Source organism: Oncorhynchus tshawytscha, linkage group LG16, assembly GCF_018296145.1.
Source record: "Oncorhynchus tshawytscha isolate Ot180627B linkage group LG16, Otsh_v2.0, whole genome shotgun sequence".
NCBI lineage: Eukaryota > Metazoa > Chordata > Actinopteri > Salmoniformes > Salmonidae > Oncorhynchus > Oncorhynchus tshawytscha.
Genome location: NC_056444.1, coordinates 46,478,340 through 46,587,981, shown reverse-complemented (window position 1 = coordinate 46,587,981; position 109,642 = coordinate 46,478,340). Strand labels below are relative to the sequence as shown.

General features: G+C 42.7%; 1 protein-coding gene across 5 annotated transcripts; it reads left to right on the top strand.

Annotated features, from left to right (window-relative positions):
* The first annotated feature begins 5,789 nt into the window (after positions 1–5,789).
* LOC112215752 (FYVE, RhoGEF and PH domain-containing protein 3-like) lies at positions 5,790–98,281 on the top strand. Of its 5 annotated transcripts, none has more exons than XM_042299222.1 (19): positions 5,790–6,113; positions 69,454–69,618; positions 70,601–70,808; positions 71,180–71,831; positions 74,002–74,091; positions 75,991–76,127; positions 79,198–79,354; positions 79,496–79,634; positions 80,977–81,035; positions 81,678–81,824; positions 81,960–82,064; positions 82,197–82,276; positions 82,425–82,455; positions 83,815–83,919; positions 84,708–84,761; positions 85,503–85,598; positions 85,779–85,913; positions 87,361–87,501; positions 96,161–98,281. In XM_042299222.1, the coding sequence occupies exons 1-19, from the start codon at positions 6,089–6,091 to the stop codon at positions 96,404–96,406; spliced, it is 2,772 nt and encodes a 923-aa protein (XP_042155156.1). In that variant the 5' UTR covers positions 5,790–6,088; the 3' UTR covers positions 96,407–98,281. The 5 variants fall into 5 exon arrangements, with proteins under 5 accessions (XP_042155156.1, XP_042155155.1, XP_042155159.1 ...); XM_042299221.1 differs by having other exon boundaries at positions 71,180–71,840; XM_042299225.1 differs by lacking the exon at positions 5,790–6,113 and adding an exon at positions 65,359–65,475 and having other exon boundaries at positions 71,180–71,840.
* The last annotated feature ends 11,361 nt before the right edge of the window (positions 98,282–109,642 follow it).

Below are 109,642 nucleotides of genomic sequence, written 5' to 3'. Positions count from 1 at the left end.
AGCCCTCTCTCTTTCTCAGCCACTCCTGTCATGTGATGAGCTGAACACATGAGGACCCTGAAGGAGCATTGAATGCATCAGGTGGTGCACAGAACACACACACACACACAGTTACACCACACGGCCAAACAGACAGCCTCGCCATGTCTGACTCATGTGTCTCTGACTACTGTGCGCACACACACACACACACACACACACACACACACACACACACACACAGGAGGTTCCACACACAGCAGGTCTGACGAACTGTGTGACCTCATACTCATCATACACCAAACATTCCGGCTGGACAGGGATGTGTCTTCTCCCCTATGCTCATGAGAGAAATGGATACTCCAAAAGAGATCTATCTCTCTGTAATCTGTAGGTGTGTGCCTCTACCCTTGTTCTCATTGAAATCATGACAAAACATGTCATGCAAAATGTTCACTTTATTTTCAGTTCACACTCTTTGATGAGTGATGTGGTTTGATAACAGCAGAGGAGGTGTGATTTGAAATTGGTGTGAAAGAAGTGGATGGCCTAACTCACACCTTCCCTCCTTTCCCCCACATCTCTCTTATCTCTCTGCCTACCTTTCTTTTTCCTCCAATTCTCTGCGCTCCTCTGACTCCCTCCCCCCATTTTCACTCTGTTTCTTTCTGTCCTCCCATCCTCTCTCCTTTATCCATTTCCCTCCCTCTGACTATCTCTCGCCATCTCTCTCTTCACTCTCAATTTCAATTCAATTTAAGGGGCTTTATTGGCATGGGAAACATATGTATACATTGCCAAAGCAAGTGAAATAGATAATAAACAAAAGTGAAATAAACAATACAAAATTAACAGTAAACATTACACTCCCAAAAGTTCCAAAAGAATAGATACATTTCAAATGTCATATTATGTATATATACAGTGTTGTAATGATGTGCAAATAGTTAAAGTACCAAAGAGAAAATAACATAAATATAGGTTCATTTTACAATGGTGTCTGTTCTTCACTGGTTGCCCTTTTCTTGTGGCAACAGATCACTAATATTGCTGCTGTGATGGCACACTGTGGTATTTCACCCAATAGATATGGGAGTTTATCAAAATTGGATATGTTTCACATTTTTTGTGAGTCTGTGTAGTCTGAGGGAAATATGTGTCTCTAATATGGTCATACATTTGGCAGGAGGTTAGGAAGTGCAGCTCAGTTTCCACCTCATTTTGTTGGCAGTGTGTACATAGCCTGTCTTCTCTTGAGAGGCAGGTCTGCCTTCGGCAGCCTTTCTCAATAGCAAGGCTATGCTCACTGAGTCTGTACATAGTCAAAGATTTCCTTAATTTTGGGTCAGGCACAGTCATCAGGTATTCTGCCACTGTGTACTCTCTGTTTAGGGCCAGATAGCATTCTAGTTTGCTCTGTTTTTTTGTAAATTCTTTCCAATGTGTCAAGTAATTATCTTTTTTTTTCTCATGCTTTGGTTGGGTCTAATTGTGTTGCTGTCCTGGGGCTCTGTGGGTTCTGTTTGTGTTTGTGAACAGAGCCCCAAGACCAGCGTGCTTAGGGGGCTCTTCTATTAATTTGTTAATTTCTCTGTTAATTAATCTGTTAATTTCTCTGTAGGTGATGGCTTTGTTATAGAGGGTTTGGGAATCGCTTCCTTTTAGGTGGTTGTAGAATTTAACGTCTCTTTTCTGGATTTTGATAATTAGCGGGTATCAGCCTAATTCTGCTCTGCATGCAGTATTTGGTGTTTTATGTTGCACACAGAGGATATTTTTGCAGAATTCTGCATGCAGAGTCTCAATTTGGTGTTAGTCCCATTTTGTGAATTCTTGGTTGGTGAGCAGATCCTAGACCTTACAACCATAAAGGGCAATGGGTTCTATAACTGATACAAGTTTTTTTAGCCAGATCCAAATTGGTATATCGCATTTTATGTTCCTTTGATTGCATAGAAGGCCCTTCTTGCCTTGTCTCTCAGATCGTTCACAGCTTTGTGGAAGTTACCTGTGGCGCTGATGTTTAAGCCGAGGTATATATCGTTTTTTTGTGTGCTCTAGGGCAACGGTGTCTAGATGGAATTTGTATCCGTGATCCTGGGAACTGGACCTTTTTTGGAACACCAAAAAACACTTACTGAGATTTACTGTCAGGGCCCAGGTCTGACAGAATCTGTGCCGAAGATCTAGGTGCCACTGTAGGCCCTCCGTGGTTGGGGACAGAAGCATCAGATCATCAGCAAACAGTAGACATTTGACTTCAGATTCTAGTAGGGTGAGGCGGGTGCTGCAGTCTGTTCTAGCGCCTTCACCAATTCAATGATATATGTTGAAGAGTGTGGGGCTTAAGCTGCATCCCTGTCTCACCCCCCGTCCCTGTGGAAATAAATGTGTGTATCTCTCTCTCTTTCAGTAACTGGTTCTATTTACCACTGATCTGTGGCTTTGACTATGGGAGCCCCCAGGTGATTCGAGGATGTTGTTATAATTATACATTATACATTATTATTACAACAATAGTCCTCAGACCTCCAAAAGATGTGATTTAGAGAGTGAAAATCTGAAACGTATTTGTTTTGCCATATAAAACCCTAGAAAACATAGGCTTTTTCACAGTGGGTGCCTTTCCTTTGCTGGGCAAGCCGTTTGGGATTTGTTTAGCAAAATATGAGTGTACACACTTCTCCAGGCTCCAGTACACCACTGCATAGTGGCGATGGAAAAACAGCAGTCACACACAGAATGATGTTAAAGGTTAGGCAGTCCATTCACTCGGACATTAGCCAGTAGGTCCCAATCATAAGAATACAAAAACACAACCATTAGGCTAAGCATTCCTAATAAAAATGTACAGCAATTGCTTCCCATTGCAAAAAACCTTTCACGTTTAGCACACAAAGTAACTGACGACCTAAAGATTAAATGCAACAATGTTTCACACATCAGTTATTTTCAACGAGATGGCCAACAACAGCGAAGGCGCTGCAATTCACAACACAGTTCCACTCACCAGATGATAATTTGAAACGTAACTTCTTGTTGAAAGTTATTCTTGAAAAGGGAGAAGATAACAAACAAGCAACAACATCCTCTTTGATAATACCTGCTGCAGCCGCTGCAAACTAGCCTATAACAAAAAATAGCTAGCTAGACCGTCAGAAAATTAATGCATGCTATTTCGCAGTGACCTTTTGGCTTTTGAGAAGGCAGAAGCTTCCATACGTTTTTTTGTAAAAATGGTCCCACCCAGTTGATTCCACTGTCACTCCAAAATGTTGCCCTTGTACAGTTGAATAGCAGATAGAACAGCACCTTCTATCTAGCTTCTGAAGGCTTAGCCAATGGCTGACTTGGCTAGCTAGATTTATCTCCCCAGAGACCACAAAAGAAAAATCCTGATTGGATCTTCTTTCGCTTCAATGCTAACCCTTTCCTTTCCAACAAAACTGAAGAGATTAAATCAGAACATCATTGAAAATAATAATGTAATTATAATTATAATTTTTATTAGAATTATTTTATAAATCCTTAGCCCTTCTCTGAAGGGGTAGAAGGCCCTCCTTGTTCCCCACTATGTTGGGGTTAATAATAATTTGTAGAGTGGCTCTATTTTCCCTCAGCACGCATTTTTTCACCATTCTAAATGTCTAAAGAATCCATATGTCCTTCTGAAATATGAACATAGAAATACTGGACATTTTGAAATCTTATTATGGTGGCGATTTGACAAAATGTTGATCGTGGTATAGAATTGAACTCACATTTTTCTGGTTTTGGTCTTGACCCCTCCAGGTCTCACCCCTCCTCTGGTCTTGGTCTTGACTCGATTTGCTCCAGTCTCCCTTTAGATGGTCTCGAACACAACACTGTTAAGTGCCGTACTCATTTTGTATGACAAGGGCATATAAAACAGACATTTCACCTTGGGTATTTGAACCAGCAAATATTTGTTTACTAACCCAATGCCTTAACTGCTAGGCTACAACAATGTAGCCTACAACTTTTTTCTGTGCTTGTCCTTAGTGCCTGCTATGGCTAGCTACAGTAGCCGGACACAGACTATCACAGACTGCAGAGTGTCAGTGAATGAACAAGTGAATGGCAGCCAGCCAGCCAGCCAGCCAGCCAGCCAGCCAGCCAGCCAGCCAGCCAGCCAGCCAGCCAGCCAGCCAGCCAGCCAGCCAGCCAGCCAGCCAGCCAGCCAGCCAGCCAGCCAGTGGGCATGTCACTACAGACTCCAACACTTTGTCTGTGTTGATCAAGGGCAGACGAGGAGCGTGCAACTACAAAACGAGGCACAAAAGGGGTTAATTGCGCATGGCTAAATTGACATGGGTAAGTCAGAGGGAGCGAGAGGGAGGGAGAGAGAGACAGGAGAGAGAAGGACCTACCACAGTCGACCATTACCCACATGATTGGCTCAAAATTCTAACACAGTTAGCCAAACAGTAGGCCTTGATATGTCTATTCAAGTTAGATAGCATTACAACATGCCACAAACATACTTTACAATCATATGGTTATTGATGGCAGAGGGTGGCTACAGACAGTAGCTCTACACAATATCACATGTTCATTGACATTATTAAAAAATGTATATTTAAACTTTATTTAACTTGGCATTAGACATTAAAATGAATTATAACTCAGGGTGTCACACCGTCACCTCAAACTTTGCATTTTTATTCTGAGGGGCGAATTAACAGTTGGTTATGATACAGAAATAGCAAAGTATTTCATATTTAAGCAAGCAATTTGGCTTTCTGCCTCAATCAATTCCTTGTTCCTCTGAAAACTAACTCACAGGGACAGCTGACAAGGTTTATTCAGCGTGCTGGGAATTCAAGATGAATCAACACTGCTCATCTATGGGAGGGAGAGGGCCTGAGCAGTGACATAGAAATGCCAGTTAATATTTGTGTTTCAGTGTCTTTTCTTCTCAGCCATTATTGATGAATCTAGTCAAAGGACCAAGGAGGAAGCCAAGCCCAATGATAACCATTAATGCAGTGATGGAAGCACCCAGCGACCCTTATACAAATGGCCAAATGGGGCATCGATTTAGGCCTACAGTGGTGCTCATTTCAACATATGTTCTGTTATAATGACCCTTCTAAATGGTCAGTATTAAAGGTAAAACAATCTGTTTTTTCCAAAGCCTAATCCTGCCACTTTGTTTGGTAGAAGGATGGGGCTGGGTGGGAATTGACAGTCCATGAGACTGACGTGATAGTTTGTTGAAACATATTTTGAAGCACTGTTTACGGACTCAAATACATAATCATTGGAAATATTTGATTTGGGGTTATAATATGGTAATAGCCTACGGTAATAGGTTCAGGGTTGGGTAGGTTACTTTATAAATGTAATCACTTACTAATTGTCTGTCCAAAACTGTAATCAGTAAGGTAACTTTTGGATTACCCAACTCATTAACGTTACTTTTGAATTACTTTCCCCTTTAGAGGCATTAGAAGAAGACAAAAGGGATCCATCAACCACATTTGGTGTGTCATCATAGTGTTCTCTGACGTGCTCAGGTGGAACAGACTTAAACTTGCACCATTTTAAATGCTGAATTTGATGTCATTGAGAAAACATAAACATTTTGTAGGTTATTGTGTAAAATAACTAAGCAAAAGACATGCAATAAACAACAATGTATACAAACATAATAGTCCCATGATTTACTATGTTCTACTGTACTCAATGAATGACCATGGTTGTCGTGACCGCGCATCAGCGTGAACGCGCAACTCCTTTCTCCAGTGGCGGAGTTGAGCGCACTCAACGCATAGAGAAGAATAGTTTTGCTATAAGGAGGACAGAGCCGGGAGGAGTGAATGGATCAGTGCTCCAATGCATCAAACGCGCACATTGGACACCCTCTTATATCCGTGAAAGAAACCCTACATGCCTGTTATGCCCTGCCGCGGAGGCTAGAGATTTTTGCCAAGAGAAGGGAAAACGCAGAGGACTCTGAAGTCGGGACACTCCTTCGTTTGAGTTGACTGTAACGTTAGTTCGCCTGTGCACTGTTTCCAATCTCCTGTGAGCCTAGCGTCGGAGAGGGGGGATTCAGCCAAGCAGGACAACAACTGTAGGCAAGATGCAGGGGGTTTCAGCAACAACTGGTAAGCCAACGCTTAGGCTACACATTTTACAGCTCTGAATTGTTCGGTTTCTTGTTTTGGGAGGTTTGTCTTGAAGTATCAATTTCTAGTGGCAGTATCGTGTCACAAAGTTACAACAGGGGAGGCTACATGTAGCAAAAACGATCTCCTTTATGGCGCAAATTTATGGAGCAAACTTTTCCTTTCTATTGTTCCCCGATTCAAGTCTAACGAATGCAGTTTATGCGGGTGAGAAAGACAAACTTCAACAAACGGATTATCATTATTCGTAGGCCTACATAACAGGATATTTACCTTTCAATTAAATGTCACAAACACACATCACAAAAAACGTCAAGGTCCTTGGGGAGAAGAGGGAAAATCGGCACCAAACCCCAAGTGGCAGCAGCTCTGACTTCACCATTGCCCCTGTGCCACGCATTATAAGGCATATGCTTCTCTCAGCCTTTCTCTTAGACACACAGACACAGACACACACACACACACACACACACACACACACACACACACACACACACACACACACACACAGCTCAGCTCTCTAGAGACGGGTGGATTGAACATCTGGCAATTCTGGCAAATGCCAGATGGGCTACACAATTTTCTTGTTTGGTGGGCTGGTCGAAATTCACACGCAAAAATATATAAAGGTGACATGGCCATACTAATCTATAATGAGCCTTTGGCTGATCATTGGGCAACAGCTAGCACTTACCAAGATGGGTTTTCTGAGCTGAGGTAACGCAAATACACATTCAAAGTCAAATGCGGTATCAGCAAAGAGACCTCCCCCAACTCGTGATCAGATCGACATCCAAGATCATGGATCGTAAAAAACGGAAAGGGTGCCTATAAATGCAGAAAGAGCACATTCTACATCATCATCTCATTCAAAACGTCCTAATTTTTGTGAGTCTAAAACCATGGTTTGGTCAAACAGTAAAGTGTATTATCCTCATGATCCCTGTAATAAAAGTGTCTACCCTGCCACTGTGCCTGTGCCCTAGATAGGGCCTGCTGCTGTGATGGGCAAGCCACTCTCATCTCCCCCATGAGCTCGAGAGAAAAATGCATTCTGATCATATGACATTTCAAAATGCAATTGGGGGAAAATGCTTTCGAAGCTTCGTCCCTTGTCGCTGTCGAAGAGAGAAGGGTCTCAGTTTTCTGTAGGTACAGAAAACGTTCAATTTTCAGCTCAATAGCAGCTATTTTACAACCAAGATATCTGATATGGGTTTGAGATATGCACACCAGCCATTGCAAGGGCATAGGCCGATAGATCTCGTGCTTGCAACTGCAAAGTTTATTACATTACATTTACTATTGGATGAATACATGGCTACTAGCAGTGGGTATTATATTTAGAGTTGGAGATCTAGTTAATTTGTGTTGAGTTTCCACTTCCTCAGGTGATGAACCCCAAATTAATTAGCCAACATTAGTTAGTGCACATAACGATGTATGTAATTCATCTCTATGGGGGGAAAAGGAGATTCTGGAGTGCTATTTTGACTAGGGTGACCAGACACCCGGAGACAGTCCCCGATTTCCGGGGACAGTCCCCGATTTTGGTGGCCTGTGCCCGGCTGGAGCTGTCCCCGAAAATGGCCCAGATTAGCCCTCAGAAGAAAAAGCAACTCTGAAGTTAAATTGAGGCCGATATCTCAATAATCAAACGATGTATCCAATGAGATTTGTATATAAAAGTGATGTCTATCCCTGTACCAAACTCTTTTGATACCACAACCTTTTATGAGAACATTTGACCAGTGATACATTGTAACCACTGCATGAGCAACCATGCCCATGTCCAGAAAATGCATACAACAGCATAGGCTACCAAATTTATGTGATCGTAAAATTACTAGATAGGCGAAGATTCTGTGTTATACAGTGCTTTCAGAAAGTATTCAGACCTCCCCTTTTTCCACATTTTGTTACGTTACAGCCTTATTCTAAAATTGATTCAATATTTTTTCCCCCCTCATCAGTCTACACACAATACCTCATAATGACAAAGCGAAAACAGGTTTTTAGACATTTTTGCAAATGTTAAAAACAACAACAGAAATACCTTATTTACATAAGTATTCCCACCCCTTTGCTATGACACTCCAAATTGATCTCAGGTGCAGCCAATATCTTTTGAACATCATTGATTTGAGCCCACCTGTGGCCAATTTAGTTGTTTGGACATGATTTAGAAAAAAAAACTACTGTCTCTATAAGGTCCCACAGTTGACAGTGCATCTCAGAGCAGAAACTATACTAAAAAGTCCAAGGAACTGTCCATAGATCTCTGAGATGTTGTGATGTGGCATATATCTGGGGATAGGTATAAAATAATTTCTAGTGTTGAAAGTTTCCAAGAGCACAGTGGTCTCCATCATTGGGAAATTGAAAAAATATAGAACTACCCAGACTGCCTTGAGCTGGCCATCCAACCAAACTGAGCAACCGGGCATTGGTAAGGGAGGTGACCAAGAACCCAATGACCAGTCTGACAGAACTACAGAGTTCCTTGGCTGAGAAGAACCTGCCAGAAGGACAATAATCTCTACAGTACTTCACCAATCTGGGCTTTATGGGAGAGTGGCCAGACAGAAGCCAGTCCTGAGAAAAAGGCACATGACAACACACCTGGAGTTTGCAAAAACGGTATGTGAAAGACTGAGATCATATGGCAAAATATGCTGTGGTCTGATGAGATAACAATTATATGTCTGGAGAAAATTAAGGCACAGCTCATCTCCCATCTAATACCATCCTTACCGTGAAGCATGGTGGTGGCAGCATTATGTTATTGGGATGCTTTTCAGCGACAGGGACCGGGAGACTGGCAAGGTTAGAGGGAACAATGAATGGAGCTAAATACAGGTACATCCTTGATGAGGACCTGCTTCAGAGTGCAAACGACCTTAGACTGGGCCAAAGAGTTACTTTCCAACAGGTCAATGACCCCAAGCATACAGCCAAAGCAACACTTGAATGGCTTCAGAACAAGAATGTGAAAGTCCTTGAGTTGCCCAGCCAAAGCCCAGACTTGAGTCCCATTGAAAATCTGTGGAAAGACTTTAAGATTGCTGTTAACTGCCGCTCCCCATCTAATTTAACAGAGCTTGAGAAAATCTGCAAGGAAGAAGGGGAGCAAATCCACAAATCCAGATGTGCAAAGCTGATACAGACATACCCAAGACGACTCATAGCTGTAATCACCGCCAAAGGTGGTTCTACAAAGTATTGATTCAGGGGTGTGAATATTTATGTGAATACATATGTAAACGAGAGAGTTCTGTATGTCATTTTCTATAAATTTGAAAGTTTTCACTTTGCTATAATGGAGTATTGTGTCACGGCACACTCAGTGATGTGCTGGTGTGGATAAAATGCTAGGGCCGAATTCTTGTCCCAGTCCGCCCCTGCCAAGACATGAATATGTTCTTTGTTGTAAAGTCCCCTCCTCATTTATCCTATGTGTTTTGTCTGATGATGATTATTAGGCTACAGGGAAATAGTTGTATTGAATGGAGGGAGGAGGAGGATGTTTGAGATGAGGATGTTTATATGACATGTAACTGGGGGACAGGATGTTGAGGAGAGTTATAGACTGAGATATGATAAGTGTGATGAAGATGGTGATCATGAGAGGCCAATAACTGATACTTGTAGAGAGGAGTTGGTTTCTGATGTGTTCTGCTGAAGATTATGAAGCCAGTGAACAGGGGTGATGATAATGATCACAATTAATTATAATAATGATGACCATGATCACATTCAATGATATGCAGGCTGCTATCTGGTGTGCAGGATGTGATCAGAGGGGAGTCAGAGGCTGAGGCTGATACATGGTGTGTGTATAAAGACTAGTGTTCTAATGCTCTTCTCCATGTGAATCCCTCATGGTGAGGAATATGATTAGACTGGAGGAGAGTGTCTGCAGACAGAATCTAGGAGAGAATCGCCTGGCCTCAGGATCGCCTGGCCTCAGGAATGAGATGACTAGATAGGAGAGGGAGAGGGAGCGAGAGGGAGGGAGGGAGGGAGTGGGAGAGAGAGAGTAAGAGTGAGTATGTAAACTCAGCAAAAAAATAAATGTCCTCTCACTGTCAACTGCGTTTATTTTCAGCAAACTTAACATGTGTAAATATTTATATGAACATAACAAGATTCAACAACTGAGACATAAACTGAAGTTCCACAGACATGTGACTAACAGAAATTGAGTAATGTGTCCCTGAACAAAGTGGGGATCAAAAGTAACAGTCAGTATCTGGTGTGGCCACCAGCTGCATCAAGTACTGCAGTGCATCTCCTCCTCATGGACTGCACCAGATTTACCAGTTCTTGCTGTGAGATGTTACCCCACTCTTCCACCAAGGCACCTGCAAGTTCCCGGACATTTCTGGGGGGAATGGCCCTAGCCCTCACCCTCCAATCCAACAGATCCCAGATATGCTCAATGGGATTGAGATCCGGGCTCTTCGATGGCCATGGCAGAACACTGACATTCCTGTCTTGCAGGAAATCACGCACAGAACGAGCAGTATGGCTGGTGGCATTGTCATGCTGGAGGGTCATGTCAGGATGAGCCTGCAGGAAGGGTACCACATGAGGGAGGAGGGTGTCTTCCCTGTAACGCACAGCGTTGAGATTGCCTGCAATGACAACAAGCTCAGTCCGATGATACTGTGACACACTGCCCCAGACCATAACGGACCCTCCACCTCCAAATCGATCCCGCTCCAGAGTGCAGGCCTCGATGTAACGCTCATTCCTTCAACGATAAACGCAAATCCGACCATCACCCCTGGTGAGGTAAAACCGCGACTCGTCATTGAAGATAACTTTTTGCCAGTCCTGTCTGGTCCAGCAACGGTGGGTTTGTGCCCATAGGCAGTCCAGCCTCTCTCAGCCTATTGCAGACAGTCTGAGCACTGATGGAGGGATTGTGCGTTCCTGGTGTAACTCGGGCAGTTGTTGTTGCCATCCTGTACCTGTCCCGCAGGTGTGATGTTCGGATGTACCGATCCTGTGCAGGTGTTGTTACACATGGTCTGCCACTGCGAGGGCGATCAGCTGTCCGTCCTGTCTCCCTGTAGCCCTGTCTTAGGCGTCTCACAGTACGGACATTGCAATTTATTGCCCTGGCCACATCTGCAGTCCTCATGCCTCCTTGCAGTATGCCTAAGGTACGTTCATGCAGATGAGCAGGGACCCTGGGCATCTTTCTTTTGGCGTTTTTCAGAGTCAGTAGAAAGGCCTCTTTAGTGTCCTAAGTTTTCATAACTGTGATCTTAATTGCCTACCGTCTGTAAACTGTTAATGTCTGTTCCACAGGTGCAGGTCTGTAAGCTGATAGTGTCTTAACGACCGCTCCACATGTGCATGTTCATTAATTGTTTATGATTCATCAAACAAGCATGGGAAACAGTGTTTAACCCTTTACAATGAAGATCTGTGAAGTTATTTGGATTTTTACAAATTATCTATGAACAAGTGTCCTGAAAAAGGGACGTTTCTTTTTTTGCTGAGTTTATGTGTGTGTATGCGCATGTCAATGTACATGTGAGACATTTGTTCTCAGTCTATTAATATAGAGTTGTGTTACTTGTGTAGAGAGTTAACTACAGTGGTGTGATCACACATTTGCCACAGGTACCCAGACAGCCACTGACTTAACAGTTAAATGCAATGTCCTTTACCTATTAAGGTCTTTTGCATTGGTTTATTTTAAAATATCTTGGTCATTTTGCCTTTAAGAGTGTCAATCATTGGGTCAAAGTGCACACTAAACCACAAAGAGTTGGAGAACCATAACATAATATTAGAAAACTAAATCTTAGCATAGTCATAGAGATGAAACAATATTATGTAGGTCTTAGAAAGATATGTACAAAATGGGAGACAGTCAGAGAGAGATGGATGGAGAGAAAGATGGAGAGAGAGTGATGGTGTTGATTGGACAATAACAAAGGTTGTTGGGGTGGTGAACTGCAGAGAGTGTGTTTGTTGGTGGTCTCTGGGGACGGATCGATTGGCTCTCCTCCCGGCTGCCTTCCGCCAGTCTGTCTTCTTTCTCCTACAGTTCTCTCCCTCCTACATATCTCTCTCTCCCTCTCTCAGACCTCCAGTTATTCTCTTTGCCAGACCTCTCTCCCCCAGATCTCCCCCGTTGTATACTTAAGCAGTAAGGCACAAGAGGCAGTCATATGTAAATGGCCTTGTTCAGCCCAATGGCGAGCAATAATGAATGACACATTTTCATAAAAAAAAACATTATTTTAATAAGTAAATTCATACAATTTCATAGTCCGGACAGACATCTGGTCGTTAGTTATTTTGGTCATGTTGCTACAGACGTTAATTATTTAATAGTTGCTATGGAAAAAGACTGGTTATCCGTTCTAACAAAAATGGTTGCTATCAAATCAAATCAAATTTTATGGGTCACATCCACATGGTTAGCAGATGTTAATGTGAGTGTAGCGAAATGCTTGTGCTTCAAGTTCTGACAGTGCAGTAATATCTAACAAGTAATCAAACAAATTCACAACGACTACCTTATACACTCAAATGTAGAGGGATGAATAAGAATATGTACATATAAATATATGGATGAGCGATGGCCGTGTGGCATAGGCAAGATGCAGTAGATGATATAGAATACAGTATATACATATGAGATTAGTAATGTAGGATATGTAGACATGATTAAAGTGCTGTTATTTAAAGTGACTAGTGATACCTTTATGAAATCAATTTATTAAATGTATTAAAGTGGCCAGAGATTTGAGTCTGTATGCTGGCAGAAGCCACTCTTTGTTAGTAATGGCTATTTAACAGTCTGATGGCCTTGAGATAGAAGCTGTTTTTCAGTCTCTCGGTCTCAGCTCTGATGCACCTGTACTGACCTCACCTTCTGGATGTTAGTGGGGTGAACAGGCAGCGGCTCGGGTGGTTGTTGATGATCTTTTTGGCCTTCCTGTGACATCGGGTGCCGTAGGTGTCCTGGGGGGCAGGTAGTCTGCCCCCGGTGATGCGTTGTGCAGACGGCACTACCCTCTGAAAAGCCTTGCGGTTGTGGGCGGAGCAGTTGCTGTACCAGGCGGTGATACAGCCCGACAGGATGCTCTCGGTTGTGCATCTGTAAAAGTTTGTGAGTGTTTTCGGGGACAAGCCACATTTCTTCAGCCTCTTGAGGTTGAAGAGGCGCCGTTGCGCCTTCTTCACCACGCTGTCTTTGTGGGTGGACCCTTTCAGTTGGTCCGTGATGTGTACGCCGAGGAACTTAAAACTTTCCACCTTCTCCACTACTGTCCCGTCGTTGTGGATGGGGGCTGCTCCCTCTGCTGTTTCCTGAAGTCCACAATCATCTCCTTTGTTTTGTTGACATTGAGTGAGAGGTTATTTTCCTGACACCACACTCCAAGGGTCCTCACCTCCTCTCTGTAGGCCGTCACGTCATTGTTGGTAATCAAGCCTACCACTTTATTTGTGTTTGTTTTTATTACCGATCCCCATTACTCTTAAGTCAGTTTATACCATTTTTAAATATTACAATACATTCACCGATTTCACAACACACTGTGTGCACTCAGGCCCCTACTCCACCACTACCACATATCTATATGACTAAATCCATCTGTATGTATAGTGCGTATGTTATCGTGTGTGTGTGTGTGTATATGCATGTGTCTGTGCCAATGTTTGTGTTGCTTCACAGTCCCCGCTGTTCCATAAGGTGTTTTTTTATCTGTTTTTTAAAATCAAATTTTACTGCTTGCGTCAGTGACTTGATGTGGAATAGAGTTCCATGTAGTCATGGCTCTATATAGTACTGTGTGCCTCCCATAGTCTGTTCTGGACTTGGGAACTGTGAAGAGACCTCTTGTGGCATGTCTTGTGGGGTATGTATGAGTGTCTGAGCTGTGTGCCAGTAGTTTAGACGGACAGCTCGGTGCATTCAGCATGTCAATACCTCTCATAAATAAAAGTAGTGATGAAGTCAATCTCTCCTGGCTGAAAGTGGAGGAGAGATTGACTTCATCACTACTTTTATTAATGAGAGGTATTGACATGTTGAATACACCGAGCTGTCTGACATGCATATTATTAATGATCAACCCTGCCGATGACGCATTGCAATCAATGCTATTGCAATTCAAGATGGCCTACCTATACCTCTAATAAATGTTGTTCAAGATTAAAGTCTTAAAAATAGAGATAGTAGTAGTTTCTATGTTAAAGGTACATGTTTGGTATTAGTGGATTGAATACACATCTTTGCTTAGCTTTACTGCCCAAAGTGTTTCCATTCCCCTTTAACAGTTCCATTTGATTTATCAATGTGCAGCCACTGTCCCACAGCCCAGCCAGGCAATTCATAAACTTAATCTCCCCTGGAAAAAAAGTGTCTAGACATTATTTCCCCATGCTCCTAGGCTAGCATTTGGTTTGCAACAGTTGGGATTTGTCTAAACATTGCTGCCTGCTTCTCTGATCATGTGCAACAGCGTTGCTGTTTTTTTTTTTTGCAATCTCCACTTTGCCATATTTTTTATTTATTTTACCTTTATTTAACTAGGCAAGTCAGTTAAAAACAAAATCTTATTTTCAGTGACACCAAGGAACAGTGCGCTAACTGCCTTGTTCAGGGGTAGAACAGCAGATTTTTACCTTGTCAGCTCAGGGATTCAATCTTGCAACTCTTACTAGTCCAATGCTCTAACCACTAGGCTAACTGCTACCCCAAACCATAGAGTGAATGAACGTGACGAGACTGACAGCTTCTTTGAGCCAGCCAAATTCATTTATCAGGATCATTACAATGGATATATCAAAAGAAATGGCAATATATATATATAAAGGCAAAACAAATGAAAATGCACATAGTTTGCTGTCATTTCAACTGCTTGATGTGATTGTGTGTTAGCTTTAGTTGGCTAGCTAGCAAAGGAGAAGTAGCTAACCTCCAAACCAACCTTTTTTGCTTAGAACTTTGGATAGCAACTAGAGATCAACCGATTTAATTGGAATGGCCGATTAATTAGGGCTGATTTCAAGTTTTCATAACAATCGGAAATCTGTATTTTTGGACACCGATTTGGCCGATTGAATTATTATTATTTGTTTTACACCTTTATTTAACTAGGCAAGTCAGTTAAGAACACATTCTTATTTTCAATGACACCTAGGAACACTGGGTTAACTGCCTTGTTCAGGGGCAGAACGACAGATTTTTACCTTATCAGCTCGGGGATTCAATCTTGCAACCTTACAGTTAACTAGTCCAACGCTCTAACCACCTGCCTCTCATTGCACTCCACGAGGAGCCTGCCTGTTACGCGAATGCAGTAAGAAGCCAAGGTAAGTTGCTAGCTAGCATTAAACTTATCTTATAAAAAAACAATCAATCAATCATAATCACTAGTTAACTACACATGGTTGATGATATTACTAGTTTATCTAGCGTGTCCTGCGTTGCATATAATCGATGAGGTGCGCATTTGTGAAAAAGGACTGTCGTTGCTCCAATGTGTACCTAACCATAAACATCAATGCCTTTCTTAAAATCAATACAAGTATATATTTTTAAACCTGCATATTTAGTTAATATTGCCTGCTAACATTAATTTCTTTTAACTCTGTAAATTGTGTCACTTCTCTTGCAACAGAGTCAGGATATATGCAGCAGTTTGGGCCGCCTGGCTTGTTGCGAACTGTGTGAAGATAATTTCTTCCTAACAAAAATAGCCAACTTCGCCATACGGGGGATGATTTAACAAAAGCGCACTTGCGAAAAAAAAGCACAATCGTTGCACGACTGTACCTAACCATAAACATCAATGCCTTTCTTAATTAAATTCAGTACACAGAAGTACATATTTTTAAACCTGCATAAAAGGAATCATATTTTTAAACCTGCTGAAAGGAATCCATATTAGCAGGCAATATTAACCAGGTGAAATTGTGTCATTTCTCTTGCTTTCATTGCACGCAGAGTCAGGGTATATGCAACAGTTTAGGCAGCCTGGCTCATTGCGAACTAATTTGCCAGAATTTTACGTGATTATGACATACATTGAAGGTTGTACAATGTAACAGCAATATTTAGACTTAGGGATGCCACCCGTTAGATAAAATACGGAACGGTTCCTTATTTCACTGAAATAATAAACGTTTTGTTTTCGAAATAATAGTTTCCGGATTAGACCATATTAGTGACCAAATGCTCGTATTTCTGTGTGTTATTATGTTATAGCTAAGTTTATGATTTGATATTTGATAGAGCAGTCTGACTGAGCGATGGTAGGCAGCAGCAGGCTCGTAAGCATTCATTCAAACAGCATTTTTGTGCGATTTGCCAGCAGCTCTTCGCAATGCTTCAAGCATTGAGCTGTTTATGACTTCAAGCCTATCAACTCCCGAGATTAGTCTGGTGTAAACAATGTTAAATGGCTAGCTAGTTAGCGGGGTGCGCGATAATAGCATTTCAAACGTCACTCGCTCTGAGACTTGGAGTAGTTGTTCCCCTTGCTCTGCAAGGGCCGCGGATTTTGTGGAGTGATGGGTAACGATTCTTCGAGGGTGGCTGTTGCGAATGTGTTCCTGGTTCGAGCCCAGGTAGGGGCGAGGAGAGGGATGGAAGCTATACTGTTACACTGGCAATACTAAAGTGCCTATAAGAACATCCAATAGTCAAAGGTATATGAAATACAAATGGTATAGATAGAAATAGTCCTATAAATACTATAACTGCAACCTAAAACCTCTTACCTTGGAATATTGAAGTCTCATGTTGAAAGGAACCACCAGCTTTCATATGTTCTCATGTTCTGAGCTCATGTTCTGAGCTTTTTTTTTTTACATGGCACATATTGCACTTTTACTTTCTTCTTTTGCATTATTTAAACCAAATTGATGTTTCATTATTTATTTTAGGCTAAATTGATTTTTATTGATGTATTATATTAACTTAAAATAAGTGTTCATTCAGTATTGTTGTAATTGTCATTATTACAAATAAATCAATACAAATTGGCAGATTAATCGGTTTCGGGGTTTTTTGGTCCTCCAATAAATCGGTATCGGTATCGGCGTTGAAAAATCATAATCAGTCAACCTCTATAGCAACCATGCTAAGAGAATGGATGACCAGCTTGTTTTGCTAGAAGCTTCAGAATATCAGATCTAACAACTGGCTTTTGCCTGGAATATATTGTCTGGTAGAAGGATGAAATAAAACCAATTAACTCATTAAAATAAAGTTTCTAATGAAAACACGTCGTTCATATTTAAAAAAAAAAACATGTTGGTAAATGTTTTATAAATGCAATAAGGCCCTCGTACCCAGGAATTATCATGAATAACACCCTTCTTAGGGCTGCTTCCCCAGCCGGGCCTAAGAACAGCCCTCTGTTCGGGAGTTATTCACACGATAATCCCCGAGTTCTCATTCCTTATTGCTTAAGTATTCTAGAGTATACTACAGTTTGCTAAAGAATTCTATAGTATGTAGTACTGTAGTATTATATAGTAAACTGTAGTATTTTTTCTTGTGGGAAGTTCCTCCTTTTGATGTGTTGATTGCAGCCCCCTAAAGGTTTTAGCCTCCTTAAAGGTTCTACTCCTCAGACAAAAGATAACGGAGTCCTTGTCACATTCCCTCTACTGTACAGATGAATTTGTCCCTGTTTTCTCTTCTTTTCTACATGACCACACACACTATTCCACTCTCTGTCTCTCTCTCAACTTTCCCTCTCTCTTTCTCTACCAGGGAAGTGGGTAAATGTGAATGTGGGTGCTGTCTCTCTGTCTGTTAGTGGATCAGATCCAGATACAGGACAATGTCCCTGGCACACCAGCCATCCCAGCATGCTTTGCGGCATATTGCAGCTTACGTTATTTATTATTAACAAAAGTGATTGGCTCCGGCTGTGTTTAACCTAGACTCTGTAAACATCGCCCCTATGTGTTAAATAAACACTGAACACGGGAGAAGAGAGGAGGCGGAGGAGGATGGGGAACATTTAGAAATTTCTCCCATCCAACACCCTCTTTTAATCTCACTCCCCAGTCCCCAACTCTCACACACTTGCTGTTTCTGTACTGTAGCTCTTTCACACTCAATGTCTCAAACTCTCCCTGCTTCTTTCAGCACTCTGTGTTATAATTCTTTCTATCCCTCCCTCCCTCCCTCCCTCCCTCCCTCCCTCCCTCCCTCCCTCCCTCCCTCCCTCCCTCCCTCCCTCCCTCCCTCCCTCCCTCCCTCCCTCCCTCCCTCCCTCCCTCCCTCCCTCCCTCCCTCCCCCCTCCCTCCCTCCCTCTGAGACAGCATGACTAAGTACTAAAGACCTATAGAAGCCCCAGGTTTCTTCCCTGCATGTGTGTCACATTGATTTCTCTAATTGTGTTCCTGCTTGGGACACACTCACTGTTGGAGGCACGTCACGGAGCCTGCAGAAAGCGAGAGAGAGAGAGAGAGAGTGTGATTGTTGTGTGTGCCTGCGTGCGTGCCTGTCCATCTCTATGTAAGATGAGATCGAGGCCATTTAAAAAATAGTTCTGTTTTTGCTGGATGTCCGGAAGGAACGGAAGCCCTTGCCTGGACTCGCTGTTTGAATGGACTGTAGGAATGTGTGTGCTTGTGTTCGCGTGAAATGCAGTGTGTGACTGTTTCCCTCAGATGATGCTGCTTGACTACTGGTGACATGACATTCATTTGTGACATTCAGAGTAGGGAACATTCACTACAGTCTTCAATTCTATTCACATTTTCAGTCCTAAAGCCCACTGTTTGAATCTTGCTCTATCTCCAACTGATGATATATGTGTTTATGTTGTGTTAAACATTAGCCATAATGACAGAGAACACAGGTACTGTAAACTGGTGAACAGTGATGGTATTATCCTCCCAGAGGTGCAGAGAGGAATGCTGGTGTGGTCTGTTGCTGACACCCTAACCTCGTCCTCAGGCTATTGCACACATCACATATACAGTTGAAGTCTGAAGTTTACATACACTTAGTTTGGAGTCATTAAAACTCATTTTTCAACCACTCCACAAATTTCTTGTTAACACACTATAGTTTTGGCAAATCAGTTAGGACATCTACTTTGTGCATGACACAAGTAATTTTTACATTGATTGGTTACAGACAGATTGTTTCACATATAATTCACTGTATCACAATTCCAGTGGGTCAGAAGTTGACATACACTAAGTTGACTGTGCCTTTTAAATAGCTTTGAAAATTCCAGAAAATGATGTCATGGCTTCAGAAGCTTCTGATAGGCTAATTGACATTATTTGAGTCAATTGGAGGTGTATCTGTGGATGTATTTCAAGGCCTACCTTCAAACGTATTGCCTCTTTGCTTGACATCATGGGAAAATCTAAAGAAATCAGCCAAGACCTCAGAAAAGAAATTGCAGACCTCCACAAGTCTGGTTCATCCATGGAAGCAATTTCCAAACGCCTGAAGGTACCACCTTCATCTGTACAAACAATAGTATGCAAGTATTAACACCATGGGACCACGCAGCCGTCATACCGCTCAGGAAGGAGACGCGTTCTGTCTCCTAGAGATGAACGTACATTGGTGCAAAAACTAAATATCAATCTCATAACAACAGCAAAGGACCTTGTGAAGATGCTGGAGGAAACAGGTATAAAAGTATCTATATCCACAGTAAAACGAGTCCTATATCGACATAACCTGAAATGCCGCTCAGCAAGGAATAAGCCACTGCTCCAAAACCGCCATTAAAAAAAGCCAGACTACGGTTTGCAACTGCACATGGGGGCAAAGATGGTACTTTTTGGAGAAATGTCCTCTGGGCTGATGAAACAAAAATATAACTGTTTGGCCATAATGACCATTGTTATGTTTGGAGGAAAAAGGGGGAGGCTTGCAAGCCGAAGAAGACCATCCCAACCGTGAAGCACGGGAGTGGCAGCATCATGTTATGGGGGTGCATTGATGCAGGATCGACTGGTGCACTTCACAAAATAGATGGCATCATGAGGATGGCTACCTGAAACGTTTGACCCAAGTTAAGTGCTGCTCTCCGTACCTCGTGAAGATTGAATTCAGCCCAACAGAGAAGGTGAGTTTGACACCCCTGTTTGTAGCTGAATGCATCTACCGTGTACTACTGGGGTTATGGTTGTTTACACACATTTAGATTAATCTGTCTACTAATTTTCTTGGAGAGAAATGGCTTAACACCAAGTGTAAACTTAATCTTCATCTTAAAGCGGTTATGGGCTTGGCGCCTCCAGCAATGCAGTCTCAGTCTATAATGTTGAAAGACATAGTGGTTCCTGCCCTTTACATTTACATCCAAATGAATGGGATGCTAAGTTAATCAAATCAAATTGTATTTGTCACATGTGCCGAAAACAACTAGTGTAGACTGTCATGACGTGGCCCTCTCTGGGTATAGTGTGTGCCTTCCCCCTCTCTACCTCTTACACCCAGGTTCTGTTATCTCAGGTTGTAAATTCCTGACGGAGACTCTCTCCCTCATGCGGTATAGAGAGAGGGTTCACAGTAGAACAAAGAAACTTCTTCCTCACAGAACTTGAGAACTGAACAATATCCATGTTTTGGAGAATCCAGCTACGGCCGGTCCATTTTGTATAATGTTTGTGACATCATGAGAGACAATACAGCCACATTACCAAAACTCTGTTTATACAAGAGTCTCCGTTATGAGATTTGCATCTAATTATTGTATAAAATGAATGAGTAAAGATGAAACTATTTATGAAATTATGTATTAATTATGTATTATGTATGTATTAATGTGATTTTAAACTGTTTAACCTTTCTGGGAAGGGTGTTCCGGAACACCTGGCCTACAGCCAGTGAAATTGCAGGGCGCCAAATTCAAACCACAGAAATCTCATAATTAAAATTCCTCAAACATACAAGTATTATACACCATTTTAAAGATAAACTTCTTGTTAATTCTTGTTGATTCTTGTTAATCCGATTTCAAAAAGGCTTTACGGCGAAAACACACCATGCGATTATGTTAGGACAAAGCCTAGCCACAAAAAAACATACAGACATTTTCCAGCCAAGGAGAGGTGTCACAAAAGTGACATAGCTTTAACATTAATCACTAACCTTTGATGATCTTCATCTGGTGGCACTCCCAGGACTCCATGTTACACAATAAATGTTTTGTTCGATAAAGTTCATCTTTATGTCCAAAAACCTCTGTTTAAATTGCCGTATTATGTTCAATAATGCATTGTCTCAAACAAACATCCAGTGAAATTGTAGAGCCAAATCAAATGACAGAAATACTCATCATAAACATTGATGAAAGATACAAGTGTTATACATAGGCTTAATGAAAGATAATCCAATTCCCTTTGTGAAATGCTAATATACAGTAGCGAGGCTAAAAAAGTAGCGAGGCTACATACAGACACCAGTTAGTCAGGCTGATTGAGGTAGTATGTACATGTAGATATGGTTAATGGTACTCCGGTACCGCTTGCCATGCGGTAGTAGAGAGAACAGTCTAGGACTGAGGTGGCTAGGGTCTCTGACAATTTTTAGGGCCTTCCTCTGAGACCGCCTGGTGTAGAGGTCCTGGATGGCAGGCAGCTTAGCCCCAGTGATGTACTGGGCCGTACGCTCTACCCTTTGTAGGGCCTTGCGGTCAGAGGCCGAGCAATTGCCGTACCAGGCAGTGATGCAACCAGTCAGGATCTCAGGACCCCTTTGTAGTCTGTAATAGTTTGCAAGCCCTGCCACATAAGACGAGCGTCGGAGCCAGTGTAGTATGATTCAATCTTAGCCCTGTATTGACGCTTTTTCTGTTTGATGGTTCGTCGCAGGGCATAGCAGGATTTCTTATAAGCTTCCAGGTTAGAGTCCCGCACCCTGAAAGCGGCAGCTCTACCCTTTAGCTCAGTGCGAATGTTGCCTGTAATCCATGGCTTCTGGTTGGGGTATGTACTTACAGTCACTGTGGAGAGAGAGAATTAGAGCATACTTAAATTCACACAGGACACTGGATAAGACAGGAGAAATACTCCAGATATAACAGACTGACCCTAGCCCCCCAACACATAAACTATAGCAGCATAAATACTGGAGGCTGAGACAGGAGGGGTCGGGAGACACTGTGGCCCCGTCCGGCGATACCCCCGGACAGGGCCAAACAGTAGATAACCCCACCCAGGTTGCCAAAGCACAGCCCCCATACCACTAGAGGGATTTCTTCAACCACCAACTTACCATCCTGAGACAAGGCCGAGTATAGACCACAAAGATTTCCCCCCACGACACAAACCCAATGGGAAGCGCCAACCCGGACAGGAAGATCACGTCAGTGACTCAACCCACTCAAGTGACTCAACCCTCCTAGGGACGGCATGGAAGAGCACCAGTAAGCCAGTGACTCAGCCCCTGTAATTGGGTTTCTTAGGAGAGAATCCCAGTGGAGAGAGGGGAACCGGCCAGGCAGAGACAGTAAGGGCGGTTCGTTGCTCCAGTGCCTTTCCGTTCACCTTCACACTCCTGGGCCAGACTACACACAATCGTAGGACGTACTGAAGAGATTAGTCTTCAATAAAGACTTAAGGGTCAAGACCATTCCATAAAAATTGAGCTCTATAGGAGAAAGCCCTGCCTCCACCTGTTTGCTTAGAAATTCTAGGGACAGTAAGGAGGCCTGCGTCTTGTCACCATAGCGTACGTGTAGGTATGTACGGCAGGAACAAAACAGAACGATAGGTAAGAGCAAGCCCATGTAATGCTTTGTAGGTTAGCAGTAAAACCTTGAAATCAGCCCTTGCCTTAACATAAGCCAGTGTAGAGAGGCTAGCACTGGAGAAATATGATCAAATTGGTTCTAGTCAAGATTCTAGCAGCCATGTTTAGCACTGACTGAAGTTTATTTAGTGCTTTATCCGGGTAGCCAGAAAGTAGAGTATTGCAGTAGTCTAACCTAGAAGTGACAAAAGCATGGATTCATTTTTCTGCATCATTTTTGGACAGAAAGTTTCTGATTTTTGCAGTGTTACGTAGAGGGAAAAACTGTCCATGAACAGTCTTGATATGTTTGTCAAAAGTGAGATCAGGGTCCAGAGTAACGCTGAGGTCCTTCACAGTTTTATTTGAGATGACTGTACAACCAACAAGATTAATTGTCAGATTCAACAGAAGATCTCTTTGTTTCTTGGGACCTAGAACTAGCATCTCTGTTTTGTCCAAGTTTAAATGTAGAACATTTGGCGCCATCCACTTCCTTATGTCTGAAACACATTCGGTGCATTCGATTTAAATTGATCATCATTGAGATGTTTCTATAACTTGATTGGAGTCCACCTGTAGTAAATTAAATTGATTGGACATGATTGGGAAAGGCATACCACTGTCTATATAAGGTTCCACAGTTGACAGTGCATGTCAGAGCAAAAACCAAGCCATGAGGTCAAAGGAATTGTCCGTAGAGCTCTGAGACAGGATTGTGTTGATGCACAGATCTGGGGAAGGTTACCAAAAAATGTCTGCAGCATTGAAGGTCCCCAAGAACACAGTGGCCTCCTCATTCTTAAATGGAAAAAGTTTGGATCAACCAAGACTCTTCCTAGAGCTGGCCACCTGGCCAAGCTGAGAAATCAGGGGAGAAGGGCTTTGGTCAGGGAGGTGACCAAGACCCGATGGTCACTCTGACAGAGCTCCACAGTTCCTCTGTGGAGATGGGAGAACCTTCCAGAAGGATAAACATATATGCAGCAGTCCACCAAACAGGCCTTTATGGTAGAGTGGTCAGACAGAAGCCACACCTTAGTAAAAGACACATGACAGCTCACTTGGAGTTTGCCAAAAGGCACTTAACCTGTCTGGGAACGAGGGGTTCCGCTAGTTCCGCCAACGGAACCCCTTGCCAACAGCCACTAAAATTGCAGGGTGTCTAATTCAAGCAACAGAAATCTCATAAATCAAAATTCTCAAACATACAAGTATTAGGCACCATTTTAAGATACAATTCTCGTTAATCCAGCCACGGTGTCTGATTTCAAAAAGGCTTTACAGCGAATGCTTCACAAACGATTATGTTAGGTCACCACCAAATCACAGAAAAACATTTTTCCAGCCAAAGAGAGGAGTCACAAAAAGCAGAAATATAGATACAATTAATCACTAACCTTTGATGATCTTCATCAGATGACACTCATAGGGCTTCATGTTACACAATACATGTATGTTTTATCAAACAAAGTATAGAATCAATCTTTAGGATGTTTTTAATAAATCTTCAATAATGTCCCAACCGGAGAATTCCTTTGTCTGTAGAAAAGCAATGGAACGCGAGTTAACTCTCACATGACCCCGCGCCACGAGCCCGTGGCTCTCTGCCAGACACCTGACCCATTCCTCTCTTCATTCAGCCCCCCTTCACAGTTGACTCCTGAAACAACGTTCTAAAGACTGTTGACATCTAGTGGAAGCCGTAGGAAGTGCAACATTACCAATATCCCACTGTATCTTCAATAGGGGCTGAGTTGAAAAACTACAAACCTCAGATTTCCCACTTCCTGGTAGGATTTTTTTCTCAGGTTTTTGCCTGCCATATGACTTCTGTTATACTCACAGACATCATTCAAACAGTTTCAGAAACTTCAGAGTGTTTCTATCCAATACTACTAATACTATGCATATATTAGCATCTGGGACTGAGTAGCAGGCAGTTTACTCTGGGCACGCTTTTCATCCAAAAGTGAAAATGCTGCCCCCTATCCCAATGAAGTTAAAGGACTCTCAGACCATGAGAAACAAGATTCTTTCGTCTGATGAAACCATAATTGAACTCTTTGGCCTAAATGCCAAGCGTCACATCTGGAGGAAACCTGGCACCACCTGACTATTTAACAGTCTTATGGCTTGGGGTAGAAGCTGTCTCGGAGCCTGTTGGTCCGAGAGCCGATACTCCGGTACCGTTTGCTGGACGGTAACAGAGTCTATGGCTTGGGTGGCTGGAATCTTTGGCAATATTTTTGGCTTTCATCTGACACCACCTGATATAGAAGTCCTGGGTGGCAGGGAGCTCGGCCCCAGTGATATACTGGGCTGTCCGCACCACCCTCTGTAGCGTCAAGGGCGGTGTATTTGCCATAGCAAGTCAAGATGCTCTCGTTGGTGCAGCTGTATAACTTTTTGAGGATCCAAATCTTTCCAGCTTCCTGAAGAGGCGCTGCCGTGCCCTCTTCACACATGTAGGAATAAGGCTAAGGTTGAAAGAGGGATAGATAGTGATGGTGAGACAGTTGTGTGATAAAGAGAGAGAGAAGGATGTTTCTGTCGGGAGTACCATGTGTTTATATTGCAGCTCTCTCAGAGTAGGGTCTGGCTGAGACACACATCCTGCTACACGCACGCACACACACAGTTTTACAGAAGGCGGAAGTGACCTAGATTTGCTAAATGGTACCAACTGTTGGAGTCTTCCAGAAATGGACTGAATTGTTTTTTTAATCAGTGTCATCCAATATAGAGCTGATATGCTCAGTGACTTGGGAATAATGTATAGCTTTGACATATTGACTATCACTAGTAGCTTATCTTGGTCTAGATACTAAACACTGATGCAGTAATATTGTATCTGTGAACCAGTATAAAACCTATGGACATTGTGGAGCCTCCATGCACACTCAAACAACTACTGTATCTGGGCTATAGGCACTCTCCATGCTCCTTTGTCTGTCCTCCCCAGGCTCAGGGCTGTCTGACTGGGTTGGACCTACACTGATGAGGGGGAATTTACTGGGAAACTCATATGGAAAGAAAAAAAGTGTAATATTAAATGCACGTGCCATTGGATTTCTCTGTGTTTGTGCGTGCATGCTTGTGTGTATGTGTGTTTTATGAGTTGTGCTCCTTCTAGCACAAAAACGGAATTGTGTTTTCCCCCTCTGATCATCAAAGAAGCCCACTCTCTGGAATGGAAGCTTCCTGCACACGCAGGGGTGAGGTTGAGGGATCCGGAGGGAAGGAGGAAGAAGACAGAACGAGGAGGAGTAGAGGAGAGAGATAGAAGATGAGAGGAGGGAGAGAGGTAGAACGAGGGAGGAGAGAAGAGGATTGAGGGGAGAGAGGATAGATGTAAATGGAAGAAGAGAGGGAAGGAGTGAGGGAGAGAGACAGGAAGGAGGGGTAGAGGGAGGTGACGGGTGGTCGGTCATAGGTGGAAGAGAGGACGAGGAAGCACCTGTGTTAGTCTGCTGTGGAGCTCAACAACAATGTGTTCTAAATTGGTACTTTGGGCTGGCACAATCACCGTATGACCGTGTAACCTTTGGTTATGGATGAAGATTGTCATGAAAATAAAATAACCCTGTGTCAATTTTACACATATTTGAGTTTGAAATCACATCGGAGATTTAAGTATGATTTCCCTATGATGCTCAGAGGGTGAGCAACACTGATCTGAAGTCAATTTGACCTGCAATTTGATCTATAACTCTTAAACAGTGTGCCTTAGAAGCAAGCTGCTTCCTGCACATGAAAGGCGTGACTATGTCGATCACATAGATATAAGTATGATTTCCCTATGACGTTCAGAGGGTTTGCGCATCATCTTACACGCATCACACGGTAGGTAAAAAAAAATATCTGTTTTGGACTATCAACCCAGAAAAAAGAGTGTTTGGAAGAGGACATTCTCAGCAACATTTAGATAACTGTACTTACCGTATTTTCTGTGTTTACTGTGCTTATTGTACTGTGTCAAATTGACCCGGAACATAACAGTGTATAGCCAAATAGAACACAAGGCAAGGGTTAGAAGAACAGATACAAATAAGGTGCTATCTAGAAGCTTAAAGTATTCTTTGGCTGTCCCCATAGGAGAACCCTTTGAAGAACCCTTTTTGGTTGCAGGTAGAACCGAACCAAAACGGGTTCTCTTATGGGGACAGCCGAAGAAGCCTTTTGGAACCCTTTTTTTGAAGAGAAGCCTACCCGACAGAAATCGAACAGTTTTAACACATTACATTCTTGTACATAATGAACTAGGCCAAACCCTCCATACATCCTGATGGGCTATGCTAAGCTAAGCTAATACCATGTCCTCAGCCCTCAGGTCATATCAGTCAGTTGGAAACCAAACACATGTCATCCGTCTTCTCTGTAGCACCTGCCCAAGCCTGTCACCATGTCTCCCCAGACTAAATAGCTTGCCTGTTTGCACACTCTCAGAGCATTATTACAAATTCACTGTGAGGGGAGAGAGAGGGAGGTAATAATGTATTTTTATTTTTTGTTTAACTTTTAGTTATTAAGGGGAGTCCACCTGAGACCAGGGTCTCATTCACATTTGTGCCCTGAGCACAAACATTCAAAATAAAACAAGAAGAATAACGAAACTACAAGGTACAATTAAAATACTACAATTTCAACAAGTAAACCATTACAATTAAAAAGGGGGGGGGCAGGTGAAAGGGATAACAGAAAGCGGGAAAGGAGATATAGGGGTGGGAAGGGTGTGTGCTGGTGTCAGCGGAACTTTGGTTCTTAGCGCCCATGCTGTGTTTGAGAGGAAGGCTTTATGAAGGAAGTGTGTTGTTATCTTAAGGCCCTCTAGGCCCCCTGTTGGCTTATCATACAGAATACAGAGAAAGAAGGACCTGGAGACCCCATTTGGAACTACTCAATGCTGTGGAATTGTTAACGGTTCAGTAAATAGTTGTTAACACTAGTTCATTGTTACAGTTGTACGTATGGAAACGCTCGACTGTCTCTTTGTATGGCTTTGTGATAATGGCTGAATTTAGTCTGTCTGTTGATCTTTCCTCCCACACATTGTCTCTGGAGTGTTAATGAGCGATCTGAATTTGAGGAGCTCAAGAAATTGAAAGTGTCAGTCAAATTCAATCAAATGTATTAATAAAGCCCTTCTTACATCAACTGATGTCAGAAAGTGCTGTTCAGAAATCGCAAACAATGCAGGTGTTGTAGAAGCAGGTGTAGAAGCACGGTGGCTAGGAAAAACTCCCTAGAAAGGCTAGGAAGAAACCTGGAGAAACCTGGAGAGGAACCAGGCTATGAAGGGTTCCATAGCCTGGTTCCATGTTGAAATTAGAGGTCGACCGATTAATCGGAATGGCCGATTAATTAGTTTTTACAACAATCGGAAATCGGTATTTTTGGGTGCCGATTTCCTATTATTATTATTTTTATTTATTTTTATTTTTTATATTTCTTATTTAACTAGGCAAGTCAGTTAAGAACACATTCTTATTTTCAATGACTGCCGAGGAACTGTGGGTTAACTGCCTTGTTCAGGGGCAGAACGACTGATTTGCACCTTGTCAGCTCAGGGTTCCAATCTTGCAACCGCACAGTTAACTAGTCAAACGCATTGCACTCCACGAGTAGCCTGCCTGATATGCGAATGTAGTAGAAGCCAAGGTAAATGGCTAGCTAGCATTAAAATTATCTTATGAAAAACAATCAATCATAATCACTAGTTATAACTGCTCATCCAGTTTAGCAGGCAATATTAACCAGGTGAAATTGTGTCATTTCTCTTGCTTTCATTGCACGCAGAGTCAGGGTATATGCAACAGTTTGGGCAGCCTGGCTCATTGCGAACTAATTTGCCAATTTTACGTGATTATGACATACATTGAAGGTTGTGCAATGTAACAAGAATATTTAGACTTAGGGATGCCACCCATTAGATAAAATACCGAACGGTTCCGTATTTTACTGAAATAATAAATGTTTTGTTTTCGAAATGATAGTTTCCGGACTCGATCATATTAATGACCAAAGGCTCGTATTTCTGTGTGTTATTATGTTATAATTAAGTCTGATTTGATAGAGCAGTCTGACTGAGAAGCAGCAGGCCCGTAATCATTCATTCAAACAGCACTTTTGTGCGTTTTGCCAGCAGGTCTTCGCAAGCACAGCTCTGTTTATGACTTCAAGCCTATCAGCCTAATGGCTGGTGTAACCAATGTGAAATGGCTAGCTAGTTAGCTGGGTGTGCGCTAATACTGTTTCAAACGTCACTCGCTTTTAGATTTGGAGTAGTTATTCCCCTTGCGCTGCAAGGGCCGCAGCTTTTGTGGAGCGATGGGTAACGATGCTTCGAGTGTGGCTGTTGTCTATGTGTTCCTGGTCCGAGCCCAGGTAGGGGCAAGGAGGGGGACGGAAGCTATACTGTTACACTGGCAATACTATAGTTCCTATAAGAACATCCAATAGTCAAAGGTATATGAAATACAAATGGTATAGAGAGAAATAGTCCTATAAATACTATATTAACTACAACTTAAAACCTCTTACCTTGAAATATTGAAGTCTCATGTTAAAAGGAACCACCAACTTTCATATGTTCTCATGTTCTGAGCAAGGAACTTAAAAGTTAGCTTTTTTACACGGCACATATTTTTCATGGCACACATTTTTACATGGCACATATTACTTTCTTCTCCAACACTTTGTTTTTGCATCATTTAAACCAAATTGAACATGTTTCATTATTTATTTGAGGCTAAATAGATTTTATTGATGTTTTATATTAAGTTAAAATAAATCTTAATTCAGTATTGTTGTAATTGTCATTAGTACAATTTAAAAAAATAAAACAATCGGACGATTAATCGGTATCAGGTTTTTTTGGTCCTCCAATAATCGTTATCGAAAAATCATATGAGAGAGAGAGAGAGAGAGAGAGAGAGAGATGTAATAATACGAAGGGGGGTCATGCGTTCCTTTTCACATAGGACCTACTGGTACTGTTCTACTGTACTATCTCTGCCTGTACCGTTCCAATTTGACCACTAGAGGCCTCTGTAACACAGCCTGAATTTCCTTTTCTCAGCCTTCGCACACACCCTGCCTTCACAGTAGAGGAACCATCTACAGGCCATGGCCACTCTGAGTCAGTGCTCAGCCAATGATGAATACTCAATGGCATTTCATTACGGGAAGGAATTGGTATCAATTTTACATGAGGTTGCTTGGCATTGCATAACCTTATTGTAGATTCCTATGGTCTCTTTGGCCTGTTTTGTACAAATGCACTCTCTATTCAACAAATCTTGCCTACTACAAGTTTAGCTCTGCCTGCCTCAAACCATCATAAATGAGAACGCTCTAACTCTATATTTCTATATTTGTCATTCATTTGGGTTTGAAGTCTGCAGATTTCAACTGACTCCCCTTGACTTTTAAGATATGAAAAGTTACAACCTGACATGTTACACTGTGATTGCTTAGTGTTCACTGACTCACTGGTCTTGCCCTATGTTTGGGGCCCTCTGGGGTTTGAGGGCATCCAGATTGAGCTCAGCGGTGCTCGGCTCGTTCTGGCTGTTGTCAAGATGTTTGACTCTGAAGGTCACCGTGACAACGACAGACTGATTCTCCCCATCTCCGCTCTTCCTCTCTTTCTCTGTCCTATTATAGTCAGCACACACTGTGAGCCATATATCATGTCACTCTCTTCTTCTATCCCCTCTCTCTGCCTCTCTGGGGTTCAGATAGTAATGATTTTGTAAAACTGGATACTCTCTCTGAATTCAATTCAATTCAATTCAAACATTACACTCACAGACGTTCCAAAAGAATAAAGACATTTCAAATGTCATATTATGTATATATACAGTGTTGTAACGATGTGCAAATAGTGAAATCTTTCTCTCTCTCTTTGTCTCGCTCTTTCTTCGTTTATACAGTTGAAGTCGGAAGTTTACATACACTTCACTTCGTTTTTTAACCACTCCACAAATTTCTTGTTAACAAACTATAGTTTTGGCAAGTAGGTTAGGACATCTACTCTGTGCATGACACAAATAATATTTCCACCAATTGTTTACAGACAGATTATTTCACTTATACTTCACTGTATCACAATTCCAGTGGGTCAGAAGTTTACATACACTAAGTTGACTGTGCCTCTAAACAGCTTGGAAAATTCCAGAAAATGAAGCTTCGTAGAGGCTAATTGACATCATTTGAGTCAATTGGAGATGTACCTGTGGATGTATTTCAAGGCCTACCTTCAAACAGTGCCTCTGCTTGACATCATGGGAAAATCAAAATAGATCAGCCAAGACCTCAGAAAAAAATGGTAGACCTCCACATGTCCGGTTCATCATTGGGAGCAATTTCCAAACGCCTGAAGTTACCACATTCATAGTACAATAGTACGCAAGTATAAACACCATGGGACCACGCAGCCGTCATATCGCTCAGGAAGGAGACACGTTCTGTCTCCTAGAGATGAACATACTTTAGTGCGTAAAGTGCAAATAAATCCCAGAAAAAACAACAAAGGACCTTGTGAAGATGCTGGAGGAAACGGGTACAAAAGTATCTATATCTACTGTAAAACGAGTCATATAGAGACATTACCTGTTAGGCCGCTCAGCAAGAAAGAAGCCAACCGCCATAAAAAAGCCAGACTACGGTTTGCAACTGCACATGGGCACAAAGATTGTACTTTTGGAGAAATGTCCTCTGGGCTGATGAAACAAAAATAGAACTGTTTGGCCATAATGATCATCGTTATGTTTGGAGGAAAAAGGGGGAGGCTTGCAAGCCAAAGAACACCATCCCAACCGTGATGATGTTGTGGGGATGCTTTGTTACAGGAGGGACTGGTGCACTTCACAAAATAGATGGCTTCATGAGGACGGAGAATTATGTGGATATATTGAAGCAACATCTGAAGACATCCGTCAGGAAGTTAAAGCTTGGTCGCAAATGGGTCTTCCAAATGGACAATGACCCCAAGCATACTTCCAAGGTTGTGGCAAAATGGCTTTAAATGCCTTATTTCCGACTTCAACTGTGTGTATATATATATATATATACACTGCTCAAAAAAATAAAGGGAACACTAAAATAACACATCCTAGATCTGAATGAATGAAATATTCTTATTAAATACTTTTTTCTTTACATAGTTGAATGTGCTGACAACAAAATCACACAAGATTTATCAATGGAAATCAAATTTATCAACCCATGGAGGTCTGGATTTGGAGTCACACTCAAAATTAAAGTGGAAAACCACACTATAGGCTGATCCAACTTTGATGTAATGTCCTTAAAACAAGTCAAAATGAGGCTCTGTAGTGTGTGTGGCCTCCACGTGCCTGTATGACCTCCCTACAACGCCTGGGCATGCTCCTGATGAGGTGGCGGATGGTCTCCTGAGGGATCTCCTCCCAGACCTGGACTAAAGCATCTGCCAACTCCTGGACAGTCTGTGGTGCAACGTTGGTGGATGGTGCAGCGTTGGTGGATGGAGCGAGACATGATGTCCCAGATGTGCTCAATTGGATTCAGGTCTGGGGAACGGGCGGGCCAGTCCATAGCATCAATGCCTTCCTCTTGCAGGAACTGCTGACACACTCCAGCCACATGAGGTCTAGCATTGTCTTGCATTAGGAGGAACCCAGGGCCAACCGCACCAGCATATGGTCTCACAAGGGGTCTGAGGATCTCATCTCGGTACCTAATGGCAGTCAGACTACCTCTGGCGAGCACATGGAGGGCTGTGCGGCCCCCCAAAGAAATGTCACCCCACACCATGACTGACCCACCGCCAAACCGGTCATGCTGGAGGATGTTGCAGGCAGCAGAACGTTCTCCACGGCATCTCCAGACTCTGTCACGTCTGTCACATGTGCTCAGTGTGAACCTGCTTTCATCTGTGAAGAGCACAGGGTGCCAGTGGCGAATTTGCCAATCTTGGTGTTCTCTGGGTTGTAGACTCCGTCTCATGCTACCACTAGAGTGAAAGCACCGCCAGCATTCAAAAGTGACCAAAACATCAGCCAGGAAGCATAGGAACTGAGAAGTGGTCTGTGGTCACCACCTGCAGAACCACTCCTTTATTGGGGGTGTCTTGCTAAATGCCTATAATTTCCACCTGTTGTCTATTCCATTTGCACAACAGCATGTGAAATCTATTGTCAATCAGTGTTGCTTCCTAAGTGGACAGTTTGATTTCACAGAAGTGTGATTGACTTGGAGTTACATTGTGTTGTTTAAGTGTTCCCTTTATTTTTTTGAGCAGTGTATTATATAGATATCTCAAATGTGACTTGCACTTTTCCCACAGCACCCCACACCACACATTATCAGAGCTATGATGTGAGATGTTAAAGGCATAGTTCAACCAAATTACAAAATTGTTTCCTTACGCTGTAAACAGTCTATGGAGAAGGTATGACAGCAATTAATGCTTTGGTTAAGTTTCCCTGGCACTGTTTCAACATGCTGACATGTTTTTAGCATTTGTGGTACACATCCCATTCAAGTTATGGGACTGATATTAGCATTTTTTCGCATAAATTCCAAATCATCTGAAATTATCTAAAATTTATTGTGAATCTCATCAAGGTCACTTATAGATTATTTATTGTAAATTATAATGGTATTATATGTGCACTGTATGACTTCAATTTGAATGTTAAAACGTTAGCATGTGGAAACATTGCCAGGAAAACATTACATTACTGTCATATTGTACTTTGTCTATTGACTGCTTACAGGGTAAGGAAACCAATATGTAATCAAATACTTTGGGGGAATTATCCCTTTAACTAATTCACTATAAATGCTACTTCCTGTTCAGTGTGATTTGAACCAGGAACTCTTTGGTCTCGTATCCACTTCACTAACCACTACATCACCACACCTTGACAGCTCTAGCTGTCATCACAGGAGCAATACAACACCCAGGCCTTAATGAGGGGATGAGGGCTACATCCCAAACAGATGGATCCTGTCACTCTGGTCTTTGTCCATTTATTTCCTCCTTCAGTTATTGTAGTTAAGGTTTTATTTTCTCATTGAGGCTCCAATTCACTAACAAGCACTTTATTAGATTAACAACATCCAGTCGCGTCAAAATGCAATAAAAACCAACAACACGCCTCGGGCACACTGGCAGCTGTGTGTGTGTTTGTGTGTGTGTGATAGAGATGCTGAGAGCTTGCAGGGCTTCCTTCCTGTTTCCACTGTTCCAAATGCCTGCAGGTAAATGGATGTAATTAATTACCTCATTGAAATATGTCTGAAATATGAAGCGCATGTACCCTCTTCAGCTGCCATCTATCAATGTGGAGCAAGACACAGCTGAATGATTGGGCTCATTATAGAGAACACTAGGCTTGGGGGATAAACCATTAATAGCATATACCGGGATATTTAATGGTATGGTTTTCTTTACCGTAAAAAATATGATTATGATTCCACCATAATTTGCAAATAAATTCATTAAAAATCCTACAATGTGATTTTCTGGATTTCTTTTCTCATTTTGTCTGTCATAGTTGAAGTGTACCTATGATGAAAATTACAGGCCTCTCTCATCTTTTTAAGTGGGAGAACTTGCACAATTGGTGGCTGACTAAATACTTTTTTTGCCCCACTGTACATACAGTACGTATACTGTACATTTATGTTTATAAAATGTGTAAATCTCTACTGTTGTATAAGTCTGTTTTTCTAACCACATCATACATTTAGCTCTATAAACTGAGTCTGCAGATACTTTCACTTGGAATGTCCCTTCATATTTAACATAAACCTTTCAAAGCCACTCCAGAATCGGCCTCCAGCTTCCAACATAAACTGTATAACTTAAATGGTATTTTGGAAAGGTGAGGCGGTACTTATTTTTGTGGGCTATGTCGGTGTGCTTCATGAGCAATGGCGTGATCCATCATGTCACCCTGGAGTCTAGTGACGAATGTCCTCATGGGGAACTCTGGGCTGACAGAGTCACACTGGAATAGGCCCCAATCCATCAACTGCTGCTGCCGTGTGTGTATCACCTCACAGAATGTAGATAGGAGCTCGATTCAGTTATCACAATGACACCCTCCACATCTGTGTGTCAGAGAAAGGTTGAGGTGACATTTTAGTTAGGGAATGTTGGTTGCATGTTGAGGGATGATGATGAGATTTAGGGAGTCTGTATTAGAATCAGGCCCCCTGTGTCCGGTCTAGAGCGTGAAGTCACGAGCCAAAAGTCCTGGTCTGCCCTAGAAAGCCTATATGTAAAGTATGATAGCCAGAACGGCCAAGCAACAAAAATGTTGATGGCCGTTCTGGGCTGTAAAATGAGTTTATAATGAGCTAGTTCGATCCCCACAGTGAATTATTTTGAACTTTGCTTCAAATCGAGATATTTAATTAAATAGTAAATTTTTCGTCACACAGGACCACGTACTGACACAAACCAATCACTGTACAGCAGGCTACAAGGTCACTCACGCCCTCATGCCATAGACATTAAGGTTGACTCAGGCAGGATGAAAACGACTACATCGACCATGATCCTTTGCTAGTTATGGCCACTTTCACCATGACCCTTATAATTTTTTTGGTGCCATTCAGCCCCCTTCAGCAATATGGTGATCTTCAAATTCAAATACTTCCATCTTCATGCTCCATCAGGAGTTTTCCATAGGAATACATGGATGATGTCAGCGCCATCACTATCTACTGGTTTTAATGGCTATGGTTAGAATACGGTTGAGATAGTCAGTTATGGGAAAGGATGTGGGAATGACGTAGCATTGTCAGTCCTCTGCTCTATGCCAGGTGTCCTTCCCTGCAGTATCCTACTGCCACTACCTCTCTCTCTTCATCACTCTCTCCCTCCCTCTCGTTTCCTCCAACTCCTGCTCCCTTCCTCCCTCCTCCTCTCTCTCCCTCTCTCTCTGTGTTAATCTCTGCTGAGCCGTGTGTAATAACAGGCCATCTGGGCTTGTTGGGGAGATGAGATGAGCCTGCAGCTTGTCAGATGAACAAACACCACCGAGGACCCTGCACACTACACACACAATCACACCTTTAACAATAGCACCATACAATGCACAGACACAAAATCACCCCTAAACTTACATCACACAGGAATATACATATTTACAGAATATAACCTGCATAGATAAATACAATCACACACAGTGTACTGGGTACCAAACACAGCGGGCAGAAAAAGATTCTAACAAGCTTGGCAATACACAAAATCTCACACCTTTACTAGAAGCAGAAAATGGACAGTATGCACAGAAGCACTTTAAATAACATCACATCTTTTCTAATGGACCAGGATAAAGCCATGGGCTCTCAAACACAGAACATCACACAGTTTATCACACATGCTCTGGCACAAAGGGATAGCAACGAAAGAGCGGGATATCACACCTTAATTACTCTCTGTCAAACCCCACTGAAAAGAGCATGTGATATGCCAATATTAATGATATTGGTCATTAAAAATAAACGTTTTATTTTATTTCACCTTTTGTTTAACCAGGTAGGCCAGTCGAGAACAAGTTCTCATTTACAACTGTGACCTGGCCAAGATCAAGCAAAGCAGTGCGACAAAAAAAACAACACAGAGTTACACATAAACAATAACACAAATAAAATAAAAATTGAAAAATCTATGTACAGTGTGTGCAAATGTAGAAGAGTAGAGAGGTAGGCAATAAATAGGCCATAGAGGTGAAAATAATTACAATTTAGCATTAATACTTGAGTGATAGATGTGCAGGTGATGATGTGCAAATAGAGATACTGGGGTGCAAAAGAGCAAGAGGGTAAGTAATAATATGGGGATGAGGTAGTCGGGTGTGCTATTTACAGATTGGCTGTGTACAGGTACAGTGAGCTGCTCAGACAGCTGATGGTTAAAGTTAGAGGGGGAGATATAAGACTCCAGTTTCAGAGATTTATGCAATTCGTTCCAGTCATTGACAGCAGAGAACTGGAAGGAAAGGTGGCCAAAGTAAGTGTTGGCTTTGGGTATGACCAGTGCAATATACCTGCTGGAACGCGTGCTATGGGTGGGTGTTGCTATGGTGACCAGTGACCTGAGATAAGGCGGGGCTTTACCTAGCAAAGACTTATAGATGACCTGGAGCCAGTGGGTTTGGCGACGGATATGTAGTGAGGGCCAGCCAACGAGAGTCATACAGGTCGCAGTGGTGGGTAGTATATGATGCTTTAGTAACAAAACCGATGGCACTATGATAGACTACATCCAGTTTGCTGAGTAGAGTGTTGGAAGCTATTTTGTAAATGGCATCGCCGAAGTCAAGGATCGGTAGGATAGTCAGTTTTACAAGGGTATGTTTGGCGGCATGAGTGAAGGAGGCTTTGTTGCGAAATAGGAAGCTGATTCTAGATTCTGGAAGGAGAGTTTACAGTCTAACCAGACACCTAGGTATTTGTAGTTGTCCACATATTCTAGGTTAGAACAATCCAGAGTAGTGATGCTAGTTGGGCGGGAGGGTGCTGGCAGCAATCGGTTGAAGAGCATGCACTTAGTTTTTTACTAGCATTTAAAAGCAGTTGGAGGCCACGGAAGGAGTGTTGTATGGCATTGAAGCTCGTTTGGAGGTTTGTTAGCACAGTGTCCAGAGAAGGGCAAGATGTATACAGAGAATCACCAGCAGCAAGAGCGACATCATTGATATATACAGAGAAAAGAGTCAGCCCGAGAATTGAACCCTGTGGGATCCGGACAACAGGCCCTCTGGTACGGACAACAGGCCCTCGTATTTGACACACTGAACTCTATCTGAGAAGTAGTTGGTGAACCAGGCGAGGCAGTCATTTGAGAAGCCAATGCTATTGAGCCTGCGGTAAGAATGCTGTGATTGACACAGTCGAAAGCCTTGGCCAGACTCGAAGAAGACGACTGCACAGTACTGTCTTTTATCGATGACGGTTATGATATCGTTTAGGACCTTGAGCGTGGCTGAGGTGCACCCATGACCAGCTCGGAAACCAGATTGCATAGTGGAGAAGGTACGGTGGGATTTGAAATGGTCGGTGATCTGTTTATTAACTTGGCTTTCAAAGATTTTAGAAAGGCAGGGCAGGATGGATATAGGTCTATAACAGTTTTCGTCTAGAGTGTCTCCCCCTTTGAAGTGGGGGATGACCACGGCAGCTTTCCAATCTTTGGGGATCTCAGATGATACGAAAGAGAGGTTTAACAGGCTAGTAGTAGGGGTTGCAACAATTTCGGCAGATAATTTTAGAAAGAGAGGGTCCAGATTGTCTAGCCCAGCTGATATGTAGGGATCCAGATTTTGCAGTTCTTCCAGAACATCAGCTGTCTGGTTTTGGGTGAAGGAGAAGGGGGGTTGGGCAAGTTTCTGCTGGGGGTGCTGAGATGTTGGCCAGGGTAGGAGTAGTCAGGTGGAAAGCGTGGCCAGCAGTGGAAAATTATTCTTATCGATTATTGTATATTTATCGGTGGTGACAGTGTTACCTCTCCTCAGTGCAGTGGGCAGCTGAGGGGAGTTGCTCTTATTCTCCATGGACTTTACAGTGTCCCAAAACTTTTTGGAATTAGTGCTACAGGAAGCACAGTTCTGTTTGAAAAGCTAGCTTTAGCTTTCCTAACTGACCGAGTATATTGGTTCCTGACTTCCCTGAAAAGTTGCATATTTGCGGTTCTGCTCTCTTCAGTTCTGCTCTCTGCACCCTAATGTAAAAACGGCAGAGCTCTGAAATTCGAGCTGTGCATTATTTGATTTGGTGTATACAATCTCCTCACTGCACAGAGGACACATATCTGACCTCTCCAGCCTTTTCCAATCCCAATCAAATCAAAATCAAAACACATTTATTTATATAGCCCTTCGTACATCAGCTTATATCCCAAAGTGCTGTACAGAAACCCAGCCTAAAACCCCAAACAGCAAGCAATGCAGGTGTAGAAGCACGGTGGCTTGGAAAATCTCCCTAGAAAGGCCAAAACCTAGGAAGAAACCTAGAGAGGAACCAGGCTATGTGGGTTGGCCAGTCCTCTTCTGGCTGTGCCGGGTGGAGATTATAACAGAACATGGCCAAGATGTTCAAATGCTCATAAATGACCAGCATGATCAAAAATAATAATCACAGGCAAAACAGTTGAAACTGGAGCAGCAGCACGGCCAGGTGGACTGGGGACAGCAATGAGTCAAAATGCCAGGTAGTCCTGAGGCATGGTCCTAGGGCTCAGGTCCTCTGAGAGAGAAAGAAAGAGAAAGAGAGAGAGAATTAGAGAGAGCATACTTAAATTCACACAGGACACCGGATAGGACAGGAGAAGTACTCCAGACGTAACAAACTGACCCTAGCCCCCCGACACATAAACTACTGCAGCATAAATACTAGAGGCTGAGACAGGAGGGGTTAGGAGACACTGTGGCTCCATCCGATGATACCCCCGGACAGGGCCAAACAGGAAGGATATAACCCCACCCACTTTGCCAAAGCACAGCCCCCACACCACTAGAGGGATATCTTCAACCACCAACTTACCATCCTGAGTCAAGGCCGAGTATAGCCCACAAAGATCTCTGCCACGGCACAACCCAAGGGGGGGCGCCAACCCAGACAGGAAGATCACATCAGTGACTCAACCCACTCAAGTGACACACCCCTCCTAGGGATGGCATGAAAGAGCACCAGTAAGCCAGTGACTCAGCCCCTGTAATAGGTTTAGAGGCAGAGAATCCCAGTGGAAAGAGGGGAACCGGCCAGGCAGAGACAGCAAGGGCGGTTCGTTACTCCAGAGCCTTTCCGTTCACCTTCACACTCCTGGGCCAGACTACACTCAATCATTTGACCCACTGAAGAGTTGAGTCTTCAGTAAAGACTTAAAGGTTGAGACCGAGTTTGCGTCTCTCACATGGGTAGGCAGACCATTCCATAAGAATGGAGCTCTATAGGAGAAAGCCCTGCCTCCACCTGTTTGCTTAGAAATTCTAGGGACAATTAGGAGGCCTGCTACTTGTGACCGTAGCGTACGTGTAGGTATGTACGGCAGGACCAAATCAGAGAGATAGGTAGGAGCAAGCCCATGTAATTCTTTGTAGGTTAGCAGTAAAACTTTGAAATCAGCCCTTGCCTTGACAGGAAGCCACTGTAGGGAGGCTAGCACTGGAGTAATTTGATCATTTGTTTTGGTTCTAGTCAGGATTCTAGCAGCCGTATTTAGCACTAACTGAAGTGTATTTAGTGCTTTATCCGGGTAGCCGGAAAGGAGAGCATTGCAGTAGTCTAACCTAGAAGTAACAAAAGCATGGATGAATTTTTCTGCATCATTTTTGGACAGAAAGTTTCTTATTTTTGCAATGTTACGTAGATGGAAAAAAGAGAAATCAGGGTCCAGAGTAACGCCGAGGTCCTTCACAGTTTTATTTGAGACGACTGTACAACCATTAAGATTAATTGTCAGATTCAACAGAATATCTCTTTGTTTCTTTGGACCTAGAACAAGCATCTCTGTTTTTTTGCAGCCATCCACATCCGTATGTCTGAAACACAGGCTTCTTGCGAGGGCAATTTTTGGCTTCACCATGTTTCATTGAAATGTACAGCTGTGTGTCATCCGCATAGCAGTGAAAGTTAACATTATGTTTTCGAATGACATCCCCAAGAGGTAAAATATATAGTGAAAACAATAGTGGTCCTAAAACGGAACCTTGAGGAACACCGAAATGTACAGTTGATTTGTCAGAGGAGAAACCATTCACAGAGACAAACTGATATCTTTCTGACAGATAAGATCTAAACCAGACCAGAACTTGTCCATGTAGACCAATTTGGGTTTCCAATCTCTCCAAAAGAATGTGGTGATCGATGGTATCAAAAGCAGCACTAAGGTCTAGGAGCACAAGGACAGATGCAGAGCCTCGGTCTGATGCCATTAAAATGTAATTTACCACCTTCAAAAGTGCAGTCTCAGTGCTATGATGGGGTCTAAAACCTGACTGAAGCATTTCGTATACATTGTTTGTCTTCAGGAAGGCAGTGAGCTGCTGCGCAACAGCCTTTTCTAAAAATTTTGAGAGGAATGGAAGATTCGATATAGGCTGATAGTTTTTTATATTTTCTGGGTTAAGGTTTGGCTTTTTCAAGAGAGGCTTTATTACTGCCACTTTTAGAGAGTTTGGTACACATTTGGTGGATAGAGAGCCGTTTATTATGTTCAACATAGGAGGGCCAAGCACAGGAAGCAGCTCTTTCAGTAGTTTAGTTGGAATAGGGTCCAGTATGCAGCTTGAAGGTTTAGAGGCCATGATTATTTTCATCATTGTGTCAAGAGATATAGTACTAAAACACTTGAGTGTCTCTCTTGATCCTAGGTCCTTGCAGAGTTGTGCAGACTCATGACAACTGAGCTTTGAAGGAATATGCTAATTTAAAGAGGAGTCCATAATTTGCTTTCTAATAATCATGATCTTTTCCTCAAAGAAGTTCATGAAATTATTACTGCTGAAGTCAAAGCCATCCTCTCTTGGGGAATGCGGCTTTTTAGTTAGCTTTGCGACAGTATCAAAAAGGAATTTCGGATTGTTCTTATTTTCCTCAATTAAGTTTGAAAAATAGGACGATCGAGCAGCACTAAGGGCTCTTTGATACTGCACGGTACTGTCTTTCCAAGCTAGTCGGAAGACTTCCAGTTTGGTGTGGCGCCATTTGCTATGACTACAAGGTCCGATAGGAATTCAGGGAACTCAATGAGGAACGCTGTATATGGCCCAGGAGGCCTGTAAACAGTAGCTATAAAGTGATTGAGAAGGCTGCATAGATTTCATGACTAGAAGCTCAAAAGACAAAAACGTTGTTTTTTTTGTGTAAATTTAAATTTGCTATCGTAAATGTTAGCAACACCTCCGCCTTTGCGGGATGCACGGGGGATATGGTCACTAGTGTAGCCAGGAGGTGAGGCCAATTATCTACAAATTCTATCTTTTGGGAGGGGCAGAAAACAGTTTTCAACCAGTGATTGAGTTGTGAGACTCTGCTGTAGAGCTCATCACTCCCCCTAACTGGGAGGGGGCCAGAGACAATTACTCAATGCTGACACATCTTTCTAGCTGATTTACACGCTGAAGCTATGTTGTGCTTGGTGATCTCTGACTGTTTCATCCTACCATCGTTGGTGCCGACGTGGATAACAATATCTCTATACTCTCTACACTCGCCAGTTTTATCTTTAGCCAGCACCATCTTCAGATTAGCCTTAACGTCAGTAGCCCTGCCCCCTGGTAAACAGTGTATGATCGCTGGATGATTCGTTTTAAGTCTAATACTGTGGGTAATGGAGTCGCCAATGACTAGAGTTTTCAATTGGTCAGAGCTAATGGTGGGAAGCTTCGGCGTCTCAGACCCCGTAACGGGAGGAGTAGAGACAAGAGAAGGCTCGGCCTCTGACTCCGACTCATTGCTTAATGGGGAAAACCGGTTGAAAGTTTCTGTCGGCTGAATGAGCGACACCGGTTGAGCATTCCTACAGCATTTCCCTCCAGAAACCATGAGAAAGTTGTCCGGCTGCGGGGACTGTGCGAGGGGATTTATACTACTTATCTGTACTTACTGGTGGCACAGACGCTGTTTCATCCTTTCCTACACTGAAATTAGCCTTGCCTAACGATTGTGTCTGAAGCGGGGCTTGCAGCACAGCAATCCTCGCCGTAAGGCGATCGTTCTCCTGTATATTATGAGTACAGCGACTGCAATTAGAAGGCATCATTTTAATGTTACTACTTAGCTTCGGCTGTTGGAGATCCTGACGAACCATGTCCAGATAAAGCATCATGTTAATGTTACTACTTTGGCTGTCGGAGCTTGTCCAGATAAAACTGTTGGAGGTCCTGACGAACCATGTCCAGATAAAGCATCATGTTAATGTTACTACTTAGCTTCGGCTGTTGGAGGTCCTGACGAACCATGTCCAGATAAAGCATCATGTTAATGTTACTACTTAGCTTCGGCTGTTGGAGGTCCTGACGAACCATGTCCAGATAAAGCATCATGTTAATGTTACTACTTAGCTTCGGCTGTTGGAGGTCCTGACGAACCATGTCCAGATAAAGCGTCGGGAGTGAAAAAGTTGAATGAAAAAAAAGTTTAGGAAAAAAACCAAAATATAAACGGTAATTAAAAAGTAAAAACCGTAAAGTTGTCAGGTAGCAAAGTAAGGTTGGCAACAAAACACACAGCAACATGTAAACAAGTCTACAGACAGTGTGTCTGCCCAATAACAATTGTGTACAGTGTACTGTATATTACCTGGTATTTCTCAGTATATTACTGTAGGATGATTAAGTAAAGTTCCTGATGAAGCTAATATAAATGTAGTTAGTAATATTCTAGCTCCCTTGTCATATCTCTGTCCATCCTGGCCTGGGGCCTGTTTGGTGTTGTAATCCCACAGTGTTGTAGTCCCACTCTGCTTCCTGTCATTATACAGTCACACTGATTGAACGCAACACCCTGAGCTTAATGATGTTTCATTATTTTACTTCTGGTTCGGAGTCATATTGCAGCTACTGCTACTATAGTATTACACCTCACTAAACTACACCATTACAACATTCTAAAGCACAGTCAGAGTTCCCGCCACCACCATTACAACATAATAAACTACAACACTTATAATGTTTCTGCTCTCTGAAGTTCAAGTTAATCGATACCCACATAGAAGTTAAGTCAATACAAGCTGCACTCTTTTGCAACTATCAACTTGTAGTAGTCTTATTTTAGATAGATAAAAAAAGCTCTCATATGACTGAGTCTATGTTCAGGCCACAGTGGATTCCATGCCCCAGGGAAAGGGGGTCACGAGACGGGCTCGGCGGGTGTTGAGGGGGACTCTGGGGGGACAGTGCCTCAAAACTGGGTTTCCATGGTCCAGCACCTCTAACTGTCACCCCCTGGGGCAGTGTCATCTGTTACACACACTAACAGATCATGTGACTCCTCTATCTCTCTCTCTGTCTCTCTCTCTCTCTCTCTCTCTCAGCCCCAGGGCCAGTCAACCTCAAACAGCGTGACAAGCATAGATATGCATTCGCCAGATCATTCCACTCTAGTCCACTGACATGCCTGACCTCTGCTCTCATTGGGAGAGCAGGTCTAGTAACTCTATCTAGAGGGCACTACAGGGATTATACAGTGGTTTGCCCTCTTTGTTATTCTGTTTCTTCTTCACTCCACCAGATCTGTTTTAATTGTAATAATAAATTAAAGGCTCCTCTAGCCGGGTGAAATATTAATGGCTTTGCTCCTTTAAAGATACACTGTGGCTGATGATAATGGGTGAAAGAGATGAGCAGATCAGAGGGTTTTAAACCCCATTGTGATTTGGGCTACTGAATATTTCAGGAGCTAAATAAAGCCTTCCGCATGCTTTGGTTCGGCTGGCGTCTTAGGTGAACTGAACGAGTAATGCTCGTATACTCCCTTAAAAGACCTTTGCTTGAAAAACAAGAAAAAGAGGCATTAGTACTGTTTTTCCATCTTGAGATGCTGTAGCCAGTATACGCTTCCTCAAAATAGGCAGATTTTATGTTGGGATAACTCAAGAAATCTGTAATTAATTTTGACATTTTGGCCGACAAAATCTTAGTCGCACAATTGTACATCTAGCTAAGATGTTTGGTGCCGTATTTCTCGTGGGAAAAAAATGACATGAAAACGAGTTGTCTCATTGAATGACATCAAACGCTTTATTGAAGAATCCCTACTGTTGATCAATCACCGATGAAGGGCTGTAGACTTCGGCTACCAAACTTCGGCTTGCCTCGAGAATTTGTTTTGTGTGCATGAAGAGCCCAAAAAAACCTTGACGAAGATCAAATTGAATAAAAACACAATATACTGTATGCAGAAACTGTTCTGAAATGTTTTGGACTGGATTGTCAGTGTCAACATTAGAACACTCAGTGTATTTGATTGTCTGGAGACGGATCTGAGTAGGTATACACACTTGGGCAAAGCCTACAATGTTCCACCCATTTTTTCCCCTATTTGTTATTCCCAAACTCTCATTCAATTACATTATTTTAGTAGCTTAGCAATAGAATTAGACCAGAATCTCTTTGATGGTTAGTGTGTATAAAGAGTGTGTCTTAGTAGCTGTAGAGGGCCCTTCTGTTGCGATGCCAGTGTCCTTTCGCGACCTCTTCCCCCTACAGAATAGAAGCCAGGCAGCATGTTGTGTCTCTGACATTGGCGATATTCACACACACAGGCCTTCAGAGATAAGCCTGAGTTCACTGCAACGCGGTCTGTCCTCACAGGATAGGGTATGGGGCGTGCTTGCACGTGCATGTGCGTCCTGCATTCACGTTATGTATTTGTACTTGTGAGTGAACTGTGCGCGTGGTCTCCATGACAACAGCCCAGTGTCCTCCTTCCGGCTCACACCCGCAGGGTGCACTGAGCCTCACCATGGCGACATCTCATCAATTTATATTAACTATTTAAAAATCATTTTAGTTGTAGTATCTGTAGAATTCAGTATCAGGTCCCCTGATCTGGAAGCAGGTAATGTCCTCGGGAGGGGGGTTTGTGAGGCAAATGCAGACATAGTCTTTGAAGGCTTTGGTAAGACTATGGCAGGCTTTCGAAAGCAATGTTGTTTAAATGTTTTTGTCTGCATGTGAGTGGGTGAGTGGGTAGTGTGTGTGAGAGTGTGTGTGTGTGTGTGTGTAGGGGGTAGTTAGTCAGGTTGTAATGGGGGATGGTTTGCTGCAGGACTTCATGTGCCTTGTTCTCTGCGAGAGCACACACACAGACACACATAAAAACACACACACACACACCCACACAGACACACACGCACAGGCAGTCAAGTTGGCCGACCTTGTCTTTTTCACAGTGTCAGACCTTGCCAAAGGAATATAATCTTCCCTCAAATTAGAAAACATCTCCAAATAGTGTCTTCCATCTGTCTCTGTGTGTCTGTCTCTGTATGCAAGTGTGTGTTCTAGTGTTATTTGAGCACTGTTGGTCAAAACGAGTGCTATTCCATGCATATGTGTGTTGACCCCCTCAGGCAGCTGTGAGACAGATGCTGTGCTCAGGTCAGTGGAGCAAATGCATGAAGAACAGTTTCAGGAGATTTAGACTGGTGTTCTTCGCAGTGTGTATATGTGCATGTGTGTGTGCATCCGTCAGTCTGTGCGTTTGCATCTTGGTGACTTGATCAGAATAAACCCCTACACTGTACTGTGAAGATATAATGAATCTGACTAAAGTTGTAGATGAGAGTAGAGTACAAGCAGTTTAGATGGTGAGAATGGCCTGGTTGTAAGGACATAAGGAAAGAGGGTACACGTATAGGCCAGGGAGAGTTGACCAACTTAACTCAGCCCTACTTTCCCAAGACACACACACACACACCGTCCCTGTTCTCCAGTGTTGCATAAGCCAAAGGGATGTAGCAGGAAGGATGATAGGAAGTTTTTGAATTCCTTTCTGTTTCACAGTGTCCCAAATTCCTCTCGTCTGTGTGAAGAGTAAAAGTGTCTCTTCATCAATCCTTTCCATATCACTCCCCTGCTATCTACTCCTAAGTAGAAGATTAGGTCTGCTGCCCTCCTTGTGTTTTTCCTCAGATCGATTTTACCTGAGTAGTTGTGTTTGGTTCAGCACCCTGCTTTAGTACAATGGAGAGGAGCAGCTGATCGACAGCAGAGAATATCAATCACCATGCATGCTTCAGACAGCAACAGTACAGTAAATGCTGAGGTATGTGAATTAATACAGGTTACCTCCCTGTACCGCAGTACATTTACAGCCTAGAAAGGCAAAGGCAGGATCAACACAAAATCAACAAGCTCTCATGCTAGCTTTTTGACTCTCTTTCCTAAATTTGCACGTGCGTCTCTTGACAAAATTTCACCCATCCCCCTCTCTTCCTCTTCTCTAATTCAACGTCATGATTTAGGAACAGTGATTACTTCGACGCCGTTTCCATGGAAATCACAACTATTCATGGTGGGTTCCGTGCGGGCGTCAGGCGATGTCACCTGCTTCTTTCAGACAAGCCCCTCACCCGTCACCCTGACAGAGACTTGGCCCATTGAGCGAAGGAGGGAGGAGGGGAAAGGGAGAGAAAAAAAAGAGGTATAATAGTCTGTGCATATGAAGAAGGCTTGGGCGCGTCTGGTTGAAGTCACTTGGGGTATGCTGCACCCTAGACTCTAGTGATCCGCTGTGGAGTAACTACCTCTCTGGAGGTATGGAATTTATGGAGTTCTATTTTAGGATTGCCCCTTGAACAATAAAATATGTACTGTATATCATCACTGCCTGAACCTAGAATTCTCAAACCTTCCCCCTATCGCTCATTCAATCACACACTTCCCCATCTTTCATTCAACCACTCCTCTCCCTTCATTCTCTATCGCTCCTCCTCATTCTCTCTCTCTTGCTTGCCCTCCCTCTCCCCCACCCGGCCGGGCCTTCATTAGTTTCCATAGTGACGGGGGAAAGGCATTATTGCCAGCTGAGAACGGCTTTGAGAGTTGCGGCGGTGGGGGCATTGTTCACCAACGCTCTGCTGAATGGGAGAGAGGGATCAGGACAGGGAGAGCGAGGAAGAGGACAGGAGCACACTTTTGGGGCTCTACAAACACTGGGTGTGTTTGTAGAGTGGGGGAAGGAGGAGAAGGAGGAGGGAAGAGAGAGAGAGAGCCTGGAGTAGGAGAGTCATGCTGCCTGACTGACTGACTGAAGATCCACATTACTACTGTAATAAACCCTTCCAGGTTTCTCTCACAACAACCCAGTGGCTGTAACGACATGCTGCTGGACTAAACTGGACCCTTGTGATTGGTGTAGTGTGTGTATGATGTGTGTCGGACTGGAGAAGAGTGACCCTACAGAGATTTCAGGGAGAGAGAGAGAACAGGAAAAACATATAGTACAGATGGCAGCCTATGCTTAGCTGGTGAGTTCCAGTGTGTGTGTGTGTGTGTGCATGTGCGTGTGTGTGTGTGTGTGTGTGTGTGTGTGTGTGTGTGTGTGTCTGTGTCTGTTTTTTTTGCATAAGTGGAAATGTTTTAACACTCTCATTTATGATAAATATGTGTATGTGGTTATATCATTGACTTGTGTTTTCATATTCTCTGTTTATGCACATTGCTCATCTGTGCAGCTGTAGCCAGTTGTAGTAATGTCTATAACGTTCGTCTCAGACCGTCTAAGTATGTGTGTGTATATGAGTTTTCTCTGAACCTCTGTCTGGGTCGAGGGGGTGTGCAGGGATGTATGGGGTAGAAGCTGTCTGCTGAATGTGGGCTAATTCTTTTAGCCTGTTGAAATATTCATGCTAGCCTGCATGTTTTATTGAGAGACTAACATTGGGGACAATTTATGCTGCCTTCAGTCTCCCCGCTGGTGTTATTTCAGTGAATACTACAGTGCTGGGTGTATTTTTACTCCTTGAGAGAGTGATGTTAGCCGAGCAGTGTGGGAATGAGTGTGTGAACTACGTTAACTGCTTACATTCCTGCTCAGTTTGTCTATATTACTGGGTGTTTGACTGATGAGGTGAGTAAGAGTTGCCCCTTCCTCCCGCAGTTTAGATCATTTATGGGGGTTTTCAAATGTAATGGCCGCGGTTCAAAATGTCCTTCTGATGATTTGACAAAGCCCGGTCCCATCAGCAGGAGGAAGAGGTCATGTTGAAACAAGGTGACATACCACTGACCTCATTCAGCTGTCCAATACCATCTAGGGCATGACCACATCCCACACTATCCCCAAAGATTACTCAGCTATAACAGCAAGCTAATTGAACCACTATTATTACTATTTTGGAGGTATTTTACTATCATGTGTCTATTCACTCTCTGTATTTCGCCACACCATCCTTCAGCTGACAAAGGGGGTTATCTTGAGTCGTATGGAGTCGTAGTGTTTCCATGACGACCGGCGCCAGCTGTGCGAGGCAGGGGACTGTTGTGTTCGTGTACTCACCGACCTTGTGACCGGGGATCAATGTGAATGATCCAGGAGTAAAGCTCTCAAGGATTAAATATCTACAGCCTTCAAAATCTACAACCTTCACTATCTACAGCCTTCAATTTCTACAGCCTTCAATTTCTACAGCCTTCACTATCTACAACCTTCAATATCTACAACCTTCAATTTCTACAGCCTTCAATTTCTACAGCCTTCACTATCCACAGCCTTCACTATCTACAGCCTTCACTATCTACAGCCTTCAATATCTACAACTTTCAATATTTACATCCTTTAATATCTACAACATTCACTATCTACAGCCTTCACTATCTATACCCTTCACTATCTACAGCCTTCACTATCTACAGCCTTCACTATCTACAACCTTCACTATCTACAGCCTTCACTATCTACAGCCTTCAATATCTACAATTTTCAATATTTTCATCCTTTAATATCTGTAACATTCAATATCTACAGCCTTCAATATCTACATCGTTCAATATCTACAGCGTTCAATATCTACAGCCTTCAATATGTACAGCGTTCAATATCTACAACCTTCAATATCTACATCGTTCAATATCTACAGCGTTCACTATCTACAACCTTCACTATCTACAGCCTTCACTATCTACAGCTTTCTTTATCTACAGCCTTCACTATCTACAGCCTTCAATATCTACAACTTTCAATATTTTCATCCTTTAATATCTGTAACATTCACCATCTACAGCCTTCAATATCTACAGCCTTCAATATCTACAGCGTTCAATATCTACAGCCTTCAATATCTACAGCGTTCAATATCTACAGCGTTCAATATCTACAGCCTTCAATATGTACAGCCTTCAATATCTACAGTCTTCAATATCTACAGTCTCCAATATCTACAGCCTTCAATATCTACAGCCTTCAATATCTACAGCCTTCAATATCTACACAACATCAGTTTTTTTCTGGACAGCTGCTGCAAAGATTAAACCATTTTATATATATTATATGTTATTGTTACAATTTGGGCTATTAAGCATAACTATGACTTAAGATTCTAACCATGATGAATATGAAGATTGATTGAACCTCTCTTTGAGTGTCAGATGGTGGTTGTCTGATCTCCTGTCCTTGGTAAGTCTGGAGGGACAGGAGGAGTAGATCTAATTGGCTGGCTACACCACACCACACACCCAAATACCAGGTTGAACAGTCAGCATGATCAGGCTGCTGTATCACAGCTGTAATTATCCTGTGCTAGTTGATACAGGGCACCTGGGGTCCTTCACTGGAGAACTTCCGTTACCTCCCTGCCTGCAGTGTGTCATTTTAGGATTTGGCTGAGGGTTTAAATATTGTTGGATGTCGAAAGAGGTGTTTTAGCGGACCTACCCCTAACCCATACTCTTACCCTAACCTTAACCCTAAACCTAACCCTAGCTCCTTACCCTAACTGTAAAACTAACCCTAACTCCTAACCTTAACCCTAAACCTGATTCTAACACTAATTCTAACCTTAACCCTAAACCCCCTAGAAATACCATTTGATCTTGTGGGGACTAACAAAATGTCCCCAGTTGGTGAAATTTTTGTTTGTTTTTAAACATGTCCAGACACACACACACACACACGCACACACATGCACACACACTGCCTACATCTAAATAAAAGAGCAGTTCAGCAGAGCATCGTGTGTTTGTGTGTGTGTGTGGGGGGTGAGAGTCAAGTCTCTGTAGTGCTAGCAGCCAGGATGATATTTAACATCTCTTGGAGGGGAGGCCATTTGCGTCTCCTGTTTTAAAGCGCTTCATTACTTCAAAAGGAAGCAGGAGCCGTGAGGTATCAGTGATGCTGGAGCTGTGCCTTTGTAGTGCCCTCCTCTAGTCTCTTACCAGTCTGGGGAAGAAGAGGGATGAGTTGCAGGATATTTAACAAACCCAAAGAGCCCCTCTCTCCGCCGTAGGCCACGTTGTGTGTATGTGTGTGAGGATGTAAGAGCCTGGAGTCAAGGCCCTCTAGACTAACATCAGGAGGCAAGTTTAAAGGCTGCTTTGAAGCTGGAAACTCAGTGCTTATACTCACCAATGGGCATGTGACAGGAATACCTTCAGCTGTCATATGCTGTTTTTATAGATACTCATAAATGCATCACAAAGACATCTCATTTCATTTCTCTCATTAATGAACTGTAGTTGGTGCATATGATGCTGCTGTGCTCGGTTATTAGTTAGGCTAGTGGGTACTGCTGTTGCAGGAATAGATATGGGGAAACAGTATTATTGTTCTGTTTTTTCCACCAGGGTTACCGCAGTATATGATTGTTAAATGCTTTTATGGGTACCACATTTGTTTTGTGATGCAATTTCCTGAAAAACACTGCACCTTTTATGAATTTACCTTCAGGAATTCCCTCCACCCAGACTAAAGCTCCACAAATGTACATCCTCCACGTATCATTGGCCTGGCTTTGGCTAATATGGTAATTTATCTTAGCAGAATTGTTTTATCCAAAGTCAAGACATTGAAGGTTGTGCAATGTAACAGCAATATTTAGACTTATGGACGCCACCTGTTCGATAAAATACGTAACAGTTCGGTATTTCCCTGAAAGAAGAAACTTTTGGTTTTGAAATTATAGTTTCCGGATTTGACCATATTAATGACCTAAAGGCTCGTGTTCTGTGTGTTTATTATATTATAATTAAGTCTATGATTTAATATTTGATAGACCAGTCTGACTGAGCTGTGTTAGGCAGCAGCAGGCTCATAACCATTCATTCAAACATTTCCTGCGTTTAACAGCAGCTCTTCGCAATGCTTGAAGCACAGCGCTGTTTATGACTTCAAGCCTATCAACTCCTGAGATTAGGCTGGCAATGCTATAGTGCCTATAAGAACATCCAATAGTCAAAGGTATATGAAATACAAATGGTATAGAGAGAAATAGCCATATAATTCCTATAATAACTACAACCTAAAACTTCTTAAGTGGGAATATTGAAGACTCATGTTAAAAGGAACCACCAGCTTTCATATGTAATCATGTTCTGAGCAAGGAACTTAAACGTTAGCTTTTTTACATGGCACATTTTGCACTTTTACTTTCATCTCCAACACTGTGTTTTTGCATTATTTTAACCAAATTGAACATGTTTCATTATTTATTATTTACATTGATTTTTATTTATGCATTATATTAAGTTAAAATAAAAGTGTTCATTCGGTATTGTTGTAATTGTCTTTATTAAAAATATATAAAAACATCGGCCGACTAATCGGCATCAGCTTTTTTTTGGGTCCTCCAATAATCGGTATCGGCATTGAAAAATCATAATCGGTCGACCTCTAGTACAGACAGTAACAGAGTCACTGCTCAACCAATCCTGAGTACCTGATGATTAGGTGCAGGCCTTTTCTACTTGCCTCGGGAGCTTAAATCCATTGTTGTTACTGCAGCCTATATACTGTACCTCCGGATGCTAATGCTAAACTAGCAATGAAAGAACTGCAGGTTGCTATTAGAAAACAGCAAACTGCACATCCTGATCATGCTTTTATTGTTGCAGTGGATTTTAATCACTCAAATCTGAAAACTGTTGTTCCTAAATTCCACGAAATTGTCACCGGCCCCACTAGAGGAGACAATACACTAGACCACGTGTATACAAACAGGCTTGCAAAGCCGTTCCCCTCCCCCACCTTGGACAGTCTGATCACCTTTCACTGTTCCTGCTCACCAAGTATTTACCCCTCGTTATAGGCGTGAAACCATCAGCGAGGACAATCAAAGGGGATCAGAGGGGTCAGACTCATTGCTACAGCACCAGTTTCAACACACAGACTGGAGATTGGAGATTGGTTGCCACTCAGCCCACCCTTGACTCCCATACGGACATTGAAACATATGCTTCTTCCATTCTGGATTACATCAACATCTGCATAAACAATGTCATCACCCATAAACTTAATAAAGACCTTCCCCAACCAGAAGCCTTGGATGAACATAGAGATCCGACTACTGCTAAAGGCAGTAAAGGCTAAAGGCTTTTAGATCTGGTGACCCTCATCCAGGGTCAACCTAAAAAAAAGGGCATCAAGATGGCTAAACATGACCACAAATTGCAGATTTAGGAGCACTTCAACAACAACGCTGACCCTCGACGAATGTGCCAGGGCATCTAAGCCATCACAGACTACCGACCAAAAAACCCTACCCCCACAGCCAGCGACGTCTCCATCGCCGACGAGTTAAATAGGTTCTATGCTCGCTTCAACAGGGACAACAAAGATCCAGCCATCAAAGCTGAGCTCCCCCCAGACGACCTCCCCCTCAGACTATCCATTGCAGATGTGTTGTCTGCACTGAGTAGGGTGAATGCACGCAAGCCTGCTGGCCCTGATGGCGTCCCCGGTCGTGTGCTCAGAGCATGTGCTGGGCAGCTGGCCGAGGTCTTCACTGGCATTTTCAACCTGTCACTGGCCCAGGCGGTTGTCCCCACGTGCTTCAAGACCGCAACCATTATGCCAGTGCCGAAGCAGTCGACCGCATCAAGCCTGAATGACCTCCGACCTGTTGCACTCACCTCCACGATCATTAAGTGCTTCGAAAGACTGGTTTTGGCCTACCTTAAGTTCTGCCTCCCTCCACCACTGGATCCCCACCAGTTTGCCGTTACGTTTGCAGTTACCGACCAAACAGGTCTACAGAGGACGCCATCTCCACAGCTTTACACTCTGCACTGACACACCTGGACAAAACCAACACCTATGTGAGAATGCTGTTCATAGACTTTAGCTCAGCATTCAATACGATCATTCCCTCTAGGCTGGTCACCAAACTCCATGACCTAGGGATCAGCCCTCTCTCTGTAACTGGACTTTGGACTTCCTAACCAACAGACCCCGGACAGTCTGTCAGGGTAGACAACTTCACTTCCTCAACCCTGAACCTGAACACCGGTGTGCCACAGGGCTGCGTGCTGAGTCCCCTCCTGCACTCCCTCTTCACCTATGACTGCGTTCCTGTACACGGTTCCAACACCATCATCAAGTTCGCAGACGACACCACAGTGGTAGGCCTGATCAGTGACAATGACGAGTCAGCCTACAGGGAGGAGGTCAAGCACCTGGTTGCATGGTGAGCTGACAACAACCTGGCCCTCAATGCAAAGAAAACCAAGGAGCTCATTGTGGATTACAGGAAGTCTAAAAGCGGCAGCCACGCCCCAGTTCTCATTGATGGCACTGAGGTGGAGCATGTGCCCAGCTTCAAATTCCTGGGTGTCTACATCTCTGATGACCTCTCCTGGACCCTCAACACCTCAACCCTGGTCAAAAATGTGCAGCAGCACCTGTACTTATTGAGGAGGCTGAAGACGGCCCGCCTGTCTCCCAAGAGCCTGGTGAACTTTTACCGCTGCATGGTCGAGAGCAATCTGACTAACTGTGCCACAGTGTGGTTTGGTGGATACTCCTTGGCCGACCGGAAGGCCCTGCAACGGGTGGTGAAAACCACCCAGCACATCACTGGTGCTCAGCTCCCTGCCATCATAGACCTCAAACACAAGCGGTGTCTGCGTAGGGTGCGCGGTATCATCAGGGACCCTTCACATCCATGCCACAAACTGTTTGCCCTCCTACCATCAGGCAGGCAGTACAGGTCTCTACATTCCCACACTAGCAGCCTCAAGAACAGTTTCTTTCCAGCTACTGTAACCCCGCTGAACTCTGTGACACGGCACTAGCCATCTCCACCCGCCCACATCCTAGTACTGCCTCTCAGGGACCTTGTTGCACTACTCTCTTTGCACTCTTCATGGTACTACTGGACTCTGACATTGCTTTGCAAAGTCTGATTAAGGACATTATTCAGTTGTACATGTACATGTCTACCTCTGTAACCTCATTGCTGCTATCCCTGCATTTCAGTTGCATGCCTCCTTGCACTTTCAATTTGCCTTCCTTGCACATTTAGACTTGCCATTTGTACTTGCCACTGCTCCAGATTCCAATGGCGGTGAGCTTTACACCACTCCAGCCAACACTTGGCATTGTGCATGGTGATCTTCGGCTTATGTGCGGCTGCTCGGCCATGGAAACCCATTTGCTGAAGCTTCCGACAAACAGTGCTGACATTTCTTCCAGAGGCAGTTTGGAACTCAGTAGTGAGTGTTGCAATTGAGGACAGACAATTTTTAATGCGCTTCAGCACTCAGCGGTCCCATTCTGTGAGCTTGTGTGGCCTACCACTTTGCGACTGAGCCGTTGTTGCTCCTAGACCTTTCCATTTCACAATAACAGCATTTACAGTTGATTGGGGCAGCTCTAGCAGGTCAAACATTTGACAAACTGTCTTGATGGAAAGGTGGCATCCTATGACGGTGCCACGTTGAACGTCACTGAGCTCTACAGTAAGGCCATTCTACTGCCAACGTTTGTCTATGGAGATTGCATGGTGGTGTGCTTGAATTTTATACACCTGATGCCGCCCTGTGATAAGTAGTGCCCACTTTGTCAAAGGCTAAATATTTTGCTTGTTCATTCCCAGCGCACCTTTCCAGGATGCTGTTGGAGAGATGCATCGCTGTGGTGCTCCACCAACGTTCCGTAAACAAAAAAACATCTGACATAAATCATGTAGATGATACAGGATATGGTAAAAAATAGTATGTGGCTTATAGGCTGGAGATAAAATATATGACAATTTATTTAGATCGACAGTTTCTACATCATCCATGCAGGTTTTTCCGCTCAAATAGGCTAAGCTAAATCTCGCCCAATCAACAAAATTAACATGCGGAGTCAATTACAACTGTTTTCGTGATTCAGTGATTTTTGACAAGCTGATCATAGCGAAAAATAAAATACTCCTGCATTTCCTGCTGTGTAAACACATTGTAAATAGGCTCATGATATCTCCCCCAAAAAGTGTGTAGCTGATATTCAGAGCTTAAATAGCCAAATTGAATTGGTCACAGGAATCAGGACTAATAAAGTCAGTTCAATAGCCTGTTTTACAAATGGTGGGCCTACCACATGGATGGGCATTCATAACATTCCATTGCTGGCTGACATGGAAGGCTACACTTCAGTAAGCAGGAGCCAACGTCTTTGGGACGTCTTTTTTTGGTGTTTTACAAACCGTAGGCTTATCACGTAGATGGGTGTTCATAAAACTCTATTTCAGGCTACACCTCAGTAAGCACGGACAGATGCTGATACCTTTTGGACATCTTTTTTTTGGTGCAGCCCGTACCTGCCTTGATTTCCATATCCACATTTTTGTCACGGTCCAAACCAAATCTGAAATTATCATAGATGTCTATGTTTGGTTCACATTTGGTCCGGTCTGGACCAGTCAAATATAGATGTCTATAAATGACGTATTTTCAACTTTCGTTCAGAACAAAAAATAAACCTAATTTCAACGTCCAGAAAAAAAACATATTTTCAACATATTTTCTCCCCGACCCACCTGCTATCTTACCATATTTTCAACTTATTTCAAAATAAGTATTTTCAACTTTAATTCAGAACCAAAAATGAACCTGATTTCAAAGTCTGGAAAATACACATTTTTCAACATCTTTGGTGCCTTTTCACCATCCTGGAGGATGTGTATTTTATACGTCCAGAAAATACGTCCTTTCACCTTTTCATCCCGAACCTAAATTGAACCTAACTTCAAAGTCTGGAAAACGTATCTTTTAGATGTCTTTTCAAAGTCATTTTGCTTACTGGGACTATTTTAGTTTTGCGGTGGCAGCATTTTTTGGTCTTGCCTTGGGCGGCAGAGAGGCAAGAACAGGCCCTGGTGACAGCCCTCTCATTAAGAGCCCACTGGCCTGGCCAGTTTACATGATTTAACTGAGTGAACAGGAAAGTGGCATGTCTCCTGTGGGCTTGCTAACATGCCTCAGGTGTAGAGTAGACAGGGTAATAAAGGACCTTATTTCCTCTCTAATGGCTCCAGTGTTTCCCCCTATAGCAGAGCAACACTCTGTGCTCTATAACCAAGGCCACGTTTTCCCACTCTCCACTGTGTTTGTGTGTGTGTTTGCTAGCTATCACGATGTTTTTATTTAACCTTTGTTTAAGTAGGCAAGTCAGTTAAGAACTAATTCTGATTTACAATGACGGCCTACCAAAAGGCTTTCTGCGGGGACAGGAGCTGGGATTAAAAATACAAAATAAAATGAAAATATAGGACAAAATCACATCACGACAAGCGAGACACCACAACACTACATAAAGAGACCTAAGACAACAACATAGCATGGCAGCAACACATAACAACACAGCATGGTAGCAACACAACATTACTCTTTTTTTGATGGGAGGCTCTGCTGAAGACTGTAGACTACTGTTTGAGGTGTTTTGAGAGAAGGTCATCAGTTGTTGTCTTTTCCAGGGATATCACATGACCAAGTCCCGTTTTGTTATTGTTTCAAGTACAAGAGTCACATGAAATGTTAAACCTTCCTCTCCGAGTCCTGAGTCTCACATATTATTCCCCACATAGTTTTGAAAACAGGAGCATGATTGGCGAGAGCTCTTCAAAGTTTGGAACGTTCCCATGCTGACGCTGCCATTTTGAGGCCCAAAACACTGAGTGACTTTATAAAACAGGTACTGACGTCAAATTAAGATACTAAAGCCCAGTTAATGTGCAGTGACCTTTGTCTGTTTGTTGGATAGAGTCGTGTATCAGCACAGGAGATCAGTGGGGGGTGTCGCCCCCTGTCATGCCCTCAGCACACCCAACCTCACCCCTTCCATCTCCTCTTCTCTCACCTCCACTTCTCTCTTCTCCACCTATCCCACCTCTAGCACACATCCTCTCCCTGGTCTCTTCTGTTCTGTCCTCACCCCTTTCACCTCTCTCTCCTCCATCTCCACTCCTCTCATCCCCTTCCATCAGTGTGCTGGTGTGGTCTGGACACGGCTTGTCCTGTCCTGGGCGATACCCCAATCCCAACCCCAGACCCAGGCAGTACTGTATCTATCGTCCCCCACAGGACCACTCTGACTGTCAACAAACAGGGTGACACTCCCCTCTACAGGCACACACCCGTCCGGTCCTAAGGAGGACCCCACCACACGTGTGAAGGAAAAGAGAGGGAGGAGGGGTATGAAGCCAGGCTGGAGAGAGGTTAGGGGTGAGGATGAGAGGGAAGCTGGTCTCATCCCTCCCTGTCAGTGATAGCAAACCACACTAAATAAACACACACACACACACACTGCCTCTTTAAATGCCACTTCCTGCTGCTGGTCTCTTGATAAACTGTCTCCAAGTGATACTGCAGGCTGTACTACACACACACAAGCACACAGAGTGTTTCTCTCTCCCTACTGTCTGTACTGTTACATAGCCTGTAAATTACAGTGTGGGAGAGAATTTAGGGTTTGAGTGAAATGTTATTTTGCGGCAGTGAGAGGTGTCTAGGTTGTTGTAAGTGTGGAGTGTGTTTTTTTGGGGCGGTGTGTGAAATGTTTGCTTTTGTAGGGCTATGTTTTTGGTCTCGGTAGAATGTTATTGTGTGGTAGCGGTGGGAAATGTTTGCTTTTGTAGGGCTATGTTTTTGGTCTCGGTAGAATGTTATTTTGTGGTAGCGGTGGGACTGTTAGTAAGAGATGTAAAATGTTTCCGTGGGAATGTAATGAGTTACGTGTCACAGGAATGTTGTGGTCTCTCTCAATTTAGTGCTTGACATCTTCGAGGATGTGGCTTACCTGCAGAAGCAATGAGTAGTAGTGGACCTACACTGAGCTGAGAGTGTGTGTGTTCAGTGTGTTTGTGCTGGCATTTGTACGTGTGTAACCAGTAGCATTGGGTGCATTGGGTACATATGGGGGTGGACTTTAATACATAATAATTAACATTCAAAATCACATTTAAAATCATCAATTAATCAATCATGCTGTCACCTGCTGGTCATTCAGTAAGCCGGTCCTGTCCGTCATTGTGATTGGTGAAATCAGAACAGTCAATATTAATTAAGATAATCACTACTTTCACACATCAGAAGCCTTTAGTCAGTAGAAGATAGCAGACAGAGTATTGACCTGTAATCTAGAGGGAGTCAAGTCTCAGAATCTACATAATCAAGGAATACCAAGTTAAATCTCTTTATAGTAGGCTAGTTGTTGGTAGGGCCATGACTCATGTTTACTGTAGTGCAACCAACACCCCCTAGTGACAGTGGTCAGGGTGGGACTGTCGTTTTCCACCAGCTACTGTATGTGTGTGTTCTCTTTTCCAATGAGAGGATGTGTGTCTGTCTGAGTAGCTGTAGATCAGTGATGGGCAGCTTTGATGGGGGTGAGGGCCACAAAAAATCTGAACTCATCATGAGGGGCCACAGTGGTTTGCGGGTCTGCATACCCCACATCCTACCCACGCATGTAGTCAACTGATTTGTGCAATCAATCCATTTGTGCAGTTAACTTAACTTAACTCTCTGTCTAAATGCATTATACCAGACGCCAGGTCTTTCTTCTCGATTCCGGAGCACAAAACGATATGGAGGTAAGATAGATATCGATTTTGAGACATGACATTTTAGTATGCGAAGTTCCTGTTCTTATTTTGAAGATTTATCACAACAAGCGTGTTTTGCGAAATGTCACAGAGCACTGAGCTCATTTTATTCCGTTCGTGTCAGGTTAGCTTAACTTGTTGCGACCCACGTGTCAACAACTTTTCAGATAACCACCACAACATGGTAAAATCCTCGAAAGTCGCTTCGAGAAAGCACACCGCTCTGTAGACAAAGCTTGGTGCTTATTATGGGATGTACTAGGTTACGAAATCGGACTTTTTGGATGTCATGTTAATGATATGTTAGAGAAAGAACCCCGCTGAACGATTCTGAACATGAGCAATCCTATTTGTCTTGGTAACATGTATTTTAGAACATAAGAAAGTGATCCAGCCTAAGATAAAGGGCTTGTTTTCCAGTCCCAGTAATATCCATCAGTCATGGTTGGTGAGCAGCATGCATGACGATTCATCCCTGTGTTCAACCACACGCTCTTTTTCTCTTAACATCATCAGTTAGTGGAAGCAACAGTGGACTCACCGTAGCCTTCTAAGTGCTCTGATATTACATCACGTATGGTACAAGTGTGTTGGTGAGTATGTTCGGCTGCTGTGATGCACTTTAGCCATTGTTGACGGGGATCAGCTCACCACAGTAGATCTGTATCCTCCCATACATCTGACCTCTCCTGTACACCACACGACATGGACAGTACGCTGACTCCGGACTTTATGTTTACACTTTCTCCCCCTGAGACGTTGCCTTGGCGTTTGCCTGTGTGCATGCGTGTGAGGCTGTGTGTTACTGGTTTGACAGAGTGCTTTGTCGTAGTACCTGGTGTCTGCACGCCACACTGCTCTCCTGTAGAGGTGTGAAGGAGAAGAGGACTGGACTGCTCATTGAAGGGCAAACGGATAAACTTGATTTCTACACACCTTTGGGTAGAAGTGTTGGCTTCCGGTCAGCTCAGATGGTTTAGGCATGGTATTCAGAGTGTGTAGTCCTTTTGAAAAAGTGCCTGCTGAAAATGAACAGTGTATATATAGGCTAAGTGTGAAACTGGGCAGCTGTGGTAGTAGTCCCAGGCTCCCCGACCCACTTGCTATCTTACCAATATGGATCAACTGGCCTGTTGCCATGACAATGCCCTGTTCCACTGGTTTCCCCTGCTCCAGAGCATATTCACTCTGGCATTGCTTCATTTAGCCTCCGACTCCACAGGCAGGATGTCTCTCAGGCATTAACTCATCAGGCCTTGTTGGTGCTAGCTCTTTGTCTGCCTGCACCCTACATGCTGCTTACTGTTACTGTGTGTGTGTGTGTGTGTGTGTGTGTGTGTGTGTGTGTGTGTGTGTGCACGCGTGTCAGCACTCTCTTTACTTATTATTGTCCGCATGTCATTTAGACCTCTCTAATAACTACAGCTTGGCTCCCTTGAATGTTCTCCTCTATCACTTCCCTTGTTCTCCCTTCTAAACATACTCTCTATTTCTTTCTCACTCCCCTTCCTTCTGTCTCATCCTCTATCCTCTCTCTCCTCTTTCTCATCCCCCCCAAAATCCTTCTGTCTTAATCTGTGGGAGCTGGTGAAATACTCCTACTTAGTGTGTGAGCTGGGTTGATTCACTCTACTGCTGTGCCCACTGACCTGATTTAGGACTGACAGGGGCAGGAGCAGGATGACTTATCCCTGATCCCTCTCTTACCCCGTTCCCTTTCCGTCTGTAGCGTAGCTTGGGGAGCCATGATACCATGGAGGCTTTGAGGCATGGCTCTTTCCTAGGAGAAACGCTGCCTGGTTTTAGGTCTAAATGTCTGAGAGAGGCGCTGTCTGATGTTGTCTGGTTAAATCAAACAGATAGGAGGAGATAAATGAATGGATGTGCAGTAGTAGAGTAGTAATCTGAATGAGGGAGGCCAGCTGTTACTGTACTTTTGCCTGTGTGATTGGATGAGATCCTTATCCCTCTGTATGTGTATGGATTATCCACAGATTGAACTAGGCACGCTGCAGTATCACTCTAATGTAACTGTAGCCTACTGTACCTAACTGAGAAATCTGCTGAGTTGCCATCGATTGGGAAGAGCTCTAGCCTCTATTCTATATACCTTGTGTCCCTAGAACAGCTGTTGTACTGCATTTCCACTGTTGAGCCTTTCCCCTGTGTAGAAAATAGGGATCCCTTTTTTTTGAGCTGTTAGAGCTGTAGAGATCTGCTCTAGTTAGCAAATATGAATCCTGTCCTTTAGTTCTAAGCAGTACAGCTCTGGTTCTAGGTAGACGTCAGTCCAACAGCAAACCATGCCGGACCTTACCCTGTAGATCTAGGCTAGTCTGACTTGTACAGTAACGGTGCCTGGCTGTGTTTATCGATCTCTGTGTTTTCAAACTGTACTGAACAAAAACATAGACGCAACATGTAAAGTGTCGGTCCCATGTTTCATGAGCTGAAATAAAAGATCCCAGAAATGTTCCATACTCATAAAAAAGCTTATTTCTCAAAAATGTGTGCACAAATGTGTTTGCATCCCTGTTGGTGAGCATTTCTCCTTTGCTAAGATAATCCATCTCCCTGACAGGTGTGGAATATCAAGAAGTTGATTAAACAGCATAATCATTACACAGGTGCACCTTGTGCTGGGGACAATAAAAGGCCACTGAAATGTGCAGTTTTGTCACACACCACAATGTAACAGATGTCCCAAGTTTTGAGGGAGCGTGCCATTGGCATGCTGACTGCAGGACTGTACACCAGGGCTGTTGCCAGAGATGTTCATTTCTCTACCATAAGCCACCTCCAATGTAATTTTAGAGAATTTGGCAGTAGGTCAAACCGGCCTCACAACCACAGACCACGTGTAACCATGCACAGATACACTCTGATCCTGAGGCCCATTGTTGTGCCATTCTTGCTCCACCATCACCTTGTGTTTCAGCATGATAATACAAGGCCCCATGTAGCAAGGATCTTTACACAATTCTTGGAGACTGAGAATGTCCCAGTTATTGCATGGCCTGCATGCTCACCAGTCATGTCACCTATTGAGCATGTTGGGATGCTCTGTATTGACGAGTACGACAGCGTGTTCCAGATCCCTACAATGTCCAGCAACTTCGGACAGCCATTGAAGAGGGTTGGGACAAGCCTGATCAACTCTATGCAAAGGAGATGTGTCGCACTGCACGAGGCAAATGTTGGTCATACCAGATACTGACTGGTTTTCTGATCCACGCCCCTACTTTTCTTTTAAGGTGTATGTGACCAACAGATGCATATCTGTATTCCCAGTCATGTGAAATCAATACATTATGGCCTAATTAATTCATTACAATTGACTTATTTCCTAATATGAACTTTTTAAATTGTTACATGTTGCATTTATATGTTTGATTCGTGTATTTACAGTATTTCAATCAATGTGTTTTCCATTGTCTATTATGTGTTGTCTCTGTGGGCCTTTGTATGTGTCTCTGTGTGTGTATTTCCATGTGTTTTCCAGTCTGTCTCTCTCTCTCTCTCTGTGTACATGTCTCCTGTGGAGCTCCTTTATGGAGCTCTGTGTGTAATTACGGGGGTTTAACCGTCAGGGGATAAATATCAGAAACACATCAAGGCCAGAGCACTCGTTACTGTCTCAGAGTTGCAGAAAGGAAAGAGAGATGGATTGAGAGAGAGATGTATGGAGAGAGAGAGAAACCCATTGGATGCCTCTGTCAGCGTAGTGTGGCAGTATGGAGAAGTAGATTGGATGCAATCCACTGTGTGTATGTGTGTCTCTGTGTTAGTCTGCATGTGTAACACTGCTCTGATCATTGACCATTATAAATCAAGTGCCATTAGATGAGAGTCTGTTCCAGTCTGTCTCGATATGTCAGGACAACAGACAGCGGAGGCCACGGTCAGAGAGAAAGGGAGGTAGGGATGAGTTCTAGAGAAAGAGACGTTGGGGGAAAGGTGGACAGAGAGGGAAATACGGATAGAAGGACTGTCTAATAGAGAGGAAGAGGCAGATAAGAGAGCATAAGAGGGAGATTGTGAGAAAGAGAGAGACGCACAGAGAATGGCATACTGACTTACTGAGTGAAGGGGAGAGAAAGAGTGCTGGTAGGTGTGGGGGTAGCTGTGTGATTGGGAGATGGGGCTTAGGGGGGGATCAGGGGAGTGGTGACTGACGGACGAGACGCTCCCACGTCGGGAGTGATCCATCTCCCAGACAGCACTGGGGCAGGAAGACTTTACTCTAGGGATGGTGGGTAATAAACAACTCCAACAGGGTCGCCTCAGGCCTGGCAGTGATTGGCAGCAGTGTGTGTGTGTGTGTGTGTGTGTGTGTGTGTGTGTGTGTGTGTTCAACATTCAGTGTTCAGCGAGAGAAAGGGGGAGGGGAAGAGTGAATATTGTGTGTGTATGTACTTCTCAGTGCATGTGAATGCCTGTGTGTACATGTGCATGCAGGAGATGGGTAAGGATTGTCATTAGAGGTCAAGTCTGAATGGCCAAGGATATATATATATATATATATATATATATATTTTTAAATGCCGCCCTCTCCACTCTCGCTGCTCTCTGCAGTAGTATAAATTACCATACCTTTATTTCAGACTGAGACCAAGGTCTCACACACACACACACGATACCTTTATGCTTCCATATCCGCAGTCCAAATGGCTTAGAGTATCAGAATAACTCAGTGTATCCGAGCACACGCTACCTTACCACTGTCTTAGCGCTAGCAGTACTGCTGTCTTTCTGTTTACTGCTCTCTCTAGTGTTGTTCTGTTCTCTCTGAGTCTGTCTCATTCTCTCCTGTTCTCTTCTGACTAGAGTGTGTGGCGATGACATCACCATCTCCACTCTCAAGGAACAGGCAAGTGAGTCAACAGCTTGCCTAAGAGACGCAGTCCTTTGCCTGTCCATAATGATGGTGTATGGTCATTGATGAGTTGGCCTTCTAAGTCAGGTCGACCTGGCAACCCGCTGCTCCCCAGGGCACCGTGGTGATGGTTGTATTTCTCTGTTCCTCATCATGATTGGAGCTTAGAAGAGGAAATCCACTTCTCTATTCTCTCGTGTGTGTTTATTAAATTGCGGTTAAATGGATTCTCATAATTACAGAATCTCTCCCTCTGTGAGCAAATGTATTATTTTACTCGGTTTGTGTCAAACATTGTTTAGTGCCTGTTTGTCCTGTAGTTGTTTGCTATGTTCTGATCAAGGTTATTATAGTTTTGTGTTTTTATATTTGTTTTTTTGTTTTTTTATTTGATTAGAAATTCTGTTTAGTTTCAGTTAGCTTTCAGACCTGCTTTGGATTGCCCATTGAAACCCCCATTACATTTTTTCCCAAAGTTTAGAAGAACAAAACACTGAAACTGAACATAATTCATGATGGCTTTGTTAATTATTTTATTTCAGTTTACTAAATAGTTTTTTCATGATTAGTTTTAGTTTACTATAATAACCTTGGTTCTGATGAGTAATTTCCCTCTTTTTAATCACGTGCGTGTGCACATAACTATACCACTCTGACATTCTGAGCAGGACCTGGCGGAGTGTGTAAAGTACCAGACACAGAGGTTCATATCGTTCCCATAACCTTAGTGTTCATGCAGTGTGTGGACCATCGTTGTGGTCATGTTTGATCTAGGCTCCTGCCCTGTACTGTTGCATAGACAGGGGTAATCAGGAAATCTGTTTACCTCCTGTTGCCATAACTGTCAATCTGCATGTGTGTGGTTACTATTCAAATGTGTCTGTTTCTGTGAAGTGCAGACACACACACACACACACACACACACACACACACACACACACACACACATACACGTCAGCTGGGCACGGGGACAGGTGTGTATAAGGCAGGTTTGGCAGGTGCAGTTAGGCTAAAGCACACCTAACTACAGATGTGTGTTATGCAGGACTGAGTTTTAGTTTTTGCTCCAAGGTGTGTGTGTGCAGGGAGCTGGCACAGAGAGCTTTCCGGTCTTATACACACACACACAAACTCACACACACTGGGAGAATGTGAGTTACCTTGTTGGCAAGGAAGGTGCGTTGGATTTTCCTATTGAAATGGTTCACTGGATTCTTGGTATCTAAGGAAAGGCAGAATTTTCAACGAGACGGTAGCTTTTTCTTTCTTGTTCTTGTCTTTTCTTGTCTTTAACACTCCTAAAATAAGCACAGTCTGGCTATCAGGTTTAGGTCGTTGTTCAATTGAACAACCTTTAGTCTTTAAGACCTTTGGAAACGTTTGAGTTTTCAGTATCGTATAGAGGCGTAGTATAATTGGGAGTGTTGTGTAGAGTTGTATAGTCGTGTAGAGTTGTATACAGTGGTATGAAGTTGTATAGAGTTGTATAAAGGTGAGTTGAGTGTTATGTAGAGTTGAGTTAAGTAGATGTAGTTCCTCTCTCGGTGCTGTGTCATCAAGTTCCAGTTAGGACTGTTAGGATGTTTGATCTGCGGGCCAGATTTCACTGTCTTAGGTAACCATGACTATGGAATGTTTCCATATGCCAGACCCCTATGGCACCATCGGTCTCATTAGTGTCTGTCTGCTACAGACTGTTTGTTTTTCCCAAGACCTGACCTGTGTCTAGAGTCAAAGGGTTTCTCAGTGGATTAGCTGGACATCGTCAGAGTAGATAGATGTTGCCCCTAACCACTTGCTCTAATTTGATCCCCCTAATGGTTAAGGTTAGGATCGAGTGTCGAAAAGCTGATCCCAGAGTCTGTTTTACGATGTTCAAGACACCAATTATTTTTGATGAATGGCGGAAATCAGCTTTCCTCTATAGGAGGCTGTACAATGCTTTTTCCTCACCACTGTAACAGAAAACTGTCATTTATACGGTCATTTTTAGGTATTATCAACAGTAAAAAGAACTGAAATGTTTTACTGCAGCATACTGTAAATTATTGTGCATTGTGGGAAAAGTGCTGTATTTCAAATGGTACTGTAATTCTACCCCACAGAATACAGTAACGTATCCTTGGAGAGTGAAAAATCATTTTGACCAATAGTGGGTTCATAGTATTGTTGTTTCTGGCTCATCAACATAGTTTCAGCCATGCCTTGTACGAGGCTATATTTGTTGCGCCCGTGAGTGAGAATTCTGTACCGATTTAACTTCTATGTGGTTAAAGTGCCCCATCAATTTAAAATGTAGAGGGGGCAGATTGGAAGGGGCAACTTCTCTTAAACCTTACATGGTTGAGCATTTTGCCATGCCGTTTTGGTATTTTTAACCCTTAAGTCAATGCCAGTTTGGAAGCCTTTGTTACGGCCTCTAGAAATGCAAGTAATATAAAACACCATACATGAATTCATATCCCGTAGTGTGTGAACACTTTACCTAGCAGCCATCCTGCTTGCACCGTCCCTTGTAAAATACTGTGAAATACATAACCCTCCCCTCAATGAATTTCATTCATCCATTCATGAATTCAGATTACGGTAGAATTTGCTTTTTTACATGATATAATACAGTATTTTACTGTGCGTCATTACACAGTACTTGCTTTGGTACCGTATGTATATTACAGTAGATGTACAGCTGCCTGTGAATTACTGTCAAATTCACAGTAACCCCTTTACAGTGTATAGTCTATTTCTGTTGCAACAGTGGTGAGGTGAGAGCTGGAACTGGGCTATATATTTTACGATTTGCTACTGTACATCTATTGACCCAGCAGCTGCGCGCCTTATTGGCTGTGTAATACACATACTGTTTATGTCTGAAGTGAAAATATGTGTCTTTCACAGATGCATGTAAAGCCTCTCTCTCCGTCTCCCTCTGTGGTTTGGTAAAATTGTATAACAGGGTGGGAAAGCCAGCCTTTCAGCAGGGCGTCATGGGGGCAGACAGCGTAGCAGGACTTATTGCAGACTCACAGAGCTCTGCCTCCAGTGCCTGAAGCTGCAGGCTGGAGCTGGGCTGGAAAACAGCAAATTACACATGGAAGCGCTCCTCAGGGGTCTCGCAACCATCTCCGGACTAATCCTTTTGGAGATGCATGTGGCGTGAATAGATACTGCCCCTAAGCCTGCATGAGATAGAGCAGTGTGGATGTTAGTTTACATAGCGATTATCATAATGTACTGCGGGGGTTATCGTTGACGTCTAATGGACAACCACATCCGATAACACACAGCCAGTCTAAACAAAGGCTGTGATAAGGGCCCTTGGAACAAAGACATAGCAGCACTTAGACACACACACACAGGCGCACACTCATAGACACACATATAGTACACAGGAACACACACATAGGCACAGTAATACATAAGTACGTACACACACAGGCATACACACAAACGCACAATTTTTCATCCATTAACCGAAAAATTGCTGGTTCGAATCCCAGAGCCAACTAGGTGAAAAATCTGCCGATGAGTCCTTAACCCTAATTTCTCCTGTAAGTCGCTTTGGATAAGAGCGTCTGCTAAACTGTAAACTCGTATACTGTGTATATACTGTAAACACACACTTCCCCCTCTTTCAATGCAAACACAAACCATACATTATGTGACCATACCAACATATTGCACAAAACAGCACTCATTACAAAGTCCACACTTCAATTCACTTGACTGGATTTCACAGAGCCCCTATAGGCATCACATGATTGGAATCACTGACATACAATTCCCTGATGTAACTAGCTAGCTGCTAAAGGTCTCATTGTCCCAGTGTTTGTAGTTCTGTTGAGTGGGTTGTGATGCGCTTTTACAGGGACACACACACACACACACACACACACTTTCTCAAAAAGCCTGATATCACAGACATACAGAGAGAAAGTAAGACACACACATACACAGTCCAGTATCACTCCCAGACAGTCTGAATGGATGGAGGATCAGGATATAGAGATGTATTAAATATAGGCAGGCCTATCAAAGAGCTCTCTGAAGACGCATTGAGGCAGAAGCCTCACCTCTCTCTCCCCTGGCCTGGTGTCAGGATTGATGCAGGGGCTGTCTGCTCCCTCTCTGGTTCTTCTCTGCTCCCTCTCTGGTTCCTCTCTGCTCCCTCTCTGGTTCCTCTCTGCTCCCTCTCTGCTCCCTCTATGGTTCCTCTCTGGTTCCTCTCTGCTCCCTCTCTGGTTCCTCTCTGGTCCTCTCTGCTCCATCTCTGGTTCCTCTCTGCTCCATATCTGGTTCCTCTCTGGTTCATCTCTGGTTCCTCTCTGCTCCATCTCTGGTTCCTCTCTGGTTCCTCTCTGCTCCATCTCTGGTTCCTCTCTGCTTCCTCTCTGGTTCCTCTCTGCTCCCTCTCTGCTCCCTCTCTGGTTCCTCTCTGGTTCATCTCTGCTCCATCTCTGGTTCCTCTCTGGTTCATCTCTGCTCCATCTCTGGTTCCTCTCAGGTTCCTCTCTGCTCCATCTCTGGTTCCTCTCTGGTTCATCTCTGGTCCATCTCTGGTTCCTCTCTGGTTCATCTCTGCTCCATCTCTGGTTCCTCTCTGGTTCCTCTCTGCTCCATCTCTGGTTCCTCTCTGGTTCATCTCTGGTTCCACTCTGCTCCATCTCTGGTTCCTCTCTGGTTCCTCTCTGGTTCCTTCTGCTCACTGCAGCATGACAAAGGCATTGGGGTGAAGGTTGTTTGTTCCCCTCTTACTGTTACAGTAACACACTGCACTGCACCACTCAGGGGGACTAGGGCTGGGACTGTATAGAACTGCATCGGTCAGGTCTGTTTGGACTGGGGCTGAAGCTGTTGGGTATTTGGTCTCAGCCATGACGCTTTCGTGCTGTCTCTTTATAGGCAAATTAATACTGCACTATCTAGAACCAAAAATGGTTATTTGATACGGTGCTATCTAGAACCAAAAAGGGTTATTTGGGTGTCCCAACAGGAGAACCCTTTGAAGAACCCCTTTTGGTTCCAGGTAGAACTCTTTGTGTTCTCCTTTTTGAAATCTAAGAGTGTGTGTTCCTTCCAAACAGGTTGCGTTCCTGCATGTTGTGTGAATGGAAGTAATCCACTCAGTCAATCTAATATATTCGCTCTCTCTCTCAGACCTCCCTCCCTCTTCTCTACAGTGCCAGTGTGGATCGGTGGACTTCCTGTGTTCCCCGCGGCTGGCAAAGAAAGCCCTGCCCCCTCCCAGACAATGTCACGTCCGGCCTGCAGTCAAGCCCCGCCCCCAGCCCACAGCCACACCCACCTCTCAGAAACCTCAAGGTACACTGTTAGTTTATCACTAATTTAAGCACTACTACTTGTTGTTCATAATATCAATAATGTCATTATCATTGACTAAGAGTGTTGGTACAATATAAAACCTTGTGTTTATCAGCCTAATCCCAGAGTTTTACCTGCATTCAGTATTTATCCCACAAACACATCAGTCAGACACATGGATGGCTCTAAAAAAACTCCTTGTTAATCCTACTATAGAGTCATGCTATCTGCCTGTTGATGCATACGTTTCATTTCCATACAATACACCCTGCCATTCTCTGCTGTGCTATAGCTGCACACACACACAATCAGAGAGGAAGGAAGCAGAGGCACCTCACACAGAGAGAGCTGAGGCAGAGATACCTGCTTCCTCATTCAGCCCTAATGCAATACCAAGAACACAGCAGAGACTGGCCCACATAAAATATATAGAGAAAGCCTACTGTCCTCTAAATGCATTCTGCAGTAACCATGTTTTAAGAACATGTCGGTAGCCAAACAGTAGTATTTTAGCTTCTGATAGCGTGTGCGGCCATTTGTGCAGTCGGTTTCTGGACCACTCTCGGCCTGTAATTTGTGTGACTGCGTGTGCATGTTTTTTTTCTTTCTCTGTCTGTGAAACCACAGTGACTTAGACACACTCATCTCCGCATCCTGTTCTGAAATCAGGAAGCTGTCTTAGCTCTGTGAAGCACGATCAGAACCGTCTCCTGCGCTGCGTTCGAGAACCTACTCTCAGAGTTTAGCGATTATATGTTGTGTTTTGTGGTGGTATTTGGACTGTGGTTTTGTCATTTGTAGTAGGTAGCAGCAGCAGCCATCTGGAATACAGTCATGGAGGCTTTCTCCCTCGGAACTCCACGGGGCACTTGAAACAGGACTCTTTCCGTGGTTACGCCAGTGACCTGACTTCGTCTCTCTCTTTTTCTCTCTTTCCTTCTTCCTCCCTCCATCACCCCTCTTCCTGAACCTGGACCTGCAGTTCCCCCTAAACCCCCCTTCCTGCTGGTTCTCGGACAGGACAAGAAGCCCAAGAGGATTCCCCCAGCTCCCTCCAGGCCTCTGCCTGCCCCTCCACCTCCACCCAAACCGCGGCCCAGCCAGACACCACCTGGCCTGGTCACACAGCCTCAGAGAGGCCCAGAGGCTCAGAGCGTGGGGCTGCTCATCGAAAGGTTTGAGAACTCCAGGTACTGTACTGTCCTGCAGGGGGTAGGGTATTCCACAAGGTGCTCTTGCCCTGTTGACGCATCAGATGAGTGTTTTGTGCATGTGTTTGTGTGTAAAAAAACTGGAGGGATGACACATATATTTTGTTTGATTTATGATGTGGGTGTTGTTATACACTATGAGTAGGACTTTGAATGTTTTGCACGGAATACACACTCTCTTACCCTCTGTCTCGTAATACGCACTCTGTTTTTCTGATGTTACCCAACCTATGTTTCACACTTCTGTCTGTGGGAATGTTAGGCTCTGGTGGTGTGTTGTGGTTTCAGCCCAATCAAGACTGAAACTGAGGAAGGTTTAATTTCACAAGTGTTTATTTTTTATATCCCAGGGTTCCAATTCTTGGTGTCCCTCCGAGGAATCAGCTCCACTTGTGCCTGAGTATGGACGCGACATCCGAAACCACAGCTCGTTCTGCCCCTGACCCCATAGCACACGCCTCTTCAGGGTCAGCAGGAGCAAAGGACTCTGGGGAACCCTCCCCCGCCGACAAACTTGCTCTTCTCGTCTCGGAGCAGACTGATGAGGTCACCGAGCTGACGGATCTTTCGTGCCTGGCCTCACTCCGCATTGACGGCCCCGGCGGCATTCCTTTGGACTCTACAGAGGACGACCTCAACATCGTCCACGGCGATCGAGTTGGTTGCCTTGACAACACAGAGAGGGAGGAGAGAGACTCTTCCCATGAGCTCCAGGACAATCCGGACTCACAGTCCTCGGAGCAGAACGGAAACGGGAAGATTCCCAACCGGGACAGCGGGATCGACAGCCCATCTTGCGCAGCAGAGGGCGAGGTGTTCCCCAACGAAGACGCCATCGACGAGGAGGAGCGCTACGACAGCGTCACGGAGACAGAGACTAGCGTGTCCTGCTGTGTAACACTGGGCAACAAGCGTGACTCCACGCAGGACGAGGACAGTGACCTGGATGAGGTCAGCAGTGGCGAGACAGAGGGAGGGGAGAAGGCGGACACACACACAGAGGTACACAGGGTGAGTCACACACACACACATTCGTATCAATCTCCTTCAGTTCAGCAGCTGTAACTTGTCTTTCTATTTTTATCTATGTCAGTTTCAGGCTGTCTAGACTCAGGTGTTTTTTTATTTTTATGGGTATTTGGGCCTAAACACACACACACACACACACACACACACACACACACACACACAAACAAACAAACAAACAAACAAACAAACAGAAACACTATTTCAGACGCTCAAGTGTGTGTGGTGGTCACAAGCGTCTTTGCTGTATCTAAAAATGGATGTGCTGTGGGGTGTGGAGGAAAGAGTTCCTGCCCAGGGCTGTAACAGGAGTTTGTGACTGCTACTGCTAGAGGACAGACAGAAACAAAAGAGCACTCAGCTCAGCTACTGTTTCCACCATTGATCTGTGTGTGAGTGATACCGACACCTCCAAAAGAGAACTTTGCATCATACCGGTATTCATGAATCCCCTGACGGAAAAATACTGTCTATTTATTGAAATAAAAGGATGGTGGGAAGGTCAAGAAACATCAGACAAAAATAGGGAGAGGGAGAAGAGGAGGTAGAGAAAAAATAGAGAGGCAGAAAAGTGAGAGCGTGTAATGAAAATTAGTCTGTGAAAGAGAAAGAGACAAGGAGGGGTGTGTGAGTGGGAGCTGGAACTCTGGTTAGAGTTGTTGTGTGTTGGCACAGTACAGTCAGTTTTTATCACCTCAGCATTGTTATAATGGGGCAAAGCCCGACACACCCTGTACCTAGGCACCACACCAAAAACACATGAGCACATACAGACACACACACGCCCTGTATTGGCAGCCAACACCCTTTGCCTCATGTGGAAGGGATCTCTGGTATCCTGTGTTTCCTGATATCAGCATTACTGCCCAGAGGAAAGGTGTGTGTGGATGGGTGTGAGGGAACAGTGCCACTTCTCTCTGACACTAATAGCTGACAAGTTGATAGCTTTTTAATGACACTGCTGTCGCAGAGGATGTGGGTTTTGGGGATGCACATTGAAACAGGAAAAGAAAGAAATGTATTTCTCTTCTTTCAGTGTTTAGCATTGTCTGCTACAGAAATAGATTAGACATGTTGTTTGTGTTTGTATGTGTATGTGAGTGTGTTCAAGTGTGTGTGTCATGCTTAAAGGATGTGAGTGTGTGTTTGTTTGTGGACATATCTCTACTGTACATTCCAAAAGGGTTATTCAGCTGTCCCCATAGGAGAACCCCCTTTGGTTCCAGGTAGAACCCTTTTTGGTTCCAGGTAGAACCCTTTTGGGTTTCATGTAGAACCCTCTGTGGAAAGGGTTCTACATGGAACCCAAAAGGGTTGCACCTGGAACCAAAAGGACCCACACTTTTTCACTTGTATTGCTTTCGTTTTTTCTGTCAATTGTTTGTCAGAGTTGTTTTTTTTATTGTATGAATTTGTTGTTTACTAATGTTGTGAGGCTTTTCTGCCACCAGGTGACATACTTGAAATACTTGAAAGAGAAAAGAGTTCTACCTGGAACCAAAAAGGGTTCTTTAAATGGTCCCTCTATGGGGACAGGTGAAGAACCCTTTTAGGTTCTACATAGCGCCTTTTTTTCTCAGAGTGTATGTTTCACAATTTCCACCAATTTCCCGATTTTGTGCGTGCATGTGATTGTGTACCGGACAGCTGTTGCAAAACACAATGTCACAATGTAGTACACCCTCCCTTTCTGAGGACGGGTCTCAGTCACATGTCACAGGACTGTCATTTCATTCGTTAAGTTAATTCCTGTTCCTGAAGTAGTCAAACTGAATGCACATCCGCAGCACCTTTACATGTCATCTCAGCTCTGGTAGTAAACACAGTATTGGTGACTAACTCAGCTCTCAGTGAAGCAGCACGGACTGCCGATTGTTACAACATGCACAACAACCGAGATGAAAAGAGCACCTGCGGACATCCCCATTTCAGACCACTTTTATCTTATATGTAATCACTGGTTAGTGTTTGCTTGCTTTCACCTAATAGGTTTTGTGTTAATGTTGCTGATATTCTCTCTCAAAGGTCATAGGCCCAGAGGCATATGTTTAATGTATGATACAGGTCTAATGTAGGTTTGTGTAGGGAGTGTATTCTATATGGTATGCTATGGCACTGACTGTTTGTGTCCACTTCTCTCCCTCAGTACTCAGAGACACAGAGGTTACTGAACATCGCCAGAGAGCTCCTTCACACTGAGGAGGCCTATGTCAAAAGACTCAACCTCCTAGACCAGGTATGCACACACTCACACACAGTGGGTTGTGTACTCTGAAAAACACAACCGCATGCAAAGGACGTCAGACTGCTTGCTTAGAGAGTACCACTTCTTCCTGATTCGGCACATACTTGGCTTGAACCTGGGGCCTCAGCTTCATGAACACACGTTACCGTTCTCCCTCAAGTGCCTCTACCTGTCGCTAGCGCAAATGTGGACACTTAAGGCTGAGGAGTAAGTTTCACACATCTCCATGTACACATACACACCAAGTCATGGTAAAACACATACAGTGCATTCGGAAAGTATTCAGACCCCTTCCCTTTCTCCACATTTTGTTACGTTACAGCCTTATTCTAAAATTGATTCAATTATTTTTTTCCCTCATCAATCAACACACAATGCCCCATAAAGACAAAGTGAAAACAGGTTTTTGGACATTTTTGGAAATGTATTAAAACATAAAACATATATAACATTTCTGCAACATTGACGGTCCCAACAACACAATAGTCTTCATCATTCTTAAATGGAAGAAGTTTGGATCCACCAACTCTTCCTAGAGCTGGCCGCCCGACCAAACTGAGAAATCGTGGGAGAAGGTTGACCGTGGAGATGGGAGAACCTTCCAGAAGGACAACCATCTCTGCAGCACTCCACCAATCAGGCCTTTATGGTAGACGGAAGACACTCCTCAGTAAAAGGCACATGACAGCCCGCTAGGGGTTTGCCCGAAAGGCACCTAAAGGACTCTCAAAAAGTTAAATGTTCGTTTCATCAGAGCAGAGAATCTTGCTTTTCAGGTCTGATGAAACGAACATTGAACTTTTTGGCCTGAATGCCAAGCGTCACATCTGGAGGAAACCTGGCACCATCCCTACAGTGAAGCGTAGTGGTGGCAGCATTCTGTGGGGGTTTTCAGCTGTAGGGACTGGGTGACTAGTCAGGATCAAGGGAAAGATGAACGGAGCAAAGTACAGAGAGATTCTTGATGATGAAAACCTGTTCTAGAGCACTCAGGACCTCAGACTGGGGTGAAGGTTCACCTTCCAACAGATCAACAACCCTAAGCACACAGCCAAGACAACACAGGAGTGGCTTCGGGACAAGTCTCTGAATGTCCTTGAGTGGCCCAGCCAGAGCCCGGACTTGAACCCGATCGGACATCTCTGGAGAGACCTGAAAATAGTTGGCCAGCTACGCTCCCAATCCAACCTGACAGAGCTTGAGAGGATCTGCAGGGAAGAATGGGAGAAACTGGGAGAAATGGGAGTAAATGGTCTGAATGCTTATGTAAATGTGATATTTTAGTTTTGTATTTTTTATACATTTGCAAACATTTAGAAAAATCTTGTTTTTCTTTGTCATTATTGGGGGTGTAGATTTATGAGGGGAAAACACTATTTAATCAATTTTAGAATAAGGCTGTAACGTAAAAAAAATAGTGAAAAAGTCTAGGGGTCTGAATACTTTCCGAATTCACTGTCCTTAATGAAGGCCTACTCCTCCCATATTAGGCCATATTCATATTGTTTTATATCTGGTGTGAGATATCCATATTTGTTGTTGAAGTTGACCGTCAATTACATGACTACAGACAAAAGGATATGTGCTGGCACAGACAGTAGGCTAATCTCAGAGCTGCTTCCTGTTTTTGTCAAGCCTTTGCTCCCTCACATTGGTACCGTTTGTCACGGAAACTCAGGTGCACGCAGGCCTGTGGTTGGGTGACTGACAGGGAGGTGAAAGGTCACGGACCTGATGATGACAGACAGATCTAACCATCATACACATCCCCCCTATAAAAAAGATTATTCGATCAAGGAGCCCATGGTTTGTTAAATTGTTTATAGTAATGTAGTTAGTAATGTTACTGTGTGTTTGATATAATTTCTACCATTGTCCTCCTGTTTGTAGGTATTTTGCACTAAGCTGACTGAAGCTGGAATCCCTCAGGACGTGATAACGGGGATCTTCTCCAACATCTCCTCCATCTACTGCTTCCACCACAAGTTCCTGCTCCCTGAGCTCAAGACACGCATCACTGGAGAATGGTGAGAAGACCAGGGACAATGTTGTAATAGTATTTCCTTAACGTTATATAGTTCTATTAGCAAATCAAATCAAATGTTATTTATCACATGCATGGTAGACCTTACCTTGAAATGCTTACTTACAAGCCCTTAACCAACAATGCAGATTTAAGAAAATAAGAGTTAAGGAAATATTTACTAAATAAACAAAAAAATGTTTTATATATATATATACACAGTTGAAGTCGGAAGTTTACGTAGACTTGAGTTGGAGTCATTAAAACTCGTTTTTTAACCACTCCACAAATTTATTGTTAACAAACTATAGATTTGGCAAGTCGGTTAGGATTATTTAACTTATAATTCAGTGTATCACAATTGCAGTGGGTCAGAAGTTTACATACACTAAGTTGACTGTGCCCTTAAACAGATGGAAAATTCCCGAAAATTATGTCATGGCTTTAGAAGCTTCTGATAGGCTAATTGACATCATTTAAGTCAATTGGAGGTGTACCTGTGAATGTATTTCAAGCCCAACCTTCAAACTTAGTGCCGCTTTGCTTGACATCATGGGAAAATCAAAAGAAATCAGGCAAGACCTCAGGAAAAAAAATGGTAGACCTCCACAAGTCTGGTTCATCCTTGGCAGCAATTTCCAAACGCCTGAAGGTACCACGTTCATCTGTACAAACAATAGTACGCAAGTATGAACACCATGGGACCACGCAGCCGGCATACTGCTCAGGAAGGAGACGCGTTCTGTCTCCTAGAGATGAATGTACTGTGGTGCTAAAAGTGCAAATCAATCCCATAAGAACAGCAAAGGACCATGTGGAGATACTTGAGGAAACAGGTACAAAGGTATCTATATCCACAGTAAAACGAGTCCTATATCGACATAACCTGAAAGGCTGCTCAGCAAGGAAGAAGCCACCGCTCCAAAACCGCCATAAAAAAGCCAGACTATGGTTTGCAACTGCACATGGGGACAAAGATCATACTTTTTGGAGAAATGTCCTCTGTTCTGATGAAACAAAAATAGAACTGTTTGGCCATAATGACCATTGTTATGTTTGGAAAAAAAAGGGGAGGCTTGCAAGCCGAAGAACACCAGCCCAACTGTGAAGCACAGGGGTGGCAGCATCATGTTGTGGGGGTGCTTTGCTGCAGGAGGGACTGGTGCACTTCACAAAATAGATGGCATCATGAGGAAAATTATGTGAATATATTGAAGCAACATCTCAAGACTTCAGTCAGGAAGTTAATGCTTGGTCGCAAATGTGTCTACCCAATTGAACAGTAACATCAAGCATACTTCCAAATTTGTGGCAAAATGGTTTAAGAACAACAAAGTCAAGGTATTGGAGTGGCCATCACAAAGCTCGTCGGCAGAACTGAAAAGGCGTGTGCGAGCAAGGAGGCCTATAAACCTGACTCAGTTACACCAGCACTGTCAGGGGGAATGGGCCAAAAGTCACCCAACTTATTGTTGGAGGTTTGTAGAAGGCTACCGGAAATGTTTGAACCAAGTTAAACAATTTAAAGGCAATGCTACCAAATACTAATTGAGTGTATGTCAACTTCTGACCCACTGGGAATGTGATGAAAGAAAAAAAGCTGAAATAAGTCATTCTCTCTACTATTATTCTGACATTTCACATTCTTAAAATAAAGTGGTGATCCTAGCTGACCTAAAACAGTTTTTACTATGATTAAATGTCAGGAATTGTAAAAAACTGAGTTTAAATGTATTTGGCTAAGGTGTATGTAAACTATATATATACACAGTTGAAGTCGGAAGTTTACATACACCTTAGCCAAAGGCACTGCATCGCAGTGCTATCTGTGCCACTAGAGATTCTGGGTTCGAGTACAGGCTCTGTCGCAGCCTGCCGCGACCAGGAGACCCATGGGGTGGCGCACAATTGGCCCAGCGTCGTCCGGCTTAGGGGAGGTTTTGGCCGGCAGAGATGTTCTTGTCCCATCGCGCACTAGTGACTCCTGTGGTTGGTTGGGTGCAATGCACGCTGACATGGTCACCAGGTGTACAGTGTTTCCTCCTACATGTTGATGCGGCTGGCTTCCAGGTTAAGCGGGCATTGTGTCAAGAAGCAGTGTGGCTTGGCTGGGTTGTGTTTCAGAGGACGCATGGCTCTTGACATTCACCTCTCCTGAGTCTGTACGGGAGTTGCAGCGATGGGACAAGACTGTAACTACCAATTGGGGAGAAAAAATATTAAAATAAAAACGTAACACAATAAAATAACAATAATGAGGCTATATACAGGTGGTACCGGTACTGAGTCAATGTGCGGGGGTACAGGTTAGTTGAGGTAATTTATACATTTAGGTAGGGGTAAAGTGACTATGCATAGATGATAAACAGCAAGTAGCAACAGTGTAAAAACAAAGGGGGGGTCAATGCAAATAGTCCGGGTGGCCATTTGATTAATTGTTCAGCAGTCTTGTGGCTTGAGGTAGAAGCTGTTAAGGAGCCTTTTGGGCCTAGACTTGGCGCTCTGATCAAGACTGTGCAGTAGGATGCAAAATCTACAAACAACACCTATGTGATATTGGGTTTCTGCTTAGATGCTTCTCTCTCTCGCGCGCTCTCTCTTCTCTTCTATTCTCTCTCATTACTGAATAGTGATAATTCTGCAATGGTCAGTATGTGTTTTGGCTGTAGAACTCTGACAGCTGGGTTGCAGTTTGGGGGTGGGGGGGGGGGGGTGCCAGGCTGGTAGAATGGGGGCATTATCTGACCTGTCTTCATCTGCTGGGAGTAAATTTACCAAAAGTGTGTGTGCCAACGCTAGTCTCTCTGTCTAGAGATTATTGTTTCATAGAAATGATGTAGAGAGATTCCACCTGTCGCCTTCTGCGCACATTAAGCAGTAAATGTACTGTAGGCTACTCTTTCTGTGAATTCCATATTGTAATTTTGCATTGAATGGAATGTGTACTGAAAGTATACTCTAAGTTCAGAGTACAGTACAACAATAGACTTGGAAATCGACCATGAGTGTTTAAAAACACTTTTTTTTAGAGAGAGTTTTAAGCCCTCTGGGCGGGTGTGTGTTCTGTGTGTTAGGGACTCAAACCCACGTATTGGAGACATCCTCCAGAAGCTGGCTCCATTTATGAAGATGTACGGAGAGTACGTGAAGAACTTTGACCGTGCTATGGACCTGGTCAACACCTGGAGCCAGCGGTCATCACAGTTCAAGAGTGTGGTCCAGAACATACAAGTAGGTGGCATCTCCCACAGAATCAATGTGTATATATGGTAATGTATGCTGTTGTGATCTGTGAATTGAAGTGTGCTGTACCTACAGTATGTTTACAGTACTGTATGCGTAACTTTGTTGCTGTGTGTTCTATCCCTACAGAAGCAGGATGTGTGTGGGAACCTGACTCTCCAGCACCACATGTTGGAGCCTGTGCAGAGGATTCCACGCTACGAACTCCTGCTCAAGGACTATCTAAAGAAACTGCCTGATGATGCACTGGACAGGAAGGACACAGAGAGTATGTCTGTCTGCCCGTCCGTCCGTCCGTCTGTTTGTCTGTACCTACACACTGCTCACCCACTCATTACCTATCTGTCTGTCTGTCTGTCTGTCTGTACCTACACACTGCTCACCCACTCATTACCTGTCTGTCTGTCTGTCTGTCTGTCTGTCTGTCTGTCTGTCTGTCTGTCTGTCTGTCTGTCTCTGTCTGTCTGTCTGTCTGTCTGTCTGTCTGTCTGTCTGTCTGTCTGTCTGTCTCTGTCTGTCTGTCTGTCTGTACCTACACACTGCTCACCCACTCATTACCTGTCTGTCTGTCTGTTTGTCCCTCACTACCCTTCCTAAACTAGGAGCCATGCTAGCCACTCTACAAGCTCCATGTCTTGTGACCTTACCATAACCTTGTACTGTACCTGTTTGAAGTAATGTCTAGGTAAAGCCTGCATAATCCGCTGCGGTGTGTCAGGACTCTCCTATGACTGGTCATGTAGAGGGGAACGTCAGCTCTGTTTATGTGGTTCATGACTTTAATGCAGTGTGTGTTAATGTGTGTGTGTTTAATGTAGAATGTGTGTCTCTGATGTTGGGTAATGTACATGGTAGGAGAGGTCTTACCACTCTCCCTGGCTGTGTAACACAAACATGTCCCTCACTACCCTTCCTAAACTAGGACCCATACTAGCCACTCTACAAGCTAGTGTGGTAATTTACAGTTGGCCCACAGTCTGATGATGCACAGGCTGGCTGCAGTGAAAGGTTGGACACTGACCCATTTGTCACAGTATTCAATTCAATTAAATTACTAGGAGTCGTATATATACAATGAGGATACAAAACATTAGGAACACCTGCTCTTTCCATGACATAGACTGACCAGGTGAATCCAGGTGAAAGCTATGATCCCTTATTGATGTTGTTATTCAAAGGGTGGATGGGCAAGACAAAATATTTAAGTGCCTTTGAACAGGGTATGGTAGTAGGTGCCAAGGGCACCGGTTTGAGTGTCTCAAGAACTGCAACGCTGCTGGGTTTTTCACCCTCAACAGTTTCCCGCATGAATCAAGAATGTTCAACCACCAAAAGTACATCCAGCCAACTTGACACAAATGTGGGACGCTTTGGAGTCGGCATGGGCCAAGCTTTGGAGTCAACATCCTTGTGGAGCACTTTCAACGCCTTGTAAGAGTCCGCACCCCAATGAATTGAGGCTGTTCTGAGGGCAAAGGGAGGGGGGTGCAACTCCTAATGTTTTATACACTTAGTGTATGAACAGTGAGTGTTTCAAGTGTGTAGGGCTGATGCATGGTTATGTAGAGTTGCTGCAGACAGGTGTAACACTGTCTGTGTGTGTTTTATAGAAGCACTGGAGCTCATATCCACAGCAGCCAACCACTCCAATGCTGCCATCAGGAAAATGGTAAGATGATGTTTTTTTCCTGCTTGGAGCCCTCCCTCCCCTCTCTGTTCCCTCCATCTCTGAATCTCTCTGACATACTTCTCCTACTTTTCATGGTTTTCACAATGGTGGTGTTGTCGTTCACAACAGTGTGGGGAGGAGGGAGAGAGTTATTTGACCATCTAAAAACACAATACAACCACAAACGTGGATACAATGCACTTAAAACATGTGTTGATGATTTAAAAAAAATTGCAATAAACATCACATGGCCTGAATAATGAAACGACTGTGCAAAGACCCAAACACAACACATTTGAATAGTTCCCCAGATGACAGTGGTTACTCTCCTTGGGAATAGCTCGCAGAACTAGCCAGCCAGCGTCCTTCACTGTCCAAACTGCGTTGGATGCGACGACTTGCTGGGAGGGAGGGTGCTTCAGTGCAGACAGGAAGCTGCCGTTTCCTGCCACTAGTTTCACAGCCTGCAGAAGAGTGAATTCTGTCTCTATGACACACACACAGTCACACTTCTTCCCTCTGGTGTGACTTATCGTATCTTATTCTGTCTCAACAGTTTTACTTCCCCTGACTTAAATGAATGTATAATTTTGCTCTGTATGTGTGTGTTTCACATTGTTCCATATCCTTGGTGTTCCTCAGGAGAAGATGAACAAACTGCTGCAGGTCTATGAGAGACTGGGGGGAGAGGAGGACATTGTGAACCCAGCCAATGAGCTCATCAAAGAAGGACACATCAAGAAGATGTCTGCCAAGAATGGGACGGCCCAGGACCGATACCTCTACCTGGTGAGTGGCAGAAGGAGTTGGAATGAAGAGAATGTGTAGGAATGGGACTACATCAAAGTGTGTGTGTGCATTCATGTGTCTATTTACTGTGTATTCTCATCCGTTGTCCCTTCTCTCTGTGTGTCCGTGCTGCAGTTCAACAACATGGTGCTGTACTGCGTTCCCAAGCTGAGGCTGATGGGGCAGAAGTTCAGTGTGAGAGAGAGGATCGACATCGCTGGGATGGAGGTCAGGAAAGAGGTAACGGAAGCCACTCATCTTCTCTTCTCTTGCTCCTAATTTCCTTCTATTCTGAATGGGTGATGCGTAGAAGGGCCATTGCTCTTGAGTAGCTCAGAGGTAAAGTGGCACTGTTCTCCTCTGCGGCTTCAGGTGCAAGAGAACGTGAAGCAGAACCTCCCTCACACGTTCGCCATCATCGGCAAGCAGCGCTCACTAGAGCTACAGGCCAGGTAAGAACTATGGAGCAATTACATCGGAGAACTGTAGAACTGTGCCTTTTTTTTGTTACAGAAACACAACATTGCAGGCACAGCGGGAACTCATAGAAGTATTAATAGCTAGAGGGCTGTTGTTGAAACATTCCCTCTGTTTTTTCAGGACGGCTGAGGAAAAGGAAGACTGGATACAGGTCAGGAATACCAGACCAACACTAACATGAAATGTTTTTTTTTTTATAAGGGATTTGTGTATTAGGAACCGTATTCGTGTTACTGCGTCTTTCCTCCACACTGCCATACTGAGTTGGGAAATTGTTTCCTCTCGTTAAGCTGCTCATTAAAGCTCATTTAGCCCATTACAGCTAACTAAAGCTGGTTAAAAGGGCTCGTAGACTGGAGGGGAGGAGTGTGTGCCAGGCAGGGGGTCTGGGAGTGTGTGGAAAGGAGTGGAAGGGCCCTTCGGCATTCTGAAGGACACAGAGGAACGTGTGGTGTCTCGAGACTTTGGAAAGGGCTGCACAAAGATTGTGCATACACAGTCTATTATTCACACATTAATACAGTGCTCACTACACACACAGACATACACACACTCTGTTAGAGGCCAGTCTCTGACACAGACCACTAGGCTGGATCAGAGGTCCCTGATACATTTGTCCCTCTGATGTCATGGCTGATGTCATCTCTGTATAACAGGGTCAGTCCAGACGACAACAATGTCGCTCTCTTTGTTCTCCTCTCCTCTCTTTGTATTTGTATTTATTATGGATCCTCATTAGCAGAAGTATTACCAAAGCAGCAGCTACTCTTCCTGGGGTCCAGCAAAATGAAGGCAGTTTATACCATTTTTAAACATTAGAATACATTCACAGATTTCCCAACACAATGTGTGACCTCAGGCCCCTACTCCACCACTACCACATATCTACATGACTAAATCTATGTGTATGTATAGTGCGTATGTTATCGTGTGTGTGTGTGTGTGTGTGTGTGTGTGTGTTGCTTCACAGTCCCCGCTGTTCCATAAGGTGTTTTTTAAACAGTTTTTTAAAGTCAAATTTTACTGCTTGCATCAGTTACTTGATATGGAATAGAGTTCCATGTAGTCATGGCTCTATGTAGTACTGTGTGCCTCCCATAGTCTGTCCTGTGTGCCAGTAGTTTAGACAGACAGCTCGGTACATTCAACATGTCAATACCTCTCATAAATAAAAGTAGTGATGAAGTCAATCTCTCCTCCACTTTCAGCCAGGAGAGACTGACATGCATATTATTAATATTAGCTCTCTTTAACTCAGACAGGCAGAGGCCCTCTCTCTCCCTGTCTCTCCCTCTGTCTCTCTCCCTCTGTCTCTCTCTGTCTCTCTCCTAAGGGGCTGTAGATTGTTGTAGAATTTCTCCCATTGTAAAATCTCTGACTTCACTGCCGCTTCACTTTTACGGTAAACCAGTGAAGAATATTTTAACGGTCTGAAACTGTTAACGGCTTATCTCCTTCTCTCCCCTCCACCTTCTCCTGTTTCCCGCTCCCCAATCCCTTCCACTTGCAGGTGATCCTGGCCACCATAGAGAAGCACAAGCAGAACAGTGAGACCTTTAACAAAGCCTTCAATAGCTCCTTCTCCAGGGACGAAGACCACCTGCCAGACTCACCGGTCAGTCAGTCTGTCTGTGTTTCTTTCTTTTCTCTCTGTCAAGCCATGCGTTAACCATCTCTATGCACGTATATATCAATAAGAAATCACTATGGCTTTGTCAGAAAGTGTGTCACTGTCAGGTCTTTGTCTGACAAAGGACATATCCTCACACAACACGCGCACACACACACACACACACACACACACACACACACACACACACACACACACACACACACACACACAGCTGTGTGTGTCACGTGTCCCTCACTGCAGACACTGATAGACACACAAAGAAGCTCTTACTTAATTCACACATACACACACAAACACACAAACATGTATACTTATGAAGGAGCTCTTTATTCCGTTGCACACCCACACAAACGAACACACACACTGTCAGGGTCTGTCTTTAGTTCCCCGGCACTCTCTCATGACCTAATAGGGGAAGCCCTCATGCACACTGTACAAAAATCTCTTCTGAATCTCCACTGACCCACTTTGGGCTGGCTGGACCTGGACACAGGCCAAAGTAGGAACACGTGCCAGGCCTATTGTCTGTCTCTGAGGCATGGCTGCCATCTAGTGGGGACAAACACACACAGCAGCTTTAGGTAATATTCAGAGGTTGATGGTCCCATTCTCTGGCAATGTGTGAGAGAGCTTTGTTAGTGATATGTTGACACCTGAAATGAAGTGCTAGCCATGTAATAACACTGGATGTACTTTCAATGTAACTCATACATCTCTCCCAGGGTTAAATATGTCACTCTGATCAGGTATTCATGTTCTTCTCTTCTCAGGGTCCCTGGAGCAGCACATCCGTAGACTCAGACAGTGAAAGACTGCAAGAAAGGGTAGGTGTCAAACGTCCTAACACAATGCATTTCCTCAGGCTCTATTGCCTGATGCTGTTGTGTTACTGACTCTGCTTTCGATTTGAAGAGCATGTATCTTTCTTTGCTACAGCATGAATGGCATCGCCCCCACATAGTAATAGAAACCATACAATGGGCAATATAATGTGAATACATCGTACCACGAATGACTGAGTTCATAACAAGAAGTACATTGATCTCTGCTATTCTAAAGCCTGGATGTCTGTCTGTGTTTGAGGTAGCAAGACAATGGTAGTGGATCTATAATCCACACAGTAGGCTGCAGAGAGGTATAAATAGCAAGTTGTCTTCTCTATGGGGATAGCATCACTAGCTCACACTCTAGTAGCGGTGGGGGGTGGCTGTGGAGAGATGAGACACGACCAGGGGGTGAATTTCACACTCCCTACCACAATGCAAATGTGCTAAACGGCTGGTGGGGCTATCTATGCCCCAGTCTGAGAGAGCAGAGGGAGGGGCTTCTATTTTCACTTTTCGTTTATAGAGGAAGATGTAGGGAGTGGGAGAGAAAGAATAGGGTAGATAACAGAGAGAGTGGGGAAATGGCAAGCTAGAGAGAGAAAGGGCCCTCATAGTCTCCTTCATCCAACTATTTCAGGGCAGGGTTACCTAGGTAACACCAAAATGTATTGAGACAAGATGACCTTGTGATTGGACAGATCTTGATACATTGTTTGTATGTGTTTCTCTGTTTTCCAGAAAAGTTCCAAGAAGAAGGAAAAGGAGACATGTAAAGGCTGCAACGAGAGCTTCAACTTTACCAAGCGCAAGCACCATTGCAAAGCCTGTGGAGCGGTGAGCACAGAGAGGGAGAGGAGGTTGGGGGCTGGAACAGTTAGTGCCAGGATGCTGCATTTTCATCAGTTGATGTCCTGTATAATTGATTTTCAGTTGTCTAAATATTTTTTTTTCTCTCCATTCCTCTCCCTCTTTCACTCTTCCTCTCCCTCTTTCACTCTTCCCCTCCCTCTGCAGGCCATCTGTGGTAAATGCTCTAAGATGTTGGAGAATAAGACGTGTCGTGTGTGTCCTGAGTGCTTTGAGACTAGCCAGGGCCCTGAGGGGCCTGCAGGGGCCCCAGTAGAGCTGAAGAGGAAAGCTACAGCCGAGGTGAGGACCGACTCTCAGCTTATACTATAGAAAAGAGTAGAATATAACTTAATTAAATAAAAAAATCCATCCAGAGACTTCCTTTTGGCTTCCCCTCACAAACAACATCAGACAATCAAACATCATACTTATTGTATAATGCACAGTGTTGTTGAGATGCTAGCATGGACAGGCTGCACAGAGTGGACTCCCAGCAGAGCAGGTCTGAGGAAAGGAGTTGGAGTATGGAGGTTAGCAGCGGGCACACTATCTCAGTTGCAGCCTCTGGAGAGAGCGGCATAAGCACGTTAGTTGCACCAGCATGACAGAGAAGACAGAGCCCAGCCCAGACAGGCCCACAGAGCATCATGCACCTCTATCAATCAAACACACATATTCTTATCTGTGTCAGTTTCAGGCTGTCTAGACTCAGGTGTTTTTTTATGGGTATTTGGGCCTAAACACACACACACACACACACACACACTAGAGAAATAGAACAGTGGTACACACAGTCTATAGTCTGCACGGCTCAATAAGATCCATCTCTGTGTGTGTACCAGGAGTCAAGGTGAACTAGTGTTCAATAGACTGCTTGTGTAGAGCACAGCGTATAACAGAGACTGGATGAAGCAGATCGTTGTGTCTTAAAGCCTGTAAGCAATCCTGAACCATATCTCTATAATATACTGTAATATCTTTGTTTTATTGCAGTATCATTATCCATGTCTATCAAGCCCACAGTGCTGCTGTAAAAGAAACTGCTAAGAAACTCGCTCACTCACTCACTCACTCACTCACTCACTCACTCACTCACTCACTCACTCACTCACTCACTCACTCACTCACTCACACACACACACACACACACAGCAATATTAAGTAACCTCTATTTGAGAACAAGTACCATGACTAGTTAAGGGGCTTAGTGGAAAGCAGCAGACCCTGCTGAGTAAGTAGTCTCTCCACTTCATGCCTATGATGCAGCAACTGAGCAATCTAATCTGTCTGTCTTGGGGTTATACTGTCTCACACGCACAAACTAGATCTTTCACAGTAGCAGTACCATAATGACAGTGATCTGCAGTGGTATTATTTCCCATCAAGGGGGGCTACAGCACCACATCAGTAACAGTGGGGCAGCAGCATGAACACCTGTCCATGTCCAAATCTCCCAATAAATGTTTCCTGTATGCTGGACACCAGGTTTGTTATTGTAAGCGAATGTCCCAGACCTTTATCCTCGAGTGCCCCTTAAACGTCCAGGCTGATTATCACTTTGAATTAAAAGTAGAATTGACAGTGAAAGTGAATTCCAATTCCAAACGTTGGTTTGTGCATGGGGAAAGAGCTACTGTAATTGTGTTGAACTATAGAATATTATTTGAGTATTGGCACCCACTGCAGTAGATCAACTTTGGAACTGGGCCTTTAACTCTTCCTCCTGTGTGTGTCTCTGTCTCTCCAGAAGCAGGTGTCTCTGTCGGGGGACAACTGTCTGCTGTGTGCCCAGCTGCAGGTGCAGGAGAAGGGCAAGAGCTGGACCAAGACCTGGGTGGCCATCACCAAGACTGAACCACTGGTGCTCTACCTGCAGACCAGCGGACAGGTAAGGGTTAAACTCACACACACCTGTGTCTGTCTTTATCTGTGTCTGTGTTCCTGTATGTCTGTCTGTTTATTAGTGTCTTTGTACCGCTGTCTTGTCTACATCCTGTCTCCATGCCCAGGTCACCTGTATATGTAGGTAGAGGTTTCCCCTAACAACTGACACAGGGTCAGTTATTTTTCATCCCATCAATGATATTTTGTGTGTCAATGTGCTTTACACCTCCTGTACTGTAAAGTCTGTGTCCTTGTCATGTGTGTTCCCACTGTCTGTACTCAGTAGATTTGGGTCATGGGGATTTGTCTGTCCTCAATCTGACCTCAGATGGAGCTTCTGCTGCTCAGCTGGCTGACTGTCACACTGTTAATACCATGGTGTTATTACTCGATTATTACTCTATTATTACACTGTTATTACCATGTCATTATTTCTCTATTACTACACTACTTACCATGGCGATATTACTCATTCTACGCTGTAATTACAATTGTGATATTACTCTTATTACACTGTAAATACCATGGCGTTATTACTCTAATAAACTAATTACCATGGTGTTGTTACTCTATTACAATGTAATTACCATGGTGTCATTACTGTAACAAATTACCATAGCGTTATTACTCTATTATGCTGTAATTACCATGGTGTTATTACTCTATTTCACTGTAATTACCATGGTGTTATTACGCTAATGAACTGTAATTACCATGGTGTTATTACCATAATACAATGTAATTACCATGGTGTTATTACTCTATTTCACTGTAATTACCATGGTGTTATTACGCTAATGAACTGTAATTACCATGGTGTTATTACCATAATACAATGTAATTACCATGGTGTTATTACTCCATTACTACACTAATTACCATGGTGTTATTACTCAAATAGACAAATGACCATGGTGTTATTACTCTAATAAACTGTAATTACCATGTTGTTATTACTCTAATAAGCTGTAATTACCATGGTGTTATTACTCTGTTACATTGTAATTACCATGGTGTAATTACTCTAGTAAAATGTAATTACCATGGTGTTTTTACCCTAATAAACTATAATTACCATGGTGCTGTTACTCTGTTATTACACTGTAATTACCATGGTGTTATTAAACTAATTACCATGGTGGTATTACTCTATTACTACACTAATTACCATAATATTATTACTCTAATAAACAAATGACCATGGTGTTATTACTCTAATAAACTGTAATTACCATGGTGTTATTACTCTGCCATTACACTGTAATTACCATGGCTTTATTCATCTGTTACATTGTAATTACCATGGTGTTATTACTCTTATAAACTGCAATTACCATGGTGTTATTACTCTATTATTATGCTAAATTGCATGGTGTTATTACTCTAATAAACTGTAATTACCAAGGTATTATTACTCTATTATTAGACTAATTACCATGGTGTTATTACTCCATTACACTGTAATTACCATGCTGTTATTACGCGAATAAACTGTATTTAACATGGTGTTATTACTTGAATAAACTGTAATTACCATGGTGTTATTACTCTGTTATTACACTGTAATATCCATGGCGGTATTACTCTGTTATTACACTGCAATTATCATTGTGTTATTACTCAATCTGTAATTAGCATGGTGTTATAACTCTATTTTAACACTAATTACCATGATGGTATTACTCTTATTTCCATGGTGGTATTACTCTATTATTACACTGTAATTGCCATGTTGTTATTACTCTAGTAAACTTTAAATACCATGGTGTTATTACTCTAATTAGCTGTAACTACCATAGTGTTATTACTTCAATAAACGGTAATTACCATGTTGTTATTACTCTCTTATTACGCTAATTGCCATGGTGGTATTACTGTATTTCACTGCAATTAACATGATGTTATTACGTTAATAAACTATAATTACCATGGTGGTATTACTATAATACACTGTAATCACCATGGTGTTATTAATCTGTTACTACACTAATTACCATGGCGTTATTACTCTAATAGACAAATTACCATGGTGTTATTACTCTAATAAACTGTAATTACCATGGTGTTATTACTCTGTTACATTGTAATTACCATAGTGGTATTGCTCTAATAAACTGCAATTACCATCTTGTTATTACTCTATTATTATGCAGATTTTCATGCCGTTATTACTCTAATATACGAATTACCATGATGGTATTACTCTAATTTCCATGGTGGTATTACTATATTATTACACTAATTGCCATGGTGTTATTACTCTAGTAAACTGTAATTACCATGGTGGTATTACTCTATTACTACACTAATTACCATGTTGTTATTACTCGAATAAACTGTAATTACCATGGGGTTATTACTCTAGTACACTGTAATTACCATGGTGTTGTTACTCTGTTATTACAGTGTAATTACCATGCCGATATTACTCTGTTATCACACTGTAATTACCATGGTGTTATTACTCTAATAAACTGTAATTACCATGGTGTTATTAAACTAATGACCATGGTGGTATTACTCTAATAACCCAATTAACATGGTGGGATTACTCTAATAAACTGTAATTACCAAGGTATTATTACTCTATTATTAGACTAATTACCATGGTGTTATTACTCCATTACACTGTAATTACCATGCTGTTATTACGCTAATAAACTGTAATTACCATGGTGTTATTACTTGAATAAACTGTAATTACCATGGTGTTATTACTCTGTTATTACACTGTAATATCCATGGCGGTATTACTCAAAATCTGTAATTAGCATGGTGTTATAACTCTATTTTAACACTAATTACCATGGTGTTATTACTCTTGTTTTACAATAATTACAATGTGTTATTACTCTAAAAAACGGAAATTACCATGGTGTTATTACTCTATTATTACGCTAATGGCCATGGTGTTATTACTCTAAAACTAATTACCGTGATGGTGTTACTCTAATTTCCATGGTGGTATTACTCATTTATTACACCGTAATTGTCATGGTGTTATTACTCTGAAAAGCTGTAATTACCATGGTGTTATTACTCTAATAAACTGTAATTACCATGGTGTTGTTAATCTGTTATTACACTGTAATTACCATGCCGATATTACTCTGTTATTACACTGTAATTACCGATGTGTTATTCCTCTAATAAACGGTAATTACCATGATGTTATTACTCTAATAACTGTAATTACCATAGTGTTATTAAACTATTTACCATGGTGGTATTTCTCTAATAACCCAATAACCATGGTGGTATTTCTCTTAAACCAATTAAAATGGTGTTATTAATCTAATAAACTAATTACCATGGTGTTATTACTTGAATAAACTGTAATTACCATGGTGGTATTACTCTATTACACCATAATTACAATGGTGGTATTACTCTAATAATCCGTAATTAGCGTGGTGTTATAACTCTATTTTTACACTAATTACAATGTGTTATTTCTCTAATAAACTGTCGTTACCATGGAGTTATTCCTCTAATAAAGTAATTACAATGTGTTATTACTCTATTATTAAACTGTAATTACCATGGTGGTATTACTCTGTATTTGACACATTTCCGTGATGTTATTATTATATTACACTATAATTACCATGGTGTTATTACTGTAATAAATTGTAATTACCATGGTGTTATTACACTATTAATAAACTAATTACCGTGGTGGTGATACTCTAATAACCCAATTAACATGGTGGTTTTACTCTAATAAACTGTAATTACCATGATGTTATTACTCTATTTCACTATAATTACCATGGTGTTATAACTCTGTTATTACACTGCAATTACCATGGCGGTATTACTCTTTTATTACACTGCAATTATCATGGGGTTATTACTCTGTTATTACACTGCAATTATCATGGGGTTATTACTCTAATAATCTGTAATTAGCATGATGTTGTAACTCTCTTTTTACACTAATTACCATGGTGTTATCACTCTATTTTCTACAATAATTACAATGTGTTATTACTCTAATAAACTGTATTTAACATGGGGTTATTTCTCTGTTATTAGACAAATTTCCATGGTGTTAATACTCTATTACACTGTAATTACCATGGTGTTATTAATGTAATAAACTGTAGTTACCATGGTGTTACTACTGTAATAAACTGTAATTACCATGGTGTTATTACTCTGTTATTACACTGCAATTACCAAGGCAGTATTACTCTGTTATTACACTGCAATTATCATGGGGTTATTACTCTAATAATCTGTAATTAGCATGATGTTATAACCCTCTTTTTACACTAATTACCATGGTGTTATCACTCTATTTTTACAATAATTACAATGTGTTATTACTCTAATAAACTGTAGTTAACATGGGGTTATTTCTCTGTTATTAGACACATTTCCATGGTGTTAATATTCTATTACACTGTAATTACCATGGTGTTATTACTGTAATAAACTATAGTTACCATGGTGTTACTACTGTAATAAACTGTAATTACCATGGTGTTATTACTCTAATAAACTGTAATTACAATGGTGTTATTACTCTAATAAACAAATTTCCATGGTGGTATTACTCTATTATTACACTGTAATTGTAATGGTGTTATTACTCTAATAAACTGTAATTACCATGGTGTTTTTACTCTATTATTAAACTAATTACCATGGTGTTATTACTCTAATAAACCAGTTAACATGGCGGTATTAATCTAATAAACTAATTACCATGGTGTTATTACTCAAATAAACTGTAATTACCATGGCATTACTCTATTATTACACTTTTTGCCATGGTGTTAATACTCTGATAAACCAATTGACATGGTGGTATTACGCTAATAAACGGTGATTACCATTGTGTTATTACTCTATTACACTGTAATTACAATGGTGTTATTACTATAATAAACTGTAATTACCATGGTGTTATTACTCAAATTAACTGTACTTACCATGATGTTATTACTATGTTATTACACTGTAATTACCATGGTGTTTTTACTCTAATAAACTCAAATAATCATGGTGTTATTATTCTAATAAAATGTAATTACCATGGTGTTACTACTCTAATAAACCAGTTACCATGGTGATATTAATCTAATAAACTGTAATTACCATGGTGTTTATTACTCTAATAAACTGTAATTACCATGGTGTTATTACTCGAATAAACTGTAATTACCATGGTGTTATTACTCTATTATTAAACTAGTTGCCATGGTGTTATTACTCTAATAAACCAATTAACATGGTGGTATTACTTTAATAAACTGTAATTACCATGGTGTTATTACTCTAATAAATTGTAATTATCATGGTGTTATGACTCAAATGAACTGTAATTACCATGGTGTTATGACTCTGTTATTACACTGTAATTACCATGGTGTTATTACTCTAATAAACTGTAATTACATGAAGTTATTACTCTAATAAACTGTAATTACCATGGTGTTACTACTCTATTATTACACTGTAATTAACATGGTGTTATTACTCTAAGCTGTAAATACCATGGTGTTAACTCTATTATTACACTGTAATTACCATGGCGGTATTACTCCGTTATTAGACTGTAATTTTCATGGTGTTATTACTCTATTACATTCTAATTACCATGGTGTTATTACTCTAATAAACTGTAATTGTCATGGTGTTATTACTCTATTATTATGCTGTAATTACCATGGCGGTATAACTGTTATTACACTGTAATTCCCATAGTGTTATTACTCTATTACACTATAATTATCACGGTGTTACTCTATTACAATAATTGCCATGGTGCTATTACTCTGTTACTGCCATTGTGTTATTACTCTATTATTACGCTGTAATTACCATGGCGTTATTACTGTTATTACACTAATTCCCATAGTGTTATTACTCTATTACACTGTAAATATCATGGTGTTCCTCTATTACAATAATTACCATGGTGCTATTACTCTGTTATTACCATTGTGTTATTACTCTATTATTACACTGTAATTACCAATGGCGTTATTACTTTATGATTATACAGTAATTACCATGGTGGTATTACTATATTATTTCACTGTGACCAGAGGTGGCACTCTGGGGCCTCTTCTTAAAGGTGGCGGGGACTTGCTAGGTGGAATTTTAACCATTGATGGAATGAAAAATAACTGTTAGGGGAAACCTTCTTCCCTCTCGTCAGGGTGCTTCACCACTGTCCACCACTGTATAGTATAGGTACAGTATGCAGACATAACCGGGGCTGAAAACTAGAGATGGGACGATTGATACCGGAGCGCCAATGCTCCAATGCAGTTTTCAAAGCACTACTGATCCGAAACAATGTACCGATGCTCGTTTCAAAGTAACATTACTTTGACATCAATGACGTACGAAGCTTCGTTTGATCACGTTGTTTTTCAAACTGTGTGTTGCCAAATGCGAGACCCCAATGATTTCGCTGTGGTTCTGGTGCTTTCTTCGATTCCAAGCTGCTTTCAAACACCGACCTCTACTTGACACCCTACTTACAATTTTAGTTAGGATTTGTTTTCATGGAACATTATAGCTGAAAGGTAGCTCAGCAGATAGAGAACACTCAGACGACAAGGAATGGGGTGGAATACCGGCAAAGTCATAATATTTCGAAAATTGTTTTATGTGAAACCATACTTTCTGCAAATTGTTGTGCAAACAATTAGTTTTATTTAGTGAAGTATAAGCTTCTGTCTTAAGCATCCTAAATAATGCCATAGATTTACAGTTTTTGACATCAAAAAAATGGAAGCGTGATGGAAGGTTGCGAACCTGTATGGTAACTGATAGTAGGCTACTAAGACCTGCAACTAACCGCCACGCCATAGAGATTTGCTGAATATTGTAGAAAAAACGTCTATTTGAACATAAAACAATGTTTTTCATTGCCGACCAGTAGATGTCACTAATGTGCATTGTGTTAAAAGCTCAGCGTGGTGAACCATTTTCCGGCACAATTTGGTAAAAGCCCCAAAAGCTACTGAAAACCAGTCCCTGTAGCCTCTGCCCATTCCGTTTTAGAGACCAAAATCCCAACAAAATCCTTTCTCTGCGACAATCCCAGGCAGGCAGAAAGCTGACATCCCCTGGCAAAAGATTAAGATTAATGATTGTTAGATGAGCATTTTTGTATGATTCGATAGAAACTGTGGAAAGAGGAGGGGGAGGGGAGGAAGGTTACAGTGCATTCGGAAAGTACTGTATTCAGACACCTTGACTTTTTCCACATTTTGTTACGTTACAGCCTTATTCTAAAATGTATTTAACTGTTTTTTTCATCATCAATCTACACACAATACCCCATAATGACAAAGCAAAAACAGGTTTTTAGAAATGTATAGAAAAATATATGAAATATTCAGACCCTTTACTCAGTACTTTGTTGAAGCACCTTTGGCAGCGATTACAGCCTCAAGTCTTCTTAGGTATGACATTACAAGCTTGGCAAACCTATATTCAGTGGTGGCAAAAGTACCCAATTGTCATACTGGAGTAAAAGTAAAGATACCTTAATAGAAAATGACTCAAGTAAAAGTGAAAGTCACCCAGTAAAGTACTACTTGAGTAGAAAATCTAAAAGTATTATTGTTTTAAATATACTTATGTATCAAAGTAAATGTAATTACTGAAATATACTGAAAGTATCAAAAGTAAAAATATAAATATTTGAAAATTCCTTATATTAAGCAAACCAGACAGCACCATTTTCTTTAATTTTTAAATTTATCGATAGCCAGGGGCATGCTCCAACAATCAGAGATAATTTGCAAACAAAGCATGTGTTTGGTGAGTCCGCCAGATCAGAGACAGTAGGGATGACCAGTGATGTTATCTTGTGTGAATTAGACAATTTTTCTGTCCTGCTAACCAAATAAAATGTAACAGTTCTTTTGAGTGTCAGGGAAAATGTATGGAGTAAAAAGTATATTATTTTCTTTAGGAATGTAGTGAAGTAAAAGTTGTAAAAAATATAAATAGTAAAGTAAAGTGCAGATACCCCAAAAGACGACTTAAGTAAAAATACTTGAAAGTAGTTCTTAAAGTAGTTCTTACACCACTGCCTATATTTGGGGAGTTTCTCCTATTCTGCTCTGCAGATCCTCTCAAGTTCTGTCATGTTGGATGGGGAGCGTCTCTGCACAGCTATTTTCAGGTCTCTCCAGAGATGTTCGATCCGGTTCAAGTCCGGGCTCTGGCTGGGCCACTCATGGACATTCAGAGACTTGTCCCGAAGCCAGTCCTGCGTTGTCTTGGCTGTGTGCTTAGGGTCATTGTCCAGTTGGAAGGTGAACCTTCGCCCCAGTCTGAGGTCCTGAGCGGTCTGGAACAGGTTTTCATCAAGGATCTCATTGCTCCGTTCATCTTCCCCTCGATCCTGACTAGTTTCCCAGTCCCTGCTGCTGAAAAACATTTTTTGCTTTGTCATTATGGGGTATTGTTTGTAGATTGATGAGGAAAATATTTAATATAATACATTTTAGAAAAAGGCTATAACGCAATAAAATGAGGAAAACGTTGTGGGGTCTGAATACTTTCCGAATGCACTGTATGCATGTGCCTTATGAAATAAAATCTATCCCCCTGCATTAAAGGAGGGGAAAACTGCACTGTTATGCTTCCTTTTGACTCTGATTGGCATGTTTGTTGTGTCTCTTCAGGACTCTCGCGGGGCACGGGCCATACCCCTTCCGGGGTATGAGGTGAGCGTAGTAGCACCATCGGCAACAGAGAAGTCTGAGCTTAAGCACGCGTTCCAGCTGAGTCACTCCCAGCAGGCTTTGCTGTTCAGCGCCCAGGATACAGAAGTCCAGGCCAAGTGGGTGGAGCTTCTCTCTAGAGCCGCCCGCGGGGAAACGCCCACAGACACGCCCTTCAGCCTGACGGAGCACAGGGAAAGCCAATAGGGCGGCTCTGCTGAAACCACAGGACCCCCCCATCCCACCTTTCACCCCTCTCCTGTGGACAGAGCACACGTTACTTGAATTCACTTTTCCTTTGCACTTTTTATTTTCTTTGAAGGTAGGGAAGATTTCCCCCCCTCTGCTCCCACTTCACCCTTTCCTCCACCAGACACACTTTCATTTACACACAGACTTGCTCTCTCTTTCATTCGCACACTCTATCTCTCTCTCTCTCTCTCTCTCTCTCTCTCTCACACACACACACACACATTACACATACACACCTGTTTCACCAACTCCGCCACCATTGTATGTGTGGTTATGTTATATTTCTCTCGGTGTTCTCTGCAGTTCAAGAAGAACAGAACTCTTTGATTTAATGTTTAGAATTATAGCCGAAGGCATTTATTAAATGGATCCTGTATGATTTTGTAAAAAGGTGAAGTTCCTTGTACATTGTGTGACTGTGAACCATTAACCCCTGTCGGTCTGTCTGTATGTGTGTCTGTGTGTTGCCCCTGTGTTTTATTTCAGTATTCAATGTTAGCGTATTGAACCCCACATGCAGATACCCACTCTCCCCACCACTGTGGACCCAGTGGCAGCTCAGTAGTGATTGTACAGTGTGTATACTATCGTGTGTCATTAACTAAAATAACTCAATTTTAACTTAAGAGATGTGAACGAACGCTTGTGGCTGGCCACCTGAAGCTCCCACAATCAGCCTCCCAAACTCCTCACACCCCAAACACACTCTACTCCCTTGCTGTGTCCCATTCTTTTAAAAATGATGTTCTTTCTTTGCTCTCTCTCCTTTGTAAACCACTTAATCTGACTGGATAGTCGATTCAATATGGTGGATTTTGTTCCTCTTCCACTAGTAGACTGGGTGGAGTTCCTGCCAATGTTGTTTTGACCTGTCCAGTAACTGAAGAGAGGAAGCCACTGTAAAGGATTAGCACATTACTTACCACAGATCTAAGATCAGCTTCCCCTCCCCAAATCACCATGTTGGGAAACAACGCAAAACTGGCCTTAAATCAGTTTCTAAAGACAATGTATAGCTAGTCCCTGGCTCCTGTATGGTCTTGCTCCCTCCCTCCCCTCTCTATCAACTCTGCCCTCAGCGGCCAGGAATATACTCCCACTTCCTGTTTCTACTGCTCACCTGCTCTGCCCCTTCTGGTCACGTGATAGAAACCATATCCACAATACAAGTACTGGCTAAGCTAATTTAAGCTTGATCCAAAAATGTGGTCGGAGGCTTCGTATGGAGGATGTGACGCAATTGCGGAGCCTTCAGAGGCATGCAGAGGCCAAATCAATCTTCCTACCACATCGCCATGCGCCTCTCAAATTTTGTAACAATGCGGAGGGCTCCTTATAGCTCCACATTGACATGATTGGTTGATGGTAGGTGGGGGCGGTACATCCTGTATAAATACAAACTCACTTTCTTGACAACTTCCTTCACAATAGCTCTGCCCTGCTCTGCTAAACGCAAGAAGTATGAAAGCCCTGATGTTCTGCGGAGGCTGCATCGCAGAGGCAGTCACTTTAGATCTCGGATTGACCATGCAAAGCCTTTAAGACGTGTTTTTTGCCTTGTCCCCCTCTACCCCCCAATCCCCCTGGCACCAGCTTGTAAATAACCAGAGGACTGTTCAGTGGCTCTCTATGTGCATGTATAAACTCACTCATATTTATGTACCGTACTCTGAAAACCCCAGTGACCCTCTTTCCTCTTTGTCGTACTGTAAAGTGAGCAGACTCTGTATTGCGTGTTTTAACCCTGGCTTGTGCACTGTGGACAAGCAGTCAAGCATACCATCAATAAAGAGACGAATGGCTCACTCAGTGTTATACTGTCCAACATGATCCCTCTAGTGTCCTGTCAGTTTGTGTTCTCTCTCTCTCTCTCTCACTCACTCTCTCTCTCTCTCTCTCTCTCTTTGTCTCCTTCCTCCTATCTCTCTGTAAATGGGTCTCTTTCTTATGTAATTTCCATTCCCCAAGTTGAGGCAATGTTTGATCAAGTATGAATATTGGATCTTATGCTATGTTTGTCAAGTAGCCCTACACTACACTAATAGATGGAGAGAGGTACTGAATGCTTACTTGCAAACTATGCAAACCTGATGTGTAAGTGACTTCTTGAAATAACGCTCGCACTTGTCTTTTCTTAATAGCGCTGAATTTGCTGATAGCTACTTTATTGAGGAAAACATTTACTTATTGTGAGTATAGTATGTTGTTGTCTAACCTAGCTATCTTAAGATGACTGTACTAACTTTAAGTCACTCTGGATAAAATGTAAATGCAACGTCTATGGATTTAGGATTTAGTTTATCATGAATGTAAAGTGATGGACCAATCGTCTTGGAATGTTACGATGTGACTGAAATTAGATCCTCCATTGAATGGGTTGACAGTCTCTACTAACAGTGAATATTATACATCAAACATCCATCAGATATAAAATGCCAGCAGATATTTGACCTTATCTTTGGATAGGGTGCAGATGGATTCGGCGTGTGTGTGTGTGTGTGTGTGCGCGAGAGAGATAGATAGACAGGAAGAATAACTGGCCTTGATGAAGAAAGGAAACCTATCTGAATTAACTGAAGGCCTATAGTGCTGTGGGACAATTTTATACCGTCATTCCCCAATCACATCTCTCCATGAGAACAGAACAATACGTATCTACTTTACATTATGAAAACAAAAGCCTCTCAGGTTGGTAAGCCAGAACATTTTGTAATACAACACAAGTAGTCAGAAAGCCTTTGAGCTTATCTAAGCCACAGTGTGAGTGTGTCCCTAAGAAGGGTTATGTGTACTAGAGAGTAGAACGTTACAAATGACATCACTGATAATCTGAATTTTGTCTGTGTGCTTTTTACATGTCCTTTGGTCATTGTATTACAGTACTGTATGTGATGGTCAGTGATTCTATAATGTCTTTTGACTGTCTCGCTGGCTGTCTCCAGGACGTACGTGCTTCTGCCTTCGTACCAGAGGACAAGTGTCTGTGTCTGAAACTACACAGACTGATCTGGTTTGGTCAGAAAGGAGGGGAATAGCGAAACCCAGGTATAGTAGGAGGGTTAAACCACAGCAAGAGAGCAGTGGGGAATAACAGGGCTGCCCTAACACACATTCCACAAACTCTTATACCTTTTCTCAGCTCTTTGTTTTCCACCCTGCAATGACCTTAGGTTTGTGTGTGTTAACACCTGCATATTTGTGTGTGGGTCTGTGCATGTGTGTGTGATGGGTGTGCGTGTGTGCTGTGTGTGATAAAGAAGGACAGTTATAGATAGTGTGAACCCCATCTTTTTAAAGCAATTTGAGCTGCCAAAGTGATGTATTAAAAATGTGCCCCTCTCCCAAGCTGAGAGCTGTGGTGCAGAGAGATAGTCCCTAAAATGCTGACGGTTACTTCCTGTCATAGTTTACATGCAGTTAGAACTGAGTGCTGGGTGCATTGTGTCGCTGCTAGACAGAGACCATGCTGAGAAACTCTTCACGTTTTTCCTTTCAAAAGAAAACTGCATTTCTATGGGATTTTTTTCCCAACTTTTTGGTTGGTAGCAAAGCCAGATTTCGAGCAGCATATCTCCCCAGGCAGCAGAGGCAGTTTCAAGTATCTGGAGGCTGGGGATTTTGAAGTAGAGCAGCAAAACTGTTTTGTCTTTCCCTAATTGTTCATAATGCCATATTTTGTTTTTGTGTATTAGGGATGCTACTCTGTTTCATACGGATCCTTTCTCTCCTGCCCCTCTCTGTAGGCACCAGCTGACTGGCTAATAAAATGTGTATGTGTGCACGTGTTTGTGTGTGTGTGCATTAGAAAATAGCACAGAACGAAAAAGACAGATACCCAACCCAGTTCTTCTGTGTACAGTCAGATCCACCAAGGTAGCGTAGGGTGTGTTACTTTGGCCTCTACCAGGAGCCTCAAGGCTCATCCTAATGACTTCATTCATCAAAGCCACAAACCTGCTTTCATCAACACAACAGACATGTTAGGTCCAACATGGCTGCTATCATTGCCAGCAACTCAATAGAGAACCGCTTTAAGTCAGGTCAAAGAACACACATTTCCATACAGCCTTAGTTCTGCTGTGAGATATCTTACCATCCCGTGCCAAGCAATATTTTTACTGGGTACCAGGCTGCAGGGTGGGATTGGATGTCTAATATTCCCCAAACACAGCTGATTAGAATTGTTTTAATGTAGATGTGGATGCTTTTTGAGGCCATTGGAATGTAAAGGCTCTTACCAGTGTCTGTTTGTGAGTGGGTTCACACACAAAGCTAACGTTTCCAGTGACTGTTTGTCACACAGACAGACACACCCACAGCAAAGCTTTTGTTGCGCTGCTTGGCAAGACTATGTCGACATTTCTTCATTCGTGTCGGGGAAGTCGGTTGCAACTGTCATTTGGTTTCCTGGCATTTCCGTGATGTCCTCAGAAGTTGGTTTTCTCAGAGGTTGTGTTTCAGAAGCCATAGGTTCCTGTCATATCTGTCCTGTGTGGGAACAAACTTTATCCGGTTTTGTATTGTGTCACAAGTCAGTCTCAAAAGAGGACAAAACATCACAGGTGATTTGCCTTGACAATTTTAATCTAAACAGTCCTTCAACAGCTACAGTCTTACTCACAGCTTTCAAAATCTAGGAATCACAAGCTTTAACCTCAAGCCCTGAAAGGTGGTCCTGTGTTTGAATATACTGTATAAAGACATTTACTAGATGGTAACATAATGACACAATACAATACTATCCCACATCTTAAAAAGCATGCATTCACAGACTCACAGCCAGAAGCAGGAGGCTTAACATTGCATCATTACTCGCTAATTAAAGCTGTTAAAGTGGAACTGACAACGTTTTAGGAACATGAGCTCTTATTAAAATATTTTCATATACACCGCGAGGAAGAATATGACACATTTTGTACATTTTCATACATTCATAGGAATGTTTGGGAATGACGTAGAGTAAGGCATTTGTGAAAATTCTATAGCGATATAATGTGGGAAAGCCATGCGTTTGGGTAATTAATAGACACTGCAGTAAATAAAATCTAATAAAAACATCTGTCTTGTCCAGGACTGGACTCTACACAGACCCGTGCGCCATAGCTAATCATAGCTACAGTAGGCCTACTGTGTATACAAATAAACCATGTTTATTTGTATATACAAATAGTCTGTGAGACCAGTCTGAGCAAAGTGATTCACATTTCTTGCCGGCTAACCAAATGACACCTGCATCTCGAGCTGTAGCCACAGAAAAAGTTGACCGCTCATCTACTGACACAACATCCTCCCAGCAGATAGCTAGCTAGCTAACGTTAGGCTCTGTGTTTTTAGCTTGGTTAATGAATAGCTACATTAATAGATAAGATAGCCTATTAGCTATGATATGACTGACTTGTGATTATTTCTAGTTTCATTGTATTGACATTTTCAGCCTTATTTGCATTCTTCTGTTTTGTCCAAAATATTGAGTAATTGAAACTGAAACGGATGGCTGGAGGAATAAAACCATGTACCAGGCCAGCTGTGGTTTAAAACCTGAAAACAGTATTTGTTGGAATACCAAGACATTTATTGGAGAATTATACCTTACTCAATGTCATGGAACTTTGAGTCGAGTATAATCTATTTTTAAAGCCTCTTATAAAGTGTTTTTTGTAACATAAACTGGGAATTTTACATTTTGACTGATATTATGATTGTCTGTTTGTTTCATATCTGCATAGTTAAAACGCTGTCAGTTCTACTTTAAGCTGAATGTAATGTTGATGAGTGCAAGGTTCATTTAACTGTGGGAGTGTGTTTCAGAGAGTGACCAGTGTTTTCCCTGCGCAGGGAACTAGAACAACTGCGATTTCTCCAACTAAAGAAAGATAAATCGACTAAGTGTGTCCTTCTCCACCCTTAAAAACCTATCCCTGTAGAGGAGATATTTATCAGGACAGAACCAGAGTAATTTCATGGGACATTAACACATCTCACAACAGATAACAGCTTCCCCCTTGAGAGTGTTCAACCTGAAAACAACCTGCCTACTACACAGTATACACACACACATGCACATGCGCATGCATGCACACATACACACATATACAGTTGTGTCAGAAGTTTACATACACCTTAGCCAAATACATTTAAACTCAGTTTTTCACAATTCCTGACATTTAATCCAAGTAAATATTCCCTGTTTTAGGTTAGTTAGGATCACCACTTTATTTTAAGAATGTGAAATGTCAGAATAATAGTAGAGAGTGATTTATTTCAGCTTTTATTTCTTTCATCACATTCCTAGTGGGTCAGAAGTTTACATACACTCAATTAGTATTTGGTAGCATTGCCTTTAAATTGTTTAACTTAGGTCAAACGTTTCAGGTAGTCTACCACAAGCTTCCCACAATAAATTGTGTGAATTTTGGTCCATTCCTCCTGACAGAGCTGGTGTAACTGAGTCAGGTTTGTAGGCCTCCTTGCTCGCACACACTTTTTCAGTTCTGCCGACAAACTTTCTATAGGATTAACTTCTTATGACTGGGGGGCAGTATTGAGTAGCTTGGATGAATAAGGTGCCCAGAGTAAACTGCCTGCTACTCAGGCCCAGAAGCTAAGATATGCATATTATTAGTAGATTTGGATAGAAAACACTCTGAAGTTTCTAAAACGGTTTGAATGATGCCTGTGAGTATAAAAGAACTCAAATGGCAAGCAACAACCTGAGAAAAAATCCAACCAGGAAGTGGGAAATCTGAGGTTTGTAGGTTTTCAAGTCTTTGCCTATCCAAGATACAGTGTAAATTTGGTCCGATTGCACTTCCTAAGGCTTCCACTAGATGTCAACAGTCTTTAGAACCTTGTTTCAGGCTTCTACTGTGAAGGGGGAGTGAATAAGAGCTGTTTGACTAATGGGTCTGGCAGAATGCCATGAGCTAAGTAATGCGCGTGGCCGTGAGAGCGAGCTGCGTTCCCTTTCATTTCTAAAGACAAAGCAATTGTCCGGTTGGAACATTATTGACGATTTATGATAAAAACATCCTATACTTCGTTTGACATGTTTCTACGAACTGTAATTTAACTGTTTTTACTTTTTGTCTGGACCTAGTTCTCACGCCTTGTGAATTTGGATTTGTGAAATAAACGCGTGAACAAAAAGGAGGTATTTGGACATAAATTATGGACTTTATCGAACAAAACAAACATTTATTGTGGAACTGGGATTCTTGGGAGTGCATTCCGATGAAGATCATCAAAGGTAAGGGAATATTTATAATGCTATGTCTGTCTTCTGTTGACTCCACAACATGGCGGGTATCTGTATGGCTTGTTTTGGTCTCTGAGCGCTGTACTCAGATTATTCCATGGTGTGCTTTCGCTGTAAAGCTTTTTTGAAATCTGGCACAGCGGTTTTATTAAGGAGAAGTATATCTTTAATTCCATGCATAACAGTTCTATTTTCATCAACATTTATGATGAGTATTTCTGTAAATTGATGTGGCTCTCTGCAAAATCACAGAATGTTTTGGAAGCAAAACATAACTCGCCAATGTAAACTGAGATTTTTGGATATAGATATGAACTTTATCGAACAAAACATACCTATATTGTGTAACATGAAGTCCTATGAGTGCCATCTGATGAAGATCATCAGAGGTTAGGGATTAATTTTATCTCTATTTATGCTTTTTGTGACTGTCACGAATCCCGCCGAAGATGGTTCCTCTTCCTGTTCGGGTGGCGCTTGGCGGTTGGAGGCCTTGTTTTTCTGTTCATGTGTGTGGATTAATTGTGGGTTCCTTTTTCCGGACCGTTTCGTCCTGTTTGTTTGGACTTGGTATTTTATGCGCCCTTGTGTTTGGCGTGACCGTTACTCTGTTCCTGGAATAAAGACCCACGTTATTACTAACCCTGCTCTCTGTGCATGACTCCTCCACCCACTACTCCTAGAAGCCTTGACAGTGACTCCTCTCTTTGGCTGGAAAAATGGCTGTGTTTTTATGTGACTAGGCACTGACCTAACGTAATCGCATGGTATGCTTTCGTCGTAAAGCCTTTTTTGAAATCAGACACTGTGGTGGGATTAACAACAAGTTAATCTTTAAAATGGTGTAAAATACTTGAATGTTTGAGGAATTTTAATTATGAGATTTCTGTTGTTTGAATTTGGCGTCCTGCACTTTCACTGGCTGTTGTCAAATCGATTTCAGCCGTAAGAAGTTATTAAGGTCCGTGCTTTGTGATGGCCACTCCAATACCTTGACTTTGTTGTCCTTAAGCCATTTTGCCACATCTTTGGAAGTATGCTTGATGCCATTGTTCATTTGGAAGACCCATTTGCGACCAAGCTTTAACTTTCTGACTGAAGTCTTGAGATGTTGCTTCAATATATCCACACAATTTGCCTCATGATGCCATCTATTTTGTGAAGTGCACCAGTCCCTCCTGCAGCAAAGCACCCCCACAACATGATGCTGCCATCTCTGTGCTTCACGGTTGGGCTGGTGTTCTTCGGCTTGCAAGCCACCCCCTTTTTCCTCCAAACACAACAATGGTCATTATGGCCAAACAGTTCTATTTTTGTTTCATCAGAACAGAGGACATTTCTCCAAAAGTACAATCTTTGTTCCCATGTGCAGTTGCAAACCGTAGTCTCGCTTTTTTTATGGCGGTTTTGAAGCGGTGGCTTCTGCCTTGCTGAGCGGCATTTCAGGTTATGTCGATATAGGACTCGTTTTACTGTGTATATAGATCATTTTGTACCTGTTTCCTCCAGCATCTTCACAAGGACCTTTGCTGTTGTTATGGGATTGATTTTCACTTTTTGCACAACACTGTACGTTCATCTCTAGGAGACAGAATGCGTCTCCTTCCTGAGCGGTTTGACAGCTGCGTAGTCCCATGGTGTTTATACTTGCGTACTATTGTTTGTACAGATTAATGTGGTACCTTCAGGCGTTTGGAAATCCCTCCCCAGGATGAACCACACTTGTGGAGGTCTACAAAAAATGTTTTCTGAGGACTTGGCTGATTTCAGCTGCTTAATCTGACCAGTTTTTTATTGACCGAGTCACTGTTGCTTCCTGCTTTCGTTTTTGCTTGTAAGCAGGAATCAGGAGGATAGATTATGGTCAGATTTGCCAAATGGAGGGCAAGGGAGAGCGTTGTACGTGTCTCTGTGTGTGGGGTAAAGATGGTCTAGAGTTTTTTTCCCTCTGGTTGCACATTTAACATGCTGGTAGAAATGAGGTAAACCGGATTTAAGTTTCCATGCATTAAAGTCCCCGGCCACTAGGAGCGCCACCTCTGGATGAGCGTTTTCCTGTTTGCTTATGGCCGTATACAGCTCATTGTGTGCGTTCTTAGTGCCAGCATCGGTTTGTGGTGGTAAATAGACGACTACGAAGATTATAGATGAAAACTCTCTTGGTCGATAGCGTGGTCTACAGCTTATCATGAGATACTCTACATCAGGCGAGCAAAACCTTCAGACTTCCCTAGATATTGTGCACCAGCTGTTGTTTACAAATATACATAGATCGGCACCCCTTGTCTTACCAGAGGCTGCTGTTCTATCCTGCCGATACAGTGTTTAACTCGCCAGCTGTATGTTATTCATGTCGTCATTCAGCCACAACTCGGTGAAACATAAGATATTACAGTTTTTAATGTCCCGTTGTCCCGTTGGTGCTTGTAGTTTGTCCAGTTTATTATCCAGCTATTGTACGTTTGCCAATAGTACCGATGGCAAAGGCAGATTAACCACTCGCCACCAGGCACCCCGATCTCCTTCCGCGATATCTCCATCTCTTTCTCCTGCAAATGATGGGGACGAGGGCCTTGTCGGGTTTCTGGAGTTAATCCCTCTCGTCCGACTCATTAAAGAAAAATGATTTGTCCAGTTCAAGGTAAGGAATCGCTGTTATGATGTCCAGAAGCTCTTTTCGGTCATAAGAGAGGGTATCAGCAACATTATATACAAAATAACTTACAAACAATGCGAAAAAACTAACAAAATAGCACGGTTGGTTAATAAGAGCCCATAAAATGGCAACTATGCTCTCCGGCGCCATCTATGTACGTTATTGAAGTGTGATACTTAAAAAAAAGATCTCTCTTTGCATCAGGTAACAAAAAGTTGTCAGTGTTGAGTATTTGAGATAAACAGTTTACTGATGTATAGAAAACAGAGCCATGCTTGACAGAATTCATCCACAGTGGGAGATACTGTATATATCCAGACGACTCACACTAAATTAATACGCTGCTTTGCCGTTCGCTACATAGTTTAGTCTGAGTGCATCTTTGAAGTCGTTTCTGGTGCCGGGGAGCATGAGGGGCTTTGTACCAAACAAAGTAATAAGCGATTGGATTGTCTCTAACTAATCAGAGTATCAAAGCCAATAAAGAGTTTTCAGACCGCCGTTTTTCCCACGTGTGTTCTGGCTCTGGCCCAACCCATCGTTGAAGGGTCGGGAGGTACTCAGATCCAGACTCATTGCGGCGAAGAAACGAACGTCCGTGGGTATGGCATAGTGTTTGGCCGGAGCAAGGAGTCTGGGAAGCAATACAAGGAGATACTGTATTTTGACTCAATCAGATCAATATTGCATACAGATACAATTTATTCCCAAAGAAGGGTTGGTGTGTTGTGTGTGTGTTAGAATCTTTTCCCAGTCTTTTTCCCACACAAACACCTGACAGCCATACAAGTCTTTCGATAGTTTCGTTTCTGGTAAGATGGAGAAAAAATGTATTAAAGTTGCAGGAGGGAAGGTGGATAAAAGAAGTAACAATTAGTTATTGAACCGTCCCACTCACTCAAATAACCGTTATTATGTCTCACCCTCAGTCTCAGAGCTACTCAACAGAAGCAGTCATATCACCATGGCAACCCGAGACACTGGTCAGGGAGTTCTTCGTAGACACAGCAGTTGGCAATCTGCCATAGAAGAAGAGTGAGAAGACAGGAAACATACATTTCCATGCAGAAGCATCAACTATTGTTCCCCAAAACAATTACAGCGCAGGTACAAATGCTCTCTCTCTCTCTCTCTCTCTCTTTCTCTCTCTCTCTCTCACTCTCTCTCTCTCTCTTGCTCTCTCTCTAACTCTCTTTCTCTCGCTCTCTCTCTCTCTCTCTCTCTCTCCCTCTCTCTCCTACATCCATCTTTATCACTTTATTCACTTACAAAATGCCTCTAAAGTAAATGTAGCTGTGATACTGCAATCACTGTAGTTCAGCTTAGTAACAGATCCACTGTTTGTCCTCCCACAATCCATCTCTATCATGAGACTAACAAACCTTCAAATTGGTTATTCGGGAAACTGGGTCCCTGCTAGGATTTATGTCTTTTGGCCTCAAATATCTTCATTCCAGACCCTCAATACCCGCCTGGACCTCCTTTTTTGCCTCCCCCTCTCCCTTCCTTGCCTCCACTCTCCCCTTCTTACATCCCTGGTTCCCCTCCTGTCCTCCCACTCTCCTCTCCCCTCCTGTCCTCCCACTCCCCCCTCCACAACTCTTTCCTCTCCCCTTCTGTCCTCCCACTCTCCCCTGCTGATCTCTTTCCTCTCCCCTCCTGTCTTCCCACTCTCCCCTGCTGACCTCTTTCCTCTCCCCTCCTGTCCTCCAGAGCACTCCCAGCCCACCACAGAGAGCTCTGTGTCAATAGCTCAGTGGGGATTATTCTCTGCAGCAGCATGGTTATCAGCTAACAGAGCTATCACTACTTTCTCAGATCCATGCCTCTCAGGACAGACATGGAGGAGGATCACTGAGGCCAGGCAGGTCACACACGAAACATTGATCTAGGCCACAGCATTACTGTTTATTTGTTCATTTGTCTCACTGAGGGACATATAAGTCAAGACAGCATCTCTCTCTCTCTAATCTGATTATAAATTACTTGTTTTTCCTATTGCAATGTGATTGTTTTAAGTGTAGGTTCTGTCTGTGCCATTGGCCTGTACTGTATCGTACGACCCTAGTCGCCAGTAACCTCATGTTAAATTGTTAAATGTTCTCACAACAGTCCTGCTGAGACAAGACCAGGGCAACACACAGTAGGCTCTACCTCAAAAACAGTAGGATATATCAGTAACATATATCAGGTTGATTAATGATTGTGTGTGTGTGTGTGTCAGTGTTGTGTACTAGACCACCTAAAGCGAGACCGATTCAAGTCCAAGACTAGAGAAAAACGAGTCCGAGTCAAGACCAAGACCGGAGGGGGTGTTCTGATTTAATTCTCTTCCGTTTTTGTTAGAAAGGAAAGGGTTAACACAACAGAAAAAAAATATCTAATCTGGATTTTCGTTGCTGGTCTCTGTGAAGATAAATCTAGCTAGCTAAGTCAACCATTGGCTCGGCCATTAGAAGCTAGATAAAGGCATATGCCATTCAACTGTATTAGGGCAACATTTTGGAGAGACAGTGGAATAAACCAATCACATTTTTACTTAACTTCTTGCATCGAGCCATCCCGGATCCGGGATCGTGAATACAGCCTCAAGCTCATTACCATAACGCAACGTTATCTATTCATGAAAATCGCAAATAAAATGAAATTAATATGCTAGCTCTCAAGCTTAGCCTTTTGTTAACAACACTGTCATCTCAGATTTTCAAAATATGCTTCTCAACCATATCAAAACAAGCATTTGTGTAACAGCTAGCGCAGCTAGCGTAGCATTTAGCGTTAGCATCAGCAGGCAACATTTTCACAAAAACCAGAAAATCATTCAAATAAAATCATTTACCTTTGAAGAACTTCAGATGTTTTCAATGAGGAGAATCTCAGTTAGATAGCAAATGCTCAGTTTTTCCTGAAAGATTATTTGTTTAGGAGAAATCGCTCCGTTTGGTGCGTCACGTTTGGCTACCAAAAAAAAATGAAAAATCAGTCATCAAAACGCCAAACTTTTTTCCAAATTAACTCCATAATATTGACTGAAACATGGTAAACGTTGTTTAGAATCAATCCTCAAGGTGTTTTTCACATATCTCTTCATGATATATCGTTCGTTGAAAGCCTCCTCTCTCCTCTCAATCACTGGATGACTGCGTGCAGCTTGTAGATTACGCACCAATTTAGACAAAGGACACCGGGCGGACCCCTAGTAAATGTAGTCTCTTATGGCCAATCTTCCAATGATATGCCTACAAATACGTCACAATGCTGCAGACACCTTGGAGAAACG

Excerpts from the sequence above, each read along its gene's own strand:
- LOC112215752 (XM_042299221.1), top strand. The coding sequence starts at position 6,089 with ATGCAGGGGGTTTCAGCAACAACTG. Across the intron at positions 76,128-79,197 it reads ACACGCATCACTGGAGAATG|GGACTCAAACCCACGTATTG; the intron begins GTGAGAAGACCA and ends TCTGTGTGTTAG. Across the intron at positions 81,825-81,959 it reads AGGACCGATACCTCTACCTG|TTCAACAACATGGTGCTGTA; the intron begins GTGAGTGGCAGA and ends TCCGTGCTGCAG.